Source organism: Hesperophylax consimilis, chromosome 9 (assembly GCF_061612785.1).
Source record: "Hesperophylax consimilis isolate HC1 chromosome 9, BYU_Hcon_1.0, whole genome shotgun sequence".
Lineage (NCBI taxonomy): Eukaryota > Metazoa > Arthropoda > Insecta > Trichoptera > Limnephilidae > Hesperophylax > Hesperophylax consimilis.
This window is the reverse complement of record NC_142844.1, coordinates 11,215,162-11,318,436: the sequence shown is the minus strand read 5'-3', so window position 1 is coordinate 11,318,436 and position 103,275 is coordinate 11,215,162. Positions and strand designations below refer to the sequence as shown.

Genomic DNA, 103,275 nt, shown 5'->3' with positions numbered 1-103,275 from the left:
GAGAACGAGATGCGAAAGAGGAAGGTGGGAACGTACCAGGCTATTCAGATCTGGTCACCAAACATGTCAGAAGCCATTCCAAGCAACGTTTCAATTCTGAATGGTGGTCTTACACCCAGAGTATCTTCCAGCTTGGAACTTTCTCAAATATAATAAATATTATTTTTTATGAGTTATTTGTTAAGTAGGCACAAATTAAACTAAATTAAAAATTTTAACACGGTTAAAATTTACTTGCGCACGCTGGGATATTACCAACGGAAGCCTTTCACATTATTGTTCACAAAATGCTGGTCAGATGTGAAAAAAAACATTACCGATTCACAAATACTGCAAACACGAAAAGACAATCAGCATAGTACCATTGGAAATACATACTTCAATAAAATCGTTAATGTTTGATCTATCTTGGCTGATGAACCAATACTGGTGTCTTATTAATATTTAGAATAATTTGCGTTTTATATAATGGCTAGCAGAAGTGCATTGTGTAGCTTTGATGCAAAGAATCTAAAATTTCTTTGGCTTCAAGTTGTTTTGGCGCAAGGGGTAAGTAAGAAAGTATACCATATGGTTATAGTATTTGGAGCAGTATGAACATTGCCGGCAAACAGTTTTTTGCTTGAAGAGATATCTATGCTAGTCTTATTTTAAAAAGTTGGTGAATAAAAATGAGTGTGATATCGTAGGTTAGTTTATTTTTGATAAAATTTTCTTGAAAATGAAAGGTATATTCAACGAGGGTTTGTAAAGCTCTGTCCCACAATAGCCCGAGATGGGGTGCGATGACAGAAGAAGAAGAAGAAGTTGGATAAATTCCGCGTAATGTGGAAACTACAAAACCGGCTCAAGACGGCGCGCATCCCTGGAGACCCGGGCTAGTTAAACAACACTGTTGCCGTTTTATCGGCTTCCCGATACTGCTTTGTGTTTTTTGTCCGTTAACTTTGCCAATAAGCATCAATTTATTGGAGAATCCGAACCCGCATACCTCCACTTTGTGTTGTTGTCCATTTGTTTGTTCTAAAAATTTAATTGGAGCATTGGTCCTTGTATTGGTAAAAGTATTAAAATGAAATAGGCTTCACCGTACATAACCGTAAAAAACCAGACATATTCTTTACATTTGATTTGGGTCAAAACTAATTTTAAACTATGACTGTCCTAAAAACCGTACTTTTGTACCAAGGCATCTGGAGTTAGTTTGGTTACTGTTGAAGTCATTTATATTTGCGCATTGAAAATCGAAGGTTACGTTACATATATTAATTATTCTTACGGTTCATTTGTAATATAATAACAATCAGCTCCATATTTTGATTCGTTGAGTGTACGAAAGAATCACATAGACGCATTATGATAAATTCTTGTATATAATAGTCAAAAATAACATTCAATTGCTAAATAAGATTCTTTAAATGAGAAACTGTTATTTCCTATTCAAAGTGAATCAATACTTTACAAAGTGTTGAAACAAAATTGCTTGAATAGACTATGTAGGTAATAATTACAAAAATATGACAAATAACAAAAGTGGACATCTTCAATTGCGAACGGAATAATCATAAGTAAAATAATCTTTGTCGGACATCTAATGAGTTTCTTTTTGTAATATGTAATTCTATTATCAATTTAATTTATTTTATATCCTGTCTAATTATTACATTATGTGTCTATTGACCTTAGTTCTTCAACTACGATATTAAATTGAACTGTCCAATTATACAACTTTTGTTCCTCCCTATTATATGCAATACACATTTTATTGTGCTGCACTTGTTGCTTTCAACTTTTGTCCGAGGTGTGTGGTTAATTTCACTATCTTCCGTATGTTTTCCGGAACATTCTCTCACTCCTTGCTGTACATCTTAAGACCACATACATAATTTCTGAAATACCCTACTTATGGAGTATTCATTATTCTTGTGTAGAGCAACATTTGCATGAAATAACCACCGTTCAAATACGTGGGTACAGGAAAACAAGCATTTTATAATTGAATTAAGTCATTTGTGCACTCGAAGCTCGAGTTCCGTCTTTTAAATAAGACATCTTGGTAAAACGTTCCTCTGATTTTTTCACCACTTATTATTTTCATTTCTCTCGTCTCCTTTTCTTGGTTCTCGTTTAACCACGCTCCCAGTATTTATGGATTGTACTTTGTGACGGTTTTCTAAGATCTGATAAAGAACAAAACGAAAGCAATGAATTGGGCAGGGTTGCCAGCATTCGAAACATGAAATAATAACCTTTTGATTAATGTTTGAAACCGGGGATTCTTTGTACTCTGTGTTAAACTAATGATCTAAACTAAATGAATGGAATTCATTAATTTCGGCAATTTCGACTGTTACTTTTAGTATAAGGCTCAAATTCTATCTCAAAGCACACCAGTCTAGCGACCAACCATGGTTTTATTGACCCACTTTATAATAGCTTTAACGTGTCATTTTAATTTGTAAACAAAGTTATTTTTTGCCCGTAACAAGTGGAATACCCAATATATGTGTATTATCACTATTATTGATGCAATTCAATGTATAGACTATCGCCGGCTGTCTATCTACATTTCTAATGTTTCTTTGTTTGTGTCGTATAGACTCAAGGTCACGCAAAAAAATGTTAGAAAAAGTTGGACGTGCAAGAATTAACGCATTATCTCGGCACTGAAATGAGGTATGGAGTCGAATTAAAGTGGATATAATGTAATTTTGCAACAGTATTAATGTGAATTTTACAATACTGCATGAATCGAATGTTAGAAAAAGTCGGGGACGCCCGAGGAATACATGGCATGCTGAAATGGATCAAATACTTATGTGTGGTAAAATGTGGTGAAGGGAATTAACGAAAAAAAGGGATGTAAGGAGATTGTATGATGTGGAAGTGAATGGTAGTAGAAGCCAAGGACGCCCATAAAATTATTTTAATTTTTTATAATAATATTATTTTCACCCTAAAAATGCAATCAACTCAAAACCATACTCCGAACCATTCATAACCCCGAACAACGCCGGGTACATATCAGCTAGTTTCAAATATAAATCTTCTTTCAAAAATGTACCGGTACAAATCCTGTACCCGCGTTTTAACCACAAAGCTTCTATTGCTCATAATTGTATTAATGTAAAAAAAAAAAATTCTGTATCGGGAAAATAAATTATCTTCTATGAAATTTTTATTGTGTGGGAAAAATTTTGAATTTGGAAGTTAATCATCTTTTTTACTCCTACCATCTTGTAGAGTCACCTCCCGAAGTAAGCGCATTTTACCCACGAACACCCTGTATTCCAACTCCCGCTTAAATAATGTATATTATTTTAATCTCTATATATAATACAATTATAGCATTATGTATGGTTGTGTTTCAGTGTTTATCGAACGGTCGAAAAGTTCCATCAAAATGGTCACGGTCGATCAATTCCTTAGTTCAGTAAACTGGAGTTTAATAAATTGTTTATAATACAAACGCATGTAATATTATTTTAGTACCGTGCCAATAAGTTTTGTTTATTGGTTAAATATAGAGTAACTACTTATGTTATTATCTCACTGAGAGGTCACGCAAACTACACCCGTGTAAGTAGCTTTAATGAGTGTGACTAAAAATATTGTTGGGTGGAAAAACTTCGTTGACAGACTGTAGTATAGTAGGTGGAACAATTCGGAAAAAGACATTGTTTACGAGTGCTAAATTAATGATGAAAAATGTTCCTGAAAGGTCATGGTGGTACCTTTTCGAGTAGACAAGAAAGATTGAACGATATACATTATTCCTTATATGTGAGAGGCATGATTTTTATAATGTAGAATTTCTGTAACAGGTACACAAGGCCGAATAAATAAAATGTAACTTTCAAGAGAGTGTTATTTCGGATGTATGTATTCCTATTTTAATTGCGAAGCGCATTAATTGCAGTTTAATACTAGGGTACATCCTCGGGTGAGATTTGCCCTATTCCATAAATGCTCTCTGTTGTCTGTGATCTGAAATCCCTCAGTCCTACTCGTTCTTCTAAAAAACTCAAAAGCGCAGCCTATTCAGCTTTCTTGTTTCTGCCTCTGGGTTGATTCTACTAGAACATCAAATTGGCCATAATTTTGGTGTCTTTCATCTGGCATTCTTAGAATACGTCCAACCCATTGTATCTATAATATCTACAGATCTTACAATGGTATCAGGCTCAAATCATATTTTTTTACAGCGATAGGTATAGTTACTACTTTTTGTTGAATAATTTCTTTATTAGTGCTATTAAAAATACAATTTTTTAAGCAAGCTTTTATTGAAGCCTATGTTGAATGGATTGCAGAAGTTTTAGAAAAAGTTATATCTCCTTTTATCTTATTTGCGTGATAACAAATTTGTCAAAGTTAACGTTATGTCAGCAGTGACATCAGGTGTTGGTACCCGTTTATAATACGTAATAATTATACCGTGAAGATTTCGTGACATGTATTGTGAATAATGACTGTATTGTGTGGATAACAGATTAGATGAATCTCTTAATTGTCATCTACCGGAATGACAGAATGAACATCGACATCAGAATCGCTCTGTTTTTGTAATTATTATAATGATTCTTTCAGATAATGTTATTATTAAAATGTTAGTAGAAAAATATGTACGTGAAGTAATGATAGCGATACTTTGTTAAACAGTTATCAGATTGACGACCTCCGTTGTCGAGGGGTAACGCTCTTGACTAGCAAGCCGAAGGACGTAGGTTCAAATAAATTTACTTGAATTTATTTCACAATTTATTCATTTAAATAATATATAGTATACTTGCGGCACGTTCCAGAATGGTAGATACTCTCGGTATCACCGTGGTGTAAGACCACCATTCAGAATTGAAACGTAATTCGAAATGGCTTTAGCCGTGTTTTGTGACCAGAATAACCAGATACTCTCCCACCTTCCTCTTCCCTATCTCCTTCCCTCCCCACTATCTTCAGCCTCACAAAATATCCCAATTGGAGATGCCGTAGTCTTACTGGCTCCAGACGGTTGGGAGCAGTTGGGACTCTTGTTTGATATCAATTTAATCATATTAAAAAAGTTATACCACTGAAGATTTTATGTGGATCAGTTCTATTAAGGTTGATATTACTTAAATTATCTCTGAAATTGTGGGTGAATATTTATAAGGGATGTAGAGTAGATGTCCTGTAAAATTTTCAGAATTTAAAAAAATGTTTTTTTTTTATTTAGCATTTCATCACTTCTTGATTTGCGCATACTTGGCAAACGAAAACTGATATCTGGGTATTTATAATTGTCGTGGATTATGAAAGAATTCAGATTATTTCTACGGGTAAAAATAAATAATATTTAAAAAACAGAAGATGACACTATCAAGAGTCTGGAATTACAAAAATTTAGGTGATAAACAAACTGCCAGTGAAGATATGAAGAACATACGCTCGAAATAAATTTGTCCAATAAGCCGTCTAGAATAAATACAGATTTAAAAAAAGTCACAAATTTGGAAAAAACTGCAAATATAAAATGATGAAAGCGAAAGCAGTATTGCTAAGCGTTGCACACAAGAGTGTATCAAGCTGTCAGGTGATCTGACATAACGCCTTAATTAACCACAAATATTGGTTATATTATAATAATTGCGGATGCAACAAGTCATTAAAATGATACAATAGAACCTTCCCGGAACGCAGAAACGCGAGGAGTCGCAATGAAACAGTTAAGCCGTGTAAGACTGTTAAACCGGCTGGCTGTAGCCGTTACGGCGTTACGTGTCTGTACTGTCGGTCCCGAGCGGGTAACAAGACGAGCAAGAATACTATTATATAGCTGGGAGATGTGCAGTATGCAGTAAGACGACATTACTCTGGATTCAGGTCGTGTCTCATTCATCCGCCACGAGGAGGCTGTTTAGGAAATCTGCGGCTTGTACTCACTCTCGCTTCTTCTCACGACTGTAACACTTCGAAGCCCTGCCTAGAGATACTGCTAACTGTGACAGTATTCTTTAATTACAGTATTATTGAATTAAACTTTACGTATTTTTTTACCTACACAATTTTAGACGAAACGCCTTTTGTGATTTTGAACACACATCAATTTTTTTTAATGACCACAGTTTGAAATATGTATCGTTTTTTTCCGTCCAAATGTGAACTTATTCATTAAATTTCATCTAAAATAATTTTTAAATGAAATTTAACGTAAAATCTTAAAATTTGTAAAGATTTGTATTAAGAAAGTAAGTATTGATGTTACAATTTGTAAAAACTCTAATAAAATATTTAACATTATTGTAAGCAATGTTTTCAAAAGTTTTTAGCGCCCTTGAGACAATTTTATCATAGAACGGCGCTGTATAAAGTTGAACATTTATATAATAGACTATACTAGCTGGCGTTACTCGGGGTTATGCATGGTTTGTAGCAAAGTTTTAATCTTGTGAATTCTAGTGTATTGTGTTTTTTTTAGGTGGAAATAATATTATTCTAAAGAATAATTTTTTTTTTTTTTTAAGTTTTTGTTTTGCTTGATCGTGCCACGATTTCCACTGTTCACTACTGTATACCACATTGTTACTATTAAAAAAACTACATTATATCGACTTTGTATCTGTTTATCATTCCAGTGCATAGATAATGCGTTAATTCTTGATCGGGCGTCCCCGACTTCTATTACCATTCAAACCACTATCTAAATAGTTCTGGCACTGATAATAACAAACTTTGAAGTTTTCACCGAAATCGGTTCAATAGTTTATGAGTCTATAGGGGGCAAACAAAGAAACGTTAATTTTTGTATTTAAACATGTGCGGAAATTTGTACCCAAGAAACAAAACTCGCTACTAAATGAAAACCGATTAAAAACTCTCTAATTTTGGAAAGGTTTTTTAACAAAAAATTAGTTTATTTTGCTCCACCCGTTCAGTCATAAAGGGTTAAGTCGATCACACTTAAAATTCGCTACTAAAAACTAGTACAGTGATGTGTGTATATATTTAGCACGAGATCAAAGTGAGTCGCACAGAGAACAAAGAATGGTTATGAAACTCCCATTTAAATGTAATAAATTATTTAATCTTAATTAGGATGCGCCATAATTCAATTCCGTACCTCTTACATTATACATTATAATATTACATTGCAAGCTTTTGCCTCACGATGCTAATTCGGAGGGAATGGACGCGCACATATATATTTCATTCAGGTCTTTAATTATTTGCAAAATTTACATCAAATAATTATCTAGCAGTACGATAACCTATTTATACATCTGATGAGTCTTGAATAATTAATAATTTGCCATTATATAAGTTTATTTCCTCCTCAATGTTCAGGAAATTATACAAGAACTTTAAAATTAAAAATTATAAGATTTGTGAGATGGAAAACCGCATACTTTTTAACAGATGAATGAATTAATTGACATAAAAATGTGACCATATTCAAAATTACGTCTATCATTACACGTAAATAATAACTTTATACTCCGCAAATATAGTTTATAAACGCTGTATTCAATAAACAAACTTTATGTGGTAGGTTCTCATCAGCTGTAATGTACCTAATTCTAGATATTTAATATATTTTTTCTTATTTTCACTTATTTATAATTTTTTAATAATTTTACATTATTATTTTACCACTTCTACTGTTACTATCGCTGCTGGGTGGGTCGCCGCACAATCGAGCCACGTCTCAACCTTTCTTATTCCTGTAGGTAGGGCAAAATAGAAGCTTGTTTGGTGGTCGGCTTCCTCCATTATTGCGACGGGTCGGAAAAGCGGATCTCTCAGTTGTATAAACCTTGTCATAGACGGCTCTTCAAACAGTTTTTATTGCTTGGTTGTACCTGTTCCGCCTGATACCATTTTCATTTTTGGATACAAAGATTCGTCGTAAGGTTTTCATCTCAAATGATCATAATCCAGTGGCGGTTATCTCTAAATCGTTGGTGCAGTGAAATCCCACAAAAATATAAGGAAATAACACAAACTTGTATTATACTTAACAGAGCGCCATTCAAAATTCGTACTAAGAATCCACCCGTCCGCTTCATACTCGTACTGCCCAAGAACGAGTCCAAATGAGTCCCAAATCCCATAGGTGCGTTGTGAATATCAGCACCCATGAAGCCTTCCGTCATTTTTCTTAGGTTCATACAAAACTTACAATTATCGCCAGACCGGTAGACTTGCTAACTTTTGGAAATTACTAGCCTCCGCGCAGTAACCATGAAATTATTTGTATGGAATAGTATTTTCCAAATTTTAACAGATTTTTATTTGTGACTGTCGTATTTTAAAATAGGTTAGTTATCGAAGAAACCAAAAGTTTTTTACATAAATTGTGATATTTGTAGAAATTTAAAACTATTTTTGTAACCCACGACGTTATATTATTTAGCCACAGACGTTTTAATGAATCGCCGAACTGTATAGTGTTGCTAGGTCATTAATACCTGATGCAGTGATGTGATGAAATTAATTTATTTCTAGGGAAAAATATGAATATTATGAAAAAGACTAACTAGGTTTTTTTTCATATATCTGTGGGAATTTTTTTCCTCTTTTTAATCTCCGATTGAACTCCCAATGAGCCACGAACCGCCACTGTCCAAATCTAATCGCTGTTTCAGCATACTGAGCTGTAGCTTAGCATTGTTATAATGAGTGTTTCATCGATATTGGATAAGGTAGGCAATTAAAAATAAATTTAAAGCATTTATTCATTGGATGGATAGAAAATATCACACGATAGAGATTGCAGGAGGAAAATACCAAATTACACGGTCACATAACGTATTTATTTAGTCCTGTATTATATTGATGTTGTAACATCTGTTTCATTTACTAACCTCTATTAATGACTTAATATTATGTTGGTTATCGTCATAAATATGCGAATTAAAAGTTTAAATATATGCAGTACATAAGTTGGTAAATGTTTTTGAAACTGTTAAAATTGGAATGCTACAACATGAAATGGTTAATATGATCACAAAAAAATGAACCAAAATAAATTATTTTATTTCATCTGATCACTTTTTGTTTCCATCATTATTTTTTTCAAATGCGTTAGTTGAAATACAGTCAAAAATATATATGAATTTCAATAAAGTATTAGAAAAATGGATTGCAGGCAAGCTAATTACAATACCTTAGCGGGTACAAATCCCCATTAAAAAATCAGTTTAATGAAAAAATATTAAAACATGAATCATATTTTAAAAATTAACTAAAATAATTAATCGAAAAGTTAACACGTGTTACTCGTGTATTTAATCAAGTAATGGTACATTTAGACGATTTGTACACAAAGAGCTGACGGACGAGAATATATAATTTGTACCTGAATAAAATGCGAAGAATGGGACAAATCAAGAAGACATGGCAAGATCAAGCGAATATTTGAGTCGGGTCATGTCAATAGATATGAATGAGGCAATGTGATAAGAAAGTGTTGTGTGGTGATGAATCCTTTCTTCCTATCCTCACGAACCACAATATTTTAAATATATACATAAGATATATAAACGTTGAATAAAGATCATTGGCAAGAAGAGATGCGTTTGATGGTCGAAGTCATATTTTATTATGCTGATGTAACATTGTCATTAAACTGTAATAACATAACAATGTAAGTTATTATTACCATTACATCCCACCATTTTTAGCAGAGTGAAGAAACTGGCCGAACGATTGTCATGAGACGTGTTTTACGGAGAATATCTGGTGTAGTGATGTTCATTTACGAGATACATATCCAATTCGGAATGTTAAAAGTTAAATCTTATTTTATTTCTCTTATGAACCCGGATTATAGCGGAACCAGGGAATCTGAACAATAATGTTAATTTGTTAAACCATGTAGTTAACATTTATAAATATTGTTAAATAATCACAGTAACTAATATTCAAACAATTCGCTTCTTAAATCAAGACAGAGAAATCGAAATGTTTAATTCTTTTCAATTATTATCAACGAATTAAAATTTACTTATTCAAAAGAATAGGAAATCGGTGTCTGATTTTTAAGCATCGAACATAGTTATATTTTCGAATATTTCAATAAAAAGTTTCGAATTTGCTCATCATTACTAATACGTATTACAATGATTATGTTCCCAACAATGTTAACGTAAGCACCACCGTTGCGAAATCTAACGCCATTATTTTGCATTCTGGTAATTACGTGAATTAGCCGGGGATTCAATTTTATAGCCGTTCGTGGGGAGGGGGAGTCCAACCGGCCGGGCGCATCTTCTAACTCCGCCTTAAGATGTATTAGACCGTCGGTCCGATAAGTCACTGTCGCATTGTAAGGTACTTTATGGGAATCGAGACTAATAAAGTTTGATTAAATTATAACGATCTTCTTTCACTGAGGAATGGTAATGGAACAAGACTGCAGACATGCGAAAATACAGGGTTTTCCAATAAGAGGTGTTATTTTGATATTCAATTGTAAAAGATCAATGGTTTCGTTGCTTGTGTGGCACGTAGCGCCGTTTTGTTGAAATCAAACGTTGTACAAATCAATATCATCTAATTCCGACCATAAAAAATTATTAATCATCTCTCGATAGCGCAATCTATTCACCGTAACTGTTGCTCCAGCCTCATTTTCGAAAAAGTAGTGTCCAATGACTCCGCCAGACCATAAACCGCACAAAAAAGTTACAAGTTAAGAATAAAGAAGCTTTTTAACAATAACTCATGGGTTTTCCGAGCCCCAAATGCGACAATTTTGCTTGTTGACGAAGCTACCGAGGTGGAAATGGGCTTCATCACTCAAGACGATTTGCATTTGATTCACTCAAGTGAATATTAATAATTTAAATGCCTTGTTGAAGCGTGTATCGTTCCATTTTCATAAATGACGTAGTTTCTACTTGTCAAATGTCAAAAAATGACTGCTTCAAAAGTAACATCTACCGAAATATTGGGCTATTCAAAATAACACCTCTTATTGAAAACTCTGTAGTTTGTATTTGCAAATACATTTAAACCATCGGTGAGATTTTTGTATTTGCTTTATGCGAACACCACACAAGAGTTCAAACTGTTCCCAACCACCTGGAGCCAGTGAAACTATGACATCACCAACTGGGGTGTGTTGTAAAGCTGAAGGTAGAGAAGATGGGAAAAAGGCAAGTTGAGAAGTATCACTTAAGTATACCAGTATGTATTCAGATCTGGTCACAAAACACTGAGTAAGCCATTTCAAGTGGCTTTTCGATTCTGAATAGTGATCTTTCACTAAAGCATTACTGAGAGAAACCTCCACTCTGTAACGTGCTGCAAATATATTATCTTTTATTTATGATGTTCACCGCTCAGGCTAATTTGTTTACTTTTGGGAACAGCTCATATAGTAGAAATTGTTGCAGGTATCTCTATTTCCGTCATGATAAGAAATATGATCTAAACGGTGTTAGAAAAAGTGAACCTCAAGCTTTACATTCAAATCAAGAAATTTACCACAGAAGAATTAAAATGAACTATGAAACCAAAGTTTCATCAATACCCTAATTTGAAAAAAGGAAATTTTTTGACTTATTATATGAAACGACAAAAAAGTTAAATGTCCATAGTGCATCAATTTCAATATATAAACATACCTTACATTACCATACTTTTTTTCATTATGTAGGAGAATAATATTTTGATGAAGCTATTTAAATTGACAGTATTACAGTATTTTACACGTTGACAGTATTTTGTCGGCTGAAAGAAAAAAATTATTTTGGTTTTTTTATTTTTATATTTTGTACCTTTATACTCTTTTTTATTTTTTATTGATATATGTGTTTTAAACAGTAATTTCCTGCACTATTTACGAGTATAATTTCGTAAATATTGTTGTATATGTATGTAAGAGCCTTAATAGGCGTAAAATAAATAAATAAATAACGTTTCCAATACATTTGTCATATAAAATGTGTTTTTTTTTTCGTTATCAGTAATTTTAGTTGAAAAAATGTATTTTTGCATTCAAAATTTTAATATTTCAAAAAATATGATTTTTTTTCTAATAATAAAATTTTAAAGCGTATTATATTACCTGTCAAAAACAGTTCAGTTTTCGATGTTTGGAAATATTCGAATTATTTGGATTTTATGGCAAATCGGAAATTCTCCGACCTTCTGACAAAATATGCCAGAGGCCCGATAGGTTAAATGAGTGAGTTGTGAAATAAAACATATGCGTTGAATAAAATTTATTTGAGTTCGTAGTAGAGGATCTTAACCACTTGACCACGGAGGCAGAGTATAATAAATTATAATGATTGGATTATTTCCATGGCATCGTTTTCGTGGGAAATCACCTCAATGGTGCTTAAAAACTTTATTTATTTATATCCTATTGCTTAGACTTATAACCTATAACGAATTACTTACAATTAAGATTTATTATTAGTGGCTCAAAACTAAGATTAATAATTGCTAACTTATATCTAAGACTCATAGTTAGTGACTTGAAACTAAGACTTATAACTAGTAACCTAATACATATTACTTATGACCGATAATACATTTTTTTACTTAATAGAAGCGTGCTTTGAGCGTGTGTGTGTCCCTGAAGTTACGTAAATTTTCACTCATTTCGGATGAATTTGATCGAAGGTGTTCCAACTATTTAAAATCTTCCTTCAGCACATAAACGATTTCATTGAACTGGAACCTAGGAGTTTTAAATTGGTAACATCCCCAACATTGAGAGTATGTAAATTGGCAACATCCTTGCTTCCAAAACTGCACAGTTATACTGATTTTATGTTCACAATTCGAACCACTATATATGCGTTTTATGAATAACTTCCGAAACTAATAATCCAAGAAGACCATCATCACTAGCATGGCTGCCTCCATTTACGACTGTTAATTGCGCAATTTGTAATAGATTTATATATTTTTAATTATTTTCTGTTTTTCATTTTTTTGTTGTTATTTTGTTTTGGTGTGAATTATTGAATATATTGCGATGCATCCATCGAAGAACAATTCATTTATATTATTTGTATCATCAAAACACTATACATCTTGTCTTGTGGTCATTAATCAGGACAATATTCACCCAACAATAACTCTGCAGAAAACACAATTTAATAACAATCGAGCTCAATCAATTGAATGTGATAATGATTCACTAGTGTGTTTTCATAACAAATGTATTTGTAAAATAAATGAATGGAATGCATTTATTTATTTAAAATAACAAATTATAAGTTACTTTTTATTTTGTGAAAAGAATTGTATTATTTTAATTGTTGCCCTGATGATGCTAGTAATTAAAAAAATAAATGTTAATTCCATATTTATAAACCTAAATAAACCAGTCTGAAGATGAATTATAGAGAAATAAAAGTGTAATAATGTTTTAAAAAAAAGAAATAAAACATTTAAACATACATAAATATATTTACGTATATTTTTTTTATTTAATTCAATGGAGTTCAAAAAGCCACATGGTGACAATGAATGATACCATTTAAATGAAGAAAAAAAGGTTTAAGTGTATTAAATAATATTTTTAAGTGCATTCCACACAAAACTGTCCAGAGCGAATGGGACTAAGGCATATCCAATTTGGATTTTGTTGTGAAGCTGTAAGGAATAAGGATGGGGAAGAGGAAGGTAGAGAAGTACCTGGCTTTTAGATATGGCAACCAAACACCGCTAAAGCCATTTTAAACAATGTTTTTTTTCTGAACCACCAAGGCGATAACACTCCGATAAATTGAATAAGTTGTAGAACTATTTTTTTCTCATGGCAATCTTAATTGTAAGATTAATTGCGGAAGGCAAAAAAACATTGAAAAAAATAACCTAACCGTGCACAGAACTACGTAGGAAGTTTTAACTAATTGCTTCAGCGATGTCGCAACCATTTACTTTGCCAAAAAACTAGACCGAATAATGCAATTATAAAAAATGTCCCATCATAAATATATTTAGCACAAAGATAATCGTGTTGTCTGTGGTAAGAAATGGCGGAAAGACCTATTTTAACGACATTACTGTTTCCATTATCTATGGCCAAACACCTACTGTATTTTAGGCCTCACGATATGTTTTCTCATCGTCATGTCGTTTTATGATATTATTAGTGGCTTGCAGAGTAGGTACTCTCAGAAAACTCGTGAGACCGGCACACAACGTGTGACGCGAAGATCGCGAAACAGCTAGGTGTGGAATTTTATACTTTATTGCGATGCACGGATCTGTAGACTTAATAGAAAACAATGTGTAATATGTTAGAGAAACAGATCAAAGGAGGATGTAGGATGAGTGGAAATTTCAAACAATGTTGACTAAATGACTTCGTTTTTAACCACCCGTGAATAAGATTTGTCGCCAGTCGCCACTCTGATGGCATGTTATGAGTTATATTTTTAATCTTTTTGTGTTCGTCAAAACCCTTTTTTTTGTTTTTCCAAAGCATTCAAATAATTTTTTTACCATTTAAACTTAGAAAAAAAAATTACGTCTTACTTTGTTTGTTAATGGAAAATGAATATTAGAAAGACCAATAGCTAGCTCTTGATAGTCTCTAGTTGTTTCTTATTAGTTTCTCTTAGTTCTTCTCGCTTCTTCTTGGATCGCATTGGGTCTTCTTGCATATTTTTACATCTTCCCTGCTTGACTTATCCTGTTTCTTTTTGCGTATTCTCAAATCTCACCGCCTCTTCTTGTCTCTTCAAGTCTCTTCTTGGCTCTTATTGCCACCTTTTTGCCTCTTCTTGCAATTTATGGCCTCTTATTGTAACTTCTTAGCTCTCCTTGAATCTCTTCAAGCCTCTTCATGTCTCTTACTGCATCTTCTTGATACTTCAATGCTCGTTTTTTCTGTTCTTGCCTCTTCCAGGCTCTTCTTGTCACTTCTAGTCTCATCTAGTCTCCTCTTGCCTCTTCTTGTAATTTTTAGCCCTTTCTTGTCTAGTCTTGTATCTTCTTGGCTTGAAGTATAAATTAAAATATTTCAATGATTCACATATTCCGTGTACGAACCAAGGACACTCCTACGAAATGTATTAAATAAAAACCCACTGGAAAACAGAACAAACAAAAAAAAACAATCAAGAATAAGTGTCCTGTAAGCGGTCCTATCTGTGATATGGTGATGTTCGGCTGAAGTATAAACAATCATGAATAAGTCTTAGTGTTCTGTAAGCGGTCCTCTCTGTGATATGGTAATGTTCTGCTAAAATATAAACAATCATGAATAAGTGTCTTGTAAGCGGTCATATCTGTGATATGGTGATTTTCGGCTGAAATATAAACAATCATCAATAAGTGTCCTGTAAGCGGTCCTCTCTGTAGTATGGTAATTTTCGTCTGAAAAATAAACAATAATGAAGAAATGTTGATTATTTAAATAGAAGTAATGAAGTAAATCATGAATCACAATCGTTGAAGTAGGTGCAATAAGGCAGTTGTGTTGTAAACCCAGTTCTCTCGGTGGCTTTGAACTTTTTTTTCCACTATCACACCCAAAATGCACTCAATATTCTTCACTTAAACCCAATGCACACTCTTCACACACTAAACCACATGACTTGTCGCAATGCGTTCTTGTTTTGATCTGTGGGTAACGAATAATTCAAACAAAGAAATTTGATTATTTTGCACAAAGCAAAAAATCAAAAAAAATCTATTTTCCGAAAAAGATAAAAATGCTGATTTGCAAATTGTTACAAATTTCAAATGTACAGTTTTATCATAAAACTAATTATTTGAAGTAATGGAGCAATCTATATGCGTGATGTTCCAACCGCACCCATTTCACTCTCTGGAAAAAAATTGCGAGAGAGTTATTTTGATAGAGCCCACCGGTCGAGAGTTGTGCTGCTTCAAATGATTTCTATGATTGGTTCAAAGAACATTATTTGATTATGATCATTTAATTTTTTTCAATAATGAATAGGAATAATACCACTGATGACATTGTTTTATTTTTTTACAGCTCTGAATTTGCCATGCATACTTGACAACTAAATTGCGAAAAATAATAATCCATATATTCACAACTTTGTTTATTTCACTAGGCGATGAATGATCACGACACGTCTTGGTTACTGCATAATATTTATTCTGCATGTTCAATTATGCAAAATAATGCGATTAACCTAATCTTAAAAATGAACTCTTCGGTAATCTGTAAAGTGAACAAAACATAGCAAGCAGCTATTAAAGCCCATATAAAATAATGTACAATTGTTTAAGTACCTGACTACATACTTGCATTTATAATATTATTACGAGTACCATGTCAAAATCTACCTCCGGGTGACTCTCCAGCCCCGGGACTGTAGTAATTTAATATCGAGTAACATTCGTGTATCTAGCACGGTCGATCGATAAAGGTTTTATCGATAATGTCGGTAACTTGTCATCGTTCCCGAACATGACTGCAGATCGCTAACGTACAAATAATATATAATAATCAATACGATTTGACATCTTCAGCTCTTTTTCACACCCAGAGTTAAACAGTTTTAAAAAAATAAATCAGCTGTACTAACAGATGAAAAACCCGTGTTAAAGTCAGCTTGTATTGCAATATTTATGATACAAATATATCAATAACATAGGAATATATGTTTCCAGATTATCTTTCATTATCGATCGATAAAGAGATTGTCGATAATGTCGATAATTTGTCATCTTTCCCGAGCCTGATCGCAGATAGCTAAAGTACAAATAACATTTCATATTTAATAAATACAGATCACTTACTCGTTGTGAACCGTTGTTTGTCCGTTGGCAAACTGCAGTCATACCTGAGAATGACGAAAAGTTACCGGCATCATCGATAAAATCTTTTTTCGATCGATCGTGCTAGCTACCAATAGGTCATTATTATGATGCGAGTTTAACATGAACAATTTTTAGTTAACTGCTGGTTGAGAGATATATTTTTATAAAATTATTCATTTGGTAGTTCAAATTATTCAGATAGATTATCAAGGAATCAAAAAAATCGTAAAGCTTTTGAAATATATATAAGCGAATGATGACCTCGCAGAAAATAATGTATATTGGTCCGGTATAACTAATAGATTTGTTATTAAAAGTCTGCACGATAATGATTAAACATCTTGTAATTCGGCACTTGGTGGCAGTGATGTTTGTTTTAATTTTAACGATCTTTTACAGAACCTATAATTAATGTTGCTGTTTTTTTACTGAAGTATTTTTACAGATACCGTTTTATTACGAGGTCTTTCAGGATTGGGACAAGTGTTACAGTTAGTGTCCCCGAAATGATAGAGTTATTATCACTTTATTCTGTATTCAAAATTCTATATACAAAAGGGGAAAATTCCAGAAAAAGTCTTATCGATAACACATGTTCACTCGAAATATTAAATTAACGAAAAAGATCGAATAAGTTACTTATATTGCTAGTTCAATCGAATATGATGATACGTATCTTTTAGATTGACGGAGTAAAAAAAAAAACAACAAAAAAATTAAAAGCAATTTCATCACCGCTAAATAAAAAATTATTATCATGGTAATTTTTAAAAACACAACTATATCCCAATCATGATTGCATGGTGCCAAGCATACAATTCGAGGAAATGCAGTTTTTTTTCCAAAGAATGTCATACGATTGTAAGCGACTAATTAAAACCACAACATCCGTTTAATTGGCGCTCTAGAGTCATATGCAAAATCATGACCAGAGAAATATGGAGTAATTATCATAGTAGGCCAGAGATCACGTTCATGACAATAAACTTTCACTCATCCACACTAACTTATGCAACCTAAATCAACCCTAGAAATGCTTCTTATCTAACGTACAGTCACGTATCTTCTGTAAACCTTACATATTCATCTTGTTACAGATTTGAAGAAAATCTAAAGTATTGCTCTGTTGAAAGATCACAACATAATCTTCCCGTTTCTTTACTTTAACAAAGTTTATTGAACGGGTGTAATTGTGGACACCCCCTTTATTCAGATCATAACAACGTATGAGACGGTGTACGAAGGTGAAAGAAGGAATGTGTGACAAGACGTAGTTGCATAGCTGACTATCCACTCTGCATACCACTGAAGATAAAGAGCGTAATGGTTTTAACGAGTTAGTGATCTGCGTACAAGACTGATTTGGATCTAAAAAAGACATTTGCAAAATACAATCTGCAATTTTTTGCATTTCTGTATTGATATGCCCCTGACCTAACCTAATAGATAGATCGACAATAGGGGCAATACAATGAAATGGAACATGGCGATAACGCAAAAACTCGCAGATATATTTTAGATTGTAGCTTGCGCCTTCAAAGATCAAAAGATACAAACCCTAATACAATACCAAGATAAGATAAAAGATACAAACAATTTCGGACCTTTGTCTTACCCCACTTTCTTCAACATTACAGTAGGTCTCAATAAGATACCGTAGTTAACCAGGCTATGGATGAAAATAACTCTTGTGTGTATGAAAAATACATACAATTGTGCCAAATCAAGTCATAAAAATCTGAATCAAACCATATAACCTCATTGGATAAAAAATAATTTCTTATCTGAGTGTTGATTTTCCACGTAATTGCTATCCGGCCCAGTTCCACGAGGATTTTCTCGATACAACATTACGGAGGAAAGTGTTACGGCACACAGAGTCATTATATGCAATGGGATGCACGACGATAATGGCATGCAATCGGTTCACGCTTCGAGATTCGCCGACGAGGACGACGGATTTCTGAATCAAGAATGAAAAAAACACACATGTTCTCATCAAGACTGAACCGTGGGTATGGGTATGGTGATCTGCGATATGTGAGTACTAGACTAGATACTAGAACTAGGTACTGACAAACCGAGTACTGTTGCAAGTAGCAATGTAGACAGTAAAGACCGCCGATGTAGTCCCAACGTTTGTTTTACACACGATTGTGGTGCATCGGATCTTTATAAGTCGATTATTAAAATTAATAAATTTTATGTAGTCGTAGAAAAAAAAATTGCATTAACCCTATATAGGAGGCCCTGAGGAAAATAATTTCTCTTCGTGTCTATGTCGTCTTTGGGGACGCTATGTGGAGGGTTTTTCAATGAAAGAAAGGAGAGGAAGTTCTGGGAAGGAGAGGAGTTTGAGGGGTGGATAGGAATCAATGAATCCATCCCTCTAAGTAAAATACGCTGGATCGAGAGGTACCAGCTGGAGAAGTCAAAGGGATTTATTAAGCCTGCCTCCCCTAATCCAGCCTGCCACGCAACTGGTGAGACCAGCTGGTCGCCAAGACCAGAACACACCTCACTCGATGAACCCGGGCACCCTTGTTTAGATACCAAACATAGCGAACCATTTGGGGTGACTATGGCAGAGGTGTTGGTATTCAATGAATTGTTCCTCGAGCGGTGGCATCCATACCCGCCTCCTAAATTGCTATTTGTTTTCCGTATACAACTCTTATTTTGTGGTCGATGCATATAAAATAAAATAAAACAATCAAAAAATTATTTAAATGTTTCTTATCTAATCTGTGAAAGAGAAAACACTGTTGAATGCAATTTTTAAGGTAAATTTACAAATCACGCATAAATAAGTTATGAAAACTATTTTCAGATCACAACGTTTAATCCACCATTGAGAAAATATAGCGTTGATTATGTCTTCTGTCAAAAAATATGACAAGACAACAAATAATTGCTTGTTCCATATTATTTATTTGAATGGTCAACAAATTATAAGATCTTAAAATAAAAGTGATGTAATGGCGAATCCTAGTAACAAGAGTAAGAGACGATGGAAGTTCACTACTTTCTCAAATTTACAGGAAAGTCACGGTGTAGTAAAACAATTATCTTGGTAAGAGCGTTTACTGATACCTGTTAAATAAATTATCGCCATATTTTAATTTAAGATCTTCTATTTCGTATTTCGATCTCATATTTTAATTTAAGATTGTTCTACTACAACGTGACCAATTTACAGGATAGTCACGGTGTAGTAGAACAATTATCTTGGTAAGAGCGTTTACTGATACCTGTTAAATAAATTATCGCCATATTTTAATTTAAGATTGTTCACCGTGATAAATTTACAGGATAGTCACGGTTTAGTAGAACAATTATCTTGGTAAGAGCGTTTACTGTTACCTGTTAAATAAATTATCGCCATATTTTAATCGCAAATTACCTATATATAAGGAACAACTATAATTCTGCGACTAGTTTACACACTCTTGTGCATTGTTTAGAGAACTAAGTAAATTCATTTTTCATTCGAATAGCTTTTCTTCTAAAAACTTTTGAAGGTTATTATTTTTAATGGAATATATTATCGAAGAAGGAGACGATACTAGTAAAACTAAACAAAACATAAAAAAGAACAAAACACAGATAAATAAGAAAAGGTAACGGTCTCAACCGGGATTCGAACCTAGGATCTCTATCTTACAGGGACGACGCCTTTAACCACTCAGCCATTAGGTCCCAATGGTCGAATGGTAAGGCCGCGTTGTCGCGGTAAGACAGAGATATAGGTTTCGATTACCATTTAAAACGGTTACCTTTTTTATTTTTCTGTGTCTTGTTCTGTTTCATGTTTTGTTTAGATTTATTAGTATTTTATTGTTGTTCAATTAAGTAAATTCGGTCGATATTTATACATTTTTTAGTATTTGGGTTTTTTCGCCAAGTGACGCTATTTTATTGCTATTAGAAAATAGAGTATTACATATTTTTTTTAAATTTTGTTTTTATTTAAGGGCAATATAAAATAAAGAAAAAAAGATACAATATTAAGTAACATAAAGATAAAAAGATATGTAGTTCGTTCTCAGTCCTCCTCACTAGGTATTCCTGTTCCGAGGCGGACTGTAGTTTGTTGTATTTGTGTTGATCATGATTTCCTCATCTTCTAATTTGTTGGTTCCCACAAAATATAAAATAAATTAAGCAAAAAGTATTTATGTTTGTTGTCTGTAGGTTACGTTGGGGTTACTTCATAAATTTAATGATTTCCTCATCTTCATACTGACGTATTTGTCTTCTATCGTGAACTGTAAAATATTCACCCTTGAGGTGATTTTTCACAAAAACGGCGCTCTACAAATTATCCAATTATTATTATTATTCATGTGAAAGAAAAAAATGGTAGATCACGTTTTGAAATTGTTTTTTAACTTAATGCTACAAAATCCCTAAAAATATTTTTTGCTTGTAAAATACGATTGTGTTATTAAAAATATAATAATGAATTATATCGGCAGAAATTAAGTATGGTCTCTTAGTTTTTATTTAAGTTTTTTTTTTAACTTTCAGCAAATAATAAATAAATATATATATATTTTTTTTAATCTTCTCTAATAAAAAGAAACCTTCTCAGATTTTTTTTCTTTTAATCGAAACCGATCCATGTGAAAAATAATAATATACAACGCGTTGGACAGGGACATAAAATCAACTAATACTATATCCCTTTTTATTATACGTGTCCAAAACTGGATATTTGAAAGGGGACGAGCCTTTTTTAAAGAATACATGAGTTCCTAACTTTTAAACCATTATAATAAAATTAACCATGTATCTGTATATTTATGTATATAATATGTGAATACACATTACGTTTGTGTGTGTTCATATATAGATGTGTATGAATGTATTTATATATGCATGCATGTATGTATATGTATGTGTATATATATATATATATATGTATATATATATTTTTTATATATTTTTTTTTTGAATATGAATGTATTTATGTATGCATGTATGTATGTATGTATATGTATATATATCTGAGCATCTATATATGTGTATGTATGTATGTTTGCATGCATAAAAAACATATATTTTGTTTTATATTTTCCTTAACTATGTTTATTTTTTTTTCCTTCTATATTATGTTTTATTTTTTATTACTACTACATATGGTTTTATTGTAATTTATAGAATTATGACTACCACAACACGGGCATAAGCCTAGTGTGGGAGTTATTAAGTAACATCAAAGCCTTCAATAATTTTATTTACGAAATATCACATCTCCGGTTTAATATCTAAGAACGTGAACAAAGGTCCCGCATTGAGATTATCGCTGTGAATCTAACGTACTCACTTCGAAGATGTATTTGGAAGCATCTTTCAGTTCTAGGCTTTGACGTTTTCCACATTCGAATGGTGGCTGAGTATATAAAGGCTCGGATTGCTCCAAATCATTACCATTCGATCGTCAGCTTTAATTAGTTCAACAGCAAATAATACTTGCTCTTGCATATTATTTAAAGTTTATTCTCCCAAGTTAACAGATATCACTCGCATCGCCATGAAGGGAGTAAGATATTTAATAATTTGAATATCTTAAAAACAAATATACAATAATTTTAAATAAATTCATTCGCTCGATCAAAAAATTTTATACAGTGTTCCCATAAAATCAGTAGTCAATATTATTTATTTGTGAAAAAAATATTTATATTATTTAATTGTTTGTTTCAGTGGTGCATTCTTCTGTCCGCATTCGCTTTGGCGGTAACTAAAGCCGAACCTCCAGTGAACTCTTACCTACCCCCTTCAGGTGGTGGTGGAAGGCCTTCAGCTGAATATGGTGTGCCTGGTCAGGGTGGCAGCCAGGGCGGTGGAGGTTTTGGAGGAAGTGCACCCAGTTCAAGCTACGGCGCCCCTGGACAAGGAGGCTCTTCCGGATTCGGAGGACAGAGCCCATCCTCTTCGTATGGTGCTCCAGGACAGGGTGGCAACGGCGGCAGGCCTTCTTCTCAATACGGTGCTCCTGGTGCTGGTGGTTCCAACGGTAACGGGGGACGCCCTAGTTCATCTTACGGCGCTCCTGGTCAGAATGGCGGTGGAAACGGAGGTGGAAATGGAGGACGACCAAGCTCATCTTACGGAGCTCCTGGACAAGGAAACGGAGGAGGAAGCCCCAGTTCTTCTTATGGCGCTCCTTCAAAGGGAGGAAGCCAAGGTGGATTTGGATCAAGCGCTCCCAGCTCTTCTTATGGCGCACCATCCTCCGGAGGTCAAGGTGGATTTGGTGGTGGTGCTCCGAGCTCATCATACGGTGCTCCAGTTTTTGGAGGACAAGGCGGTCAAAATGGAAATGGAGGAAGTAGACCCAGTTCTTCTTATGGCGCTCCAGGAGGAAACGGAGGTCAACAAGGCGGTAATGGAGGCAGGCCTAGCTCTTCTTACGGAGCCCCAGGAGCCAACGGAGGACAAGGAGGTCAAGGTGGTAGTCCCAGTTCTTCCTACGGAGCTCCCGGAGCTAACGGTGGACAAGGAGGAGGAAGACCAAGTTCATCTTATGGAGCTCCTGGGGCAAACGGTGGTCAAAATGGCGGTTTTGGAGGAAAACCCAGCTCATCTTATGGAGCTCCCGGCGCTCAAGGTGGCCAGAATGGCGGTAATGGAGGAAGGCCAAGCTCGTCTTATGGAGCACCTGGACAGGGAGGTCAAGGTGGTCAGGGAGGTGGTCGGCCAAGTTCTTCATATGGTGCACCAGGACAAGGCGGATCTCAGGGCACTCCAAGCTCATCATACGGAGCCCCAGGAGCAGGCAACGGTCAAGGATTCGGTGGCAGTTCGTCTTCTTCTTACGGCGCTCCTGGTGCAGGAGGTTCTCCCAGCTCTGAGTATGGCGCTCCCGGCGCAGGAGGAAACGCAGGCTACGGTGGTGGGTCCGGATCCGGTGATGGCAGCAATGGGGTGACAAGCCAGAGTAAATAAAATATTTTAATTTCAAAACTTTAAGATAAGAAATATGTCAAACAAACAATTGATTTTCAGGAACCAGCCAAATACGAATTCAAATACGAAGTGAACGACGAAGAGAGCGGTGTTATGTTTGGTCACTCAGAGTCAAGGGACGGAGACACCGCTAATGGAGAATATAATGTTGTTCTGCCCGATGGTCGCAAGCAGATTGTCGAGTACGAGGCTGGCCTTGACGGATACAAACCCATGATAAGATATGAGGGTTCGTTTGAAGTGATCTTTATTTAAGTCCTGCTGGAGAAATAACAAACAGCATGCAGGTGCAAGTACTAAACACAATCGCATAACCGATTTTAATATGAAACGTGATGTACCCTTTGTTCTTTCGTATAATCTTGTGGAATTTCTAATTCAACTTAATTCAAATAAAACTCGCGGTTTAATTGACTCGGCTTACAGAATGCTTTGTAGTGTTGAATGCTTGCAAAATTAAAGGTCGTTTCATTCGACAAATTGCTCGGCTTTGCTTTTGACATTTTTAAAGAAATTCATCACGTCTTTGTTACAAAGACACTAATTTTCTTATTTTTTCCCGCAGGTGAAGCGAATGGTGGAAATGGTGAGCAAATGTTCATACCGTCTTTATCAATTTAAAAAAGTATTGTTTTCTGAATCGTGTTAAAAAAAGTTTATTTTAGGCTTGACATTAATAAGGCATTTTAACATTAAGCCCAGATTTTAACATCCCAACTTGTAAATCTTGATGTTTTTATAAGAATAATTTTATTTTATTTATTTAACAGGAGGTTACCCATCTGGAGGTCCCAACGGAGGAGGTCAAGGAGGAAACGGTGGTTACCCGAGCGGTGGCCCAGGACAGAACGGTGGTGGAGCCGGAGGATACCCAAGCGGTGGTCCCCAGGGTGGTGCTGGAGGTTATACCGGTGGTAGCCCACAGGGAGGAGCAGGAGGCTACTCAAGCGGTGGACCCCAAGGAGGCTCGGGAGGATTTAGCGGTGGTAATGGAGGCAGGAACGGCGGAACTGGTGGTTCTTCTGGATACCCAAGTGGAGGTCCCAGTGGTGGAGGAAACGGAGGCAGCTCCGGCTACCCAAGTGGTGGTCCCAGCGGCGGTGGTAACGGTGGTTCTTCCGGATACCCTAGCGGTGGTCCATCAGGGAACGGCGGTTCTTTGGGTTACCCCAGCGGTGGTCCAGGACAAAACGGTGGTGGCAACTCGGGATACCCAGGAGGTTCCGGAGATGCCGAAGAAGGCTATCCCAGCGGCGGACCCAGCGGACCAAGAGGATCTGGATATTAATTCTCCGAAACGACGAAGCAATACGAAATGACGAACATATTTATTTTCACTACGGGTAGTTGTGTTCTTGATTCTCATAACTGCTTCACATTCATGACATGGCCATTATCAACTGATACTCATTACTTAAGAATTTTAATTATTTTCTGCTTCACGAATTTCGTTTTTTCTCATTAAGTAGTAGCGCCATATTATCACTTTAAAATAATTATACTATTTTTTTATTGAAAATGCTTTAATATTAGTTGACTGTAAAAGTGCGTATTAACTGTATAGTACGCATTAACTTATTGTTAGTGTAGGTATTTTATAAGGCAGTATATTGAAATGATAAATTGATTTTGCTAGCTCAAATGCTAAACATATTTATAAGATGACGATTAAAGTTATTTTTGTACTTAACTAATGAATTTCATTGCTAAACCCCAACCCAAAAATACAAATGGTAAAATGAAATGTTTAAATTTAAAATGTTTATAGACCTACAGAAATGCAAACCTATTTTGATGATTGCGATTTTTCTAATAGAAATTTAATGCATTATTCGTATATCGCCCTTATGAATAAAACATTACCAAGCTTCCAGCGATCAATTTTCTGATCTAGTTAGAGATTCAACATAATATTATAATAATTTTAGAATTGAACTATTTACTTTTGAAATGAGAATAATAACAAAACAAATATGAATTTAAATAAGTTACCAATCGCAGATTCAAATAATAAATTTTCATTATCAAGTTTGGTTTCATAGCGTTTTCACACAAACAAACGTAAGTCTAAACTTATTAATGTTTAATCAATCTTAGAAATTAAATCTTGGTTAATTTATTTTGTTTACCGGAGTTTGGAAACAAAATACATGTCAGCAGACAAAAAACCCTTTTCTAAATTGACAAATGCAACACCAACTCCAATCAAAACGAATTTATGAACATAACCTGCAATTGGTACAACAAAAACCTTTCAAATATAGACATACGTGCTGACATATTCACTGCTAGTTACTATCGTTACAGAAGTTCATTGTATCACATTTTAGGTATGAATAGCACAAAATCATAATGATTAAATTAATTGTACCTTATTTTATCTTTAAATTGCTAATTTATAATTTTTTTAATTACACTTGCGCGGCAACATTCCCTCACCCCTTTCCTCCCCCATACCGCTACAACGCCAAAACCTGTCTCCCACTCTCCCGCGTCCTGTATACTTTTTAATACTTGTTACTTAGTTTGGCTTTTAAATTTGTTACTTAGTCCTGCTTTTATATTTTAGCCTACATTCAATAAATACATAGTTGTATATTACCAAATCAACCATCTGTGAACATGTATAATTGGTCTGTTTCTTTTGCATCCTCCTTTCTAAATTATTATTAATATTAAGACTGTTTATATTCCTTAAAACAAATAAATAAATGTAGAAATATCAAAATCTGCTTTCCTCATTTCAACCTATTTTCAACGGATCCATTACTTCGATAAAGCACGTTAAAAAATTCAATATTTCCTTACTTCAATGTATTCGATCCTTTTCCGAAAGTGTTTTCATTAACTTGCTTTCAAAAAGGATATTTTGATAAATTTAAATAAATGAAAAGAGTATTTGAAATAGAACAAAGTTGGTAGAAATTAGCTATTTTGTCTTTAAAAAAGGTGATGAAAATGGTAAATATTTATTTAATTACAGGATAATCTCGAAAGACTTTTTATTAAAATTATATATTTTTCCACTTACATTCGATTCGAAACAGCAAAATAATCTTCCATACTTCCGTACCATATTTTAGCCTTTGTTCAATGCCAGTCGTTGAAATAATGTTATAAGCAGTGCAGAGCCATCTATCGATAAACACCGCAGACTGATTTTATTTTAGGTCTGGTCTGAGATAAATTAATTCAGTTCTCGAGATGAAATAACGTAAAACACAACCGAGAAATTACACCAGTACAATCTTTTTGAGAATAAATGTTCGTAACTTTAATGAATTTTATTGTTTAATAAAACGGTACGGTATACGCGGTGTCTGGTAACTCGTCCTACAAGCTGGAAACTGGTAAATCTACGTCACAAAGATAATCACTTTTGGAGACGGGTATAAGCTTCGACAAATTTTATAAGACATTAAACAACTAATATTAAAGACCAATTTTATTTAAAATTTGAAAGAAAAAATTTCACTTCTCCACAATATCACAAATTCGACTCTAAATGTGATCCATATTCACCAGTTTCCCGTTTTTAGAACAAGTTTCCGGCCACCGTGTAGAATCGCAAAATCATGAGGAAGATTACTACATAACATGCATTGGCGGCTCGTGATTTTTAGAAGTAATAGAGTGCTAATATTAAAATAAAATAGCATTTTTGATATTTTGTCGCTGAAAATATTTATTATTTTTTTTCGAATATTCAATTTTTTCGAAGATTTTCATTTAATATTAGCACTCTAGCACACTATAAAGTCACGAGCCGCCACTGAAAACATGTATTATTTTCAACGATTGACTTCGTGTAGACAACTTTTTAGGTAAAACCCTTTTTCAAACCCACATAATATTATAATTTTTGGTCACCGGAGACCAAAATTCATTACCATTTTTACTCAAAATAACGCCAGGAATAACTGGTTAAATAAGTCAAGTAAATCTCTTTTAACACCCTGATTTTTTTCAAACATTGACATTTTTCTGATAATGTTTTTCCGAACGAACTTCGAATAAACGTCACTTGTGTCTGGTATTTGACTGAACTTTTCATTCGCCATCATTTGAATTTCATTGACTACGTTCCTTTCCGTCACCCACTTACCCAATCCGTCCGTCTCCCTCCCCCGCGGCGCACGCGGCGGTAGCGCTTTGATGTATTGCGCTAAAGCGCCACAAAGTGCGAACGAATAATGACACCCGTTCGTATTATGACGTAACGTAATTGGAATTTTAATTTAAAAACAAAGAATTAGCTAGCACGACAGCGAGGGCGCAACTCTTTCAAAACCTGGAGGTCTAGGGGGGGGACTCCACTGTGCCACTTTGGCGGGTAGTCTCGAAATTAAATTTTAATTATTCCCCCCAGGTGCCTTTGCCGCAACAAAAATTGCGCAAAGTCTTTTCATTTTGCATACTAGAACGGGAATCCGTTATCATAGAGTTTTAAAAGGTTCCAAATTGTCACCGTACTGATTGGCGTACCCCAGGGATTATCTCGGGACCTTTTGATGATAATGTCATTTAAAGATGAACGATCATGTTGAGATATTATTGCGTTGACAGTGTTTTGAAGCATATAAAACAGGGGCTCTGAAATAATTTATCATAGTGTTTCAGATATTTTCAGTGGTATTATACCCAGTACAAAAGATTAGCTAACGAATAAGTTCTTTTAAAATGGAGATCTCAATTTTTTTGGTAAGGTCTAACTATTTTTTGTAATAATAAGAATAAGTTTTAATAGTTAATATTAAATAAGATAAATAATTACTCTATTTTCATATTCCACCTTGCACACTATGGAACAAACACGAAAAAATAGTCAACCATTAATCAATAGTCAACTAAAACCACAAAAAAACTAGATAATTTTATACTTGCAAATATGTTTTTTTTTACTATGTGGAGTTTAAAATAATATGCTCATTTACCTTTTTGAATTCATATATAGATAGATTTATGCCACTTTTTGATATCATTCTCCCTTTTAAGTGTTGGCACATAAACAAACAGCTGATGATAAAATGTTGAAAATATCATATTAACAAAAAAAACGTTACATCATTAAGGCCATAGAATTTGGTCAACTTACACAATAAAAGTATTAAATTGATTTTTCGAATCTCTGCTTGAAAATTATAGGTATACTCTTTAAAATTAGTGAATATTTAAATAACCTTTATATATTGATATTTTTGACTCGGTAATGAAATATTATTTTTTTTAGTGAAAGCGAGTTGCGAAGTTAATTGATTGATTGATCATCTCTCTAAAACGGTTTAAACTGAATAATGAAATTTTACCTCTGGGAAGTGGAAAATTAAAAGTATTTTTTTCAGGAATTAGGAACGATAACTTACTTCTTTAGATGGTTATGAAAGACAATTACATAAAAATAATTATAATAAATTACCTAAAGAAAATCTAAATTTTTTTTTCCGGTAAGAACAATTTTAGTTTTCTTTAATATGAGGTCCGAGGTCAAAGCACTTGCCTGGTGTATTTTCTTTTCTAAACTTTGTCAGTTAGGGATTTTATTTTTAATAATTGAAGAACAAAATAATAATAGTTAATCTAAATGAAACATAAAATAAAAAATTACACACAAAATAAAATGGTAACGGTGTAATTATTATTTGTATTCTTGCTTCTATTTTATGTTTCATTTTGATTTATTAGTATTTTCTTCCTCAATGACAATCTTCAATTGATTTGTATAACTATCAAAAGTTAATACATCAATAAAATTTTGTTTTTAAGACAAATAAATAATTAACATCGCCAAAATTTATGCATAGTTAAAGATCTGTTATAGAAAAAAAACAGTCTGCATTTTGTTAAAAAAATGTATTTATATTATATATATATATATTTTTTTAAATTAACTTCCCACAGGAGGCCCTGAGGAAAATAATTTCACTTAGGGCTTTTCATGGGGAGAGTAAGGAGTGAACAAGTGGTCTTGAAGAGACCCATGTTGTAGGAGGGAGAAAACACAGAGGCCAGCCAATAGTTACACAGCCCTAGCCGAGCTGTTGAACTCAAGGACGAGTGTAGAAGCCACCCGTTATCGTGTGAAAAATTTCAACCGTGTACATTTGTTGGGCGCGCGTTTGGCGTTTTTCCTGACTATGCACCGATGCCGAGGAGATCAATGATGCTAGTTCCTCGGAGCGTCTTCCATTGTAATACCGGTAGACAAGGACAACATATATACCTGACGCATGTTCTGTAAAGTTTGCAATCCTATTGTTAAGATAGGGGACTATATCAAACGGACCACCCGTCTCTGCAAAGAGTTTAAGGTTTTTTCATGTATTTTGGAGCTCCAGAACAAATTTGGCTGCCAAATTTAACAATAGTTGTGAACTATCAAAGTATCTGAGGGCCCTGTACAGTACGCTCAGCTTATGAGAGCCTAACTTGACTCTGGCTTCGATGGAGGCCCCGTGACTGAGCTGGTCACTTAGTGTTAATATACACCAAAAACATGTTCTCCGTGTTATATCACCATGGATTAATGATCTTTTAATTTTTATTTCAAGAACTTGCGGGTTCGATTCCCGTCGTAGGTAAAAATGTGCATAGTATTATAACTGCCGGCTGTGAAGTTGTATACTTGAATGTACCTTTTACATAAATATGCAAAGGGACATATTTGTAACTACACGCAAATGTTCTGCATGTAACATAATAAGGGAAAATAATAGGGAAAACCCACTGGAAAAAATAATGCAACCATACCATGTGTTCCTTAATTCCATTCAGGCAGATTCCCTGTTCCGTGATTTCATCCAGGAAGATTTTTAGGCCAAAGATGAACCCTGTTTCATAAAGATCCTTTTTACGCAATGAACCCTGTTGCTATATGAAACCTGTTTGGCTTTGATCCTTTTCTACTATGATCTCTTTTACACGATGAACTCTGCTTCTACAGGAAACCTATTTGGCGTTGTTTCCTTTCTATAATGATCCCTTTTACAAGATGAACCTTGTTGCTGCATGTTACTTCTTTGGTATTGATTCTTTTCTATTATGATCTCTTTTAGAATATGAACCCTGTTCCTACATGAAACCTGTTTGGCATTGATCATTTCATATTATTATCCCTGCTCCGTGATGAACCGTGTTCCATGTTAGACCCCATTCTGTAATAAACCCTATTTCACGAACAGCCTTTTCTGTGAAGAGCCATGTACTTTCTTGAACCCTGTTTTAAGGACTCACTTAGGTTTTTATCAGATGAATCTAATGACTTATGTCTATGGATGAATATCATATCTCGAATAATATCTCGGTGGCCCTAAGAAAAGGAAAATTTAAACTATACTTGGAATAAAACAGGAAATTGAAAAGTGTTAATGTGTTAATGTTTTTAGATATGCACCGTCTTCCTTGTGTGCGGAAGTTGGGCGGATCCGGAACCCCAGAGCAAGGACTATCTGCCGCCCAAGCACGGCACCGCCCCCGCTACCGCACACCATGCAGGGGGCCGACATCCCGGGGGCGAAGATGGACCTAGTGTAAGTAACTTACCTCTTCATATACCTACTTTTTCTACAAATCGACCGGTCAGTGGCTGAGTTGGTATTCCCACCCAGGCCTTGTGAGTTCATTTCCTCTGCTGGTTAAGTCCTCCATAATGACACAACCAACATTTGTAATAGATTTTCAAATATTGGCCATCAGTAACCAGGGTAATATTGCATTTTTTTTAAAATAAAATCAATTTATGAGTATTTTCGTCTTAACTCTGGTAGTTAATATTTAGGTACAGTAAAATACATTGAAATTTTTTTGAAGATAAGAAATGGTCGTTGTAAAATCTGACATATTTTTCACATTCCTAAAATTTGACCCCAGTCTAAATTTTTTAAATGGTTACTGTGTTAAGGTCGGATTTTTATCAACTGGACGTTTTCAGTATTCTATTTGTCATATGACAACAGAAAAGTGGTTTCAGTAACAATAAGATAATGAGTTTTTTTTCTCGAAGACCACTTACGATATACTGCTTTATCACATATATAATAATTAATTAAAATTAATAATAATGCTTAGTTTTTATAACTACCATAAGTATTTTTAATTTCATTACTGTATTTTATTTTATTTTTTTATTTAATTTCATATATTTTTTTAATATATCATTTAAATTCATTTAATTTAACACAATTTAAATACAGTTCATTTAATTTACATGCATTTCGTGACATAAAATTTGTCCCATTAAAAAAAGCATCGTGAACCAATCTAACGATTAATTCAAATATAAAAGTTAAAATATATTTTTATACTCAATCTAAATAAGAAAGTATAAAGCTCAAAGGGTACTATTATATCTGATAGAATATTAATGCTTTTAGAATCGTTTTATCTTTATTGTACAGTAAAAAACCACAAAGGATTTAGCTAATAGTATATTCGTAACTTTTAAAATCAATTTATTTTTCAATCAAATTTACAATTACCGTAGAAAAAAGTTTTAAAAGGTTGTAGCTTCTGACCTAATTCAAAATATCAGCGGATAGAGAACACTTATTTGTAATTTGTAGCTATGCCTGGGAACCACAAATTCATTTTGTAGTATCATTACAACTGATTTAAAAACTATTACATTATTTGAAAGGAAACTTTCTTTCAAGAAAGCTTGTTTCATAAAACGGGTTTTGCTACCGCTTACACGGGTAAACCTAAGATCTTTTGTACTTTGAATGAAGAATTATATTTTGGGAAAAGCCGACATTGTGAGTTATGAATGTTTCATTTTCTCAAGCCTTAGAACATATAGGTTATGTTTCATTTTTTACTTCAAGAAATTACAGAATTTATTATTTTAAGATAAAACCTGGCTATGGAACCTTTTTTAAATGTAAAATTTATTTTCTCGGAAAAGTGAATAACTGCTTATCTGTAAATTATTTTCTGTTACTTTCCTCGGTTATATAAACCTATCAAAATTTAATGGTTAGTGGCTGAGTTGACAAATGAAAAATGTTGAAAGAAAAACAAAGGAATATGAAAAAAATCTATAACGGAAGAAACTAGGTTCAACAACTACTATTTTGCATTTTTTTTAAATCTAGTAATAAAAATTAATATTTTTTGTTTAGTAATAAAAAGTATAATATTGTGACTCCCCAGGAACCAGCAAACTACGATTTCTCCTACGAGGTCCAGGACGCAAGTAGCAGTTTGGATTTTGGGCACAGTGAAAAGAGGTTGGCCGAACAAGCCTCCGGATCCTACCATGTGCTTTTACCTGATGGCCGCACGCAGATTGTCGATTATGAAGCAGGACCAGATGGTTATAGGCCACAGGTATGATTTTTTAATTTATTTGTAGGTAAGAGTAAATCACTGTTGGGAAGTGAGTTAGCTAAGAGCTTCACAGATGCACTCTTAGAGGGCAGAGCAAAGAGCTTGCTTGGAAGTCCGCAAGATGGCAGCTAGTAGCCAATATTCGCCAGGGCCAGTTAGAATGCCCCCAAACAAACTTGGTGTTTTCAGATCTCATTTAGCTGGCTCCTAGTTAGGTCGACTATCAAGTCACCATTGTAATACGCAAAGTTTATAATAAATCCCTGATTTAACACAAAGAACTTATTCTTCATAATCTCCTTCCACGACGAGTTGGAGAACTGTTTGTAGGAAAACAACAATCACTAAAATCGGTTCCACAAAAATAGTTTACAAAACAGAATTTTGAAAAAAAAAAGAACTTAACTGAGACCTATACTCTGAGCATAATTGAGATCTCGTTTTCGAAATGATTTATTGTAAGGTGTCAAATTAAATATTTTTTTTTATTTCATATACATGGTATTCAAAATTTCATCGGACGAAGTGGTATTTTTAGCAATCGTAATCGATTTTTTTTTTCAATATATTGGCCATAACATCAGATACATACTTCCATTGTAGCCACTTTGCAAGAAATCTACTTCCATTATAATTAAAACTGTCTTAGTTATTTAGATAAATTTTGTGAAAATCAAAATCTTTCTCAAACGGTAAATATTTGCCATTATCATAGTAGGCAATAACTATTATTGTGTTATAACAAAAAAATCCCTATTATTCGAATGGATTTTTTTTTCCAGATATTTGAAACTTATTAGGTTTTCAATGAAAGTATAATCTTTAACTGTGGCGACGTAAACGATCACGATCAAAATAACGTCTTTTCAGCGTTACCAAAACGACAAAATCGTGATAATGGCCGAATTTATTGATGAGATATTATTTTAATTCAACAGGTGCGGTACGAGGGAGAAGCCAAAGTTCAATCGGCTGGCGGTGGACTCGGCTCGGGGAGGGGAAGGGGAGGGTTGGGTGGAGGGAGCGAGGGGTATAATTACAACGCAGCCTCGAACCAGCAACCCGTTCGACAACCAGCCCCTAAAGCAATCCAATCACCCACACCTAAAGCAACCTAATTTATTTTATTGGAATTATTCATAATAGATTAAAAACAGAATCATTAGTAATTGAATGCAACAAGAATCCATCAAAGAAGTATGTAATATGTTAAATAATGGTGTTATTATATCCTTCAAATTTTCCATGACAACAATTAAAAAATAATTTAAGAAGAAAAAAATTATGCTTCTTGAGCACAGGATTCCTAACATTTTTCCCTTCATATTAAGGTTACTAAAAATAAACATATCATGCAGCGTTTTATTCCAAAGAAAATTTATATAGAACAACATAAATAGATTTTATTATTTTATCTTCGTAAATACACTTTTATAATATTATTGAAAGGAATATAATAAACTATACAAACTTCAAAATACATATTTTTACTGAACCCTTAATTATATATATATTTAAATCTTCTCATTGAGATAAAAAAATAATATGTTCTATCAGAAGGACTTATAAGGTTTTGTTGTGTTTTATTTCTGAATCTTAAAATATAAATTTTACGCATTATCGGGAAAAGGTGTGCTTTATATACAATGGAAACAAAGAAAAGGTGCTTGAACAAACATTGACAAGAATGAATAATTCATTTATAAAATTGAAACAAATAATATTTTTTGTAATGCTTCACCTCTCGACAAAACAATAAAATAACTTACAAAGAAAATATACAAATAACTAAGGTTATTATGTTATTTTAAATGGTTATTGACGTCTTTTTAGATAAACCAACTTCGCGCAATGTTGTCCACGGAGATCTTTCAAATAAATTACATTTGGTAATTTTTGATAACTATGTGTTAAAACTATCAATATTTTGGTCTGGCCAATGGACTCTTCGAGTTGTAGGAACAGATTCAAATCCCAAATTATCAAATGAGTGATAGTCTTTTTGTACTTGGTTTTCTTCGACAAAGGTTCTGTATCTGAAAAATAAAATAAAACAACGAAAAGAATAAAATTTGTAAATAATAATATATCTTTATATATAAAAACTAAACCAAAAAGGTTTTGGACCCGGAATGTGGCGCTCTTGTTGAAATTAACTTTTTTTTCTTAGTTCTTATTTAAAAATGCGGTTAATGCGGTTTTAAGAATTTTTTATGGGAAAAAGAGTCATAATTAATTTTTAATTGATGAAAGCTTTCAATAGATATCGGTGTGAACAAATCTATTGACATCTGTATTACGCCTATATAGAAAATACCACACTCAAACATCGTTTAGTTTTCAGTGCTGATTTAAGCGTTACCCTGAAAATGCAACGATATTTGAGTATTGTATTTTCTCTTTATGCATAATACCGTTCACACCGCCAAAGATTGATAGTTTACATAACTCAAAAATAAATTATTACCATTTTTCCTATATAAACATAGAAGGCGGTCTGTGGCAGGACAACATCGGCCCGGGCCCACTAGCATATCTATAATATTTGACACAAAAAAAAAAAACAAAAAAGTGTAAGTTTGGTTAGATTAATGACGTCATCATGCGGGTCGAAATTTAAAAAAAATTTGCAAAATGACGTCATTTGAAATGTTTTCAAGCAATTCAAAAAAAATATTCTTACGCAGGCATCAACATTCTTGTATCTTTTTTTGGACAAAACCCGAATAATATTGATTATTTAATATTCTATATGATCAAGTGAATCGAATTTTAATACTTGAATCTGAATTATAATAATTTACTCTGTACCATCTCCTGCGGAGAAACGGCGTGATGGTTAGTTAAATTGAATTGTTAGTTGAAAAAATATATATGTCCAATGTCGTTTCATTTGTCAAGAATTTTTTTTTAAACCGAATGCTTGTATATTTTTTTTATAACGGCTGAAATTAAAAGATTCCGAGCGACAATAAAAGTACCAATTTGAGTTAATTATCAAATGGCGGTCGACATCCACAGACTGTATAAAAACCATAGTTTGTTGAAGACTACAATGATGAAACAAATTAATTGATGTCTCATACCTTAACAAAATAAAATAACAATCGTTTTGTCTAGCTCCTCGGGCCAGAGCCATATTCTGTCAAAACAGTTGGAGTATTATCGCTTTGCAATAAAATCCAAATAAATGGAAAATTTATGAACGTATCCGAAAACTAAAAACTGGTTTTGAAAGGTAATAAAATACGCTCTCATATTTAAGAGAAAGAATCAAGAAATAAACATGTCTGTTTTTTGTGACTAAAATTACAGATAACAAAAATATATAAAACACACTTATTATATTAGACACATGTATTATAAACGTTACCGTCTTATTATTTTTTTGTTATTTCATATAAAATGTATTTAATAAGTCACGAAATCTTGTAGGTTTTTTCAAATTGCAATCTGTACATTTGGTTTTATAAAGGTGCACATTTTAATTCTTCTGTGGTAAACTTTAAGATTAGATTTGAATTTAAAGCGTGGTGTTTTTCCTTTCTAACACCGTTTAGATCATAATATTTCTCACAACCACAGTAAGGAAGACACAAAGATTTCTGTAAGACCATATGAGTTGCTCACAAAAGCTAACAAATTAGCCTGAAGGGATGGACAGGGTGTAAAATGGAAACCAACAATTCTTAAAAAATTTTGTGTGAATTTTTCGATTGATGAATAACATGAATAAAACATTAAAAAAACTATAACCATATTTGCATCATGGGGATTTAAATATCTTACTCACCTTTTAATCACAAACATGCATCCAACCAAAATGACCACCTGGACCAAAAGCCAAATAATCGTGAGTGATATAAACAAAGCCTCATGAATACAAATCATGTTGTTTCTGACGACTCGTGGATCCTCTGAAAAGAAAAATTAGTTCGACAGTTATTGGGTTTCTCATTGAATTATTCATAACGCACAGGCATAAGGCTGATTAAATCATCAATCAATCAACACCGAATATCACAACTACGACATTATTCTTGGATTTATCCATCTACAGCAATAATTTTATTTATGCAATGTTTATATGAATATGTTTTTTGCATGAAACATTTAAAAAAAATAGAAACCAATAATTTTTTTTTATTTTGCTCTGATTTGGATCGATTATATTATTTTGTGCTTGTTTATTTTTTTTTGGTGAGATTCTTGATGCATTACCGCAACTAAATATAGGTTGCTAGCTGAATAATCCCGCGTTGCTCGGACTTTACGCAGTGTTTTTTTAAGTCCGATCTAGATATTAACCTACCTGATGTTTTGAAGGTCAAGTGTTTAAAATTTCATTAATTTCCGGAATAAAACTGTATGTTTGTATATAAATGAAATCGACTCCACCTGCCACAGACACTCTTATTTATATAACTCGATTGTGATACTGGAATAAGATTATTTTGGTGTAAGTTTCTAATTTGATGATTTCATGTTTTGATGATTTATTTATTTGAATTCACATTCAAAATTTTTTTAGCGGTTGTTACAAAAAAATCATTTTCTTTTTTTAATACGTGTATCTTATTATTATTTTACATTTGAATTTTTGACATTAGTGCCATCTCTTGTTGCTTTTCAAAGTTTTCCACCGAAAGAAAAATGAATATTCTTATAGCCAGATAGAAATCACAGATAAAGTGGGTAGATTTATCTCACCGACTGCAGCAACAAGTATCTTGTTATTTTCCCCGTAGATCAGGCTGTCTGCAGAAAATACGTCGTTTGAGGCCACTATCAGAGATAGCTCAAGAGGTACCTTCCTCTGTTGGCTTTCGTTGATTTCCCTACAAAGTAAGAACATAAGTATAACGAAAAATGATTTTGTGATTATAATTACAAATTATACTCATACTGAAGGATGAGTGAGAGATTTTGTTTGTGCAATTCTCACCCAAACCTAACATATTTATACTGCATTAAACTAAACTTTCCTATAGTAATATTATAAATTCCCATTACATTAATAAAATAAAATTTATGGACTTAAATGGTACAGGCTTTGTAAATGATATTGCAAAAACAAAAGCTACCTACTCTATTGCAGTCATAAAACCATGACTGAAATGGGATAGGCTTTAGATCCTGTTTCAATATCACAAAGGCTTACAGCAGTCATGATCAGCGAAAGGTACCAGAGCTTAATAAAGAATATTATTTCAACATAAATATCAGCAGAGTGGAAATTGATTAATTCATGTAGCTTTGACGTCCGAAACAAAACGAACTACTCTTTTGTTGGAATTAAACATTGGGCGGACAGACCGGATAAACAAGAAATGCAGTTCAACGCTGTAGAGTTTTGACCTGACTCTTACCTAAGATCAAAGAAATAAACACAAACACGCTTGGTTAAATGGACAGCATTTCCTACATATACTTTAGATAACGATACGTATGTACAATGTACACGAAGCATTTCAGACTGAAATAAAAAAAAACCTCACTAAGAGTCAATTTAGAAGCCAAAATTTGCATTTTTTTAACTACCGGCACATCTCTCTGACCCGTCCGTTGTTTTCGCTAGAAGCCACCACTATCTGCGCGCTGCGGGACGGATTCTCCCTCACCAGAGGCTGGTCCAGAAAGGTGATGCTGGCGTTTTCGTAGGGGATACTGTACACATCCGGCGTGGGTTGAAAGACCTGTTCTCCAAAGTCCATGCTTGATTCTGCCTGGACGTTTCGGGCATTTCTTCCCAAGGTTTCACAAACCACCTAAAACAATCGAATATTAAAATTCTTTTACCTTAACTCTACACAGTTGTGTTAATAAAAGAAAACAAGACTTAAAAAATTGAAACGCCGTAATAATGGCCTTGCCCAGACCAAACTTTTCCAACTAGCAAGTAAGTTGATAAATACTTGACCATTAATAGGAAGGACCTAAGGTAGTATTATTAAAATTAAAATTGATTTTTTAAATTGTGTTGAGTTATTTATTTGCATGTTAGGAATGGCTTACGTGCGTTGTGTGGACTAATGACGACTATTAATTTACTGTCAATACAATTCCTTCTGTGTTCTTGTTTGTTACGGGTAGATAAAAACAGCGTCAACAACTTTATCAGTGAAAATTTAAATGGGTAGATTTAGTATGGTTGCCGTAGCTAATTAACATGCATAAATTCTTGGAAATGTGATAAAAGGGCTTCGGATGAACGATCGTACACAAAACCGATGAAATCCAATATTAACCGATTTTGCCGTAGGCATTATAACTGAAACACGTATTTAAGCTTCAAATTAAACTATGAATTAACTGCTCTTTCATAGATGGCGCTGATTTAATTATTTAAGGAAAAATACCATTTTAGCGAAAAACTCTTTGTGAACGATTTAATATATTCAGATGAATTTTTTGCCTTCACAAACGACATATAAATGTGAATAATTAGTTTTATCCGTGTAAAAACTCAAGCATTTCAAAAAAGCATTCAAATACAGAATTGTATCGGTGAGGAACAATTCGTCTATTTTAAAGCATTTCATTATTTTTTCTATTCTTCAATATACTGCTAAACTGTCAAAGCAGTTTTTCAGCAGGTCATGTTTACAATATTAATTAATAACGAGACACATTTAACGAGAAGGCACAATCAAATAGATACAAAAAATAACGTTTTAAGGGACTAAAATATAAAGATACACAATTCAAAGACAGATAAATATAAGACAGTCAAAATACTCGTAAGCATACACACACTCAAAGGCACACAGCATATAGAACATAGGCATAATTATACAATTACATGCATACAATCAATGGATACTAATGTATTTGTAAACAATATCACTAAAGAAAATCTTGATCCATTAATCACTGTCTTAGCTTTTTTTAGATAAGTTATGCAGGTTGATTCGTTTTTTACATCCATTGGCATCTTTTTAAATATAGAAAGCACAAGATAAGTAAATGTCCGTTGGCCATATTTATTAGTAATTGTTGGAATGGACAGACCTTTATTTTCTTTAAATCTCGTATTGTGGGTGTGATCTACATTTTATTTATACATGAAATCCGACTTAGTAACCTGATTTTTTGTTTTTTCCTAAAATAATTAAATTAGCGCCATATACTAACGAGCAGTAAATGAATAAATATTAATTTTATCCTTATAAAAATATTTTCAGTAAAAATAGTTTCATTATTTGTAATACTTCTTTTTGTACAGACTCATTGAAACAATTGACATTGTACATTCTCTTTTAATAAAAGAAGATATGTCTAATATAAATAAAAATATTCGTTTGTTCAAAATCTTTTGAAAGCTCTTCACCGATTGCTCTGAAATTTGCATTCGAATACGCGTGTGTTTTTATATACATATATTAAAAGAGATGTCACATGTGACAGGTAAAAACATACTTTTTTAAAAACGGCGCTTTCTGTAGGACAAACATTTTTTTGAAAAACAGCGCCATCTGTTGAACACACACGTTTTTTTGTAAAACAGCGCCATCTGTTGGATGTAAAAATAAAACGCGCTATGGTTTATCTATCTTCACATATAGTCTGAGCCACAGCAATGAATGGCGGGGTACAAGTAGTCTCTATTAAATAAAAATTTTAATGTGCGTTTGTTCAAAATGTTTGTTCAAACCGAAGGTTCTTCACAGATTGCTTTGGAATTTTGACACAACGTTGCAGTCGAATACGCGTGTGTTTGTATATACCTATATTATATAGATGTCACTTGCGACGGGTAAAAACGCCATCTGTTAGATGTAAAATCTAAACGCTCTATTGTTTCTCTATTTGCGCAGACAGATTAAGCCACAGCAATGCTTGGCGGGATATAGCAGGTAAATAATAAAATGTTTCAAAATAAAATTAAATCGAAATACAGTAAATTTCAGTCCTCAGAAAAAAATTAAGAAATTTAAATCGTTTTTCATTGTGATAATATAACCTTTTGTAACGATATAAATATCCATTTCAAAATTAGTTGGGTCTTCGACTGGGAAGCCCTGACTAGAGAATTGTTGAATAAAACCCCAGCATTTCACGTTTCGGCGGAATAAGCTATGTAGAAGGAATATCTTGACTTTTTAACTGGTGGTTTAAGGTCAACCCTTCGTGATAAACGTCCTGCCACCCGCCGCCCGCCGCCCTACCATCTCACAGCCCTACAGTCTTGCCAGTTCCGCGAATCTCAACAGACGTACAACCTACGTAAGTCCTGTAAGTAAGTACCAAGTCATACGTGATGAAAGAACTATAAAGAATGAGTGCAAAATTATTCAGTGTTCTTGAAGAACGAAATCTCAATATTGGGGAGAATTATCGCAAGTTTAGTCATTATTATGCATAGTTTCGTTAATTATTTTAGGTATGTGACCGTTAGTGACCATTTCGCTAGTGTCCGATATCCGTGTTAGTATTAGAAATAAATTTGGAAAATACTTTTTTTATAAATAATAATTGATAGTTTTTATAACATATTAGTTTATATAAAAGGAACTTGAGTATAGATTTAATTAAATATGTAAAATGGGGGCTTCAGCCCAAAGTACGAAGTGTGGCCCGCAATAAAACAAAAAATCATTATAAAATTATTTAAGATTTTAACGGATTTATTTATTATTATAGTTTGTAATTTATATATATAAATTACAAACAATACAAAACAAAATGAACGTTTGTCTGTCCACCTGGGAAGGATTCCCGTTTCAGGACAGCCAAATTGTGTATTTAGTACATAATATTCTTACAATGGAATGGCGATGCTGTCAAAACAAATTTTGAGAACAATGCTGATTGCATTCGAAGTAACAGGATGCTTTCTTTATCTTTGAAAGAATCGCAAAGATGTAATTTATTACCAAGGTCAATTATAATTATAATTAAAGTTATATTTTTGAGATATTTTATGGTATAATTTAAAATGGTTTTAGCGTTTAGTTTTGGTGTAGGCGTCAATTGCCGGATACCAAAAACTATTGAGCTTAGCAGCGTCGTTTTTATTTATATTATTGGAATTTTATAATACGTTCATAAATATTCCATTTATTTATATTTTTTGCTATTTGACAGTATTGTTGAACAGGGTAGTGATTAAGTTCCCTAAGTTAAACTCAGTGCGGAAAATATAAATTTAACAATTTCGTATTCAATTCAACTTGTTCATACCATACCAAACGAATCACAGGGAAAATTTTGAAAAAAATTGTCGTTATTATCATCGTTTATCAACAACCCTTACAGTGGTATCATCGAGTTCCGACCATTGCGCCTTGTGGCCGCCGCCCACAAATCGTGTTTTTACCGTTCCCATTTATCATTCTGCAAATGTGAATTCAATAAATCTCCCAAGGCGTTTGTTTTATCTTTCCTTTACCATATTACGCTAACATACACTTTTTAGTATTTGAAAGCTACGCACCGCTTTAACATTTTGTTTAGCTACTAGCAAAGGACCGTGAAAAATCACGGGATTCATGGATTTTGTGTAGCCACTAGCGCAGGCTCGTGAAAAATCACGAGATTCATGGATTTTGTGTAGCTACTAGCACAGGCCCGTGAAAAAATCACGGGATTCATGGATTTTGTGTAGCTACTAGCGCAGGCTCGTGAAAAATCACGAGATTCATGGATTATGTGTAGCTACTAGCGCAAGCCCGTGAAAAATCACGGGATTCATGGATATTGTCTCCGTCTTCCAGGGTGAAAATCATATCATGTGCATGTGGCATCAATGTCAAAAAAAATTGTTTAATAATGCAACAGCCGAGAATTGAACCCCGATCAACTTCTTATGAGATATTATTGTAAGAACGGCGGAATAAATTATTGATGCTTAATGAAGATAATAAGATAAATGAATTTAGAATTATATGTATGTTTTTTAATGTGAAAACGCACAAGAGCCACCGTCTGGAACCAGTGAGACTATGGCATCCCCTATTGGGGTATATTATAAGTCACCACATTATTGAGCGAATACATCTTAATACAAGTATAGGTATGTCCAAAGGTATTAGGAACTAACACGAAAAATTCTACCTCAACACAGGCTAGCCTAGTGAGGCGGTATTTGAGAAACCTCAACTTACTACACTTTTATTTTATTTTTACCTTCATCATATTATGTTTAACTTAAAAATAAAAGTTACAAATCAATGTACACCATAATATGTATTATATAGTTTCAATGTGTAAACCTTACTCAATATATATTTTATTATTATTATTATTATTGTGAGGCTGAAAGTAGTGGAGAGAGGAAGGAGATAGGGAAGTGGTAGATGGGGAGTACCTATTCAGATCTAGTCACCAAACATGGAAAAAGCGATTTCAAGCAACGTTTCAATTCTGAATGGTGGTCTTACACAAGGGCCATACTGAGAGTATCTTCCAATCCGGAACGTGCCGCAATTATATGTTTTATATAGTAACACAGCCTACATATTATCTTTGTCTATTATCTATGCCCAGATTATCTTTGCTTCTGAACTTGCTCCTGTCAAGCACTTGTTAAACGATTTCAATAAGAATGGTTTATTTATTAAAAGCAATACAACTATAACCGTATTATTATTTCACCACAATATAAATATATACTTCATATTATTTTAAATGAATAAATTGTGAAATAACACAAATTAATCATATTGAGCTTACCCCCAACCTTCGGCTAGCTAGTCGAAAGCCTCACCCCTGGACCACGGAAGCCGTCATGTTATTTGATTAGGGATAGCGGAATACAATTGATCGTGGGCTACATGTAAGCTTATTAGTCGAAACTTAGTTTTGTGGAAAACACAAATTGTACAGGGTTTTCCAATAAGAGGTGTTATTTTTATATTCAATCGTAAAAGATCAATGGTTTCGTTGCTTGTGTGGCACGTAGCGCCGTCTTGTTCTAAGTAAACGTTGTCCAGATCAATATCATCTAATTCCGGCCATAAAAAATCATTAATCATTTCTCAATAGCGCAATCCATTCACCGTTAATGTTGCTCCAGCCTCCTTTTCGAAAAAATAAGGTCCAATGACTCCGCCGGACCATAAACCGCATCAAACAGTCACACGTTAAGGATAGATAGGTTTTTCAACAATAACTCTTTGGTTTTCAATAATTTTGTTTGTTGACGAAGCCACCGAGATGTAAATGGGCTTCATCACTCAAGATGATTTGCATTTGATTCACTCAAGTGAATTTTAATAATTTTAATGCGTTGTTGAAGCGTGCATTGTTCCATTTTTATTAATGACGTATTTTTTACTTGTCAAATGTAAAAAAATGACAGCTTCAAAAGTAACATCTACTGAAATAGCGGGATATTCAAAATAACACCTCTTATTGGAAAACCCAGTAGATACTAAAACAATAAAAAACATACTTTTCTAGACAAGATAGCAATAGTTTTTTAATGAAAATCGGTTACGGGACGTAAACCAAAAATAAGGCCTTATAAAGCAAATTCCGTTAGCAACGCCCTGGTGAAGGTCAATTGAGATCCGAAAGATTGTTTGAATTTCGGGTAGATACCCATCTTTCTTTTTCCTCGTCTCATCCCCCCCCCCCTTCCTTCCTCCTTCTATTTTCCAGAAGACAGACAAATATTCCCCTGTCACAAATAACCTGACAATATTTTAAAATCAGCTACTACTTCCTCATTAAATTGGAATCCATTGTTTTTGCGACTACGGAGGTCTTAGCCAGCCGAAGAATTGAACCCTCGAATCCTGAGTAGGAACCCGAAGCATTTGTCAACTCAGCCACCGACCAACTTCGATAATACAATACTCTAAAATATCGTAAGGATAGTGTACAAAAACATTGTGCACGCAGTCCTTGCGTAATTGTAGGATCTTACGGTCGAAGTTGCCCTAAAGGCCTAGAAAATGGATCTTTATATTTTAATCTCTGATAAATGTATTACTAAAACCTCAGATGTTTCTAACAGAATCCCGAGAAAGTAATTAATTCATCGTATCGAAAAATAAAATTTGGTGCTTACAGCTAATTTTATAGTGGAAAAATTTTAAAACCATTTTGCGTAAAATAATTTATTTTTTAAGGTACTGTTTTTATAAATCTTCAATATAAATAACTTGCATCCCGTGAAAGTTGGTCTGAAAAAAGATATTTTAGTTATAAATTCGTAGGAATCAATTAAAATGTGAGCCCTGAGCAATCCCCCGTTATTGGAGTCCTATGGCGTCTTAACCCATATTTGCAATGTGATAGTCTCACTGGTTTAATTACACCTGTTAACCTAATATAATGTTGGGCAAAAGTAATGTCATAATTTGAATGTGCTACATTTTTTTGCAAATGGTGTGAAATATCATTTTGCTTTGTCGTATATGTTGTAAACGGATAGAGAATTAGTTGACAACAGGCAATGAAGCGATACACACCTGAAGAACGCGGAATTATTGTTACTGTTTAGTTGTGCAATTTCCGGTTTGTTGTTAGAACGCAGGTGGAGCAAAAGTAATGTCATATTGTGAATTGGCTGCCATTTTGTTAGAAATGAAAATATTGGGCTCTGTTTTCACGGAAAGTTTATTTGAAGATTTGCACGAGACGTTTAATTGTTCGTGCACATGGTGCCGCGTTAAAACAACAGACCAGAATTAGTCAAATAAGCAGTAACAATAATTCCGTATTTTCAGGTGTATCGCTTCACTGCTTATTGTTAACTAATTTTTTTATGTGTCTACAACATAAATGTCAAAGCCCAATGACATTTAACGCCATTTGCAAAATATACGGCACGTTCAAATTATGACATTACTATTGCCTCACTTGTATTTTGTTCATTTAAATTTTAATCTATAATTTCATTAATGATATCTGATAGTATTATTACTCTAGCGTCTGGACTATCTAGGCCCTCTGATTGGTCGAATTCAAATCGTAAATTTCGGGTAAATCCCGAATGGGGGTCTGCAAGCGAAATTCGACCACTCTGCTCCTCTGGCGGTATAAAAACGAACCTGAAGACTGGCGCGGATATTTAAATATGCAGCTAACAATACGCAAAATTACTTGACCATTAACAAGCGTTTAATAAGAAGATTTCTTCTGGAAGCTTATCATTTTGTGATGGCATTATTTATTTTATTAAAATATAAATAACTTTGTTTAAATCACTTAATTACATACAACCTCTACATGTTACATGAACGAAGTTCACCTCATCAGGAGTAAGTATACATTGAAGTCAAAAATTAAATATAGATTACAATTGGAAAGAAGAAGTAGAAGTACAGGTGAGGGTAAGAGTGGGCGGAGTTTATCAGAATTAGGAATTACAAGACCAGTTGAGTGGGAAAATATTAAGAGGATTTATAATTTTTTTTGCTTATTAATGATATCTGATTTTATATTGACATATTATCTTATTTCTAAAATTACAAAATTATTTATTTGCGATGCTTTATATCCCATGTGAAGTATTTTAAGACCTGCATTTTTATCAAGTGTGACCATTATTCAAAAGATGATCAAACTCAGATTCACTTTTTCATTTAGAGCTCCGAGATGTTCTTTAGTTCTGACTTCAAAGTTTCTATTGGTTCTACCTTTGTAAAAGAAATTACAATCATCCCAATTGAGTTTATAAACTCCCGATTTTTTTGTTTGATTATCGTTATCTTTATTATTAATAATATATTTCTTCATTTTGTTATTAGTTTAAACCGCCGGTTGAATAGTACCAGGAATGTTTTTATTTATAATTTTGGAAATATCGTTATCCTCAAATAGAATTCTACGCCATTTTTTATTTCTACTTTTAGAAATAGGATAAATATACCATTTGAAGAGATCATGTTTGATTTTTTTTATTTGGTATTTCAACTATCAATTTATTAGAATAACCGTTATTAAATGCTATTTGTTTTATGGTTATATGCTATTTGTGTTTTCAGGTCTTAAAATCAAGTTTTAAAAATAATTCACCAAAATTTAGTAATTAAACATAACTTGATTGACTGCCGTAATGTAGTACCATATTATGAATACGAACCAAATTCATTATTAGAAAACGAATTTTACAAAATATATTATGATAAAACTATACTAACAGACCGAGCGATTAGTCATAATAGACCCGATATAGTTTTACATGACAAAATTAAAAAAATAACTTATATCATTGATGTCGCTATTCCAAATTCTTGTAATATTCAAAAATCTGTTAGTGAAAAAATAAGAAAATACACAGATTTAGGAAATGAAATAAAAAGAAGTTGGCATTCTCAGACTATAAAAATATTACCATTCGTTATTTCGGCTACTGGCATTATACCTAGCTCTCTAATTAAAAATTTAGGCGTATTAGATCTATCAAAAAAATTATATATAAAGATGCAAAAGTCGGTCATTTTGAATACATGTAGGATAACAAAAGATTTTTTAAATATTTATGTTGAGGGATCAGTAGGATTTATAGGCCCTGTTAGAAGTTCTACCGAGCCGAACCCTCTGATATGAAAATATCTGGAGTCGGTGAATTATTTTCCCATTTGATCTCTGGTGAATTGACGTGTTGTTCTTGTATTGTTTTGTATTTATTTTGCTTATATAATGCACTTACATAATGTTGATTGACTAGATGATCATTTGTGGAAAAGTGAGTGGAAGGGTTAAGTTTTTCCTTTGGGGAAGATTTAACCCGGACAACTAATCGGAAGTTAAAAAAAAAAATAAACTCTCTCGTAAATATTTTCCCACTCAACTGGTCTTTTCCGTATAATGATATTGTAAGTCCTAATTCTGATAAACCCCGCCCACTATAACCCCTTTCCCCTTCTTCTTTCCAATTGCAATTTATATTTAATTTTCGACTTCGGAGTATACTTACTCCTGATGAGGTGAACTTCATTCATGAAACATGTAATGGTTGTATATAATAAAGTGATGTAAACAAAGTTATTTGTGTTTGAAATAAAGTTTAATAAGATAACATTATTTTATCTATTTCCATCGTATATCAATGCATATATACGCAATAAAATGTAAACATTATATTTATTGGACAATTTGTATAGCGCCGCTTTTGACTGCTAGTTGTTAATAATTGTCCTTTTTTTTCATTTTGACTCGAGCGTTGCGCATTTCTTCTTTTTGTAAATTTATTTTTTCTTACCGTTTTAACATGGGGTGCTCTGGAGTAGCTGACAGGCACGATCAAAAAATCATTAGTTTCCATGCATATTAGTATCAATTTTGTGGAAAAAAGCTTATGGTAGATTATATATTAAGTAGACAGGTGTTAAAGTACCCACTTTCAAATCTTATGATTTCAGATGAAATGTTGGTTTTGATTTATTAAGTAAAAGAAAATTACAAACTTCATATTTGGACGCGAGGTTTACATAAGTACTAGTATGTATATATGTTTGTACATGTTGTTATACAAACACTGCAAAATCCCAAAGTTTTTAAATAAGCAAAGTAAGTCTTAACGTTTCCGCAACCAAAGGGCGGTTTTTGAGGGGAGAGATTTAAAAACCGCGCCGGAAAATGCAATGCAACATTAACGCCCAGGACACGGGAATACTTTCAGACCGGAGTAAATTTTGCACGGGTGAGAAAAGGAGTGAACAGAAAAACACTCGCACTCCGCTGAAAAATAGTACCAGTAAAGTTAATGTAGTGAAGGGACGGTGCAGCCGGCCTTGCTTATAATTACCAAAGTTCCAGTTCAAGCTCCGGTTTCCAGTTCTAGTTCCATCGCGAAGCTGGAACTTTCCGTCTCTTTTAGCTCTAGTCTCCACATTGCCCGCCGACTTTATCTGAAGGTAAAGTATGAACGTAGCTATTTCCTAGCCAACCCGCGAGGGGCGCGTGTTCCATTTTTTAAAAGTACTCTATTTTTGGAATAAAAGTAGGAAGTGCATTACGATTAAATATTCATATTCAGCTACGTGAATCCCGCTCATATGACGTATACCCACTACCAAAGGAAGTGGTAGTATGTAATGTAAGAGTTAGTTATAAATTCTCTTTATAGTAACATTTTTGGGTGTCATGAAAGTTGAAACAGGCATCGTGTTGTATCGATTTTATAACTGTTTAATATAAGTACCTTAGGTTACATTCCACTGGAGCGATTTTTTGCATATTATGCCAAGTTTGCAAAAAACTTTTGAGCGATCACTTGCCAAAAAGTGCCAAATTTATAGAAACTAAAAATATGGTATAAACTGTGAAACCTTGGTGAATTAATATGATTCCATATTAATTAATTTAGGAATGTAATTAATAAAATAATATGGTAAATGTGTATATACGACACCAATCGCTCGAGCGGTTAAATAATCTAAAAATACGATATGATAATGAAATCTAGGTGAATTCATTGGCTTTATGCCGCAGTAATCAGTTTAACTAACTAACTAACCATCACGCCATTTCCCACGGGGGTAGGCAGAAAGGACGAACCTCCAAACAACTCGGTCTTGGCACACACTCCTTGCCCCATTCACATTCATTGTCCCATACATACTTTTCTATTATTCTGATTCGTGACATGACTAGACTATCTATCGAAGTATCTGATTCACTTGGTCGTGCCATGTCTTCCTCGGACGTGCCCGACTTCTTCTACCATTCACATTTGCATCGTATATTCTCCTTATACCTCTCTCTTTGCTCATTCGCTCTACATGCCCAAACCATCTAAGCGTCCCTTTCTTGATCTTACTCATTAAACTTACATCAGCCTTGCACTCTTTGCGGGTCTTCACAATTCTCATACATGGTTTTTACCACACATACGCCTCAGGGATCTCATTTCTACAGCAATCAGTCCACTTTCATCCTTTCTCTGCCAGTTCCATGCCTCACTTTCATACATCAGGTTAGGTACCAGCACTCCATTGTGGACTGCTAGCTTCTCTTCATTGGAATTTTTTTGATAGCGCCAACTGTGTTCAGTCCTCCATTAATGGAGTTACATACCTGCATTTACCCTTTTTTCAATATCCCTGTCAGCCTTCCCATCTCTCGTAAACATACTTCCTAAATACACGAACTCATCCACCTGCCCCAAGTATTCCTCATTCACAACTATATTGCACACTGTTTTCGTACTCTCTCTTTCAAACACCATTACTTTAGACTTACTTACATTCATCATTGATTCATTCTTCATGCATACCTTTGTTCATCCTAGACACGAGAGATTGTAGATCATCCATACTATTAGCAATCAGTACCGCATCATCAGAATAATAAAATCCATAGTAAAATTTTGAGAAATGGTAATAATTAAATAGTATGGTAAATGGGGTTCCATGCTAACTCAACAGAGTGACTATTCAACACACTTTTAAAAAGTGATATAAAGTCATTAAAAACGATGAATTTTTTTTTAACCTAACCTAACCTAAAATACTTAACCCAGTTAATAAAGTTTTTCTTTCATCACTTTCCATGACTTTATATATAACTTTTTGAAGATGTGATGAATTATCATTTTGATGATTTATCCGGTCACCTGTAAATTGATATTCATGACACCAATCGCTCGAGTGGATACGGGAGAAATTCTACATTTTGTGACGTATAATGTGAAGTTACCACATAACCATTTAAAACAAAATAATAACCTAAAACTTACATAACATAAAAAAATTATCACTAATTCGAAACATTTTTTATGTGTAATCAGTTCGTTTTAACGTGAAACCGGCTTTTTAAATTATAGCACCCATCAATAACGAAAATAAAACGTTTCATATTTTGATAGAAATTTCAATTCCAAATAGCTGTTCTTTACCAATACGATTCCGGGAAGATCTTCCATTTTGGATGAATTTGCAAATACAAAAAACGAACACGTTTTTTTCAATTTTGGTATATATTTGTTGTCTTTCTCAATTGTTGTCTCAAGATAAGTAAGTATAGTAATAAGTATAATAAGTAAATTCAAGGTAATTACTTATTTGGCTCTGAGCCAAATTTTTAATAGAACAATTATTTTATAAATAAAGCAATAATTATTAAAAATTCAAAGATTTGTAACCATTAATGCGTTGATTTTGTTTGAAGGTATTATATTGTTTTTCGCAAGACTTTGTTTGCTAACGACCTTTTAGAAAATAAGCAATTACACATTATGAATTTAAAGACCCAAGCCAAACTAAAAATGTCTCATCCCTTATATAAAGATATTAATGACATTGTTCCCGTGATGTATGCGTGGTCTGGTAGTTTGAGGGTTTGTTCTTTGACAATTCGCCGTCCTGCCGGTAACACAGCTCGTGGCGTTACTTCCAAACTAAAGTTTTTGAATAGAAATTTAAGAAGCAGTTTGGTTTATGCATAGCTTCAACCCCCCGTCCCGACAGACCAGCTTTTGTGTGAACTTTCTTAAGCTCATCATAAAAAAAGTAAACATTTCGACATCATATTTGAACATTGTTGGAATTCGCTGTTTTAACAGGAAGGGGGTTACATCATTGAAATTCTAATGTTATGTAAGTTCAATTGACCGAAAACTGTTATTTAACTATTCTAGTATCCATATAATTGTTCAATAACTACCTAAATCGATGATTCACACATTTCAAATTTTATATCTACCTGATTAATCAAAGTATTATTATGATTAATTTTTGGGATATCGTGTTGCGTAGCGCTTCTTCTTTCTTTAACCAACGTGGAAACCGTGAAACTATCCGAAACATTGCGTAGTATTGTTAAATGTCGAGTATGCAGCTGCATAACAATCAGCCATAAAAGCACCATTCAGACCAACAAAAAACAAACCTAATTAGCTTTAAGTTCTTACCTTTTCACAGGCTCTGGGGCAGAATTGCACCATGACGCTGAATTTGACCACGTGAGAGTTGGGGAATCTGAAAGCCCTGAATCTGGCACTCAGTCTCACCGCTCCATTTGTAAAATTGCTACCGATGGTTCCGTTTCCATCGAACTTTCCAGAAGTTCCACTGGTCCAGAAATTTCCACCTGACGGATAAAAAAACAGATTAATTTAATTAGAAAAACAAATTATTCCACTTGATGGAATAATATAGTGTTCATAAGATGTTGGGAGAATTCACGCGATCTAACGAACCAACTAACCATTACGCCATTTCCCTAAAGAGGTGGTAGAGAGGTAAGACCTTCACACAAATCTTATTTGGCAACATTCATGCATCATCTCATACATACTCTTCTGTTATTTTAACTCTTGACACCTAGATATTCCTCTCTGACCCCCCCCTCCCCCCCACCAAACGTAAGAAGAAGAAGAACTCTTGATATGGAGTCACTCAAGTATTGGCTCGGACAACCCCTACTTCTTCCACTATTCATTTTCGCGTCATGGATTCTACTAGCTCTTTTTTTTATTCATCCGCTCCACAGTACATCTTTAAAATATCTCAGCTTTCGTATCTTAATCTTCCCTAAACTTACATCAGCTTTATATCCTTCCCGGATCTATTTTCTTTACCACACCATACGCCTCAGAGATCTCATTTATATGGCATTAGATCTACTTTATTCCTTCGTCTACCGTCTGGTTATACATTAAAAAAACTTAATCCACATTACCGTAGAATAAAATGTTTAGTGTCTTTAAAAAATTTGGAACAACGGTTTGTCATACGTTAAAGGAATAATTTTCTAATTAAAATAATATAAATATTATGTCTTATTAAATTTAAAACAGACTTTCACAATTATTTTGAATTACGTTCCCGCCTCGGACACAAATTTGGCAAGCAGATTTGATCAAAATTACTACCATAATTTATCATTTTGATTTGTGATATCAGAATGAACTGCGCTGACTCGTAAATGCACACTACACAAATTGTGCAGTAAATCAAACTGGATTTTGGAAACAAACAACACATTATGTCGGTCAGTGGGTGAGGGTTGAAAATACAGTCAAATATAAATGTCTATAAAAAAAATCTTTAACTGAGGATTGAACCTTCCTCCCCATGGAGTCTACCGCGCTAACAACTGAGCCAAATCCCGATTGGGTAGGATAAACATGTATTTCGTATATTATGAGCTCATGCTATCATCCAAATGCGTATGTGTTCCGCGTGTGTATGATAAATTTGATAGAATGCATTGTCATTGACAGCAAGTCTATCTATCGGCTTGATCGGATGTCGGGAATTCCAAGATTCATTTACGAAAACAAAATCGAAATTCTAGTATACTTATTTAAAAAAATAGAAGGTTCTCCATTACATTGCTCTAATGTAATTTGAATCCGATGACTCCAGCCATATTTTATTTAACAATTCGATAAAACCTGCAATATGTCTTTAACGTTATACTAGTACCAGGGAAAGATCGTATGCACATCATCGATGATCTTCCTAAAAACCGATTACAAAAATCTTCTCCCACTTTTGTATGAAAGAGAAAAGGACATAAGATACTGGAATATTTAGTGCCTCTAATTATATGACCAAATCGAAACCAAATAATAAATGCTTTATTTCGTAAAACACACACAATGGTAATAACATTCTCACAGGACAAGGTAAACATTAATTTTAATTCAATAATAATTTTATAGCAAAATTGATTTGTTTTATATAAATTTATTAAAAAGTTCCTGTCCGGGACGACTATTTTTAGATTTTTTATAACAATTCGAATTCAAAATTCAAATGCTATCGTAATGAAATGATAAGGCGACCACCATTTTAAGAAATACGTACCTATTTATATCACATTTTTCTTTTCGTGAAAACGTTATTTAATTTGTTGTTTAATTTAAAATGAAACCAATTTAATTTTATTTCGAAATAATATTGTTTCTATATAATCTACCCGCCTCAGAACAGAAATCTTCTAGTGCGGCGGGTTTTATTTTTTTTTTATTTTTTTTATTTTTTTTATTTGGAAAACAAACAGTTATACAAATATATTTTAATATAAATCATTTTTACCAAGTTGCATAAACCAGTATAGCTTCCATAGAAGATTAATTTTATATATAGGTAGAAAAACATATGAATATAAATAATACAATACAATATAAATACTAACTAGTAGAAAAGGAAAATCTCCAAAAAAATAAAAATAAAAAGACTACAGATTCAACCCATACAAAAACAATACACACACTAACACTACTAAGTTTCCCGCAACGATCGAACGCTACTCTCTTAGGAATGCTATGAATCCTGCGAGGCTCGTATTGAACACATCGATATTTGTGCATAATCTATTAAAGGTGCTACAGCTTCTTCTTATAAATACATTTTCAAGATAATTAGTATTGATCTTAGGAATATAAAATGTGTCCGGAGATCGAGTTACTCTTAATGGACATCTGAAATGAATATTTTGTAAAAGGTATGGGCTATCAATAAAATAGTGGATTATCTTATATAGCATTACTAGGTCTCTGATATCTCGGCGTTGATCAAGAGTTTTAAGGTTCATGGACACATTGTTTTCATCATTTCGCATGCGATAAGAGATATATTTCAAAAACTTTTCTGAACTCTTTCTATGTTTGATTTATATGTAGAACTATGAGGGTTCCACACTGTTGATGCATACTCTAGGTGGCTTCGGACGTAAGATATGTAGAGAATCTTAAATGTTTGTGGATTTTGGATTTTTGAAAACTGAACATACTCTAAGTATAAACATACTCTAAGGGTTACTTTCATGTTTGTAATATTGATCATGCTATTACAATAAACGCACGGGTTGCCGGCAATTTAAAAATATATATTATTCGTAATTATTTCTTTAGACACACATTTTCGACTTATCAAGTAATTTTTTTACATTAACGCCACATATATAAAAAAAGGTTATTATCCATGTGCATAAAAATCTAGAAAATATTAATAAAATTGACCATAAACATATCACAAGAAGCCACACCAGAAATGACCTTATGATCCCAACGAGCAATACGGCAAAGTATCAAAAGACACACACATACTTGGGACCTAAACTGTACAACAAAATCCCCCATGAATTAAATATAAAAACTTGTAATATTTCCTACATAGGCCCAATAATAACTAAATGGTTGATTGGACTGGGTAGAGGAGAATCTTAAAAAATGTTAAAAAACGTCACATAATAAATAGACATAGTATAGACATAGACTAATCACACACTATATTATGTCTTCCATTATTATAATTATTGCTCACACACAATTGAAACATACACAACATCTCAAGTTCGACTCAATCATAAGATTGTAACGATTAAACATCACAAATTAAAACATTAATGAGATATATTATAGACATAGACCAATCACACACTTACTTTCACATATTTTTGGTTCCTTGGAACGGGCAATTTGCCTAGTTAGAAACCAATAATTTCGACCTGATAAGGTACAATAACACAGGTCTGCAACGTTTTTTTTTCTTTGAAATAAGAAGTAATTCCCATGTATTTTTGTTGCTGAATTCGGGAAAATTATCAAAAAAATTCCACCACGTAAGGTTTTTCCGCAAAACGCAAAATACTGTGGGATTGCCTATCTTAAGTCGCAAAACGGGGTTTATTGCGGAAATATATATTTTTTATTATTTACAACTTATTATAAGATAATATTAAGTTTTATAGACTGAAACAAAACATTTAGTAACTCATGACGATAAAATTAGTCAGCTTTGAATCATATATATAGGGAGAGAGCCTCGAAACCACAGCGATGACTGCTACTTTTGTTCGTGCAATGTGCAAGGGTATAATACCAAAAATAAAAAACAAATTCGCTACCCAAACATAGATTCAGCACTCCGCCCAGTCCCTCACGGACCTGGCATTCCTACACCACAAGAACCCCAAAGCCTGGACGATTTGCCATCATCAGAAGAAAGTTCTAGTGACGAGTTTCAAGTAGGCGACTCCAGTGGACCTCAACAATTTTCTCAAGCTGAATTAAATGACCTGATCCGAGATTTAAAATCTTTGTGCAGTTAGTGAGAAGCAAGGTGAGAGGTTTCACCAAGATATCAAGGAAATGGAGAGAAGGTATCAAGGTCGATGGGATATAAATATGATGGGCGACTACTGCTGGATGCTGCATAGGGAAAATATAACGTCCCACAAACGAAAAAGCACAAAACGAAGCTTCCAAACTAAAAAAGCATATTTTATAAAGATTTATAATTGCATATGATGTAAATAAAATATATTATGACTTAAAATTAATTAAATTTGTATAATTTTATGATTTTTTTCTTTTGAACATTCCCTACAGAAGTAGTGTAAGTCGGGTTTTGCCTATATTTTAATTTCCACTTTGCGGAAAATCCTTACGTGATGGGTCAAAATGGATGGCATTCTCGAATTCAGCATTCCAAAATACATATAATTCAACCATTACCATTTAAAAAAAATTTCAAAAATGTCAATTTGCAGACCTGTGTAATCTATAATCACTAAAAATATTTTAATTATATCTTTTATCGTATTGTACTGTGTGTAAATCTAAAGAAATAAATAAATAAAAATAAAAATAAATAAAATCATAGCGGTATCGAAAGTAGATATTTACAACTCTGTAATGTATCGTAAATATTCCATAATATCTATAAATATTCTATAAAATGTGAAATACCACAGTTTAAATGAATAAAATTTATTTTCGCCAAGTTTAAATAACCCTAAGTTTAAATGTAGTAATGTAATTTAAACTATAATAAGTAGTCTTAAATGTTATTGCGTAGTTCTAAATATTATTATAATCAATAAATAAATAAAATAATTTGGTAAATACCTACCTGGCGGTTTCATAAGAATTATATTGGTTTTAATAATTGCAAAATCACACTGCGGAGTCGTTTTAACTATAGTATGAACATAAAAATACTTTGTATACGCTACTATTTCATCAAAAACGATCAAATTGATCTAAATCCTTTTTGATTAAATAGTGGTGTATACAAAGTTTTTTCATTTTAAAATAGTAATTAATCGTCCTCGCCTTTTTCATTGAAGCCAATATTGGAGCCCGGTGGTAATCTTGTGTGCACCAGAGATGGAAAATCGACTTGACCAGTGGGACAACCTCTACCGTCCAATAAAAGAACAGAGCTATCTCCCAGTTGGGAAGATGCCACCAGATGATATGCGTGGATATCCAAATCTGAAACAATCAATACATTAAGTATTTTGCAATAATTGAAGAAGAAATTAATTGTAGTTGAGAAGAAAACAATACAAAGAAATATTACACTTAAGAACAATCGAATTGGTATACAAATCTCAGGTTCATATTTATGTGCATGTTTTGTCTCTCCATTTCATCCAACAATTTCGTCTACGTGACTCTAAGAGTAATATATCGACTGTGGTTTGATAAAACCCTTCAAGCCATCAAAAAAATAAAATTTTACAGGAGACGATAAAGACGTATCTTTACGGGTTCGTAAAACAAATTTAAAACCAGTTCATATGAAAGCTGTTATTTGAAAATATTGCAATTCTATTTAGGTAGGCGACACATTACGCTAGAGCGCGCTAAAATAAAAAAAAGGTTAATAATTTAGCGAAATTATTTGATAAAATTACTCGTTTGAAATAGATCAAAAATCTCACGACAAATGATAAAGTTGCATTTAAGGATACACTGTGATTTTTTCATACCTATAACAAATTTAAAAGAAAAAAAAACAAAACTTTTTTTAATAACTTATAGACCTGACTTAGCGATTTTTTTTCTAGGGTATTTCATATAATTATCGTTTCGGCTTTACAAATGTAAAATTATTTTTTTGAAAAAGAACATTTATTTTTTAGGAAGAGAAATAAGTTTTAAATCGGTGGAAATTCAGAATGCGGGGGCTTAAGCCAAACAAAAAAAAAACGTTTTATTTTTTGGAATAACTTAAAATAAGTAAAACCTAAAAATGTAATATTTAATTATTGAAGACAATATTAGCAATTCCTAAACCAATATTTGAAACTGAAAAGATACGGTCACATCTAGGACTTAAATCCAGGCTCTTGTTTCGATCCTGGGTTCGAGTCCTAGATGTGACCGTAACGTTTTCTGATTTTTCTGTTTCAAATATTCGATTAGGAATTGCTAATATTGTCATTAATAATTAAAAAATACTTTACCATATTGAACGTTGAAGACTATTCTACATGAAACCACTGAAAAGTAATATTCGCAAAAATGTGGCATGAAGGGTTTTATCAAAATACAATTGACATAATATATTCAAAGTTCTACCACCTTTCTCTTAACTTTCTCCATTGTCCTATTCTTAGTCCTCAAAATGATCACTAAAGAAGAATAATTGTTATGGACACCCATGAATGGAAAACCAAGTACCCAAAAACTAATTCCATTATAAAAACATTTAACAATCTTCATAAATGCGTTAATTTAATCTAAGTTTGAAACCGCAGGACAAACAGCGATTTGATAAAATAAATGTATCGTAATTAAGAATACTTAGAAATAAATGGCGGCCTTTTGTATCGCCAGCTTAGTTATTTTAATGTTAAAAAATATTTGAATGAGGGGATAAAATTGGGAGGACAATGGTCCAAGAACAATAAAAGCTCGCCTTTACCATTTATTATTTTTAAGCACAATCAATTTTCTTCCCGACCAAATTTAATTTACTGTAAAACCTTCCTTGCTTATTTATTCCAACGCGTTAATTATAACGTTCATCGCGTTTTGTTCCGTTTTTCAGCGAGGTTTTTTTTGAGCCGGGGGTTGCTTGTAAAGCTCTTTCTAAATTGATTAATTAAACGGGTATTGATTAAAATAAAATCTGGAATATTTTAAAACGTTTCTCAATATTAGACACGTGACACGGATGACCTTGTCTGGGGCTGATATAATAGCGTTGATGACACCTTACTTTTTGTAGATTACTCAAAACTTTACATGGATGATTCCTTACTTTAAAACTTTAAGCTTTACGTACATGACTCAACTTTATATTTTACTATCGTCGTGTATTTTCTGGATATCAATCTTTCAATACATTTGAATGCACCCTTTGAACTACCACAAGGGATGCAAGCTCTTCCACTGCAAGGAATCAAAGCTATATCCATTCCAGGAGCACACAAAGTAAAGGACTAAGTATATAGGATGTAACAGTGCAAAATAATAAAAGTGAAAAGTATATTTGCTCGGAAAACATAATAATGTAAGGATTTATTGAAATTTTGTTATAAATAACCGTTTTCTTCTCAGTTTTCGTACCACGTTTTAACGTATTTTTCTAGTTAATTCATTGACATATATGTGGCCCACAATAAAGTGACCTTTCTTATTGTTTTATGATAATGAAGGTTTTTAAAAGCTTTACAGCACATTCTGGAAATTATTTTTATCTGAAAAGTTGCGATGAATTCCAAATTTGTTAAAATCAAAATGTTTTTTACGCTGTTTCTTTACAATTTTTAAACTAGTTTTTACGTTTATTTTGTAGAACTTCAGTATTTTTGGAACTACTCAAACATCATCAGAACGTTCTGCTAGTTTTGTTTTCAGATATTTTTAATTTTTTTAATAAGTTTTTAATTATGTTTCAGCAGCTGAATATTAATACTGCAAGTGCCTTCCAATCACTACAATGCCATTGTTAAACTTTTTTACACAAGCCGTATCAACAATCAACCCCTGGAACAAAATTGATTTAATATTTGTCAGTTTCCACCCTGTATTTGACTAGAAATATAGGAGAAAGAGCGCAGGATGTTCAGTCTGCAAGTTTGAATACCTGATTTGGCGAACTCCGATTCAATTCTCAGCTCAATCGTCTCCCCGAGAGATACGGCTCCTCCGTTGACCTGTGCAGTGGGGTCTCCTGCATCAGGGTCATTAATGATGTACATCCTCACCTTGGGAATGTCCTGGGATCCCGTAGTATTGATAATAGAAGAAGCGGGAATCGAAGCGGAACCTTCGGGAGATTTATCACTGCTGGAAGGAAATTTATAATAATAAATAAATATTTTCTTCCGTCTGAGTATTAAGGAAGGATTGGATTTGAAAATTGTAGCCGATGTGAAGTATTGTGTCTATTTTGGTTTATATATTGAATATATTTATATATTTTTTAAATGTGATCCCAAAACATGTTGTGCTTGGTAGAAGAACATAAAATATGTTTTAAATATGGTTACTGGGTGAAATAAATAAATTAATTACCAATCATAAATAAATGATGAAAAGAGTACATAATTTTATAATGTATATACAGAATTATAATAGCAATACAGTGACACGAGAAAGGTTATATATTTTCAATTGTTTATAAAAGCGTAGTTAGTATACCAACAAATTTGCAAGTTGTTTTGTTAATTTTAAATCTAATATACCTGCTAATATCCACTGTTGGATGGATAAATAGACAATTTTAAAACGAAACGTCGCAATTCAGTTTTCAATGTGGGAAAATTAATAGATATAATACAGGTACCAATAAAAGGCTACCTTGGGGTGAAGTTCTCTGTATAAGAAAAAACACGTGATATGACTGATCTTCCATTTACATAAATAAGAGTATGTGGCGGGCGGCGTGGATTCTATTTTTACACAAATCCACAGTTTTATTCCGAGATTGATGAAAATTTGCACTCTCGACCTTCAAAACAAGAGGAAAGTCACTGTCTAATGTCTATCGGTAATGCCTGGGAAACTCCCGGGACTTCAGCTAGTGTTACATACAATTTTACCAAACGTGAGTGTATTGTGGGAGTTTTTGTGTTTTACCCACAAACCGTAAGTCTTATGATTTAATGTTTTAGACCCGCGAATAATTTGTTTTTGTTTAAAACAAGTACGTTTATCTTACTCGGATTGATCTTATAACCCCCAATCTAACTTTAAAAGATTATTCGTACTAATGCAATTTATTTAATAAATATATATAAATACTAATTAAAGGTCACTTAAACAAATTTTAAAAGGTTATTTCCTGTTTACCTGTAGCAAACAAAATTTAACATAATATTCCTTAGATGATATTTTTAGTACTTGCGAAAACATCGCAGCCGTGAAAGAAGCAGTTGGGTCTGGGGCATGAAGGGGGTGAAGGAAATGAGAGTAAACAGACCCATCCTTGCCGACGCTAATGTCTGCTCCGAGGGTAAGGTTGAGGGTGGGCGGTGCTACGCACCCAACGCGGACAAATCTGTCCCCCTGCGCCTGGATTATGGGATTATTCTGTATCACCAGAAGCGTGTACATGAGAGTTCTGAAAAAAACATCAAAAATTAAATGGAGACGTTAATGCCATAACCAAAAAATTAAAAATCATCTTTCAGGAGTAAAAAAATTAAATTTTTAATAAAATATCTTAGTATTTCACCTAAGTATTTTTTATAAATATTCATGATAATATATTTTTTTAAACACGCCGTACAAATAAAATTATTTTTACTAATTACTACTAATTTTATTTTTTTGCTGTTATCTCCTTTGATTTGTAGAACTAAATTTTATATTAAATGTGAAATAATAGCATTTAATATAAAATAACACTTTTTAAATATAAAAATAAAAAAAGTTTTATCACATATATGCAACGAGGGAGAGGAAATTCTTCAATAAATCTTTATTTTTATTCTTTTACACTCTGACAGTAATTGGTGTATGAAAGTAAATAAAGTTACCAGATATATTAATTTAATTTAATACGTATTCATAATATATTGACGTAGATAATAATTAGATAAAGATGCACTAGGAACCCGTACTGAAGTTCAAGAAAGACTTTAATGAATTCGGGAATACCCCTAAGCGAACCATTTACCACAAAATAACCAACTGCTCCCTACCGTCTTGAGTCAACGGGACTATGGTATCTTGAGTAATGAGATCGAGTCCTACAATGAAATTTCACATATTTTACAAGTTTATCGCATTATTAGAGCATGTTGAAGATAAAATTTTTATTGTACTTATATTACCAAAAATATAAGCCGTCAAAATGTTTTTAAATGAAAAGCTTGTTTCAATACACACAAAATACGTGCGCGGCGGTACTGCAACACTGCCATTCTTTTCTCGTGATGTCACACAAGACAACACGGCATACGTTTTGCCCAAGTTTACTCATAAAGTGGTAATTTTTAGAGATATCTACCGAAAAACTAATTATACTGTCGTTATTAAATTTTTAAAACCCTTAACTATGGACGTGAAAAAAAAATCACACTCCCATGGACGTCGGGTCACACAGACCCCTTCATAAAATAATTCTAATTTTCAAACCTGGACCAATCTGACTTTAGCAAGGAGTTTATATGTATAAAGTATTTATAAATAAAAGATCGAGTAATAAAAATAATCAACTTTTATTCATATTTTAATAATTATCTCCAAATTTAACAAACCTAGTCAGTTTTCAGTCTTAATTGACTTGAGATCATATTAAGGCTCCTTAATTATAGTAGGTATTACAAAAATCAAAACCAATAATTTTTCCTAGCTAATAAAAGAAACAGTAACAAAAATTCGTAAAAAAAACTTCTGAAAGAAATAAAATAAAAATTCTCACAAGGATCAAACTTATGTAAAATTACTGGCACTCAGAACATAGAGGCTTGGAACACTGAAGACAAACTGGCTTCTTTCATGTCATTTACAAACATTACTTTACGTCTGCAATGTTCATTTGTTGGTTGGGCACCACGTTTCACAGCTGATGTAGTTGGCTCACTACTGTCCGCCATTTTGTTTTTAAATCTAGAATAAATTAAAAAAGATTATAATACTAAAATGTAAGAAAATTATAGTAGACGGGTCACATAGGCCCGAGTATATTTGTATGGAAATTATAGTCAACGGGTCTCCCAGGCCCTGATCAAATTTTAAATGATTATTACTCACGTAATAAGTGCCGGATGACGCGACCTTCTCCCTCCTTGGTCATAACACAACTAAAACTGAAGCTACTGAGACGCGCGGGGATGGCACGCGCGGGGAAGGTGTTTATTCCGAGAAATTGAAGAAGGGGTTGGGCCTCTGAGACCCGACGTCTATAGTTAAAGGTTAAAAAGAATACATTTTCAAAAACATAAAATATTAGGAGACGACCTTATTGGATTGGGTATCGAGGTAGAAGGTAGTAAGAAAGGGATTGACATAGGGATGAAGAAGGAAAAGAAGTAGGGCAAGTACTTAGCTAATCAGATCTGATTACCACATAAGGCTATCAAGGTCTTTAACCAAATAGATAACCAATACAAGTAAAATAATGAAAACTCTGATTAACTTTTAATGGATTGTAGGGTTACGTAACTATGAACAATATTGTTATCTTTTAGGACGGGTTGTTTTAGAGAATTTGAACATTTCTTAAAATTTCGAAGTTAATTTTCAAGTTCTGTGAAAGAGTTTATCAAGTTCTGTTTATTATTTCAGTTCAGTCGAGCAACTAGCTTATGATAATATAATAACAGAACTTGAATAGGACATTCATAGAACCCGAAATGAACGTTGAAATTAGATGAATTTTTCGAATTCTGCGTAACAACCAAATTTTGAACTGTACTACTTTTAACAGATTAAATAACAAATTTTTATAGCTGATATTGGATGAAAATTCATCAAATACATTTATTAAAACTTTTCATATCGTATGTTCATTCCAAAATGCGACATACGTATTGAACATAATTTAGTCATATTATCATCATTTATCACTTTGATGTAATAAAAAAATTATATTTTTCTCCACATCTGAGAAAATAATTCCATTTACCCAATGTCTCTCAACGATGTAACGAATTCTAGGACTAAAACTTATTTTGCATTGGAATTTTGTTGTTTGAGTGTTAGGTTGGTTTATATTGCCTATTAGGCTTGACTATCTACCTACTTCCCGAAGCCCTCGGTTATTATATTTAAAATCTTCTATTTTTTTTCATTAAGATCCTAACAAGAAGGTGTATGGCCCAACTGGAGTACAATAATTGCACAGATGCTTTTTAAACAAGGGCAATGCACTGGTCCACAATAAAAAACTCAAATATATTTGCAAGAGATTCACCGTAAATACATTTCTATTGTTAATGTGACGTCCTTTAAATTTGAAATGTTAGTTTTAAGAGTGATGCAATTCACAAGCCAGGTAAGGCATGGAAAATGATCTTAATAAGGTCAACTTTATGTCTTCTTTGTATTTTTAGTTTAGAAAAGCATAAACCCTCCGTATATTCAGTAGTCTGGTAAAAGTGATTCGTAGTTAAGTACGTGCAGGTTAAGGGAAATTAGACCCTTGATCTGAGTTCTGTAATCGTGGAAGATCACAGAATAGTCTGTTAGAATCAATAGGTAATTGAGTACCTGGTATGTGATCGTGGATATCACAGACCAATAGTGTTTTCAGGGGTGATAGGTAATTGAGAACCTACAGATTAAGGAAAATCAGACCCTTAATCTGAGTGCTGTGATAGTAGATACCACAGATAGATTAGTGTTGCTCGAATTATTAGGTATGTATGAGTACATATTTACAGACTAAGGGAAATGAGACCATTTTTCTGGACTCAGGGATTATGGAGATAGTAAATAATCTATATTTATTTTATTTTAATAAATTGATGTAAAGAAAAACAAGAAATTGTTCTCGTACCACAATAGTAAAAATATCGTAATTCGTAGAAAAGATAAATCAGTCTCTGTGATCTTTTTTCCTGACGATCTTCCAAGTATTCGATGTATGGAAAACGATTGTTCAAATAACAGTAAAATGATTTTTAGATATATTTCTAGCTAAATGAGTTTTTTTCTTGCCATTGCAACATTGTCTCACATATAAAATGTTTTCAAAACACACGCACCAGTTTTATTACGCTGCCGGTGTTATTTTCATGGCAGTAGTATTGGGCCTGGGTCGGTATAATTATTTGTTTATTTACTTAAAAGGCTTTTACATATATATACATTTAAATAGTTCATAAAATATACTAATACACAGTGCAGTATATAAGTAAGCCTTATGTAAACATATTTAAAATATTGTCGAAAGAAAAACCAATTAGGAAATAATATAAAAAAATAAATTAGGAAATATTCGACATTTTTAGCTACCGAACCAAAGCTTTTCACATCCAGAGTTAAAAGGTTTTAACCAAATAAATCTGCTCTACTACTAGATGAAGAAAACTATGTTAGTCAGCTTATATTTCAGTATTATGATTTAAATATATCAACAACATAACAATCTATGTTTCCAGAGTATCTTTCACGGTCGATCGAGAAAGAGTTTATGGATTGTGTTGATAGTTTGTTTTCGTTCCCGAGCGAGACCGCAGATAGCTAATGTACAAATAACATTTCATATCGAATAAATTAAGAATAATTAGTCGTTGTGAACTCTTGTTTGACCGTTGGCGATCTGCAGTCACCCTCGGGAATGATGACAAGTTACCGACTTTATCGATAAAACCTTTATCGATCGACCGTGCTAGATATCCATACATATTGTCATGGAAAATAGCGCCGGCCGTCGAAAACCGGCTGGCAAAACCATTGCGAGTATCTTTAGACTTTTTTAGAAAAGACGTTCTAATGAACATGAAGATCCTCCATCCAAATTTATTAATACTGCGTGTATTTTCGGCCTTGGTCGGACGGAGTGACAAAAAATCTGTCAATACTTACTTATTTCCAATGTTCTGCTCCCCATCATCAAGGGCGAAGGCCTGGTTGACCCCGCAATCGGGATGGTTGAAGGGCACCAGCAGCGTGGTGGGAACGGACCGGCCCATGCCCGCCACAGAGCAGGTCTCGCTGTAGCCGCTGGCGTAGAGTCGGCCGCGGAAGTCGGTCCGGGGGCGGTACGTGACGGACATACCCGTGGGTGTGCACACGACGCTCACTGAAATGGGTAATGACGGAAATCAAAATAGTTTTTTCTTATATTTATTTTTTTGTTTTACAAGAAAGACAAACATTATTATTGCAAATAAAAAGCAAAGGGTATACTAAAAAATGTGCATTACTTATATTAATGTACTATGTTCAGATACACACTCTGATATTGTGCTTTATTTTTACATTGATTTTGTCTTACAAACTGTAAGTAGGTACCCATTGCTTTGTAATTGCTGGATTTTCAACATTTTTATCTTTGAAATGCACTAGGTTCTATATTTAAGTTTTATTTTGTATGTGGCTACTTGCTTTTTTTGCTTTATTTCGGATTAACACATGTTTGTGTTTAATTTTAGTTTGCACCATCTTTTATGATTTTCGACTGAAGGATTTAGTTGTGTTTATCAAATTAAACGATTAAATGGTAAATTTTGGATAGGGCCTGACACGCTTATTACGAATAATTTTTAGAAAAAAACTTTATATTCGCCTTAATTACTATAAAAGAAAACTTTTTGCATTATAAAAAATATTGTGAAATAGTTTTTTTCTGAAATAATTATAAATAAATTACATGGTGTTTTTTTGTATAGCTGAATGGTTTTGGTTGCAGTCTGTATCCAAATACATCAATGTCTTGTATATATTTTTTTATTTTTGTTTTTGTTTTGTATCCAGCTTTTATTGTTGTGAGTTTTGAATGAGTGTTTAGTACCACAGTATAAGAAGTTTTTTTGCCCAAATGTTGTATTTGCTTATTATACTTATTGGAATGTTTTTAATTCTGAGACTTAGTGTTTCTTATTTACGTGTTATCTATTATTTCTTGTGTTTTGTATTTATAAATACAAAGAAGTATGGTTTTAGAACAGAGTTGTTTAATTTAAGAGAAGATTTTGTTAGTGCTAGTTCATACGGGGACTTTCTGAACAATGTTGTGTAGTAACGGAGTAAATAATTTACAAAATCAAAATGATAAAAAAGGTGTTTTACCTGTGTTAGGTCATTTGCTTCTATTTCCGATTTCTCTAATTTGGCAGCCTATAATTTTGAAACCAATTCAGTAAATGTGAAAACAAACATCTCACGCCACTGTTACCTTTGTGCATTCATAAGAAGGAACTAAGTTCCTTCTCTGAAGTCATACATTTTTGACAGCCAGGTCTTATTGGATCGAAGAGAAATGTGGAGTATAAAAGGCCTAGTACTATACCTACACTAAACACATAAACACCACACAAAGCCCGCCATTTGAATGAACTCAAGAGTAGGTACCTCTAACACAAAGCGACAGACGGAAGGGAACCGAATTAAGCGGCTATAGGACCAACTCCTATTGAGCAGTTTCGTTCAAATTGTTTATAATTGTGCCAGCGGATTTTTCATCTATATTTCATAACGGCGCCATTTACTCAAGTGGTTAAAGAAATGCTTGAATTAATGACCCGCCGTTATTTGGTTTCTGAGAAAGTATGTACGTATGGAAATATTCATCCAGTTGTTTCTCCAAATATTTCATGAACCTGCCGCTAGCGCTCGGTATGTAAAGCAGGCGAGCGTAATTAAAATTTGAGACGGCCATTTATTAATGAACCCTTGTCTGATAACGAGGTCGGATCTTCTTTTAATGCAAATGTTTGCGTAGATTGTATGAATTTTAACACAAAACTTACCCTTCGTACTTTTATGACTTTGAATTAAACCTTCGTGTCTTTGATATTAAAGCTTGTTCCGTATATTCTCAAAAATCTCGGCCATTTAATTAAACTTTCGGAAGGGCGGATTACTGTTTCGACTTTATAATACAAACGACCTTCAAAAGTCATCCAAACCTTGTTAATCTCGTTCCGGGAACTATTATATTATTTTAAACAGCACTGTTCATTACTCCATTCAAAATTAACATCTCCTCTGTTGAATATGATAATTCTTATCTTGATTTCAATAAAAACAACGTCAAGCTAATTAAGGGAATCAAATCAAGACCTTTTCCGCATTGGGGTATCTTTATTCATTTTACGTAATAACCGGCAGGATTTTCAAGCTATTTACATATTGATGAAACCTACGTATTTTCAAATGGAAGTAGTAACTTGAATATTTGCGGGGAAAAGAAATTCGTTATCAAAACCATTATTATTTTTTGTAATCAGAATACCACAATTTGGAACCTAAGAAACTAATGCAGCCATAATTGGAGAATATTTGAAAGATTATAAAATTGGGGACAAGAAATCGAAAGGTACTTTCCGAACCAATTATTACTGCAGAATATATACTAAACACATTATTTAACATTTCTAAATTTTATTCATGGATACCCGTTAGCAGTGATTTTTTTTCATAATTAGAAATACTTTAAACTGTAAATGGTACTTGTTCTCACCATTAAGACATGTCACCCTTCTATAGTAGACTGACTCTGGGACCCTCGTGAGCAGCCACGAACCATGAGTCAGGGTATCTTCGCTGTGAAGGTAGCAGGTCTTGGCTCTCTTGTCATCACTTCCCAGTGAAAGCAGTATTTGATTCTTGCCCCTTTCGAAAGGTACTGTAGTGAAACCTCGGCAGTTGAACTGGTTCTCTTTTTCACACCTGTTTTTGCACTGAAAGTATCATAATGTTTATTGATAAGCTAGGTGGATTTGTATTAATGTGTTTATTCAGATTATGTCCATTGTTTCATTTAATTTTTTTATCTTTTTTACTTTGCGTTATGGAAATAAAAGTGGATGTGACACAACAAACAAATGTAGCCAACGTTGTCACAAATCTCCAAACTCAACAAATATCATTAGAAACCAATTATGTCTTCGTTTGAGAAGTAAAACAGGACAGAAGCCGTCCACGATTGAGAGTGGCTAACAAATTATAGAAAACTATGGATTTTAAATCAACAAAGCTGAAAACATCAATGGGAAGCATTTTACAAAGTAGAACCTTTGGTGTTCTAAGAAAGGCAAGCACGAATGAGTTATTTTTTATAGACAACAGAATAGATCGAAACGATTATTTTACCTCTTGTGTTGATATTCCTTGTACCATGACGTCATAATGTTTCAGCGTCTGATTGTAATATTCTTCGTAAGAACAACGATCTATGTTTTTTGGTACTGAAAGCAAATATGTTATGATGAATATTAATTATCATTTTCTTATTATTGAAGGCGCTGAGTTCTAAAAAGAAGTTAAAGTAAAATCCCTAATTTTAATAAAATACCAAAATTTCTAAATAAAAAATACTAGTTTTAAATTAATACTTCATTGTTTTGGCACAAAAAGAGTTTGGGTGGACTCATTCACACTTATTTTTAATTTGTGTCCTATAAAAATCTTATTGATACGTTACTAATATTTACTTATACTTATTATATTATGCTATCAATCAATCGATCTACTTACGATCCTCTACGCACTGATTCTCCTTATACCAGAAATCTCCACTGGCCACTCTGAACGACTCCGGTTCCGTGAATTTATTCTCAAGACTCAATATACAGTTGCCCACGACTGATGAAAAGTTCTCAATGTTGCTCTGGCCATTGGGTCCACCGTACTGGGTGCTGGGGGGTTGCAGCAGCTGAAACTGGGCGGATCTGATGTTGTCGTTGCCGAAGGACCTGAGCAGATATTGGGAACAACCTTCGTCGGTGATGTTGGTTATTGTCTTTGCCAAAGAAGTTTGGCTGATCAGCCGGTAGCCGTATGAACTTTCGGTTGACCAGAGTTTGTGGCGACAGGTTTCTGGAACTGAGAAGTAAGGATTAAAATGATTTTTATAATATATCAGTTGGTTTCAAAGATGAACAAATTATTATCTTTATCATATCTACTTAAGCTAAGTTTGTTCATAATTACAGTAAGAATATTATTAAGAAATACAGTCCTCCTCACTATGGTTTCATGTTCAGGGGTGGTCTTTAGTAGTTTTTTTTTATTTATATTATTGCATTGATCATCTAGTCTAGGTGTATTTTCAATGTCTTCATAATGTTTTTCAAGTTGATCACTCAGTTCTCTCAGTCACGTTTTCACTTAAGTTGTATAAATTATTTGACTAATTTTGATTATTTATTTCTTCTGAATATTATTTTCCTAGTTCTAACATTATAATTCAAATCAGGTACGACTCCCATAATACAGTTAGGTATGGTCGTTGAAAAAAATTCCAAAAAAATTTATATAAAAAAATTTATCAATAAATGAATAAATATAAAAATACGCATATGTGATATTCAATCTTTTTTGTTCTATTTTGTGGGGCATTATATAGTTTTGCATGATGACATTTTACATTTCTCTGTATAAAAGATGTATTGGAATTGGAAATAACTAGTATATTTGATATAATAAACTACTATTCTCGAATTTTAGTCACGCATCATCAGAAGGCGTTCTGAATTTTTATAATTCATTAGTCCATACATTCGGTAATGGTCCCTTCAAACAAAATGATTATATTGTGTATTTTCTACTTTAAAAAGTTTAATTACTCGTAGAATTTAAAAAGTGAAGAAATAAACACAACATGGAGAACTAAACATATTTATGAATACATTAAAACATAAAACGTTGATGGCCTCTATGGTCGGTAAGAAAAGAAAAACAGGTAAGAAAAGGCTCTCGACTAGCAAGCTAGAGGACGTGGTTTCAAATCCCGGCATGCGCAAGTAAATTTTATTTGATAAATTTGTGTTCCAGAGTGAAAGATACTCTCAGTATCGCCCTGGTATAAAACCACCATTCGGAACTGAAACGTTGCTTGAATGGATTTTGCCGAATTTGGTGACCAGGTCCGAATATCCAGGTACTTCCCCACCTTCCTTGTTTACATTTCCTTACTCTCCCTACCACCTTTAGCCTAACAACATACTCCAATTAGGAATGCCATAATCTCACTGGCTCCAGACGTTTGGGAACAGTTGTGCGGTTTCACATTAACAAAATACATTTTAAATATCATGAAAAGGTCAAAAATATTAAAAGCGTTGTATTTTTTAATGTTTATGTTTCTTTTTGATTGTTAACCTTTCAAATGTATATTCAATGATAAGCTAAGGTTGTAAAATAATAAAAATGGTAAACGAAGTTGTAAGCATGCAAAAAACTTCAACAAATCTTTCTTGAAGACATGTAACCTTTTTATATGAAAATGATTTTAAAAGCCACCGGCGCGGCGCAGTCTAGATAGTGGGTGTGTAACACCGCCTGTTTGATAAAAAATTAACGAGCAACTTAAAACATATTTTAACTTTTTAAATTAAACGATGTTAGAGTTACCGCCCACTGGCCAGAAGTAAGTACTATAGGGGCAGTCGGAGGTATCCTACGGCAAATATTTTGACTAACTGGGCAAAAAAATCAGTGTCTTATTTCGTTATTTCCGATCCGGCCGCCTACATTTTTTATTAAATCTTGTTATTATATTATGGGAAAAAATACAAAAAAAAAACTATCTCATTTTTACCTAGTTCTTCTAATGTAAATAGGGGATAAGAATCATGAAAGAAATTAACCAAAAATTGAATAGTTTTCCAAATAATAACAAAACATTAAAGATTACCATCCATAAATATTAAATATGACGATATGTTTTTGACAATAAAGGTTTCAAGAGCTTCCACCATGTTCACAAAAAGAGATTGATTTTTTTTTATTGTTAATAAGTTTGAATTGTATAACTCCTTAGTAATTATTATTTTTTAAATATTTTTTTGTAAAAAGCAGTCACCTTGTGGTTTGACATATTATTTAATAAAAATAAAACATTTTGTTTAAAAACGACTAATTATTTTTAATTTTACTAAAAAAAATTATTAAACTAATATTAGTTAAAAAATTGCTAAATTTTGGTAAATCCTAACAAATTTTGAGAAATCTTGAAAAACCCCTACAAAACTTCACCAATCCTGTTAAAAAACCTAGACAAGATTTGACAAATTTAGAGAAATCTTCACAAATTTTGACTTTTCTTGACATACCTTGACAAAAAATCTTGAGAAATCTTGACAAACCCCCACAAATTCTGACTAATAAAAAATAACAGAATTAAGATTAATGTAAAAAGAAACGTTACTTACCATCGACGCATATCTTAACAAAATAATTCGCATCATTATCTTGAATAAGCGACCTCGTCTCAGTGTACGGCAGGCCGACGCACTCCATGTTCTTGTAGAGGACCACGACACTATGACACTCCCTCACCCCCTGGCACTTCCTCACACAATCCATGGAGCTCCATATCTGACCGGAGGTATCCCTGTCCCGTATCACGAACACGGCCTCACGGAGAGAATCGTCCCTCGACGGTCTGGTGGCGAGACGCTTGTCAAAAGATTGGTACACTCCGCTGTTGCATTGGAATAACGTTGCCCCTGAAAAAATAATACTTTCAATTTAAAAAGAGGTTAATTTGTAACATTTTCGGTGAATTTGTAACATGTTTAGATAGATAGTGTGTACCTACCTACTTAACATGAATAAAGATAACAATTTACTGGACCCACGTACGTATGCAATACTAAGTTCTTAAGCCGAAGTGCATACTGCACATTTTGTCCCCACTTCGTCTTAGGCATGCAACGCAAATTCATATCTATATTCAATGGAATTTTCTTTATAAATCACTCCGCAACGTCTATAAATCTTCCGTTTTAACAACGAAGACGAGCAATAAATGTCAATTACCTATAGACGCCAAAAAAACCTTAAAAGTCGAATCAACTTTATGGAAATCAGCCGCCAACTTTCTTTCATACGTCCCACACCGATCTAGACAGCGCGGATGGGTGTTGCATGAGGAGTATAGGACTGAGTTGCGCTTGAAAAGTTTGTTTATAAAACATTTATTTTCATAGAAAATGTATGGATTGTAAGTTGTCCAGATGCCTTAATGCGTTGATTACGTTGCTTACGTGGGTTCAGTGTGTCTTACCAATGATCTTATTTTGTGCATTGTCAATGCTAACTTACTAACATGTTTGATATGCAGTTTGTGAGCGTTGTGTGAGTTCTAGGCCCTCACGACGAATAGTGAAATGGTATTTTTGACCAAGGAGGGAAGATCTTAAGAAAAAAATTCAAAACTATTCAAGAAATTGGGGTGTGATGGAAGAGGTACAACGAAGATCTTTTTTAACATTTGTAATTATATATATAATTTTATTTGAAATTTGCTACTGCCACAGAATTCTTTATAATCAGACTGCAAGATTGTGGAGAGTGGAGTGGAGATTGTGGAGAAATGCAGATTGCAGATGTGTGGGAGTGTGGGCGAAGGCATAGGAGGAGAGAAGACGAAGGGTATGCCATCATATCGTTGTTAACGTAATTTTTTTTGTTTTTTCTGAAATAAATACCACACTATACAATTAAATGTTGATACATAGGTACGTATTGGAACCCTACGTAACAACTGAACTGTTTACCAAATGGCTACAAACTTACTGATAAGAAATATTGTTAATGTAAAAAAAATTGTTTATACATTTAAAAAATCAGTTTTCACATATTTATAGCAAACCAATAAATTACTATGAAACATCTAGTCAAATTATTAGTATTTTTTCTTAAAAAATGGTCTGGAAGCCTGTAACGAATGAATTGATAAATTTTATAACATACTATTAGTAAAACATGAACATTGAACATGTTTTCTTAAAAATAATAACATTTTCGCATCTCATCCATTTTATTTGTTGGAAAAACACCACCTGCTTAAATACGTGTTCCGATATATTCTGAATGATCAATATTTTATTAGGATACGGTCATGCAATTACATTTTTAAAAGCTCTTGATAAAAAAAGCCGTACACATTTTTCTCAGCGCATACGTAAATAGTTATTTATCAGTTGGGTAAAATTAAAAAAACGTTTATTAAACCAAAAAAAAATCGTCCACAGGTGGGCGTGAGTATTAATTATATTTTTTTATATTTCCATCGATTGACGTTTAAGTGAAAGTTTTAAAATCAGTAGTGCAAAATCAAAATTTCCTTTGAAATCACTAACACAACATTTTTTTTCAGGTTCGACACTACAATTTTTCCAAATAAATAACACTATCTCTATAACAATTACTCTCTCTCCAGGCTTTCTTCATTTCGATTTGACAGCTCGTAGTAGATACCATGATAATGCGAATTCTGACGGGGCAGTGTAGTATCAATACAATATAGGATAATTTAGTATCCAACATGGCCATCATTATGAACTGATACATTCAACAAGTCAGACAGATGAAATGCCAAATGGTCGCGTTAAAACAGGACTTCGCCACGCTTCGTCAATTAACCACCGGGGCAGCATTGGGGAGAAAAACAAACTGAGGAAAATGATGAAAGTACCTGAATATTCTTATTTTACCAAATTTACAAAGGAATTGGTTTCTGCTGATGAAAACTTATTTTGTACTGTTTGGTCTAAATATACCAATATTAAAAATTAATGTATCTATATAAAAATTTAAATGTTCGTTTGACAAAATCTTATATCTCCGAAAGTATATCACCGATTGCTTAGAAAATTTTGACACAACGTTGCGTTCGAATACGCGTGTGTTTTTATTACTGTATTATATAGATGTCACCCGTGACATGTAAAAACATGTTTTGTTTAAACAGCGCCATCTGTTGGAAAAATATTTTTCTTTTAAATAGCGCCATCTGTTGGACGTAAAAGCAACACGCACTATTTTTACTCTATCTGGAGTCAGAATGAGCCACAGCAATTCGTAATAGGGTACAGCTAGTTTCATCAATAAAGGAATAGCTATTCCTCAGTACTCGTCAACGCAATTATTATGTTGGTTGATATTTAAATAATTTATTAAAATTTTTTAAATTTATTAATTTATCCTTTTATTATGTAGATTAAGTACTTCCATACGAATGTTTAATTGATTATGGAAAATCATTTCACGGCCTACATACTACATAGTCCTTAATTGTTCTTTTTTTAAATTTTATCGGAAAGTTCACTGTACAAATCCACAGTTTTATTTCGAGGTTGGTGAAATTTTGTAGACTTAAACTTCAAAATAAGAGGAAGGTCTACATGAATTTTGAAAAATTCGGGGTTCAACCCGGGAAACGCCGGAAAATTCATCTTATATTGACGGCCTCCGTGGTAGAGATGAAAGGCTCTCGAATAGCCAGCAGAAGGTCGCAAGTTCGAATCCCAGCGTGCGCAAGTTAATTTTTTTGATTGATTTGTGTTATTTCACAATTTACTAATTAAAAATAATAAATAGTATATTTGCTGCACGTTCCAGAGCAGAAGACACTCTCAATATTGCCCTGGTGTAAGACCACCATTCAGAATTGAAACGTTGCTTGCAATGGCTTCAGCCGTGTTTGGTGACTAGATTGGAATAGCCAGGTACTACCCCACTTTCCTCTTCCCCATCTCTTTCCCCTCCATACTACTTTCAGCTTCACAACATATCATTTTGGGATGCCAAATTCTCACAGGCTCCAGACGGTTGGGAGCAGTTGGGAGTTTTGTGCGGTATTCAAATAAAAAAAAATATATAAGACGTAATATATTTTTAAATAAATCTAAAACGAGTTCTATCATCTTAAGCATTTTCCCCCCAAGAAGAAAACACAGGAAAATGATCTATAAACCAGCACTACACAAACAAGAAACAAATACTACTTAACGACCTAATTGACACCATTTCTCTTGTCTCCGTTGCGCCATTCCTGTGGAAAGCGTATCAGATTACAGCCAATGGCTCATAATCATTTCTACGGGCCGCAGAAGTTTCCCTTTCGTTTGTACATAATTTTATTTCGTGCCTCAACTGTCCCACATATTATGCAAAGGTGATAAGCGTTATCTGACTGCGCTGCAACACACAAACGAATTAAACTGTCCTGTCACACTGTTCAATGTTTAGCATAGTATTGTGATTGTTTCACCGCGGTTCTAATGATTGTGTTACAATTGAATGGGGGGGACCTTGGAAAAACCCCTTTGTTTTATCCTGTTTCTTTTTCAGTGGTTTGCCTACATTTTGCATTCTTGATTGTCTTTATATCAAAATTTTGTTATTTTTATATTTATTTAATACTAGCTGACTTCTACCTTTGAGAGAGGTATGAATATTGCTCATAGGTATGAATGGTTTAGAGTAAAGTTTTGACGAAACATGCATATTTTACCGTACATAATTATTTCATTTTACTTGATCATGCCACTCTTTCCTCGATCGTCCCCAACTTTGTCTTCCAATCTCTTCAACATCATACATTATTCTTAAACCTCTTTATTCGTTCATTACCTACGCCTCATTTTTTCAAAATAATTTTTTGATTCGTGACTTCCTCGGGCGTCCCCGACTTTTGCTACCATTAATTAGTGTATACCAAATTGTTAGTTTAAAAAAAATTAATTATATCGAATTTAATTTGACTCCGTATCTTATTCCTGTTAACAGATAATGCGTTTGGTCTTACTCATGCGTCCCCGATTTCTCCTACCAAACCACTTTCGAAACACTCTTGGCATTAATAAAAACGAACTTTTAAAAATTTCAATGATTCAGTTTTTTTGAGTCAAAAGGGAACAAATAAAGAAACACACAAGTACATTTTTAGCGTCATTTATAGCGCCGTTGTGCATCACCTAAGGGCGCTGTACAAATATATAATACATTTATACAATGATCTATCTATAGACTAGTCAAACAAATTATATCAATTTATGTTTAACAGATTGCACCACCGGTTCGTCGATCATATAGATAAATAAAAGTATATGTAGGTTTATTATTAAAAGCGATACCGTGTCCCCTATTTCTATACAGATTCTGTGCAATGTGCTATCTTGATTTATATTTTGAGAGCAGGATAGATATTTCGAATCTCCATAGCCAATGAAATGACGTTGCCAGTAGTGGCAAAGTTATAGTAATTCCCTACAAAAACAATGCCGCGCAATACGCTGTTTTATTTTAAATTTACAAAATCAAAAAAAAATTTGTAAGCTCCATAGATTTTGAAGCTTTTGAAGACGATGAACACTCCAAGCTTTTAAAGACTTTTAAATTTATATTGCCAGTAATTGCAATGACCTAGAAATTCGGGACGTAAAAATGCCTGTGGAAAATCCGCGACGCCAGAGATTCGTGAATTTATGTTATCGGGCAATACGTATTATAGAATTTCGGACATAATTATATTATTTTCACACACCCACCAATCTGTCTGAACTTTGTAGTAGAATAAATATTTTTTTTATGTGAATACCAAGAGTCCCAACTGTCTAGAGCCAGTGAGACTTTGGCATCCCCAGTTTGGTATATTATGAGAATGAAGGAAGTGGGGAGGAAAGGAGATAAGGAAGAGGAAGATGGAGAAATTATTTTCTATTCGGATCTATTCACCAAACAAGACATTTCAAGCAAGTTTTCGATTCAGAATGGTGATCTTACACCCTGGCAATACTGAGAGTACCTTCCACTCCGGAACGTGCCAAAAATATACTACGTACGTAGGTATATGTATTTATAATTTTTAATAAATAGATTATAAAATAACACTGATTAACTGTTTCTCGGTTATTTTAAAATTGAAAAAAAAACCTCGAATTTTTTACATTTTCTGCACATTGGAGACCGTGAGGAAAATATTTCCCCTCAGGGCCTATGTCATCTTTGGAGATGCTGTGTGGAGGTAATTTTTAGAAAAGGTAGAAGAGAAAGTTCTGGGAAGAAGAAAGGTACGAGGGGTGAGTAGAAATCCATCCATATAATCCCTCCCACTGGCGATGTTCCGAGAGAGTCATAAGGGAGAGGTCAAAATATCTCCCTCAACCAGTCTCTCCCCATCCGGCCCGCCATTTTGTAAAACCGGGGCACCCCTGCTAATTCACCAAACGTAGCTGCAGGACCTTCCAAATTGATTTCTTTGTAAAACATAATAATAAATAAAATATCTGTTTCTGACGGCATTAGTTTTCTAATTTTATCAAACGCGAAACGAGATGATAAATCCTAAAATAAAATATAAGTTTAACAGTTGTTGATTTTTGAAGAGTTAAGTCGCATTGCGCTTCTTCGTCCTTCTTTACATTCTAAAATTTATTTTAGTTAAAACCGAAACAAAAAATGGCTTGTCAAGTGTTAAAATCCATTAATCCTGTTAAAAACGGCCTTTGCTCATCCTTTGCTACATAAATTGTTCCATTTAGTTCTTACTGTGAATAATATTTAGGTGGATAAGTCGAAGCAAAAATACGCAAATAAAATAATTCTTAACGGAATATTTTGAACCTTTATTGTAACTTCTATTTATCTGTTTAGGAAAACAAAGATTCCATTACTAGGTATTTTCTTAGACTTTGACCTTATCAAATGTTTTTCTGCTCTCTGTACCTGGAAGAAAATGAAACAAGACCGTTGTTTTCTTATGCTAATTGTAATGAATTCAGGCCGGATCTCATTATCAAATGGCTTCTTTTGACTTACTGACATTCTATATCTATGGACAAATAATTCATCTACAACAAAACTTATTTAAATCACCTTGATATTAGTAATAGTTATAGCATCGTTTCTTTACTTTGGGGCTCAGTTATTCTTAACTCTCGAACGCCAGCGAACATGTCCTTAAAGGCAATTTTAAAATACATTTCTTTGAATATAACCAGCTATTCTGGGAAAACTACTTAAATGGTAGATTATAAACTATTTGTATAATGTGTTAACACATTATTTAGTAAGACGGTACAATTTAAAAAAACATAATTTTACAAGAAATAAAATAAACAACGAGACTTTAGTTGCCGAGACAGTTGCGTTGGAATAGCTGTGGACATAAAAATCCATTACGCTATATGGAGTTGCCATGGAGGTGCGCAAACGAGAGACTTTTTAGTTGGGGCTGCCGTTAACCGCTACCTTCTCCGCGGCTGAACAATTATATCTCAAGTCTAATTCAAATTTTACGCATAATACCATATTTCTTTAGTACTTAAGTACGTACTACACATAAATAAGTTATAATTTTTTTTTGTACTTACATTGAGAAATTGTTGCGGAACTTAAGTATCGACGTGTCTATACGAAAAAATGTAAGGTTAGCCATTTTTTGATGTTTGCATTAAATATTTTAATATTTCAAAAATGACTTTTTTATTTGTAATAAGAAAATTGAAAGCGTATTACCTCGATTTTTAAAAACAGTTTTACTAAATCGGAAATACTCTGAACTTCTGACAGAATATTCCAATGGCCTAAAGTGCGAAATAGAAGTATGAAATACCACATAACCTTTTAAAGTTTTTATATAATAAACACCCCAAAAGAGAAAGCAGATATGAAAAAAGAATAAGATCCGTTAGTGTAATGTTTGCTATAAACACTTCTTTACGGTGTACTTATTACTTTCGTTTAGTAGGTTTAATGATGATTAAAATTTGATGTTAACAGTTGTAACAATAATATTTATAATAATTGAGAACAATATTAGCGATTCTTAAACGAAAATTTGAAATAGAAAAATCAGAAAAAGATACGGTCGCATCTAGGACATGAAACCAAGACCTCGCCTTATCGGGGCGGGGATGCGACTGCATCTTTTCCTAATTTTTCTATTTCGAATTTTCATTTAAGAATAGTTAATGTTGTCTTCAATAATTAAAAATTACAATTTTTAGTTTTTCTTATGAAGTTATTCCAAATATAAAAATTATTTCTTGAAAATGATACCTTATAGGTGTTACAATTTTTGTGTTAATCTTGTTTAATGTTTATATTCTAATCGTTAAGGCTGGCCGCATACATACGTTTTCCGTATTCGATTTCCGAATTCGTTTTCCGTATTCGGACATCCGAATGCACGGAATCAGTAGAAAATACATTAACTGCCGCACACGTTCGTTTTAGTTCCGAACGGAACAAATTCCTTACGCACGTTCAGAATGCAAGCCGGCGCGTTCGGAGAAACCGAATGGAAAAAACCTAATGACGTCACGTGGAACGCAGCTCTTGCATACATTTAGTTTGTGCCGACGCAAACGTTCGGAAATTGCCGTTCAGTAATTCAGTGTTGCCAACGGATCTTGACCTAATATCGCCGTTTCTCATACATAATGTAGCGTAAAGCAGACGAATTTGCTGTTAGGTGGGACATGTTTAAAATTGATGTTTTTACGTGAAAATAAAAATTTCGTGGGGGGGGGGTGGTTAGAGAATTTCAAAAAAATAAAATTTGTCCCCAGAAAATAAAAAAAATTCATGGGGGGGGGTGGCTAGAGAATTTCAAGAAAATATAAAATTTGTCCCCAGAAAAATACATTTCATGGGGGGGGGGGGTGGCTAGAGAATTTCGGGACATGTTTAAAATTGATGTTTTTGAAGTAGCTTAATTGGCGACCAGTCGCCTTTTAGATTTTTTCAGCGCCAATTCTCGCTCTGAGTAGCCTAAATGGCGATATATCGCCCTTGTTGGCAACACTGGTACTGACGTTTATACATTCCGAATGAAGAAAAACGAACGTTTGCGCTAGTCTCACGGAATTCCGAATACGGAAAACGAATTCGGAAATCGAATACGGAAAACGTATGTATGCGGCCAGCCTAAGATGGATTTTTTCTGAATTTAACTTTACTAATAGGAATAACTTCTTCGCATAAACTTCAGGAACTTTAGTCATCGGTGGAATTAGAGAAAGGAGAGTCTATATGCTTTAGAGTGAAATTGTAATATTTTGGCACTCGACGTGATGTGTGCCTACTTCTCAGAATAACTCATCTCAATTATATTATGGATTCAGTAGTACATTATTATGATCTTGTTAGGAAATTTATACCACATTTTCGCACAAATTTTGTAGGTTGTTTCGATGCATAACTATGTATTGAAATTATTTCGAGTCTCAGAGGACTAACCGAACCTTGCCATACAAACATTCTGATTAGCATATTAATAACGTTATTATCAGAAAGGAATCTATTTTACATAAAATCTCACGTTTTACAGGGTATTTTTGGTAGTCCTCACTGAAGAATTTCGCCAAAATTACAGATAATGTAAATTTTAGACTATTTACAGATTAATCTATACAATGAGCATTTCTTTGACCTTCACCGTAACACATTAGATACGGTAAGAACAATTCCACAACAGACAAAATAACATACACCAAAACGACAGCATTGTTCTATTCATTCTCATTGTTGTGCGTCTTCATACAATATAATCTTTTAGTTATTATATCTTGATTTGGACGCATAAAATCTACATTGTGTAGCAAATCATAAACACAACATAATTATGTTTTATAAGACACTTAGCAGCTTTAGCGCAGGTACCCTATTACTCTTTTTATCCAAAAGAAAATTAGTAAAATAGATTTTGTTCATCGGATTTGGTGCAGGTGTATATACCCAATATGCATATTTTTAAATAATTCTAATCAAGTATTTCCATTCAAAACTCTCAATGAGCTATTCGAGTCAAATTAAAAAATAAATACATGAACCTTATGTTAAAATAGTTGTCAAAGTTTGCATTTTTGAAAGCCCGCCAAAACTATCGAAATCTGACGGGGTACGCGTGACGTCATACGTACCTCCGTTATTAGTAAGGTCAATTCTAATCGGGTCAGTTTAAAATAAACAGATCCCAATTTAAATATTCAACATGATATTCAAAAACACACGATTAATTTTACATACCACGGTGATTACCCGTGCTCGATTCTACGCTGCGCAACTTTGCTCAAAATTGTTCACATTCTAATGCCGGCGGCCGACCGATCCATGAGGTAGCGGTGTAAAATCTGTCAGAACCCAACCACTGATCATCGAGCATTTTTAAATAACGATTTATTAATTTTTAATATAATTATATATAATAAAACTTATTTATTCAAAATCAGCGTTTGTTGAACATATGTTTTATAAGCCATAATATTTTTCGTTCGGAGAAAATAATTTATCGATAGAAAATAATTATACCAATACGCGTAAGTGCTATTTTAATTATGAAGAGAAGTCGAAAAACAATTAGGTACTTACCGTTTTAACTATATTGTAAAATATTGTGGTTAATTAATTAATTAATTAATGGCATTGAGAGAAACGGTAGTAGAAAATCTAGTAAGGTTAACAATATTCTCTAGAAAGACGAGATTATATTTCATTATAACATCGTTTTCACCGTAGGTAGGTATTGACCTATATACACATATGTTTTCCAAATTGATCCTTCTATTTGATCTCACATTTAAGTAATGTGATAGTGACTTTTTTACAGTTCTTCAGTTATCAGTTTGGAGCAAACGCATAAGATTAAATTTTACCTTAAAATGTAAAATACCCAGGTGAGTCTATGTCAAATTATCTGGAGTACTTAACCCTTAAAATCAAGATGCATTATATATCTATAAACTGCACATGACCGCTTCGAGGAATTCAAAGAATCTCCATAATTAATTGAGGCACTCGATTACTGTCGTGGTATTAATAATAATTATTTAAACTGGATGCTCTTTTAATAGTCATGCTCCAAAAAAAAGCTTCTTAGTGTATACAATAAATACTACGAATGATATATCTGTATATTCTAGATGGGCGGTTAGGAAAATATTTTAAGTTTCCAGTGAAAATTTATTAGATTGTAAGCTTTTGCGTTCCATGTGAAAAAAAAACATACCAGAATTTCAGGTAAAACGTTCGAAATTTCCCTCACTGGTTTTCAAATTCCACCTAATTAGAGACATTTTTGGTAAGTTATCATTTAAGGCGATGCACTACGTCGTGTTATATTTTAAATTGAGCCGCTATCAATAACAACCCTTACGTAAATGGCGATAAGGTTTAAATTCCCGCTAAACACCATCCGCCTGTTTTGATTTATGCAAGAAAAAAACATGGCCAAAAAGTGCCTATTATTTTATTTTGTGGATGTTCAGGCATAAATATTAAATTTTTTTCATCATTTTATTTATAACTTAATTTGCCACATTATACAATAAAATCATAACCAAAAATGGGTTCGTAAGTAGGAGACTTAGAACTTTAAAGCAGTTTTCATAGGCCTTTACATAATTTTTTTCTGGGCTTATAAAAAGACTTATATAAAAAATACTCGATTATTCTACTCGCAGTATTTAATTAAAGCATCTGAAACATTTCTAGGCGACCAAATTTTCAAACAAAAAACACATGATTTTGCATTACTACGTATGGCATCGCCTTTAGTTAAAAGATTACAGTTTGAGGATTTTTGTTATTTGAAATCATATACATTTACTCTATCCACAGATCAATTTAATGATATAAACAAATAAATTGCGTAGCTTTATTCAACAAACGAATAAATTGCGTAGCTTTATTCAACAAACGAAAAAATTGCTGAACTAGGTAATTCTATACAGTCGTATCAATTTTTGCCAGCATCTCGAAAAAAAATTTTCGCAGGTGACCATTTTTTATCCTAATCGTCACACTTGTAGTATTTCATTAGTAAACAGACTAAAAAGATATGTTTAATGCCATTTTTGAGTGCTGGCCCTTAAGTGGTATATTAAATAGCATTCCATAATGCATCTTCTGAACCCAGTGAAAGCTCTGATTATGGCATGAATGGGCGGAATCCCCACAAACCCTGAACAATATTGATAAATGTTCCTGTGCGATTACTGCTGTGGCTATAATAAAGGGATTTCGTGCTTTATTGTGCTGGAACTTTTGTCGCTAAATTATTATAAATGTGCACTGTTCCAGCCTCGTAGAACCTGGTGAATATTTAATACGGAAGCAACAATGACATAATTATAATTCGCCAATATATAATTCCTGTGCCTGCATTCTAGAAAATTTTGGAAATATATTGATCAATCGTTTTTAAAAAAATAACATGTCTTTTGGTTTTCATACTTTTCCGGCTTCCCTTTTTAAAGATATTTTATCCTTTCTTCGATTATTCAAATTTTTTGAATTATTGCTAAAATTCGATAATAACGTCTCGATAAGTAGTTACATCAAATTTAATTAAAGTACCTACGTAAACATGTGGTTTCCACAAAGGTTCGAAGAAATGTTGAGTATCTCTTCCAATTTACTTTGAGTTTCCACTCTTTTTTATCTCGTAACTATTTAAAAATAGGGAAAAAATCAATTACTTTGTCATTCGTCTTATTTTTTAAATTTTGTAGAGTTCAATTTGTATTTTACTTATTTAAAAAGGTTTTTGAAAATATTATTGGAGAAAATCGTATAACACAAAAAACAGATACTAGATAATATGATAGATTTACCATAGTGGTTAGACAAAGGAGTGTATTTGGAATAGCTAAAAAAGTATCTCAAAATAACTGCTGAAGAAGTGATCTATGAAAATTAGACAGAAAAAATCTCTTGAGAGTTTTTGCTGAATTCTCTTAAGAAGATTTTCTGCTTTGTGGTAAGGAATTATGCTTTTCTTATTTAGAATAACTGATTAAACCCGATTTCTTATCAATATTTAGGGTTTTATGTTTTTGTGTGGCTAAACAAATTCTCTGTTGAAGGGATAAAGTAAATAATGTTGGTAGTCGGTTTGCATAAACCTAAATGTTGGAAACAAGCTATTCTGTGATGTAATTAACTTAATACACTTCACTAAATATAACTAAAGTGCACCAATATTAATAGGCTAAGATTGTACGGTAAAAGTTCTGGATGTTTTTCCTACTTTTGAATAGGGCTAAATGGGGGTGATTATTACCCTAATGAACAACAGTCTAATGACCATTATTCAGTTGATGGGAATCCACGGGAGAGGCTTTTGTCTATATTCTAGAGTTATTCCTAACAAACCCCTATATTTTAACCCCCACGATAAATGTAGTATATATTTTTTGTACACCTATCATAATTCAATAAATGTTTCAAATTTTACATAAGTTATCTGACTAAATATCAATCTACGAGGATGAGAAATATTTTATACTGAAAACTCCTGCTATTTTATTAATGGTCAATCTATAAAAAAAATATTCCTTTCGTATAATGTATTTTTCATAAAATCGAAAATATCTATATATTTTTTGATTATTAATAAATTCACTTACAATGGAGCCCCCATGCCAGCATTGATTATCTTTCAAAGCATACGATTTCTCCATTCTTACGTGGAAATTTATTGAAGACTTTAAAACATCGATAATCATTTTTAATTATATCTTTGTCTCATTGTTTAATATCCGTGAGTAAGCCCGCATAATTTTACGAGAAAGATAAGACACAATGTATGAAAATAAAATTGATTTTTATGAACCCATTATTTTATTACCCGGCGTTGCTCGGGGTTATGAATGGTTTGGAGTAAAGTTTTGAGGTTGTGAGTTCTAGTCTACCTGAAAACTGGGGACATTTTTAATGTGGAAATAATACTATTTTATTGTAATAAGTATTTGTTTCATTTGAACATACCATATCTTCCTCGGAAATCCGCGACTTCTCCTGCCATTCAATTCCACGCAATAAATTATCCTTTCCTATACGACTTTCAAATTCATCACAAAAGCCACATTTACTCAAATAAGTATTTGATTAATTTAATCGTGATTTTTCTGGGGCATTCCCAATTTCTTCAATCATTACTTCCACGTCAAATACTCTCCATACACCTCTTACACGTCTCATTTTACCACAAACAGTTATATGATTTATGTCTTTTTTCGGGCGTCCCGACTCTTTCTATCGTTCACTACTGTGTACCATCTTGTCACTGTTAAAAAACTACATTATGTCGACTTTAAATCCACTACATATCTCATTCCAGTACCATTATTTAAAATATTTTACATTTTTACGATGGAAAAACTACATTATATCGACTTTAAATCCACTACATATCTCATTCCAGTACCATTATTTAAAATATTTTACATTTTTACGATTGAAAAACTACATTTTATCGACTTTAAATCCACTACATATCTCATTCCAGTACCATAATTTAAAATATTTTACATTGTTACGATTGAAAAACTACATTATATCGACTTTAAATCCACTACATATCTCATTCCAGTACCATTATTTAAAATATTTTACATTGTTACGATTGAAAAACTACATTATATCGACTTTAAATCCACTACATATCTCATTCCAGTACCATTATTTAAAATATTTTACATTGTTATGATTGAATAACTACATTATATCGACTTTAAATCCACTACATATCTCATTCCAGTACCATTATTTAAAATATTTTACATTGTTACGATTGAAAAACTTCATTATATCGACTTTAAATCCACTACATATCTCATTCCAGTACGATTATTTAAAATATTTTACATTGTTACGATTGAAAAACTACATTATATCGACTTTAAATCCACTACATATCTCATTCCAGTACCATTATTTAAAATATTTTACATTGTTACGATTGAAAAACTACATTATATCGACTTTAAATCCACTACATATCTCATTCTAGTACCATTATTTAAAATATTATACATTGTTACGATTGAAAAACTACATTATATCGACTTTAAATGGACTACGTATCTCATTCCGGTACCATTATTTAAAATATTATACATTGTTACGATTAAAAACTACATTATATAGATTTTTTTTCGACTTCGTATCTCATTCCAGTGCAGTATGCTAAGTTTTCCACGGGACTTTTCAAACCACCTTCTAAATACTTCCGACACTAATAAGAACAAGCTTTTAAATTTTCAGCGAAATAAGTCTAGTAGTTTTCGAGTTTATAGGGGACAAACAAACATTATTTTTATATTAAAATAGATAGAAACATGGAATATACCGTGAAAGATACGTGGAAGCATTGGACGTATTAATTTTAATAGTGGTTATAGCCTAACATAGAAATCTCCTTCCACAAAATTGGTGAAAACAAATAATTTAATAATTTTTCAGCACAAGTATTTTTGTGAAATAACATTTCACAACAATCCGGATGTCCGTAGTATTATAATGGCAATGATTGGCAATCAATAACCGAATCAAGCAGATGGAGAAATATTTTTTATATTGTGTTTTTAATTTATTCGTAATAATATATCTTTCTTTGCAAACACGGTTTACCACACAATCAATTGATTTTGAAATATGAGTTTCACAATATTTTTAAAATTAAGAAGGAAGCAGATTCCATATTGGATTGGTATTTATTCAAAACAGACCACATCCTTACTGAGACCCGAATAACATATTTTAGTATTGGTAGCTTTACAAAAATACCTTCATCGAATCAATTTTGTTGTCCGTGAAATCTGGTTTAATGAATTCAAATTTGCTTTAAATATAGTGTCATTTTCAAAATTAAACTGCTTGTGTAAAGGATTTAGAAAAGTGTTAAAGTAGGTACCTACTTTCCTAGATAATATTGGTGTGTATATTAAATTTCTTTTCTTAAATTGAATGGCTTGTACATATTTCTAACAAGTATTGCGTTCAAACTGCTGTTTGATATCAACGTATCAGGTATGGGGGCCAGAGTACACAGTATATGTACAAATGGTCGAAACATATATTTTTTACGATTCCTCTGTTTCTAACAGTATTTATCTCGGGAATGCTAGATATCTGCAGCCTTTGTTCTAGGGTGGATATCGCATTATTATCAATAACAGATATTCTGGTCAAAAAAGGCTTCCATGGCGCCAAATTAGGCTTCCAATACTTCTAAGGTGCAGAACCAACTTATCAATGCTGATTCCCCTGTGAAGACTTACTAGGTCACATAATCAATTTAACCGCCTGGCAGGAAATGTATATATTTTCCACGTGTCCTCACAACTTTAGGCACGAAGTATCCTTTAATTTGTAATTATACGTGCTTACAATACACCTTTTTTTGATCATTATCTTTGTTAACTATATATTTTTTGCTATTAACGGAATTGAAATATATTGGTTTTCGTACTGTTTTTGAAAAATAAATAAAAAAGCTTTCGTTTGTTCGCTTGCTTTGTAAAACTAACACGAGCGGTCCAAACATCTGGTTCAAATTGCTAAATACAACTTCTGACAATTCATTCGCAGCACTGGTTTTATATGTTGAATACCACCAGTGGCCAGCAGATACTTTTCCAATTTACCTACATAATTTTCCGGAAAAAAACACCAATTTCTATCCCTGGAACACCGCATTTTTAAAGCGCTTACGTCTAAATTCCCTGCAAAAAAATGAAGCAAAAATAATTACCAAGCTTTCTGATAATGCACAATCAGAAAAATTCTCTTTACTGCAATATCCTGCATTGCATAACATTTCTACTAAAGACAACATTTTAAGAAATTCTTGTCAATTTATTAAGTTGGTAATTAATAAAACATAAGTCTGCTTGTAGACGTTTTTTTTTAAATTGTATTTTTTTTTTTTCAATTTGTGAGGCGGGTATGGGAACCACCGCCCCGAGAACCTTTTGTTGGATAACCAACACCACTGCCATAGGTCACCTCAAGTGGTCCACTACATTTGGTGACTTAGCAGGGGTGCTCGGGTTCATGGAGTGAGGTTTGTCTAGGTATTGGTGGAGGATGTGTTTGCTGACCTACTGGTAGAGGGAGAGCATTTTACTTCATACATTGAACCCCAGATTACTACCCACCCCTCATACCTGTTCCCTTCCCAGATCTTCCTCTTCTTGCTCTCCTTCATTTCCTTAAATAAAAACCTCCACACAGCATCCCTAAAGATGACATAGAGCCTGGGGAAAATTATTTTCCTCAGGGCCTCATGCATGAAGCTAATGTAATAAAAAAACTTTAACAATCTTATTTTTGTGCTTGGGAATATCATTTAACTCCATTTAACAGCTACTTACATTACACGTGCCAATACAAACAGTCCCTAACTCCTTTATAATAGGTGTATTACAGTTTTTTATAACATATAGGTACCTCTCCCATACAACCATTGGTTTGTTTGACTCTATGTTAGTAATACGTTGGCCTTGCGACGGACTCAATAAGCGTAACGAGCGCATCTACTTTAAAATATATTGCTTGTAAATAATACTGACTCAATCGTAATCTAAAGTATTATCCTGTCAAGCGGAATGTAAATTTACAAGGGGCATTTAATAATTGCGGAATTTCCCAGATGAACTAGATTTATGTTAACGTTGACCTTGATAACCTAATATGATTTTAACCACCTACTTTTTGCACTAGTATTTGTATATTGTAATGCCAAAATATTCTCATTGAAATAAAGACGTGTTCCGACTCCGACATTATATAAATATACTCGTAATATACTAAAAACATATCAGAAAACGTGTTTATTCATTCGTAAGACCTGCAATCCCGTTTTTAACCGGAATTACTCACTTGATATTTTTCTGCATGTAAGCTTGCAATATTTTTGATAATCTGACAGATCCACAATTCAATTTTCCCACAGAGTTATACAGGGTGTCCGGGGGTAAAGTGGGCTAACTACGTACGGGTTAAGCGCGGAGGCGATTATACATGATGATAGAAGTAAAAAAGATATGTAATTTTTTTGAAATTCCAATGTATATTTTCCCATAAAAACAAATCAACGTTTTTACCTCAAACCTTTTTCATCGGAATCATTCCGCGAAGTTTATTTTATCGCGTTTTACCCCCGGACACCCTATATGCAATAATTAAATGGATTTGTCATTTTCCATACACTTCGCACTGTGCACCCAAGTCTGGGTGTTATGATGTTGATATTTTGATGATTAATAAAAATGTAGCGCAATAGTTGTGTTCGTTACGAACATTCATAAATAAATTATTAAAATAATGGCATCTGTGTAAGAGTCATGTAAACAGAAAATAGTGGCATCCGGATAAGAGACATGTATACTAAAAATAATGACGTCCGTATAAGAGACATGTATACTGAAAATAATGGCATCCGTATAACACACACATATACTGAATATAATGGCATGCGTATAAGAGACATGCATACTGAAAATAATGGCATCCGTATAAGAGACATGTATACAGAAAATAAATTTATTCGCCGAACAAATATTGCTCTTGGAAAATGCATTTATTTACTTACATTATCGAGTTCGGTGCACAGCTGTGATTTATTTATTTATTTTAAATACATTAAGCTGGGTTTGAACGTGTTCATGAATTTATTTACATTGAATAAACAAACCGAGTTTTAAGTTGAATTATGCGAGGACATTATGGTCAAAAATTGAAGATATTAAAGGGAATGAAAAATTGAGATGATATTTCAAAACATCATTGCTTACGATACATAATTAATTATGTGACTATTCATATGCAGGTACCTACATTTCTATGAAGATAGTTATTACGATTAAATTACAATACTAATTTTGTAATTATACAGATTTTCTTTTTCTTATCTTGTAATGCATATAATATTATAAATCAGCATTTTTTTAATTTCACTTCTTTTCTTATAATTTATGATTTAAATATTTTGTTTCTAAATATAGGTCTATGTATTTCATTATTTAACTTACTACCATGATATAGATATGATCCTTTACGGTGGTCTAGAGAACTCAAATAAAACGAAACATAGAAAAAAGTTCAATAATAAATTAAATTATAAAAATGACGGCAAAGCTCACCGTTGAAGAGTTGGACATATTGGTAACTACATATAAAATTTCTGCTTGACAGTTAGATTGTTATATCCTGATAACTTCGGAAGCTAACGTAAGAAGTATGGAGATAATTTTTTATTTTATTTGATTAATTTGTGTTATTTCATCATTAACGAGTATTCATTTAAAACAATATACAGGGTGTATCGGCACGTACCCGACAAACTTTAACCAGCTATTCCTTAGCACATTTGGAGTAAAAAATATTATCGGCACTTTGCTGTCCGGTAACATTTTTTTTCAATTAAAAACAAAAAACTAAAAAATTTCCACACTCCCTCACTGTCATTGGCATAGCTTCTCGTGTTCAACAGCTGTTATCAGCAAGTATGTCAAAAAGTGTCTTCGCTCTTTCGTACACACTAAATAATAATAGCTAAAAATGAGACGAATTGTGCTGTGCCATTTCGTTGTGATTGTAAAAGCGCGCCAATGTAGGTACATACGTACATTATTCAACGAAACTCGAATAAAATATTGCCAGATGGGTTTTCAAACTTTGACAAAGGATAAAACAGTGGTGAGATGGGGTGAAAATATGAATAATATTTTTTTTATTAAAAAAACGTTACCAAACAGCAAAGTGGCAATAACATTTTTTACTCCATATATGCTCAGGAATCGCTGGTTAAAATTTGTCGGGTACGTGCCGATACACCCTGTATAGTATACTTGCGGCACGTCATAGAGTGGAAGATACTCTCAGGCCTGGTGTAAGACCACTACTCGGAATTGAAATGGTGCTTGAAATGGCTGTAGCCGTGTTTGGTGACCAAATGTGATTAGTAGGTACTCCCCTACCTTCCTTTTCCCCATCACCTTCCCCTCTACAGCATCTTCAACAGCACCTAACATACCCCAATTGGTGATTCCATCCCAACTATCTGGCTGGGAGCAGTTGGAACTCTTTTGCGGTAGTCATATAAAAAAAAGATGAAACACAACCCCAAAAATAACCTTTAAAAAAACAAATATGATTTAAGATTTTCACGGCCAAAGGTATTTTTGTTATTTGTTTTTAGGGTGTTATGCCGTGTTGCGTTAACTCCTTCTTTAGCCAACGTTTCACATCGTAACACATCTGCCCTGATGATGGACACTGCAATGCTGTCCGAAACGTTGGCTAAAGAAGGAGTTAGCGCAACACGGCATAACACCCCAAAAACAAATAACAAAAACTTTAAAAAAACAGTCAATAAATTAAATTATGGTGTTTTAATTTTTGTATAAATTACATTAGAAGTATTATTAGCTGGCATTATAACACGTTGGGTGTTGATAAATGATCATACATTGTTCCAACAAACACTAAGTTGGCTTGGAAACTTTCCATTCAGTCTTCATAATAGTATAATTATTAGTAAAATCTAATAATTTGTGGTTTGCTTTTCAAGCCTTGAAGCGACTAATTTAGGGAGAAAGTTACACGATATAGTTTTCCCTGAAATTATAACTTTATGTATGGAGCATAGGACATAGGACGTAATACAAGATAAGCAATGCTGTTTTAGTATAGAACTAAACAGATAAAATATGACCCTTGTACCTATCAACAATGACACATAATGTAGATAAACTATTAATTTGTGAGGAATTTGCACACCGCAGTGTGAGCAAAGGTAGATTGCATGTTATATTGAATACAGTTGCGTGCAGAATTTACAGAATATTTTTGAAAAATAGTTTAGTAAAAATAATAACCTTCAAAGCATTAATTTTATATTAGTATTATATAATAAGATTTATTTTTTGCAATATACAGACATCTTCACGTCTTGAAATATCTTTTATACCTTTACCGTTATTATAATCTTTAAAGTGTGTTACATAAATATAGGTAGGTGTTTTCGAATATTTTTGACTGAGAGTAGAGAATTCATGTTTGACTCGACTATTTGGCATTTCACCTGTCTGTAAATTTGTTTGGTACGTTCCGATATCGGTTCAAGATTGGTTACGAGCTGTATAATCGAATAAGACTCCTAATATTATGGTACCTACCGACCTGAAGAAAGTTAAATAAAAGATTTGTTATCGAGGTGGTGATATTTCTTTGGACAAATTGTGTAATTACTTATTGAAATTTGAAAAACGTTTAGTAAATTATGTATGGTTTATAATTAAGCTACTAAGATTTTCAAATTTTATTATATCAAGAGTGTACAGTTTTCATAGAACCACAAGTACGAGTAAGATATGCGACACATAACGCTATACGCATCATGGCTTGGCCTATTTCAGCATATCGATCGTCGTACACTAGCAAAGGGAATGTATGGCGAGCGATATCCTGAAATAGGCAAAGCCACGAAAATATAGCACGCTTGTAACGTGGTCTGTCACAGGCTTTACTTACACAGGATCTCAATTTCTGCTTTGTTATTCATACATGTTCTTATATATTATATAAGAACATGTATAAATATATATCTATTATATACTTTGTTGTTTTACACGCTCATAAAGGATCCTTATTACTTACAAAATTCTCATTTCTTATATTATAGTTTTTCTGCGACTTTCAGTTTTACTATGTAAAAGCCGAAAGACGTCAATCAATCAAATAAATTATTCTAACATTCAGAGAATATTCATCTTTCTAACACCGCTATTTCTCTGACGTATTTCGTCTATAAAACGTTTGTGTTTAGTCCAAATATAAATATAATAGTACGCTCGAGGAAGACATGGAGCCATCAAGTGAACGAAAAAATTGAGTTGGGTCATATCAAGACCGAATAACATAAGGGTGTGTATCAGAAAATGTACGAATGTGAATGATGTAAAGGAGTGTGTGCCGAGACCGAGTTGTTTAGCGGTCCAAACTCTCTGCTTACCTCTGCGTAGAAACTGTAGTTAGTTACTAATGTTTCTGCTTTAAGTCTTGGAATATGATACCGAGTCGAATTATTTTTTTTACATTAACCCTACACAGAAGGCCTTGAGGAAAAAAAATCCCTCAGGGTCTATATCATTTTAAAAGGAAAATGTATAACTTAGAAGAGGTAGAGAAAGACATGGCAAGATCAAGAGAAACAAATACTTATTACTATACAATAATATTATTTCCAATTTAAATCTTTACCACCTAACCATTTAAAATTCCCCAGTCAGCTAGTTATAAATAAAAATAGTAATTATAACTTGATCTAGACAAAAAAGCAACTTGTTTCAGCATGACGGGTATAGGTACTATAACATTAATCTCGACTGTGGATTTCAATAAGATGGTAACACAGCTGTTATGAATTAAAATAATTACGTAGCGTGATCATCTGTGAATGAGGAAATCCAACATCTCTATAGCCTCCATAACTATGTTTATTTGTTGCAATTAAGGGCCGATGTCCGCGTTCTAGGGTTATTAAATATATTATTGCAAAATGTTTGACAAGGTCCATTTTGTAAATAATGTTACAGTCAAAATTTAAAAAAAAATGTCAACGTATCAAGATAATTATTCTAATAATAAAAAATAAAAAAATACGATTGTTACAACAAAGTTGATGTTAGCACCTGAAGCTTGTCAGTTATAAAAATAACTCAGTTTGATGGCTATGGCTTTATTCTCAGTTTTAAAAAAATATCAGAACTAGACAAAAACTGCAGCAACCTAACTAGTAGTTCGTTGTTTAAAAATAAAAATAAATGTTTTTTATTTGAAGTAAGATAAAATAAGAAACAACTAACAAGTAGTTCGTTGTTTCTAATTTTATCTTATTTTGAATCAGAAACAAAATTTTCCCTGAAATCATTAGATTTGTAAGTAGATGCTTAAATCACCACCTACTTAATTGATAAGCACAAAGATTTCACATTAACAAATAAAATATTCTTTACCAAACCTTATTTCTATTTTATTCTTACAAGAGAGTGTTTATTAAAAAAATAGTATATAATTTACCATAAGCACTTTCGCCAGAATAACTTGGCAGTTATATTCAGAAATATGTATTTTTTGATGTGCTAATTGGCTGCAGCGGCGCTCGACAGATTAAAACGGCCACCACCTTGAAACCTGAACCGAAACGTAACAAATAAATTTACAGAAAAATCAAATGCCAAATGGTTGAGTTAAAACAGGACATCGCTTTTCGCAGTCAGTCACAACTGGACCAACCGGAAGGTGGATATGGGTACTGGGAACCATTCATTGAATAACCGACACTTCTGCTATAGGTCCCCTAAGTGGGTCGTGTGGTGGATTTGGAGAGTCTGGTTGAGAGAGAACTTTTTAGCTCTCCAGCAGGACTCTCTCGACCCATCGCCTTGCACCGCAGTGGGAGGGATGAATTCAGACATCCTCATAAAAATTGTTCCCATTTAATTCAATTTATTGAACCTTAGCTCGGTGTACGAAACGAGAGGTCATCTTCCAATTTTTGTTTGTTTTTATCGAAACCATGCAATCTTTCATACCTTTTTTTTCCTTCCCTGATCTTCCTCTCCTTCCTTTCCTTTTAAAAATTCTCCACACAGCATTCCCAAAGATTATGGGCCCTGAGGGAAAATGCTTTTCTTAATTTTCTAATGTAAATTAGAAGTCCATATGAACATATTTAACGTAATTTTGCAATTTACAAATCTTTTGATAAAATATTGTTTACTCAATGGTCATGTTTTTTTAGTTGGAACAGTGAACCAAACCTTTTATAATAAGAAGTAGATACAAAGAAACGAATTCATTTTATGTTTTCACAAAGGGAGTAATTATTAAATCTCAGAATGTTAATTAAATCCTATCCTTTGATATACGCATCCTATATTCTTCATGAAGTGTTCATTTTACCCGTGCAGCTAACTGTGAAAGTTCGGATAACTTTACTGTTTTGACTGAATATTCATGGTTTATTTTTAATGGCTTGGTAACAGTGTACCCCAAAGGCAAGTAGGTACATAAGTTATTCCATATTACTATTTGAGCTATTTTGATGAGATTTTTCACAATAACGGCGCAGTGCAAATAATTAAAGAAAATGTTGCTCATGCTCGCCATGAGACAATTTTACGCTCGTCAGTCTCTGTTATAAAATCCCTGGCTAGTTAAACCTAGTCCTAAAAAATGCTGATTTACCGGGGCCTATGAATTATTATTACCACCATTGGCATCATTTACGACTGTACGATGTACTTTCCATCCACTTGGCATTTTATGTCAAAACGTTTTTAGAGATCGCTTCCCATAATGTGCCAAATTTACACAATCTAAAAATCCCAAAAATCGCTCGAGTGGATGTAAAGTACATCGTACAGTTTTTGACAACGACGTTCCGTGAAGTCGTTTGTAAAACCTTGCATTACCACATGCCCCGGGCTCGGTGGATACCAAACTAATTAAATATTTTTATTTTATCGTAAATATTATTCTTAAAAATAACAAAACTTCTCACAAAAACTATTTAAAAATTATAATTAAATACATCAAAAAAAAATATTTAAACTTCTTTTGGATTTGACAGTGAACACTTTAACTTAAAAAATATCGACAGACAAAATCTTAGAAATTGAAAAACGTACTTTTTACAACTGACTGTTTCAGATTAAAAAAAATATAATAAAACATGAACTGCTTGATCAAACGACAACATTAACACGGGCTGTTTTATAGGATTTGAACAATTCATCAAATTTCAAAAATGATTTTCAAGTTCTGTGAAGGCTCTATTAAAGTTCCGTAAATATTTCAGTTTTGTGTAACAACTGGCCAATAGTAATATAATAACATAATTTGAATAAATACTTCACAAAACTATAAAATTAGCTTTGAAAATTGAAGAATTGTTCAAATTTTGTGAAATAACCCGTCCTAAATGTTTATTAAACAGATGCATTTAGCGCTACATCTGACCATTATTCACAGGCGCTTCTTAATTTTTGTATGGCATGAAAAGTCATGATAAATCAGTTTTAATTATGCATTGTTGTTAAACAAAAAATACAGACATTCCGGCAGTTAAATGGTCGTGCAGAATGCTCAACATCTGGAATTTAACTACAATTTTACACACGTTTCTAGCAAAGTTTTTGTTTTTCCCTCGCGTGTTGTGATAATATTTTTTGTGTGCCCACAAGTTACCATTACGATGATAGTGATTGTATTTTTGTCAAAACAGCATACAGGAACGTAATATGAAAAGTGTACCGTCACACGAAACGAAGTAATTAAGATAGCCGTGATGTTTTGTTTTATAAATAATATAGAATTACCGATTGAATAGATTGAAGGCTGTAGAAATAAGATGATTGAGGCGTATGTGTGGTAATACCATGTATGCTCATGTGAGAAATATGGATATTTGCTAGTAATATAACGCTGATGAGTAAGATTAAAGAACGAAAAAAGGGGTTTAAGGAGAACATATGACGTGAATGTGGATGGTAGATGAATTCGGGGACGCCCAAAGAGGACATGGCAAAATTAATTGAACTAGATTCCTGAATCGGGCCAAGTTAAAAATCGGAATAACAAAAGAGTATGTATGAGTTTGAATGAGGAAAGTAGTGTGTGTTAATACCGAGTGGTTTGACGTTCCGTCCTCTCTGCCTATCCCTTCGGAGGACCGGCGTGATATTTGATTTGTTAGTTCTAATAAAATATCGTTGCTCTGATACTGTTCCGAAAATATTTTAAAAAAAATCAATATGTCACGTTAGATTGGTCACAGTGGATTTTATTTGATATTGACAAGCAGAGAACTGGCTATTACGTTTTATTCACATAAACCACCGCATACCAAATTACTACCGATTTATAACAAGTTTTTCGTGAACTCTTGAGTTATTAAATTTAAAAAAAAGTTGTTTTTGAAGATAATATCTATACATTTGTTATGCCGAAACGTTAATTAAATGAAATTCCCTCGATAGAAAAAAAAAAGTGGGTGTGTCAAGCCTACGCAAGACAGAAGTGAAACTTCTAGTATTCCTCTCTCTCTATTTTCATTTCATCATCTCTATTTTCTCTCTTAGGTTAGTTTGAAAATTAGAGGTTAAATAATTCAACGACGAAGCATGGATTTGCTTTTTCTAATATTTTCTTATAGATGAATGACGTTCGATTAATGTATAGTTCCAAAAATTTTCAATTTATTCACAAGTATACAATATTACATAAATAACAATATTACAATTAAAAATTACAAAGAAATTACAATGACAATTTACCAATCATGTGCCATTTTCATTGTCAATTTCATGAATATCATTTCCTAATGTCGTGATAATTGGGTTATGGTAACTAAAGTGCGAGATATATACATGAGCACTTAAATCCTTAATGAATCGTGCAAAAACTGCATCGATTGTTGTCCCGTGTCGGGAGAGAACGTTCGTGAGCGGCTCCCCCACCTCAACAAGCGCATATGGTGAGAGAGGGACAGTGAACGGTGAGCGGTGGTGGGGGTACCCGCATTTTCGTGTCGATCCTGACTCGGTTTTACTCCGTCCCCGAAAATTCATTACGCGCCTAAAGAAGTTTCACTTCAAAAAAGAAAGAGTAAACTCAAAAAAAAAAATTAACATCACGTATTGTTCTGTGTATGAAAAATTCACATTGTATTTTTAAATGCAATTAAAGCATTTTTCAAGAGATTTTTGCTCTATTTCCAACGAATCGTGTTTTATTAAATATTTTCAAAATTTTCACTAAATTGTTATCGTTTTTTTACTATTAGCGGGCTCCCTCTAACATCCGTATTTACATATATCTCTTTCAAACCGTCTTTGAACGCTCACTACGGGGCATTAACATACTTAGATATAGCAATCAAGTAATTTCTCCAAAGATATTAGAAGTACGAGATATGCTATGTTGGCCGCCGGACCGTAGCCAGAGTACTACCTAATTAGGGTACTTTGAACGGTATCGGGACGTGTACGCACAGAAATCTGTTCTATGTATTAGTGCGGATACCTTAGCGTAAGCGAAGGTGTGCAGTAGTATTGGTGAACAAAACCGGCGACACTCGGCAAAACAATTCCACACAGTATGAACTGCTCATAGCACATCTCGTTCTTCTAATATCTTTGAATTTCTCAATCTGAATTATTATTTTTGCCTTACCTTGGTTATAGGTCGTAGGGAGTAAATTTTTTTTGACTTAGGAAAAACCAATATTTTATACGAGTACCTTAAATTTTCTGATTCCGGGTTTGCCCAGCGATTTCGTTGAGTCAAGGGTCGTGGATTTTACAGACTCTGTAAGTCTGTAATGTCTGTAAGTATTTGGATTTCATAGCATTCACCACAAAGTTACAACAAGTTTGCTAACTACAAATTAATTTAAAAGGATAGTATTCATGTATTGTTACTCACCTGATATAAAATATAACACATCGAGCAGGAACAGCGTAAAAATATATCGCTTTTTAGTCATTTTCAAAGTTTTTGATTTCCCTCATATGCACTGGCTAAACTATTTGTAAACTTTTCACTGCTCACATAGTAGTAGTAATGTCATTTCAAAAAACGGAATTAAAATCCGAAAAACACTGAAGTTATGTTTTCATGTTGAAAAATTCATACCCAACCGGCGAAGTTGGCTACTGGAATACAATTATACGATAGATAATTTTACGTGCGATAAGGCAACGTATTAATGCATTTTCTAGGTTTTTATGTCGCTAGATACAATAGCTGGGAAGTGTTAAGAAATTGTATTTTATAGAACATAATTTAATTGCAAATCCTAGACTGAAAGTAAAAATTAAACACATGATTAGTTCTTACAAAGGGGAGGTTTTTTATGACAATATTCTCAAAAAAGTTTGGTGGTTTAGCTTAAATTGGCTCTAAATTTAAGATTTTACAAGTGGATCTCTCGAAAGACAGTTATTTGATCAAAATGCCATAAGCAACACATTAATACCCACAAATGTGAAAAAAATTATTAAAAAAAATGTTTTTAAAAAAGAACTTTTTTTTTAATGTGACGTAAAATATTTTTCTAAAAAAATTAAGCATTTTTCATAGTAACAATTATTGAAAATCGCCCAAAATAAAATTAACGCGAATATAAATAAATATAAAAACCCATTGAAATCTACTTGTTGTACTACTTATAACATCGTTAAAATCGATTTTGATGCTTTAAAATTAACAATAAAAACCTTGCTAATCATAAATGACCACGAGATAATCAGTAAATACCTATCTAAACGACCATTCAATCGGACGGCAGATCAAATCAGAATTTCAGCAATGAGTAGGTACTGATCGAGGTTTACGCAGGAATTATGACATGTGTTCTGTTTGACGTTTTGACAGACTCGCACTGCCAAACTGCGACCTGCCCACTGATTAGATACAAAAAGTATGTTGTGGGCGTGTTCGTGTGCCCAAAGTATGGACAGTTTTATTATGCTTCGGATGAAATTGATCAAACATTTTAAAATTACGAAAATCTTTTTTGAACATATAATCAAGTTTATTGGTTTCTCGCTTAGGCGACATCAGTTTTATTTGATTTATGGCATCCTCAAATGGGGAGTATTTAGAAGATAAAGAGAGTGGGGCAAGGGTTGATATGAGGAAGAGAATGATTGATAATTTAGCTATTTAGGTCTGTTGATCCACAGCTAAATTCAAGCAACGCACGTTTCGATTATGAATCTTATTGTCTTTCGGTAGGACGAACTGAAAGTATAATGTTTTTTGAACAAATCAATTGACTTAGCCTATATAGTTCTAGAAGATTCATGTTGCCTTTTAAATCGGTACAGATCACACTTCTAGCAATTTTCCGTACAGTGGACCGACCGAGAGATAGACATTCCAGATCAATCACTTTGTATTTTCAAATGAGGCGAGTATTTGAGATCGCACGTGAAAAGCGGCACCCAATACTCTCCATTGTGGCAGCCTTTGGCCTGGCCCTTTGTGACGTCCGGATAAGCGGAGCTTAAACGATTCAAATCGATTGTTACATAATATATTATCAGTTGTCATGTCAAAATATCATTAGATGCATCTGATTACTGAAAGAAAATCGTGGTTTCACAAAATTTTAAACGCCCTAATATGACTGGGATTACTTGCTGACAAATTGTTTGTTATATCACTATTAATGCTTTACCATCGATGGATACACCAGAATGCTTGCCAATTTTTTTTATTATTTTTTTTTTATATATTTTAAATAATTAATCAATTTACAGAGTATAATCATTAATTTTAACTAAAATAATCCATAAAATCAGTTTTCACTGCTTTTGATTTTTCAATGTTCCTCTTCTAAAGAAGCTGGCGCTTGTGTCTAGAAGGATTGTGAGCATCAGTATGAAGAATATTTAGTTTTTGTTATTATGAATATTAAAATTTATAATTAATTAAAGAGATAGTTACATCATTTTGGTTTTTTTACATTGAACTTCTCTTTAATTGCTTTTAGTAGGTGTTTATCGTTTTCTATTGTTCTGATATTTTCGGGTAGGCTGTTTAAGTATTTTTTCCCTAGATATATGTAATGATGTTGAGCAAAAGTGATATTACATTTTTGTGTCGGGAATATATGTTTTTGGCAAGTGCGATTTTCAGTTATAGTCATACTATAAGTGTTACATCAAACTTAGATGAGTTAGTATCCGATTTTCTGCAGAAAAAATTTCGATCAATCCTTTTTAATTGTTTCAATACCATTTAATACTCTCATTTATCCGCCAAAACTATCATTTTTAAACCAACTGTTTAAAACCGTTGAATGCATTAGATTACTGGAACAAAAGTGATTGGTTATACCAGTTGAAATGTTCAAATGTCAAATCAAATTACCTATTGAAATTTCTTCGGCTGTTCCTACAATTATCATTAAAATTTCGCTGATGTAGGTACATCCGATTATCCGCCAAAATCTCATTGTTTACACAAAATAAACGATCAAATATCGTTACATCTGATAACACGCTAAAATCAAAAAAAAAGTTGGTTACTCCATGTTACACCTTAAGATTGTTGATTACACCAAAATAAAATATTTGGTTACACTACTTTAAATGCTTCTATATTGTTGGTTACACTACACTAAATGCTTCTATATCAATACAACCGTCTATTTTACCGAAGAACTATTGCTGAAAAAACAAGACACCATAAAAAAATCAGCTTATTCAAAATACTCGCAACACGTCTTTAGTTATAAACGCGTAAAGTTACCGGCGAATAGTTTCACTGGAAATTATGAACGTCAGTTTTCCGCGCGTAGTGCGTATGATCGACCGGTGTCGCCAGGCACAACGTCGACTAGCACCGAAGTTATTTCTGCTTTTAACGAGGCAAGGTTCGCAGGTGATGGTACTACCGATGCATCGGAGTCACTTCGATAACTGAGCCGATGTCAACTGCAACAATGGCTTGACGTGGCATAACTACTTGGCAGTAGTTTTTCACACGGGTAGGGCCTTGACGACGCACGGACGAAAAGATGAAATGATTCAACCGGTGACCGGATAACACATCAAAATGACAATTCAACACACCTATAAAAGTGATATAAAGTTATGAAATGTGATGAAACAAAAACTAATTTATATAGTTTCATATATAACCTATTTAACCTAGTTTTTGTTTCATCACTTTTCATAACTTTATAGTACTTTTATAGGTGTGTTGAATTGTCATTTTGAGGAGTCATGATAGAACCGATTCAACCGGTTCCATGATAACTCAAAACAGTGACAATTCAACACACTTTTAAAAAGTGATATGAAGTCATTAGAAAAGACGAAAAAAAAATTACCTAACCTAACCTAACCTACTTGACCCATGACTTTATATAACTTTTTAAAGATGTGATGAATTATCATTGTGATGATTTATCCGGTCACCGATTCAACCATCTCATTGTTACAAAATATGAATAAAGTAATTTAAATAAAATATTACTGTAAAAATTATCGACATCTGATTTTGCAAGACTTACCAAGCTGATCTCAAATAGACAAATCGTAACCTTACCTAACTCAACGCCTTACGCAAAAAATATGAGTTTGTTTCCAACAATAATTTTTTTTGATAAAATTAACCCTTGAAACCAAGTTTTATTAATATTATTATAAATCTATTTTAAAACTTCAAAATATTGTTTTGTTTGACAGATGATTGAATCTTCCTACCCAGGAACTGGTGTCGACAACTCTACCATCCGATCCAAATTTATTTATTTATTATATAAATAAATAAATCTAGATGAGATAAAACCGACATATATTGCGTATATTAACTGCTGTAATATCTTCGAATTTCAGAGTCATGCATATATGCTCCGTGTGTGTGGGTGAATGCCACCAAAAATTAATAAATGGCATTGTCATTGACTACGAGTCTATCCACCGAGTTTCAGCTCGATCGGATGTCGGGAGGTGGTCTACTTCCAAGATTTGCAATCAAATACGAAAACAAAAGTGAAATTCAAATCGATGTATTTTATAAACAACTAGCTGACGTATAGCCGACGTTGTTCAGGGTTATGATTTTTTTTTTTTTTATAGTGAATACCTCACAAGAGTCCCAACTGCTCCCGTCTGGAGCCAGTGAGACTATGGCATCCCCAATTAAGGGATGTTGTGAGGCTGAAGGTAAGTGGGGAAGGGAAAGAGGAAGGTGGGGAAGTACCTGGCTATTCAGATCTAGTCACTAAACACGGCTAAAGCCATTTGGAGCAACGTTTCAATTCTGAATGGTGGTCTTACACCAGGGCGATACTGGTAGTATCTTCCACTCTGAATGGTTTGGAGTTCAGTTTTGAGGTTGTGAATTCTAGTATACCT

At 33.1% G+C, this 103,275-nt stretch overlaps 2 protein-coding genes across 5 annotated transcripts; one reads left to right on the top strand and one right to left on the bottom strand.

The window, feature by feature from the left end:
* Positions 1–22,285: 22,285 nt before the first annotated feature.
* Positions 22,286–34,166, top strand: resilin (pro-resilin). Its single transcript, XM_089635142.1, has 8 exons — positions 22,286–22,294; positions 22,459–23,682; positions 23,764–23,953; positions 24,290–24,310; positions 24,495–25,009; positions 31,107–31,250; positions 32,872–33,048; positions 33,987–34,166. Exons 1-8 carry the CDS (start codon positions 22,286–22,288, stop codon positions 34,164–34,166), a joined length of 2,460 nt encoding a protein of 819 aa, XP_089491268.1.
* Positions 34,167–34,614: 448 nt separating this feature from the next.
* On the bottom strand, positions 34,615–101,812 carry LOC149420905 (uncharacterized). Of its 4 annotated transcripts, none has more exons than XM_089635278.1 (15): positions 101,663–101,812; positions 98,828–99,057; positions 71,968–72,264; positions 69,290–69,637; positions 68,906–69,000; positions 68,274–68,493; positions 65,675–65,891; positions 61,119–61,259; positions 59,781–59,983; positions 57,014–57,175; positions 51,857–52,035; positions 38,590–38,816; positions 37,759–37,886; positions 36,842–36,965; positions 34,615–35,084 (listed from the first exon to the last, which is right to left on the bottom strand). In XM_089635278.1, exons 2-15 carry the CDS (start codon positions 98,886–98,888, stop codon positions 34,952–34,954), a joined length of 2,535 nt encoding a protein of 844 aa, XP_089491404.1. In that variant the 5' UTR covers positions 98,889–99,057; positions 101,663–101,812; the 3' UTR covers positions 34,615–34,951. The 4 variants fall into 4 exon arrangements, with proteins under 4 accessions (XP_089491404.1, XP_089491403.1, XP_089491402.1 ...); XM_089635277.1 differs by having other exon boundaries at positions 98,828–99,054; XM_089635276.1 differs by lacking the exon at positions 101,663–101,812 and adding an exon at positions 101,282–101,637.
* Positions 101,813–103,275: the final 1,463 nt, after the last annotated feature.

Excerpts from the sequence above, each read along its gene's own strand:
- resilin (XM_089635142.1), top strand. Across the intron at positions 23,954-24,289 it reads ACCCATGATAAGATATGAGG|GTGAAGCGAATGGTGGAAAT; the intron begins GTTCGTTTGAAG and ends TTTTTCCCGCAG. Across the intron at positions 24,311-24,494 it reads TGAAGCGAATGGTGGAAATG|GAGGTTACCCATCTGGAGGT; the intron begins GTGAGCAAATGT and ends TTTATTTAACAG.
- LOC149420905 (XM_089635278.1), bottom strand. The coding sequence starts at position 98,888 with ATGACTAAAAAGCGATATATTTTTACGCTGTTCCTGCTCGATGTGTTA. Across the intron at positions 61,260-65,674 it reads GAGCAGAACATTGGAAATAA|AACTCTCATGTACACGCTTC; the intron begins GTAAGTATTGAC and ends TGTTTTTTTCAG. Across the intron at positions 36,966-37,758 it reads GATACTTGTTGCTGCAGTCG|AGGATCCACGAGTCGTCAGA; the intron begins GTGAGATAAATC and ends TTTTCTTTTCAG.